This window comes from Vipera ursinii (assembly GCF_947247035.1).
Source record: "Vipera ursinii genome assembly, chromosome: 4".
Taxonomy (NCBI): Eukaryota; Metazoa; Chordata; class Lepidosauria; order Squamata; family Viperidae; genus Vipera; species Vipera ursinii.
In genome coordinates this window covers 84,048,366-84,166,793 of record NC_139514.1, presented here as the reverse complement: position 1 = coordinate 84,166,793, position 118,428 = coordinate 84,048,366, and the positions used below count along the sequence as shown (strand labels likewise).

The window sequence follows — 118,428 nt, the reverse complement described above, 5'->3', positions numbered from 1 at the left end:
TGGGCTATGAGGGACTGAGTTCAGGAGGTGATTAATGCCTCTTTGAGGGAGGAAATGGTACCTCCTCCCCCAACCTGATAGAGTATACCCTTCTTGAAAGGATCCACTCTCAATCCTACAATGTTAGACAACTTCTGCCCAATTTCTGATTTTCATTTTTTGGGAACATTCTGGTGAAGGTGGTGGTAGTGCTTCATTGCAAAGTTGAAGATGACTACTTTAATCCCTTATGGTCATGGTTCAGTTCTGGGCATGGACAGAATGATATTAATTTGCTCTTTATGGGGACACAAAAGGAACCCCCTTGGGAATCCCCTTGGCAGTAGTGATGTCACCGGCTAATCCTTTCAACCCAGAAGTGCCTTGGTAGGTACTTCTGACACAAATGCTCTCATGGATGACATTGGAATCTGGATGATGGAAGGCAGCTCTTCAATGGTTTCAGATGGTATGAACTGTTTTATCCTTCTAGACCAGGCATGTCAAACTTGCAGCATCATGTAACATCGCACGACATATTGCGACTTTTCCATTGCCGGCGATGGGGTGGGTGCGGTTTTGGTGTGACGCATCTAGCCTGTGGGCTGGCAGCCTGACATGCCTGTTCTAGACCATCTTGGAGAGTTAGGGAATCAGGATGCTATAGTGATTACACTCCTTCTGGGAGGTACCATTTAATACTGGTGGGAGATGAATGGTCTGATCTTTAGGCTCTCCATTTGGATGTCCCTGTGTGTGATATTCTCCAATTTTATAAATACATAAAACTGCTGGGAGAATAAAATAAAATAATAAAATAAAATAAACTGCATTTATTTAGATTGAGGCACCATTGGTATACTGCTGATATCCAGTTATTTGATGTCTGATGACTGTAAGTATAGAATGGAATAAAACAAAATGAAGTTGAATGCCATGACAATGGAATAATTGTGTGTCCTGGAGTCATATGATAGGTAGTTTTAGAGGGATAGTGCTCTCCCCAGAGTAGCAGATCTGCCACTTAGCGGTGTTCTTTAATTCACAACTACACCGTGGATAGGAGTGTTTTTGTCCAGTCATGGTCAGTATGGCAATTGTGTAATTTCTTAGATCTGGAACTCTCAAAAACAGGTTTCCATATCCTCATTATCTCTAGATTAAACTAGTACAATGCACTCATCCTAGAGCTGACCTTGAGGGAAATTTAGAAACCCATAACTGATACAGCATGCAGCAACCTGCATGTTGAGTACTGAGAGCATGTTAAGTAGAATAGCACCTAAATTGTGAATTCTGCACTAGCTTCTAGTAGGCTTTGGAGTGCAATTCAAAGTGTTGGCATTGCTCTTTAAAGCACCACAGAGCTCATGCCCAAATTTCTTATGGCTTGTGCATTCCTTTGGGTTAATGTTGACTCCTGACAACTAGCTGAACAATTCCCTGAAATTTTCTTGGCAAAGTTTTTCAGAAGTGGTTTTCCATTGCCTCTTTCCCTGGCCTGAGAGTGAGTTACTGGCCTAAGGTCATACAGCTGGATTTGTGCTTAAGGCAGGACTAGAGATCACAGTATCCTGGTTTATGCCTGGTGCCTTAACCACTACACCAAGATGGCTATTTTATGACTGCCTGCTCTCTAATATTCTAGCTAGCCTGTCCACTCTACCTGGGAAAGGTGTTATGGGTTGTTTCAACTTGGGAGGCAAAGGAGCCTAGAAACCATGGTTAATTACCCCTGCCCTGACCCTTTGGAACTTCTCTCCACCCAAGTTCTACATGAGACCCAGCCTTGCTATCTTCATGAGAGTGTTAAATTTGACTGTTTGGACAAATTTTTGGAGATGAGCATCAAGAATGTGTGTTCCTTATTTATTAATTTACCAATATTTATGGTCTATCTCCTAGTCATGCCGGCCACATGACCACGGAGATGTCCTCAGACAAGCACTGGCTCTTCGGCTTTGAAACGGAGATGAGCACCGGCTCCTAGAGTTGGAAATGACTAGCACGCATGTGCAGGGGAACCTTTACCTTTATGGTCTATCTCAATCCTTATAGAGACTGGGTAGGCTACTATTAAGTCATAATCAAAACATTAAAAACACTATAAAACAACAATATTCAGATTAGTATTATACATAGGTAAAAATCTAAGGGAAAAACTGGCTTCAGGGTTGGAGCTATCTGTATCTCTGTGGGGAGAGTATTCTGGGGAGAAAATTCTATTGACTGAAACTGCTACAGAAAAGGTGTGGTCTTATGTAACCTGTACCATAAAGGGCTTTCAGAGCGATGACCAGGCCATTGAACTGGATCTGAAAGCCTATTGGAGGCAGCACAGTAACTTCAGGATAAGGGTTATTCTTTCCTTTTAGGATTGTTCCAGGAGGAATTTGCATCACAGTTTGCACAGCTGTAGCTTCTAGATCATTTGGCTCAAACCTGAGCTTTTTCCAATGCTCAATGGTGCCCACCTTTGACCTTTCAGTATCTTTGTCCTAACCACATGGCATCAGTGAATGGACACAGGACTCACCAGAGTGATCTCATGCAGTGCTCTGGCTGCTCCCATCTTTCACAGTCAATGAGGCCAAAGATGGAGCTGCCACCAAGTTGTGGGGATATTTCCCCAGTGTCTTCTCCAATCTAGTAAGGAAATGATCTTGAAAGACAGATATTAAAATTCTTCATTTTCATACCAAGTCTCATGTGTGTTGAAATAAAGACCAGATCAAGCAAGGATCCACCAAAATGTACCAGACTGTGATTGCTTGAGAGAAGCCAATAGAGCAGTGGTGAGCAGCTGTGGAAGTGTTTTCGCTGATTTTTTGGGGGAATGTTTATTCTGCTCCCCTTCACCCAATATCAGGCTCAAAGGCAGCTGGAGCTGCTACACTGATTTTAATGTTTTGGGGAGGGGTCCTTCTGTGTGCTTTGCACAATCCTAAGATTACTGAGGACAGTTGGAACTGCTGGCTCTTTAGAACAGCATCTCTAATTTGTTCTGGCCTTCAATTCCCAAATTTCCAGCCAACAAGGCCATGGATTATGCTGGCTGGCATGTTTGAAAGTTACCAGTGGCTGGAGCTTTGGCTTTAATTGATATTGTTTGGTGATCCTGGTGTTCAAACAAAAATTAATACAATTCTTGCAGTTAAGCAATGCAAAATAAAATAGCAGTCAGAAGTTAAGATGACCTAAGATGGTTTAAAAAAGAGAGTGAGCAATCATAACTCACTATTTAGAAGAAATTAATCAATTTACCCTATCACAAGAATTCTGTTTCTGACCAAAGGTAGAAACTGCAACTCACCTCATTCAGGATTTTTTTTCCTTGTTTGAAAAATATTGGCAAAGGCTCTTTTGAAACTGGCTACATCTCAAGAAAACCGGTTTCTGTACTGACTAAAAAGATGGAGGTACAAAATCAGAATATGTTTGATTCTTCTGACCCAAACTCAGAAGCCTGGCTTACCTAAACCTCTGTTATTCTCAACCAGTCTCAATCCATCCCGTAGTTGCAATATAGGGAATGATTACTATTTTATTTATTTAATTTATATATACCCTCCCTTCTGGCAACTCCAGGCAGCTAATACTACTTTATTAACTTAGTGGATTTTTGTAAAATTGCAACTCAATAATTCAGGATATGAATCTAGCACTTTAAGTATGTATTAAAATCTATTGTCTAAACCACAGGTCTGCAACCCGCGGCTCCGGAACCGCATGCGGCTCTTTCAGCCATCTCCTGCGGCTCCCAGTCTTCTGCTATGTGTAGTCCCCCCAAAAAAAGTGGGACTAAAAAGTTTAACCAATCAATTCAAATATGCAGGGTAGGTGCATATCTCGCCTTGGCTCCACTCTTCAGTCAAACCTTGTTCTGCGCATGTGCGCATGTACATGCATGCACACACTTTTTTTGCGGCTCCCAGTTTTTCCTTTTGTGAGGGAACCGGTTCCGAGTGGCTCTTTCACTGTTTCAGGTTGCTGACCCCTGGTCTAAACCATGTGAAAATATGTATCCATAAACAGTATGCTTTTTGAAAACAACAAAGCATTATAACAGTCTGCTATAATCTTTGTGTTAAAAAGTATGTTGTTTTTATATGTATTTTCCCTCTATATGCATACTATCATTTAAACAAAAGTGACATAGGAAATCTATGGATGTTTACTATTGGCTGTTTACAACTGATGTTTTTACATTGGTAGAAAAATAAAACATAGGGTTTGATTATATTTTCCATATACTTACAGAAGGGTGAAAGACTGCATCTTTCTCATTGAAGCGAACTGGAATTGCTTTAATAAACAATAATGTCCTGCTGAATCAGTTCCCTGGTCCACCTACTCCAGGGGTCTGTTCTCAGAGTGAACAACCAACTACACAAGGAGGCCACTAGTATCCCAGCAGATGGTCTTCAGGAGCAGCTTCACTGTCACCCAGAACAATAGTTTAACACTGGCTAGATCGTGTTAGCTGCCAGTTTATTCAACATCTTGAAATTTTCCTTTCCCTTAAAACCTGCACAGGAAATAGTTTTCATGCAAGGAAAGATAAAAACTCTTTCAAATCAAGCCTGATCCATGACTGCATAAACATGATCAGATACTTTTTTTTAGTAACAGACACATCTGCAGGATATCTGTAGGGGGGGAGGGGAGGGGTAATGAAAAAATCAAGATGGTAGCTACAATAATGTGACCAAGATTGAATTATTATTGCCCTCTCCCCCTCCTCCCAAGACTCTGATGGAAGAGTTTGCTTTTGCCTTCTTTCAACATTAATAATAGTAGTAATAGTAGTAGTAGTAGTAGTAGAGTTGGAAGGGACCTTTGAGGTCTTCTAGTCCAACCCCCTGCTCAGGCAGGAAATCCTATACCATTTCAGACAAATGGTTGTCCAGCTCTTCTTATTGGAGCATTCACAACTTCTGGAGGCAGGTTGTTTCACTGATTAATTATTCTAACTGCCAGTGAATTTTTCCTTAGTTCTAGTTTGCTTCTCTCTTTGATTAATTTCCATCCATTACTTCTTGTCCTGCCTTTAGGTGCTTTGGAGAATAACTTGACTCTGTCTTCTTTGTGGCAACCTGAGATATTGGAACACTGCTATCATGTCACCCCTATTTCTCTCTCTTCATTAAACTAGACATACCAAATTCCAGCAACCTTTCTTTATATGTTTTAGCCTCCAGTCCCCTGATCATCTTTGTTGCTCTTCTCTGTACTCTTTCTAGAGTCTCAACAAATTTTTTACATCATGGTGACCAAAACTGGATGCAGTATTCCAAGTGCGGCCTTACCAAGGTATTATAAACTGGTATTAACACTTCACGTGATCTTGGTTCTTGTTGTTGTTAGTTGTGAAGTCATGTCTGACCCACCGTGACCCCATGGACAACGTTCCTCCAGGCCTTCCTGTCCTCTACCATCTTCTGGAGTCCATTTAAGCTCACGTCTATTGCTTCAGTGACTCCATCCAGCCACCTCATTCTCTGTCGTCCACTTCTTCTCTTGCCCTCAACCTTTCCCAGCATTAAGCTCTTCTCCAGTGAGTCCTTCCTTCTCATTAGGTGGCCAAAGTATTTGAGTTTCAACTTCAGGATTTGGCCTTCTAAAGAGCAGTTAGGGTTGATTTCCTCCTCTAAGACTGACCGGTTTGATCTCCTTGCAGTCCAAGGGACTTGCAGGAGTCTTCTCCAGCACCATAGTTCAAAGGCCTCAATTCTTTGGCACTCAGCCTTTCTTATGGTCCAACTTTCACAGCCATACATTGCAACGGGGAAGACCATAGCCTTAACCATATGCACTTTTGTTGGGAGGGTGATGTCTCTGCTTTTTAGTTTACTGTCTAAATTTGTCATGGCTTTCTTCCCCAGGAGCAAGCATCTTTTAATTTCTTGGCTGCAGTCCCCATCTGCGGTGATCTTGGAACCCAGGAAAATAAAAATTGTCACTTCTTCCCCATCTATTTGCCAGGAATTGAGAAGGCCGGATGCCATGATCTTGGTTTTCTTAATGTTAAGTTTCAAGCCAACTTTTGCACTCTCCTTCTTCACCTGCAACAAGAGGTTCTTTAGTTCCTCTTCACTTTCTGCCTTTAGAGTGGTATCATCTGCATACCTTAGGTTGTTGATATTTCTCCCAGCAATCTTAATTCCAACTTTTGATTCATCTAGCCCTGCCTTTCTCATGATGTGCTCTGCATATAAGTTAAATAGGCAGGATGACAGTATACAGCCTTGCCAGACTCCTTTCCCAATTTTGAACCAATCAGTGGTTCTGTGTCCAGTTCTCACTGTTGTTTCTTGACCCGCATATAGGTTTCTCAAGAGACAAATAAGATGGTTTGGTACTCCCATCTTTAAGAACTTGCCACAGTTTGTTGTGATCAACACAATCAAATGCTTTAGCATAGTCAATGAAGCAGAAGTAGATGTTTTTCTGGAACTCCCTAGCTTTCTCCATGATCCAGCGTACATTGGCAATTTGATGTCTAGTTCCTCTGCCTCTTCGAAATCCTGCCTGTACTTCTGGTAGTTCTCGATCCACATACTGCTGGAGTCTAGCCTGTAGGATTTTAAGCATAACTTTACTAGCATGTGAAATGAGTACAATGGTGCGATAGTTTGAACATTCTTTGGCACTGCCTTTTTTGGAATTGGAATGTAAACTGATCTTTTCCTATCCTGTGGCCACTGTTGAGTTTTCCAAATTTGCTGGCAAATTGAGTGTAGCACTTTTACTGCATCATCTTTTAAGATTTTGAATAGCTCAGCTGGAATACTGTCACCTCCACTAGCTTTGTTGTTGCTCAGCTTTCCTAAGGCCCACTTCACTTCACATTCTAGGATGTCTGGCTCGAGGTCAGTGACCACCTCATTGTGATTATCAGGGAAGTTAAGCTTGTTCTTGTATAGTTCTTCTGTGTAATTTTGCCACCTCTTCTTAATCTCTTCTGCTTCTGTTAGGTCCCTGCCATTTTGGTCCTTTGTCATGCCCATCTTTGCATGAAACGTTCCCTTCATCTCTCCAATTTTCTTGAAGAGATCTCTGGTCCTCCCTATTCTATTGTTTTCTTCTATTTCTTTGCACTGTTCATTTAAGAAGGCATTCTTATCTCTTCTAGCTATTCTCTGGAATTCTGCATTCAATTGGGCGTATCTTTCTTTTTCTCCCTTGCCTTTCGCTTTCCTCCTTTCCTCAGCTATTTGCAAAGCTTCCTCAGACAGCCATTTTGCATTCAATTGGGCGTATCTTTCTTTTTCTCCCTTGCCTTTCGCTTTCCTCCTTTCCTCAGCTATTTGCAAAGCTTCCTCAGACAGCCATTTTGCATTCAATTGGGCGTATCTTTCTTTTTCTCCCTTGCCTTTCGCTTCCCTCCTTTCCTCAGCTATTTGCAAAACTTCTCAGACAGCCAGTTTACTTTCTTGCATTTCTTTTTCTTTAGGATGGTTTTAGTTGCTACCTCTTTTACAATGTTGCGAATCTCTGTCCATAGTTCTTCAGGCACTCTGTCTATCAGATCTAATTCCTTAAATCTATTTGTCACCTCTACTGTATATTCATCAGGGATATGATTTAATTCATACCTGAGTGGCCTAGTGCTTTTCCCTATTTTCTTCAGTTTAAGCCTAAACTTTGCAAGGAGAAGCTCATGGTCTGAGCCACAGTCAGCTCTTGGTCTTGTTTTTACAGATTGTAAAAACATCTTTGGCTGCAGAGCACATAGTCAATCTGATTTCTGTGTTGACTGTCTGGTGATGTCCACATGTAGAGCCATCTCTTGGGTTGTTGGAAAAGAGTGTTTGCTATGGTCATTGTATTCTCTTGACAAAATTCTGTCAGCCTGTGCCCTGCTTCATTTTGTACTCGAAGGCCAAACTTGCCTGTTATTCCGGTTATCTTTTGGCTTCCTACTTTAGCATTCCAATCCCCCATGATGACAAGGACATCATTTTTTGGTGTTAGTTCTGTAAGGTGCTGTAGGGCTTCATAGAACCAGTCAATTTCATCCTCTTCAGCACCGGTGGTTGGGGCATAGACTTGGACTACTGTGATATTGAATGGTTTGCCTTGGATTATGTCATTTTGGGGATTGTATCCCAATATTGCTTTTCCTACTCTTTTATTGACTATGAAGGCTACTCCATTTCTTCTGAGGGATTCTTGCCCGCAGTAGTATACCTGATGGTCATCTGAATTAAATTCACCCATTCCTGTCCATTTTAGTTCGCTGATACCTAAGATGTCGATGCTCAGTCTTGTCATCTCTTGTTTGACCACGTCCAGCTTGCTTCATGGCTTACATTCCAGGTTCCTATGGAGAAAAAATCTTTACAGCATTGGACTTTCCTTTCACTACCAGATACATCCACATCTGAGTGTCCTTTTGGCTTTGGCCCAGTCGCTTCATTCTTTCTGGCGCTACTAGTACTAGCCCTCTGCTCTTCCCCAGTAGCATATTGGATGCCTTCCGACCTGAGGGGCTCATCTTCCAGTGTCATACCTTTTTTCCTTTTGGTACTGTCCATGGGGTTTTCATGGCAAAGATACTGGAGTGGGTTGCCATTTCCTTCTCCAGTGGATCACGTTTTGTCAGAACTCTCTGCTATGACCTGTCCGTCTTGGGTGGCCCAGCACAGGATAGCTCATAGCTTCATTGAATTACACAAGCCCCTTCACCACAAGGCAGTAATCCATGAAGGGGATCTTGATTCTATCCCTGTTAATGCAGTCTAGAATGATGTTGGCCTTTTTGGCAGCTGCAGCACACTGCTGGCTCATATTTAAGTGATTGTCCACTAGGATTCCAAGATCCCTCTCACAGTTACTATCCCTCTCACCTATACTACATTTGTGCTTTTGGTTTTTCTTGCCTAAATGTAGAACTTTACTTATTTCACCCCTGAATTTCATTTTGTTAAGATAACACCCAATGTTCAAGTCTGTCACGATCCTTCTGTATCTTAAGCCTAACTTCTGGAGTGTTGGCTATTCCTGCCAGCTTGGTATCATCTGCAAATTTCATGAGTTCCCCATCTATTCCCCTCATCCAAATCATTGATGAAGACGTTGAAGAGCACTGGACCCAGAACAGAACCCTGGGGCACCCCACTACACATTTCCCTCCATGTAGATGCACTTCCATTGAAGACCACACACTAAGTACAGCCGGTCAGCCAGCTACGAATCCATCTGGTGGTGGTGCTGTCTAACCCACATTCTTCTATCTTATCAAGTAGTAGGTTGTGGTCTACTTTATCAAATGCCTTACTGATGTCTTGAAACTTTTTTTCAAATGTACAATAATACGTACATTCAATTCTAAAAGATCAGCAATCGAAATGATTGTGGAGAATCTCTATTGAATTGAATAGTTACAAAACATTTTTATATGTGGTTCTAATTATGACATAGAAGGGACACGGTGGCTCAGTGGGTTAGGATGCTGAGCTTGTCGATCAGAAAGTCGGCAGTTTGGCGGGTCGAATCCCGAGTGCCGCGTAACACAGTGAGTGCCCGTTACTCGTCCCAGCTTCTGCCAACCTAGCAGTTCAAAAGCACATAAAAATGCAAGTAGAAAAATAGGGACCACTACGGTGGGAAGGTAACAGTGTTCCATGTGCCTCTGCCATCTAGTCATGCTGGCCACATGACCACGGAGACGTCCTCGGACAAGCGCTGGCTCTTCGGCTTTGAAACGGAGATGAGCACCGCCCCCTAGAGTCAGAAACGACTAGCACACATGTGCAGGGGAACCTTTACCTTTAATTATGACATCTTTCATCCATTTTTGTTTTAACAAAATCCATTTCTCCTGATATAATATCCATTTAGAACCAAGTGGTTCCATTGATTCTGAAGAGTCAATGGGTTGCATGAGATTATCTGATCCTTATGGACCTCTACACATAAATAAGTCTCATAGAACTCAACGAGTAGTCTCTGTTAAGTGGAAGTCTAAAACTTCTAAGGTTTGGTAAAATACTCTTTTTGTTCTGGGTTTAGGCCTGGAAATTTTACCAAACTCAGAATGATTGGTCTTATGGATGACCTGTGAGGTATTCAAGTTAATAATCACTTCATGATTTTGGTTATATTTGATCAAAGTATTCTAATGGAATGAGGGACGCGGTGGCTCAGTGGGTTAGGACGCTGAGCTTGTCGATCAGAAGGTCGGCAGTTTGGCGGGTCGAATCCCGAGAGCTGCATAACAGAGTGAGCGCCTGTTACTCGTCCCAGCTTCTGCCAACCTAGCAGTTCAAAAGCACGTAAAAATGCAAGTAGAAAAATAGGGACCACTACGGTGGGAAGGTAACAGCGTTCCGTGCACCTTTGGCGTCTAGTCATGCCAGCCACATGACCACGGAGACGTCCTCGGACAAGCGCTGGCTCTTCGGCTTTGAAACGGAGATGAGCACCGGCCCCTAGAGTCGGAAACGACTAGCACGCACGTGCGGGGGAACCTTTACCTTTACCTTTTATTCTAATGGACTATTCTTCTTTTTCCTAAAGGTTACAATCAATGGAGGCAGCAGTGGGAAAACATTGTATCCTCCAGCCCTCTCTTGGAGGCAGCATCAAGGGCCGATGCTCTATCATCCTTACCATTTAACATACAGTATATATGAAATAGTTGGGTGAGCTCATCTGTTGACAAGAGGGTTAGGTTTTAAAAGCATACTGATGATACCAGGATATTTAAGCAGAGGTTGTGATAGAGGCTGAATTCTCGTGTCTGAAGATTGTTGGGTCTGGATGAGGAAGAACAAGCTCAGACTGAATCCAGCAAGGTAGATTTGCTGTAGGTACGGAAGTCCTCTGACTCCAAAGACACATCTTTGGGCCTGAACTCAAAGCTCCTACTTGAAGAACAAGTGGCAGCAGTGGCCAAATTTAGCATTCATGGTATTACATTTGGCCATAACCTTTTGCCTCCATATTGTACATTAGAAGGAGAGAAGACAGAAAGTGATAATCAGCCATACAGAATGGATGATTGTTCCATTTAGAAGAAAATAAGACTTTCAAAAGTTTAAATTTATGTTTAAAGAAAATATGATAAATGGCCTATATCAGACAGAATTGGCTTTAGGTTTTGAGATGCCTACATCAAGATCTGCTTAATGAGTCCTCTTTTCATTATTATGATCATTGCTTGCCTATCTTGCCCATTACGCAAGGCAGACAGTGCAAGGCAAACAGCTTTTCCATCTTTTTGCCATTATTTGCATGCTAAAGGAAAGGAAGACAGATGAACCACTAGACTGGGAAACCATTCAGCAGAATGTGCCAGGGATTGACTGTCTTGGCAGGTAACAATATGTCCTGTATGGCATGTCTTTAACAGTAGACCTGCTAAAGTATTGTTGGAGCAGGTGCCTGCATGAAAGAAAATAAGCTAAGCGTTGTTTAGGAAACTTCATTAGCAACTTCAGCCCATCTACAGCTAATCTGCAATCTATTCTTCTCTGACAAAGAAAGAGCAAGTAATCTGAAAACCTGAACTGCAGAGGCAGATAAGAAAGAACTGAACTTAGAGACAAAGAAAATGATAAAAGCCCAGAATATACTAGTCTAAAGTTCAATTTTATCAAGTTTAAGATATGTGGATTTCAACTCCTAGAATTCTGTAGCTAGATATATGACTGTGAAAGCTAGAAATTAAGGCAGAATGAGAGAAAAAAAGATATAATGCTTGTTGTGTACATTGCTTTAAAAAGTCTCTAATCAATGTAAAAATCACAAAGGTGAAAGGCCTATTTTAATGCACATGAAGTTCTGGCAAGTAATATAATTCATAACCAGTACAAATTTAATGTACACTTAATTTTCCATTGAAATAATCCAGGAAGTACTCTAAAAAGAAAACAAAAGGAAATTTGCAGGAAGAGTATAGGTACCCCAAATAGGAAAAGATGGGGGCTTTTGCAGAAATAAATATTACTATTTATTTTTCTGAAATGAAATTAATCTACAAAAGAGCTGTGCAAAGTATGTCCTAGGCAGAGGAGATGAACTGTTTTAATTGTTTTTTACAATTCTGCCTAACAGTCTTCAAAGTGGCTCAGTAATGGTAATTTCCTATGATATTCTTCCAAACAGCTTCCATGAAAGTTAATTTGTGTTTCCCCAATACTTGCTGATAGTAGACAAAACAAAAAACAAAAAAACCCCACAGTTTACTGCTATTGTCAGTAATTGTATTCTGATACCAAAGCAATCTTACACTTCTCTGGAAAGCCCAAAGACGCTTTTTCATGAGGCAACTGGACTTTCTTTGTTTTGAAGACGTTTCACTTCTTATCCAAGAAGCTTCTTGGATGAGAAGTGAAGTGTCTTCAAAGAAAAATAAGAAAGTCCAGTTGCCTCGTGGAAAAGCATGTTTGGATAACTATGACCTGGATCTGAGAATCTCCATAGACATTTAGCTATTCTCTTGAAAGGTGAATTTAATATCTCCATGTACACAATTTAAATTATCGCTCGCCCCTTCCCAGATTCCTCTGATTTTTCAAAAACTAGAATGAGTTTCAAAAAAGTTTTGAAATTTCTAGTCTTTTCAAAAAGAAATTTTAAAGACTAAGTCCATCCTTTCATTTTTTCAGCGTGGTTTTAAAGATGTCCAAAAAGTTCCCAATTGTGCCATAATTTTACCTGGATCTAAAATAAAAATGGCCCTTTGGATGGGCAGAAAAAAGGGCAGTTTCATGTCTTCAATGACTTTCAATTTTCTGATTACAACTATCATTCAAATGTTTCTAGTTGTAATTAAAGTTGAAATACGCGCCAAATTTCAACTCTTCTTTACTTCTGTCTTAGCCACAGATTATTTTTCCCTCTCCAATAATGTACAGAAGTGCACACATGAGCTCTCAAAAAACCTGAGATGCTATCCTTACTTTCATAGATCCCAGATCCCAGTGTGGCATACTTATTGATTTGCTATCAGTCAATGGCCCAGGGGGACACTTTTTTATGCCTGATTAAAATTCTCACAGAGGGAGAGTGATGAACATGCCCCCCCCAATTCCATTTACTAGGTGGTTAGTGAGCTTGCCTTATGCACGAATGCAGGCAACCACAGATAACATGAAAAATACACAGAAACCTCAAAGATTTTTGCAGCTCATATCTGCTATGACTTACTCTCCTATAAATATGGAATTGATTGTAATTGCAAATATCCTTCTGATGTATAAGCAAAATGTGGTAAACAAAGCAGTACTTTAAGAAAGTTAAGAAACATGGTTTTCCAAGCCTGCTATTCTATTGGTTACTCTCCTGTCATAGTTTTTCCATCTCAAGAACTGTCTATCTGGTACATATTAAGGATTTCAGGATTTACTATTTTTTTTTCTCTGAAACTAATGAAACATCAGACAAAACAACCATGTCTTCACTAATATTTAAACACTCTCAAAGTCTGGCAATATCTTTTCTCTCAAATTTCATAGATTTCAAGAAAACAGAGGGAAAGGAAATCAGTTATCTTTAAGTTACAACCCCAGATTTATAGCCTGGGTTAAAAAACAGAATAGTGTTTTTAGAAAAAGGTCTTCTAATACTTCATACTTTTGTAGTAATTTTCTCAACAGTCCTAAATAACTTCTCTTATGCACATAGTAAGCCCAAGGCAATACATTCCCCAAACAAAAACATCACTTAATAGCTTGAAGTGTAGTTTTTTGTGCAAGTCATCACCACCATTATCACCACCCTCACCCCTTGTTCAGGACAATAAAATTAAAATGATGCAGAATAAAAGGAATTTATGCTAGGAAACACGCAAACTTAAATTTGAAAGCTACACATCCAAAGTACATCTCATTCATAAGGCACATATATACAAACATAGTGATTTATAGCAGTGTTTTTCAACCACACCAGATGTTGCCTGGTGTGCCATGGGAAGAATTGAAAAAACACTGACCTAGGAGACAGCGGTGAGAGGAGGAGGAGGAGGAGGAGGAGGAGGAGGAGGAGGAACAGCCACGGGCGGAGCGGCACTGCAAGACTCTCTGGCGGGGAGCCTTGGCTAAGCTGACGGCCCTACTTTGCTGGAAGCAAAAGCCCAGGAAAAGAAGTGGGCTCGACCTCTCTAGGCACCAGGGCTCCACGGCAGCGTAGCTCCGCCCCCTTCTCTGGCTTCGGAGGGTCTCTTGCTGAAGAGAGAGAAGCTGGGGAGAGGCGACCGGCTCGCTTATCGGAAGAGGACGGACGGGCGGCCAGCCTGGCTCGCCTGAGCTGTCGCGTGGTTGGTTGCCTGCAATGTTCGAAAAAGCTCTTCTTCCCCAGCACGCGCCGCTTACTCCTTACTCCTCGCGCGTGCTGAGGATGCGAGACTCCCGCCTGGTCGGCTGCCTGGCTCCGCTTTCTTTGCTCGCCGCGACCCCTCGCCCCAGCCCGAAATAGAAGAATCTGACCGCTTCACTCTTGGAGGCTTCGCTTGCGTCTGAAAAATTACATGGCTGATTTTTTTTTTTAACCTGTCCTTTTGATACGTTGCATAATAAAATGTCCTTTGGACCAAAGCAATTAAAAACCTTTGGGGTTTCCCCCCCCCTCTGGAGTGAAGTGCTTTTGATGGTAAAGGTGAGAAAGAAAGAAAAAAGGAAGGGAAAAAAGGAGAAAGGGGGAAGGGGAAAAGGGAGGGAGAAAGAAAAAAAAGGAGAAAAGAAAGAGAGAGAGAGAGGAAGGGAGGAAGGAAGGAAGGAAAAAAGCAGGAAGAAAAATTAAAAAGAAATGCAAGTAGCTTCCAGTTTCCAAAACAAGTAGAAAGCAAGAAATTGAGAGAGGGAGGGAAAGAAAGTGGGAGAGAGGCAGGAAAGAAAGGAAGATAGAAAGAAAGAAAGAGAAAAGAGAGAAAAAGAAAGAAAGAGAAAAGAAAGAAAAAGAAAGAAAGAAAGAAAGAAAGAAAAATAAATGAAGGAGAAAAATGCAGAAAGAAAAATTAAAAAGAAATGCAAGTAGCTTCCAATTTCCACAACAAGTAGAAAGCAAGAAATTGAGAGAGGGAGGGAAAGAAAGTGGGAGAGAGAAAGGAAGGAAGGAAGATAAAGAAAGAAAAGAGAGGGAGGGAAGAGAGGGAAGGAAGGAAGAAAGAAAAGAAGGGAAAAAAGAAAATACAGAAAGATAAATTAAAAAGAAATGCAAGCTTTCCTTTTCCTTCACAGCAAAAACAAACAAACAAAAGCCCCAAAATAAAATAAAATAAAATAAAGAGGCTAATAATAATAATAATAATAATAATAATAATAATAATAATAATAATAATAATAAGTTGGAAGGGACCTTGGAGGTCATCTAGTCCAACCCCTTGAGAACACAGGCCATCCTTGACTTACGACCATTCGTGTAGCGACCGTGGGGAGGTCCAACGGTGTGGAAAACGGTGGAGTGCCTCGTGATTTTTTTCATGAAACAAGTGTGCCTTTGCCCAAAAAAGGTTGAAAAACACTGATTTATAGGACCACACTTGTCTTGGCATGAAACAATCAGTACATCATAAAGAAATGGCTCTGAGCAAGTTGTTGAAGAACGTGGGAAATTTCTTTCCTTGCCTAAGTCTACACAGAAAGCAACTCATTTTCTATGTCCCACTTAATCTCCAGTCCCACTTTTCTTCCCTACACCTCTCTTGCCTTCATAGACACAGTCAATTTTATTCATGAGTGCTAAGCAATGTAGCGTGGTTTAACTGGCATCTATCACCCTTTCCAGCAATTCTATATTAAAAGGGTTGGTTTCCTATTGTGTGCAATTTGATTTGCAAGCAGGGTGCTAAGGTAGAAAGGGAATCAATGCATAAAAACCTATTTACTGAACAGTGGGGGAGAAAATCAGAGAAGGGGGATAAAATTATTGCATGTTTGTATGGCACCATTTGCTCAATTTCTTTAATAGGAGAGGAATAACAGAATGGGAAGACATCTATTATATTGACTTCAAACACATAATCCCACAGTGGAAGGACTATTAGGTTTGTGGGTGGAGGAGGTTTACTACTCCTTTTTTAACTACTCAGTTTTAAAATCCCAGGTTTTATATTACGGAAACTCAAGAGATCTCCAAGCAGTTTATTTGGAGTTGGGGTGGGGAAACATATTTAGTCATTACATTTGTTAGAGGTTATGGTTGTTAGTCCTTTGAGTCAGTCTTGGCTCCTGGTGATTACTTGGACAGGTCCACACGGTTTTATTGGCAATCTTTTGTTAATAATTTGCTGTTTTTTTCCTAGGGCTAAGAAAGAGGGACTGTCCCAAAGTTATATGCTGAGGACTATAATTCAAGCTTCCTTACTCCTAGTCCAGCACTTTAAAACACTATACCAAACTGGCTCTTCATTTTTTAAGAAGGTCCTTGCCTTCTTCTGAATGTTTATCTCCACTTCCCCATCTAGTCTATAGTCTTGATGTTCTTTCTCTGATCCTGTTTTACTTTTCAAGTGCTGCTGAGGTCAGCCAGCTGGTCTAGGAACTATTGTAACTTAAAAACAAGGCTAGTTCCCATTTATTTGATTCCTAGTGATGCCATATATTAGTTTTTTTAAAAAAATCTCCCTAGTCACCAGGAATCAAATAAATGGGAACTGATTTAGAACTAAATTAAAGCCAAAGGTATGGCTTAACATACATACATACATACGTACATATATCCATACATACATATGCTACCTCTCCCAGTTTGCAAGACTTCTTTGAAATTGGAGCAATTTTTTTTAAAAAAAGGAAATCTAATGTATAATATTTAATCTAATGTTATAGAAAATGGTAGCATACTCCTGCAAAATACAGTAGTTAGTTAGCTAAAGATGGCCTTTCACGACAGGAATCAAATAAATATTGCTATCCTAGGTATTAACTTTAAAGAGAAGGCTTTCATTTTTGCTTCCTTAACAACAAAGATAAGGAACTTGATCTGATCAACAAACTCTTGACTGTTGATAGAGCCGGTTAAGGTTTCTTGTGATTCACAATCAGTCTTGGGGGAAGTCTAAAGACATGTTGCTCACTCCCGTAACAGGTATTGTTGAAAGCTAAATATGATTTGCTGTGAAAAGAAGAATGAGCAGTCAAAAGATTATAAAAAGCATGGCTTGTGGCTTCAGATTTAAATTTCCAGGCTCCTGTTTCATGATGGATGAAAGAGCTAAATTCAAATATGGAGAGAATTCCCAGCTGGCTTCCTCTTACAATGAAAAAGAAGAAATCCTATTAAATAAGCAACTTAGAATTCTAAACTCCATGAAGAAACAGACTGAAAATTCCATAATTCTTGACCAAAGGATATTGTACAACAGATTCACCTTGAAGCTCAGGAGATCCGAAGTGGCTCATGCCAAGCTATTTGGCGATCGAGAGCTCGTCAAACAGCTCTCTCGGAGTATCTTTCCAAATCTGCATTCTGTTGTAGCTGGCGATAGTAAGAAAGCAATTGGAGTTCTATTGCAGAATACAGAAGCCTCCAGAGCTATTTCAGCTCCATGCAGAATTCAAAAGCAGCAAGCTGCCATCTCTGTCACTAACAATCACAGCAGCTACAAAATCTGGCAAGGTAAGAAAGCTGAGATTAAAGAGCGACAGAATTCTCTTCCAGCCACAGTGGAAATTAATGCTCAACTGCAATGTCAGAAGAGGGTCGCCTCAGGTGCTAAAGGAGTTTCTGAAGGTCAGCTTAGTTTTATTCAACCTTCTAGATGCAAAAGGTCCCACACTTCCTGTCATCAAGAAAATAGCAGATTGTCCAGTGTGAAGTATGGCTTTGCAAAAATCTTCCCCCAACCGTTCCATTCAGCACATCAGGCTACAGATCCTAATACGTCTTCATCACTGAGATGTCCAAAAGGGCATTTTTTGAAAGAAAAATGCCCAAATGCTAAGAGCAGAAGTGACAAATGGAGACCAAATTCAAGGAATCATTTCTTAAATTTGGAGTATGTACCTTTAGAAATATGCAACAGTAAAAGTAAAAATTTAAAAGTACACAATTATGACTTTTTAAATGATAAGATCAAGCTCTTTCTTAAGAACGTTGCCACTTTAAAACAAGAAGAAGTCTGCCATTTACAGGACTATTACTCTGACAGACTGCAGGAACAGATAGGCCAGAAAAGTCAGATAAATCAGGATTTTGTATGGGATAACACTGAGGAGCAGAGAAAATGGAATCCAATAGGTTCAGAGATCAACCATCGAAGCATTACAATAAAGAAACTGGACATGGATTTTACCAAAAAAGACAGCCCATTAGATATTTTAATATGGGAATATTACAATAAGTTACTTACTGAAGAGAATCTCATTGAAAGACACTGGCTGAATAATAATCCTAATCAACTGGTCACAAAACAAGACTTGGACAATTTTCTTTCCAAGATTAAGAGAAGCTGTAGGATTAATATTGACTAAAACATGTTATCCTTCTTTTAGGTTTCTTAAGTGGTGCTTCATCATTTATTAGAATGTAAATATATATTGGGAATATCTTCTGCAAATGTTTTCTATTCCTGCCCTGGTGAAAAACAGGCAGGGAAAGTTAGGCAGGTCCTTCTCTGTGGGTGCGCCGGATTTGTGGAACCGTTTGCCGGTTGAGCTCTGGATGGCGCCCGACCTTCGCTCCTTCCGACGTGATCTGAAGATTTACTTGTTCGAACAAGCCGGCCTGGCCTGATGGGTTTGGGTTTTATTATTGTTTTAATGTATTTTAACTTACTGCTGTAAGCTTTTGGGCACCATGTTTAATCTCTTTTAATTTTTGTATTCTTGTATTTTTGTATGTTTGCCCTGTTCACCGCCCTGAGTCCTTCGGGAGAAGGGCGGTATACAAATAAAATTATATTATTATTATTATTATTATTATTATTATTATTATTATTTTATTATGCACCATATCTTAGAATGATCCTTACCATCTTCTATACATTTGATTAATAAATACGAAAAATGTGAAAATTATGTACTTTTTAAAACCTGGACAAGCTTGTGGAAACACACATTGCCTATCTTTTCTGCATTGTATTTTTATTGGTTGCTTTAAATGTTTGTTGATCTTCAGTATAAGTACCGTCAACTTTTATTCTTCACTTTGTATTGATTTGGGTAATCTGAATGGTGACAAAGTGTAGAATAAAAGTTGATTACTTATACTGAAGATCAACATGCATTTAAACCCCATGATTGTAAAAAAATATAATTACTTCCTAAAATATGTGAGCTTAATTTGAAGCAAAAATTAAACTGGGACATTTCAGTCCTAGTATGTTATAGATTAAGAAAGTATTCTTTTAATATGAAAAAGTCTTGTATTTAAATCAGATCTGGTCATTTAGCAAAAATAACAATAATATTGGGATCTTCTTGGTGTCCTTTTCATCAAGCTGCTTTTTCTTAAGTTTTCAAGAATTTGATGCTGTTAAATTCTAAAGTCATTGAACATTATAGTTCAGTTTCTTGACTGTATATAAAATTAAACTTGTGAAGGAAAGGGTTGGATGCAGTTCAGTACTCAGCCTCTCCATTTCTTGGAACAGTTGTGATTTACTACAATAATTATTTTTCTGTCTCTCTTAATATGCAAGTATCTGATTTATGTAAATAAAAACAGGTTAAGAATTAATTCTCATAGTAATTTAAATGGTTTAGCCTGTGAACTTTTATTACATCAAATGTGTTAGAACAGGGGTCACTAAGAATGCAACAGCCGTTTTGAATCTCCATTATTCTGTACTTTCATCATTTTATTTTGGAACACTTATAGGCCTGTGATGAAATGAAAAATGAAAACTAAGGGCAGAAGACTGGGGTAGGCTGGCCCCAGAAGAAATGTATGTGGGCACATAATCCATGCATGCCATGTTGGTCCTCTATTAAAATGAAAATGGCTCTTCCTTAACTTGATTCCCAATAGTTATTCCTTCTTGAGTTTAGTCCAGGATGAAATTTCTGGTATTGGACTAAAACAGAAGACTTAATACTTAGACTGTGCATGAACCTAATAAGAAAAATTAATAGTTCAAGCGCATCCCAAAATAATTTCTTGGTTACTACTGTTTAAATCAGAATTATATGCAATCCATTTAATTTTAACCAATTATAATTCTTTGCCATAAAATTGCTGTACATGGATTCTAACATAGGTCTTATAGCTCAAGTGAGGGTCTTGGAATTTGGAAAAATTCCCAGCAATTTAAGGCAATTGCTGGTGTCAGCTTTACAAGGTAGGCTAGCTCAGAAACCATCCCCACAGGAAGACTATAGCGTAAGCCAATAAAGTATAATCCTAGCCTTCTTTTGGAATCAGTTTCTTGAGCTGGTCTATCTCCTGTAGCTGACATCAATTTTGAAAGCCTGCTAATGTCTTACTTTTCCACTCTTCACACACCACCATTGTGTCAGGGAAGAGCTAGTCTGAACATCTTCCTAATACTATGTTCATTCTCAGGCCTTAAGGAATCCTTCTGCTTGTGTTTCCGCAGGTTTATTTCCACGGCTTTTTAAGCTAGGGAGAGTGACATTCAGCAATAACTAGAGAGCAGCTTCCTGTAGTCAGTTTTTATTCTGACTGCAGCTTGCCAGAATTCTCAGATGAGGATCTTTTCTAATCCCACTATAATTGATTCTAGGAAGTTGTTCGTTGACAATTAACTCTCTCAAATAATCATGTTATTTAAACCATATTGGACAAATTAGTACAGTCCTTGGCTTAAGTGGTCACTTAACAACTGTTCAGAGTTACAATGGACCATCCCAGAGCTACTTACAACTCTTTTTCAGTTATAAAGTTCATACACCCCTCCCATAGTCATGTGACTACATTTTGGGCACTTGGCAACTGGCTCACTTTATGGCAGTTTGCAGTGTCCTGCAGTCATGTAACTTTGATTTGTGACTTTTTAAATTGTTTTTGGAGTTTATTTTTGGGTTCTGGCAAAAAAACCCAAACCTATTGGGGAAAAACGCATTTGCTTAATGACCATTGTAAAAACTGGCTGTGAATTCAAATTACGTTTAAGGGCTATTAATGTAGTCTTGTATTTTTTTGAAAACAGCAAACAGATACTAGCTATGCAAGTCTTATTGTACAAGTGAGAATTACAAGAAAGCTTTGATATTTCTATTAAGAATGTTCCAGTTCTGTAAGAACTAGAAGAGGATTTCAGCTGCTTAGTTTCTGCTTTCTACTTCTGTGATTTAAAATATTATGTATCTCATAATTATTGGCAAATGATCAGTAAACAAAATATTTTGCTTCTTTCCTACTAGCATGTTTAATGTTAGTAAACATTCCACTTATTTCCACCTTGTCATTCCATTTATGTCAAGAAATATTTGAGTGGCGAAAACCATCAGCAAATTTCAAATGTACTGATTATGAGGCAAAGCTTTATTCTAGCACTAAAGAGTTTTTCTATTCTATAATTTTATCCTTCTTCACCAAGAAATTCCAATGTTATTCAGACCTAGTTTCACACTAATAATATGACTTTTTTTCTTTGTCTCTGGACCAGCATTATTTTATTTGATATTATAGTTACAGAGGAATTGTCTATTTCTATTACTATTTTTTAAAAGAATAAAGCAAACCTAAAAGACATTTTCCCCTTCCAAGGATTTCAGATTTTAGTCTTTTTCATTAATACCAATTCTGCACCAATTGTAGGAATAGCTATCACCAAGGCACATGCCCACTTCGGCACATCAACTGACATTTACAGTGAGAGGAACACTACCTGTATTGTCTTGATAAAGCATATATGATCATTTTATTCATATTGTAATAGCAGCAATGAGCAGTGTGTAGGGATGCTCTGTAGAAGAGTAAAAGCTTTACATTATGATATGCCATGTAAAAGAAAGAAGTGAATTTAGGATTTACTTTCTACACATTGAATGAATAAATTGGGAGTATTGCAATGCAAAAGTGTCCTTTAAAAATCATTTTCCCCTATTGCTGGATGAGGAGGAAAAAAAAGGCATCTCCTTGCTGCAGCAGTGATCATATGCCTTGATAAAGAAATAGCAGTTGATTTTTTTTAAAAAAAAGCATGTAGGGAAGACTGAATTGTCTATTTAAAATGTCAAAATAAGAGAAATCAATAGTTTCTTTTTTAAGTGCACTTCACATACTTTTGTTTATAGACCCAACATTCTGATTTCTCCCACATTTTCCTCTATTTTAAAGTTGTTTGGCTGAAATGCACTTTTCCCAGTAAATATTTTCCTTAAAAAGAAAAAGGTGAAACTATGTTCATGTTTCTATATGACTAGAAATCTTGCTAATTAAAAACCCAGTATGCCACAAGACATGTGAAAGACAGCATATATCATGAAATGACTTTTTGTTTTAATTGTTGTGCTGTGACTAAAAGTAAAGGTCTGAAGGCTTTAATTTAACATTCCAAGTTCTCCCTTCCATCTTTATTGATTCTAATGTTTTTCCACAAATGTCTTTGGGGGCTAGAACAGCAGTCATTGCATCACACCATTTTGTTTTCCAAGATTTCAAGTTTCCAAAGCAAAACTGTTCAAAAAGTACAGTTCCCGATTTTGATTTGATAACTGGGACAAAAATGTAGCACATACTTAAAGGTTACACAATCTACAAATGATGGCAATATTTTCCTTGGGAGAGTACAGTTTTGTTTTCTTGTAAATACTCAAAAAGGCTCAACTTCAAGCAGTAATAAAAACACAAGCAAAAGTGATTTAACCCTTTAAAATAAATATTCAGGAAAACCTCTCTGTACATACAAGTGAAAGAATATGTAACACTTTCACGCTAAAAGAAAATAATTTGTTCATAGAAGCAGCTGAAATCTGCTGTTCCAGCCCAGAGTCCCCAAGTGAAGAAGGGAGGCCCAAATACAGGTGACTACGGTAGCTTGCTTGCTATAGCTTATGGCCTTTTGTGGGTTTTCTCTTATTGATTTTTGGACAGGGACACCATTGCCACCAATCGTTTTATCCCTTTTATTTAATTCATTACAGCATGCCAAATCCTTTGGCATATGTGATGGCCTTCAATAATCTCTCCTTAAGTTTCTCTTTGCTGAAGTACTCCGGAAGCAAGAGGACATTAAAGCATGTATGAGATGTAGGTAACCTGGAGAAAGAAAAGAACCGAGTTTCAGAATTGTCTTGAAATATAAACAGTTCTATTAGCTTAGCATAAAAAATACCGATATTTTATCCATGTTTTCACTTTTTAAAGAATTAGATTATTCAAATACTATTTTGGGTGAGTTTATGTAACCTTCATTTGGGATGAAGTTGAAAACCTATTGCTTAACTACATTTTCTACCTATTTCTCAATTTTAAAGACTTTACCTTTCGGTGTCAGGGCCATTTTTGGCTATAATCATCTTTAGTTTTCCAAGTCCTCCTACTGGTGCTCTGTCTGTCCCTGTTGTAAACTGGAGGAAGAGTCTTTTTTGCTCATCTGTAAATGAATGGACTATTTCCCAAAATTCCCTATAGAAGTGAAAATTAAACAGAAAAAGAAAAACTGTATGCAGTGCAAATAACGCATATGACTGCTTAGAGATAATCTGGATAAAACCCTGCTTTTTGATGTTTGCTTCAGCAGTAGCCAATACAAGATTATAATACAAAATATAACTCTGTCTTGTTAAAGACATAATCTCTAAGATACCTTATATAGAAGGACAACTAGTTACATCAGTCTAGCTAAAATATGTGGACTTCAGAACGCTCAGCTTAGCTTTATTTTCTTTAGGAATAACTGATTGGGGTATTTCAAAATTATATGCAAGTGACTGTCAAAACTGAAATTCCCCTATGTATGGAACTATAACAGGTCAATTAGGATGCCTGCATAGGCAGAGTATCTCATGCACTGACATGGATCTTATGATGACCAGATTCCATCTTTAATATTGATGACTTTCTTATTACTCTCTTTTGAGGGAAGCAAATAGTTTGCTTTCACCAATGCAATAAAGCACCTCTCAAGTTACACAGTTGAGAGTAAGAAAGCTTTACTCACTGGTTAGAGATGTCTAATGTCTCCCCTATACAATCCAAGAGTGTTGACGTGCTAGTAAGCATACACTGCTAGCTGGTAGAAGATACAGGAACGGTCAGACAACGTGGTCTTGTCCTTTTTTGGGGGGAAAAGTCCAAGTGGACTCTATGCCGACACATGTAACTTTAGCAACCACTCAAGGCAGTTATGAAATAGAGGTTATTTATACACAATACATATAATAATAATCTTTGAGGTGCAAGAGACTGAAAGTGACTCCAATATATGCATACAGAGTTAACTGATGCTTTATAGGATCTGGTAGTTTGAAAAACAGGAAATGAAGATCACTCCAATTTTTACTACTTTTATTTTAGCAACCATGCCCATCACGAGTCTAGCTAAAGATTGAAGGCTTTCAAGTTTTCCCCTTTCTTTCATAATTGTGAGACCTGAATCATATTTGGATATTCTTGTTTGAAGACATAAGTTCCATTTTCTATAGCTATATACAGAAAAGCTTAGTCCCCATACCTAATTATAAGAGAATCTCTGGTATAGCCACCATCATATTCTGTGGTTTCTTCTAGGGCTTGGAAGTCTAGATTCTGTAAACAGAATATACTGTATCACCATTATACAATTTAGCACCAACAGCAAAACCAATAATTTTTTCCATTCATTTAAAATGGCTTACCCTACTTCCGCAAATAAGCAATTCAATCTCCTCAGGTCTAAATAAATATTTTAGGGGAGATTCATTGGTTACCATGTGGAATCCTCTTCGAAATGCCTTAAATTGTTTTTCCACTGATTTGTTCAGGATGTAGTCAGAATACAGATTAACAAATTCCTGTTTAATAAAAAGCAGACAACACCAAGCTTCTTTACTAAGTCAGGTTTGAGTCTTTGTCTCAAATAAAGAGAACTATGCTCTTTCCACCATCCTCTCAAAAACAAGATATGAACTTTCTCTTGTTTATCAGTCATAACACTTACAAATCTGTAAGGTTTTACTGTTTCTATAAACTTCAAATTATTTCATAAACAAGTATTTCATGTTTTCTTTCTTTACCATTCACTTCTACAAGGCTGAAAATATTTCCAGGTCTATTGAAGTTATCAGAATTTTTGTTAAGTCCAGGTACTAATGAACAGTGGCTTTTGATTCCTTTAACAAAGGAGTCCCTATCTAACACAAGATATATATTTTATTCAAAATAGCCTCTTTAACTCACATGTTATGACTGTCAATTAACTGAACTTAATGGTAACTAAATCTGTAAATGAAAATCCAAGCTTAGAGAATCCATATAACTATTACTATCTTCCCTCAACTTAGTGCATTCTAGGTAAAGGTTAGGAATTCTGAGAATTGTAATCTCAATGCCTGTAAACCAAACCGATACATTCCATGAATGCCAAGATGCATCAGAAAAGCAGTTAGAAACATCAGAGAAATTCAGCTTCTAGTCAGGCACAGACTTCATTTATCTGAAGTAAAATTCTAGCTCGAATTGAAAGCTTATGGCAATACTTAAGAGAGGTTAAAAAAAGGATGGGAGTTGACTTCAGTGCCCTATAAACCTTTTTTCCCTACTGTGGCATGAGTTTATTAGAGTATTCAAAACAATGCAAATAATATAAGCAGAGAACTTGAAAAATAAATTGGCATAATACAAATGGGTTGCAGAATGTATTTGTTCAATATGCTATCTCTGCAGTTTTAGAATACCACTTACTTAATCACTGTATAATTGGAGGCAGCCATATTATATTACCTTTCTGTTTTCATTTGTAATAGGGATTTTATCTCCATTTTCCTTTAAATCATGCATCATTGGATTACCAAAGAGATCTGTGTGAGATATTTGGAAGGTAATCATCATATCGTCTTCCACACTTCCCTCATACTGCAACAAGTCTCTTAAGCTCTGGTAGAGAACCTAAAACAGTAAATATATTTTCATGTAGCCTTAAAAAGCACTACAAGAAGGCTGATGCATAGAATGTATACAAATATTAAGAACCTAGCTAAATGGAAGCATCTACTTGTAACAGTCATTTGAATATTAAAAGTAACTGTTGGAAGTTGAGAATGTGATGATAGAAGAAGGAAATGTTTCTTTCCCCAAAGGATGCCTTGTTTTAATGAGCTATTTTTTCATATCCTGGGAAAATATTGCTTCCAGTAGCTGGAAAAAAGATGGCAAATTTAGTTGAAAGTCACAAAATTACTCATTACCCATTCCTCTAATCAGATACACAGTTTTTCCTCATTTCCTCATGAGAGCATACTGATAACTTAATTACAGTTAATTATGCTTCTGAAGCTAATGAACTTGGGAGCTCTTCCCTCCTCAAAATGTGGCTTCGTTATCTCATACTCCGCTAGCCTCTATCACCTGGAACAAGCTAATGTACAATGTTAAGATTACACAGCTATTTAAAAAGAAATAACAAAGAACGTTTGTTAGCTATGGCACCCTGAGGAGAAGCCACATTATACACTTCATAGCTACATCATTGCTGGTCATTGCAGTGTTTTTCTAAATTAAGCCTGTAAATATTGAATTCTGTGTTGGACAAATAACAGTGCATGGTCATCTTAGCAGACAGTTCTAGAGTATATTTATTAGATGTGTACAAATCTTGTTTGATACTAATATTCCTAAAATCCACATTAACATATGATTGACATCTTGTATAAATGCAGTGCCAAATATAATCTCAGCAAATTATTATTACTTCTCTATGGCATTCTGAGACAATATTGTTCCTCATTTTAAAGGTTTTTAAATTAAAAATAAGAGATCTACACACCCATACAAAGGTAAACATTCAGAATATACTACAGTATTACCAGGTTTAAAATATAACAACACTGAAGCACAGACTTCCAAACAGTAGGAAGACTTTAAAAGACTTACAGGATGAGAGTCTGCCAGATCACGGAAAGTTCCTTTTTTGCCCATTAATTTCCTGTAGACAACCATTGGAAAATGGACATCCAGAATACAATTATTGTAAATAGCTAGGCCCAATACAATCCCAATCAGTGTAAACTGTCCCTCAGTTTCAAAAGAGGATGGGTTAAACCAAAACAATTTTGTAGACTCATCATAAGTGAACATTCCTATATAAAAAAAAGTTACAAGATTACAGATTTATTGAGAAGAGTCCAATAACAAGATATTTTCTGATTATGAATTTTTTACTTTTGAATTCCATGTGTTAGTCACTTTAATCCACAATATACTGCTCAGCACATTGAATAGCACATTGAGAGCAAATGAGTTCAGGCTTTTATCAAGAGTGAAATGACTTGTGTATATCTTTAAAACATTCTATAGATTCAGAAAAATGATATAGTACAAATGTTCCAAACTTTTGAACCCATTTACAAAGCACAATGGAAGGGAACATGAAATAAATCTTATTAAATACCATATGTCAAAAACAATTTTCACACTTTACCTAACATTTCAGGTAAACATTAAGCTGTAACTATCTTTGAATGTGCAAGGTATTTCTGCTGAAGAGACATTTTGTGTCTCTTTTACAGGCAAAAATGGCATGTATCTTTTTTAGAAGAATATTATGTAATTTTACTACTACTCTACTGAAAATCTGAACAAAACCTAGTCATCACTGAGTGAATAGAAAGCAAACTTTTCTGAGATAAGAAAATGAGTAATTGCCATCTTCTGCATTAAATAGATTCAAAGCAAAAGCATTTAATCAAAGCAGGAATCAACAATTCAGGTAGTAATCAGGACTGTATGATTTCACACAGTGTGTGACCATGTATGTGCTTGTATTAATATAAATATTTAAATATCTAAACAAATTAATAATGGCCCCAAATCATACAGTTGCAAGAAAAAGTATGTGAACCCTTTGTGATTACGTGGAGTTTTGCATGAATTGGCCATAAAATGCACTGTAAACATCATGTAAGTCACAACATTAGAAAAACACAGTCTGCTTAAAATAATACTACACAAACATTAGCTGTTGTCATGTTTTTTTTATTAAAAAGTTTTACAATACATTTTATCTTTAACAAACAAAAAAAACCCCTCCCAACCCCCTCCCCTCCCACCCTCTTCCCCCTCCCCAACCCTCCCCAACCCCTCCCTCCCTTTCCCTTCCCCCCCCCACTTCCCAGAGCAAAATACAGGGTATAAAAATACAAACAATCATAATCTAACTTACGCAAACAATCCTAAACTATTTAAACTATCGAACTTTAACTCATATAGGTAAACTCCAAACCTATATATATATATATATATATATATATATATATATATATATATATATATATATATATATATATATATATATATATATATATATATATATATATATATCATATCAATAATTATACAAATACAAAATAATACTTTCCAACCTAATACCAAAACACAGGGTATAAAAAGTACAAACAATCATAATCTAACTTACGCAAACAATCCTAAACTATTTAAACTATCAAACTTTAACTTATACAAGTAAATTCCAAACATACATATATATATCATATCAATGATTATTCAAATACAAAATAATACTTCAATCTAATACCCAATAAAAACAATCCCAAATAAACCAATTTATGTCAATTGTCTAAAGTTATTCCTCATTCCAACTAAGCTTTAAATTCATATTATCCTAATGTATTATACAACTTAAAATACCATAGGTTACTTTCCAAACTTAAGAAATTTTTATATAATCACATCATTCTTATATTCTTATATTCTATTACCTATTCCAATATTACCCATAAAAATATTACAAGTTAGCTTCAATCACAAAGAAAACAATTTATATCAATTTTATAAAACTATTCTTCTACCCAACTAAGCTTCAACATACTAAAACCAGGTTTATACAACCTTCCCTTCTCCTAATGTATTATACAACTTAAAATACCACACATTACCTTCCAAGCTTAAAATTTCCCATCCAAATAACAAATCATAACCTACAGAATATCAATAAACACTACTACAAATCTTCCCAATTAACTTTTCATAATCATCTTAAAACTAAAACAACACAAAGTATTACATAATTATTTTATAAGGGTAAAAAATATATCCCCAAATATTTAGTCCTTCTAGCAATTCCAATTCCCATAATCCTTATTACATTGTCGTCTCTTACAATTACGTGACTAAGTCTTCAGGCTTGATTCATTCGGCCAGAAGCACCACGCCTCTTCCCATTTCTGGCCTTCTCCAGTGGTAATGAAATTTGATCCACTCCTGTACCTTTCACATCTGTCTGTGTTAACCCTCCAGCAACTTGCAGGTTCTCTCTGGAACATTGAGACTCTCTCTCACCTTTTTTCTTTGTAGATTCCAAAGATGGTATGGGGACTGCTTTTAAAACATTACTGTAGAAATCACGTGCCTGAATCACCGTGGTAAAGCAATACCTCGTACTGTCACAATCCATTTATATCACATTTCATAATTGTATAGGTAGAACAACGTGCTATTACTGGGGATTCTGCCATCTCTCCGAGGGGGGGGGAGAGGATGGTTACTAAAGCGATTTTCAAACAACAGGGGATGTTTTAACGGGGGAAGGGAGGGGGACAGACAGGTCTGGTTTGTATCTTCATTTACAACTGAAAAGGAAAGCAATAACCATAAAACCAAGGAGAGTTCCCTTTCCCATGGAAGGACCTGACACCTAGCAACTGACGACAGCCTGACCAAATGGATGAGGGGAGGGACTGAAATGGGAATGGTTTATATAGGATTGAAATGTAACCTTTGTCAGATTCCGTCTTGTATTCCCACAATCGATTCCTTCCTAGTAAACATTTTCCTTTTGGACTAAACTTGCATCCAAGAGTTCTTTTTTCCTAAGATGTGGATTGAGGTGGGTCCTGACACGTACCTTCATATGTCACCACCATACCCACTGGTATTTGCCATCTAAACTTGATATCATGTCGTCTCAATTCTTGTGTCAAAAAAGCAAATTCCTTCCTTTTTCTTAAAACTTTTGCAGGGATCTCTTTTAAAGTCAGAACTTTTTGCTCAGCAATTACAAAATCAATATTATAGGAGGCCTGGATAACATCATTTCTAATCATTCTCTTTGTAAAGTAAACCACCACATCTCTGGGTAGTTTTCTTTGTCTTGCGATCCACGAATTAACACGGAAGATTTTATCTATATCTCACATTATTTCATCTGCTGGTCGCTCCAACACCCCTTCCAAAGCCTCAGAAACCATTTTCTTCAAATTTTCCTTAGGATTTTCTTTCAGACCTCTAATTCTTAAAGCAAATTCCATCTGATAATACTGTGTCGAAATCAAATCATAATCCATTTTCTCTATCACATTTTCAGTTTCTGTCATTTTGGCTTCCAGTCTAATATCATTTTGAGCAAGATCTTCCACTCTGTTATCCAAAATCTCAATGCTTTTAACCATGCTTTGTATTGCAGATGTAATATCTGCTCTCAATTGTGTTAATTTCTCTGTAAACTTCTCCAACGTTTTCTCCATTATCTCAACAAATTGCTGCATTTGCATTCCCATAGTCTCTTGCAACAGATTCTGCAAATCTTTTGCTGTAAAGGCTGATACAGATTCAGATGCAGAGGACAATGAAGTTTTCACCGAAGACTGCTGCATCAAAGCAGGAACTTTAGAAGATATAGCCGCCATTTTCACCCACTATTGTTAGCTACGCACTTTCACTTACGGATTCAGCAAAGTCCATTGAGTTAAAGATCAACACCTCATCTTCACCAAAATCTCCTGCATCGCTCTGCCTGCGTCCTCGTTCTCAAAGGCTCTTCCTTGCTAGCAGGGATGGTTGCGAACGCCCTGTTCTGCTCCAAAAAACCTGGAGCAGACACGCCTCGCAGTCCGGAGCATGCCCAGGCTTCAGGGGGGGGCCTCAATCCTTCCGCCGCCAAAACTTTAAGTTCTGGCGGCCCCGGAGAGCTCTACCCCTACCTGGACGCTCACCCCTTCCTCTTCTCCCGAGGTGGGGGCTTCCGAGCTGCCAAACAGCTGATCGGCGCTGTTTTTGGCGGCTCTACGGAGCCGCGAGGCTGACAGCCAAGAAATGGCTGCCTCCGGCGATGCCTTGCCATCTGGAAGTCCAGCTGTTGTCATGTTTTAATTGAACATAAGATGGAAACATTCACAGTGCAGGGTGGAAAAAGTATGTGAACCCCTAGCCTAATGACTTCTCCAAGAGCTAATTGGAGCCAGGAGTGAGCCAACCGTGACTCCAACTAGTGTGATGATATTGGATGTGTTGCTGACAGCTGTCCTGCCCTTTAAAAACACACACCTGTTTTGGGTTTACTGGTCTCAAGAAGCACTGTCTGATGTGAACCATGCCTCGCAGAAAAGAGCTCTCAGAAGACCTACAATCAAGAATTGTTGACTTGCATGAAGCTGGAAAGGGTTACAAAAGTATCTCCAAAAGACAGACTGTCTACAAATGGGGAAAGTTTAGCACTGTTGCTACTCTCCCTAGGCGTGGTCGTCCTGTAAAAATGACTGCAATGCTGCATAATGCTTAATGAGGTAAAGAAGAATCCTAGAGTGTCAGCTAAAGACCTACAGAAATCTCTGGCACATGGTAACATTTTTGTTGACACATCTACAATAAGGAAAACATTAAACAAGAATGGAGTACATGGGACGACACCGCGGAGGAAGCCATTGCTGTCCAAAAAAAATATTGCAGCACGTTTGAAGTTTGCAAAAGAGCACCTGGATGTTCCACAGCACTACTGGCAAAATATACTGTGGACAGATGAAACCAAAATTGAGTTGTTTGGGAAAAACACACAACACTATGTGTGGAGAAAAAAAGGCACAGCACACCAACATCGAAACCTCATCCCCACTGTAAAACGTGGCGGAGGGAGCATCATAGTTTGGGGCTGCTTTGCTGCCTCAGGGCCTGGACGGATTGTTGTCATTGATGGGAAAATGAATTCCAGAGTTTATCAGGACATTTTGCAGGAAAACGTACGACCATTTGTCGGCCACCCATCTTTGCCCATTCTCTCCCCCACAGGACATAACGGGCCTGGGTGCTAGCCACAGTGGCAGAGTGGCTGGGCCTTACACCTGCTACCCCATAGAGGTGAGAGCTCTATGGGGTATGCCTCACCCAGAGTACGTTCTGGACCACCTCCGGAAGCAGAGTCACAACCCATCGTGAGAGGATGAGGAGTGGCCTGCTTCTGGGGGTTCGCCCGGCCAAGTGGCAGTGGCAGGGCGACGATCCAGATACGCACCTACCCGACTCGACCCTCCTGCAAATTCACCATCCGGGGGACAGCCTTCCCGGATCCACCTGTGACTATGCTCGTTCAATACTCTAGCATAGCACTGCACGCCCTCAGGGGTTCCCCACTCTCCTGGGTGCGACCCGCCTGCATCACATCCAATCTTGATGACGGACCCAACCACTGGGCCTCTGAGAGATGGCCAGGCAGGGTCAGGGGCCTCCAGCATAAGCCCAACAAGAGGCCCCTGATTAAGTTCTTAGTTAAGTTTTTTGTGGGGTTAGGGAGGGGGGAGGGAGGAGACTATGGTTGTGCGGGAAAGGCACGCCTTCCAGCCACCATAACGCATGCCAGGCCCACGGCCGTTCGCGACGGCGTACAACGAGGACCAGTCGCCGATAACACCCAGTGGCGTACTGACAAACGTCCCATCCCTAGGATGGTGGGGAATGGCAGAAGGTGCACAGACAGAGGGCCGTATCGTCACCGGGAGTGTCATCTCCGCTCTGTACAGGCGGTGAGACGCTCCGACCCTCTGTTCTCCCCCGGAGGACCCGGGAGCAAAGGTGCGCACCCTCCCATGCTAAGGCTGGTCTACCTGAATGCAAGGTCCGCAGCTAACAAAGCTCACCTCATTCGTGACCTAGTGGAGAGTGAGCATGCGGACCTGGCCTGCATCACGGAAACCTGGCTGGGCCCAGAGGGGGGTGTTCCTCTGGTAGACCTCTGCCCGCCAGGTTTCCAGGTACTGCACCAGCCCCGGGCTCATGGGAGGGGCGGGGGAGTGGCAGTTATCATCAGGGAATCCCTTAGCCCGCGAGAGACCACCGTCCCTCAGATGGTCGGGTGTGAGTCTCTCCTACTGAGATTCGGCCCAGGGGCGCAGTTGGGTCTGCTGCTGGCGTACCTACCACCTAATCGTGCAGCGGCGGCCCTACCCGAGCTACTCGATGTCCTCTCAGGGTTGGTGGTTGAATTCCCAAGACTCATGGTCTTGGGCGACTTTAATCTACCGTCCCTGGGAGGATCGTCCGAACTGGCTCGGGAGTTCATGGCTTCCATGACGGCCATGGACCTGCTGCAAATAATTTCTGGGCCGACTCATGAGAGAGGCCACAACCCAGACTTGGTGTTCTTGTCTGGACGGTGGCGTGATGATGTCGGTGGGGGTGCCACAACTATTACGCCCCTGTCATGGACCGATCACCACCTCCTGCGGCTAGACTTCCCCCTTGCCACCCCCCACCGTGGGTGCACGGTGCCAGTCAGATGGTACCGCCCTAGGCGCCTAATGGACCCTGATAAGTTCCAGGCAGCGCTTAGGGACTCGCATGCACCCCCTGCTCACAGCTCGGCAGAAGCCTTAGTGGATGCCTGGGAAAAGGCAGCCACGGAGGCTCTGGACCGAGTTGTACCCTTGCGGCCTCTGACCCGGCGCAGATCCCAGCGAGCCCCATGGTTCACCGAGGAGCTCCGGGAGATGAAGCGTCGGAGACGGGGCCTAGAGAGCCGTTGGAGGTCCAGTCGATCCGAATCCGACCGATTGCGACTAAGAATCCTCACCAGGTCTTATCTCGCTGCGATAAGGGTGGCAAAATCCAACTACTTTTCCACCCTCATCGCGTCCGCAGATAATCGCCCGGCTGCCTTGTTCAGGGTGACTCGCTCCCTATTAAACCAAGAGGTGAGGGAGGAACCCTTGCAGGGTCGAGCCGAGGAATTTGGTCAATATCTGCTGGATAAAATCGCTCGGATTCGAACTGGTCTGGACTCCAACTGGGCTGAGATGGAAGAACAAGACATGGACAGTCTTGTCGACGTCATCTGGGAAGAATTTGATCCTGTAACTCCTAAGGAAGTGGACAGGATTATGAGAAGGTTGAGCTCCTCCACATGCTTACTGGACCCGTGCCCTTCCTGGCTGGCCTATACAGCTCGAGAGGCGACACGAGGCTGGTTCCTAGCGGTCATCTCTGCTTCTCTGAGTGAGGGTCACTTCCCCACCGCCTTGAAGGAGGCGGTGGTGAGACCTCTCCTCAAGAAGCCCACCTTGGACCCATCCTCTTTGAATAACTTTCGTCCAGTCTCCAATCTTCGCTTCCTTGCGAAGGTTGTTGAGAGCGTGGTGGCGCACCAACTTCCTCAGATCCTGGATGAAGCGGTTTATCTAGACCCGTACCAATCGGGTTTCAGGCCGGGCTACAGCACGGAGACGGCATTGGTCGCTCTGATGAATGATCTCTGGAGATCCCGGGACAGGGGCCATTCCTCTGTCCTAGTCTTATTAGACCTCTCGGCGGCTTTCGATACCATCGACCATGGTATCTTGCTGCGACGCCTCAGGGGACTGGGAGTGGGAGGCACGGTTCTACGTTGGTTCTCCTCCTTTCTCCAGGGTCGCTCGCAGTCGGTGCTGACAGGGGGACAGAGGTCGACCCCGAGGCCTCTCGCTTGCGGAGTCCCTCAGGGGTCGGTCCTCTCGCCTCTCCTGTTCAACATCTACATGAAACCGCTGGGTGAGATCATTCGCAGTTTTGGAGTAGGGTACCATCAGTATGCTGATGACACCCAGCTTTTTATCTCAACTCCTAACAATATCAGTGATGCCCTAGACGTGATGTCCCGCTGCCTGAAAGCGGTCCGGGAATGGATGGGGAGAAACAGGCTTCAACTGAACCCGGACAAGACTGAATGGCTGTACGTACCGGCAAGCCAGGAGAGTCAGAACGTCCCACTGCTTAACATTGGGGACAAGTTACTTCCCCCGGCTGATAGGGCCCGCAACCTGGGTGTCCTCCTAGACTCGCAGCTCTCCCTGGAAGACCACATTGGAGCTGTGACCAAGGGGGCCTTCTCCCGGGTTCGACTAGTTCGCCAACTACGGCCTTATCTAGACCTGGATTCCTTACGTACAGTCACCCATGCCCTTGTGACATCTCGCCTAGACTATTGTAACGCTCTCTACATGGGGCTGCCCTTGAGATCCACTCGGAAGCTTCAACTGGTGCAAAGTGCGGCGGCACGGACACTCTTGGGAGCCTCCCGATACTCCCATATCACACCTCTCCTCCGTGCGCTGCACTGGCTTCCGGTTGCCTTCCGTGTGAAGTTCAAGGTGCTAACAATGACATTCAAAGCCCTACATGGCATGGGTCCGGACTACCTACGGGAGCACCTTCTGCCGATGTCAGCACCCCACCGTCCTGTGCGCTCCCACAGAGAGGGCCTCCTCAGGGTGCCACCGCTCAAGGAATGTCGGCTGGTGGCCCCCAGGGGGAGGGCATTCTCAGTGGGTGCGCCAGCCCTCTGGAACACCTTACCTACCGAAATCCGGATGGCCCCTGACCTCCGTACCTTCCGTCGCGACTTAAAAACTTTTTTGTTCCAGCAGGCTGGCCTGGCATGATAGCGTTAATTGGGGTCCCAGTTTGTGTGCATTAGTGTTTCTTATTATTTTATTGTTCGGTCTGTATACCTTCCCTTCCTCTGTACACCGCCCCGAGTCCCTCGGGAGAAGGGCGGTTTATAAAAACTAATAAATAAATAAATAAATAAATAAATAAACTGAAGCTCTGCAGAGGATGGGTGATGCAACAGGACAATGACCCAAAGCATACAAGTAATTCAACAAAACAATGGCTTCAACAGAACAGAATACACCTTCTGGAGTGGCCCAGAGTCCTGACCTCAACCTGATTGAAATGCTGTGGCATGACCTTAAGAGAGCGATTCACACCAGACATCCCAAGAATATTGCTACACTGAAACAGTTTTCTGCAGAGGAGTGGTCCAAAATTACTCCAGATCATTGTGCAGGTCTGACCTGCAACTACAGGAAACGTTTGGTTGAGGTTATTGCTGCCAAAGGAGGGTCAACCAGTTATTAAGTCCAAAGGTTCACATACTTTTTCCACCCTGCACTGTGAATGTTTCCATCTTATGTTCAATTAAAACATGACAACAGCTAATGTTTGTGTAGTATTATTTTAAGCAGACTGTGTTTTTCTATTGTTGTGACTTACATGACGTTTAGAGTGCATTTTATGGCCAATTCATGCAAAACTCCACATAATCCCAAAGGGTTCACATACTTTTTCTTGCAACTGTACAATCTTATAAAAACTTAAAGGTATCTCAATAATTTGGGTATTGCATGAAACTATGCCAATTTCATTTTTATTTCAGGTCCACAGATTTCACCCAATGATGTCATGAGTGAATGCTTTATTTATTTCACGGGTTTCAAACTCGCTGAGTCAGATGACATGTTACAACGTATCACAACTTTTTTGCATTGCTGGAGCTGGGGTGGGCACAGCCTCCATGTGATGCAAGTGGCCTGTGGGCCAGCAGTTTGACACCCAATTTATTTGATAGATTTTATCTCATTTCCCTGCCCCAAGTCAGCTCAATGTAGCCTACAAGGAGATATTCATTCACTTTTTCCTCCAGAACAGCAAACCTATGAGGCTGGGTTGTGAGTGTGGCCCTCATCCAGCAAATTTCCATGATAGGAGATGGACTTGAGGCTGGGTATCCCCAGTCTTGGCACAATACTTTAATCCTTAAGTACAGAACATGCAGTGAAAAAATGGTGAGGAATGCAATTGATCATACACGAACCATAAAAATTATTTACTTACCAATATCGGGGTTGAAGATTTCTTCTACAACTAGTTGAAAAAATTCTTTGGAAACTCCTCCTTCATCAACCCCTTGTTCTCCTTCAAATTCTACATACAACTGCTTTTTCAAATCTGCTGGATTTTCCATTGCAATCATTTCTAACTATAGGGTGAGAAATAAAATAATCTCTGAATAAGTGCATATCACTGGATATGAATTTAATTTTAAAATCATTGAATGACACAATGCCAAAGCTTCAAAAATGCGACTTCATTTTGGGGAATAGCTGCAATGGGTATTTATAATATAAATAATTTTACTCTCCTGGAAAGAAGAGGTTCATAATGAATTTACAAGAGAAAGAATACACAAAAAACTACTTTTGGCTTACCTTGTCAAGAAGCATGGAATTAAATTAACTGGGTTGAAACTGAAGGGTTAGAGGCATGGTAGAAATCCACCACACAGGTGACATTTCAGTGCGATTGGTGTGGTACAAGGACATATAAAAGAGTAGCCTGCTTTATAAACTGTTTATCAGGTAAAAGCCAAAGAGTGAGAATCAAATTGTGGTGTCACTATTTGCAACTTTTCCTATTTTCACTTTGGGGTTAGCTTTCAAGAGTCGGCAACTTTTGTCAGCTGTGACTAACTTTCTTTAGCATTACAGTCTTCAGTACTCTTCCACTGCCCCACCTTAAATTCTGGACACGTAGCACTTTTAAAACAAGTTCCACCAGTGACGGTGGTGGTAACTGGCTTTAACAAGAAACTTAAGGAAAGATACAACATCACCATCGCTCATCAGAAGCCATGGCAGTTATTTAGGTATCTAGTAACTATTTAAAATGCAGTAGAACCAAAGATTAGCTGGTTTGGTAGCCTTTAAACTGAACTGTTTGTACCTGGTTATTGAAATCATTAAGGCAGAGGTCCCCAATCATTTGGGCACCAGAGACCCATTCTGTAGAGAAAGATTTTTCCACAGACCGTAGAGTGCATGGTTTTCTGTGCTGCCTGCATCCCACGGATGGGGCTTTGCTTGTTTGTGTGGACTGGTTGCTGGCATACTGTGGCCTGGTACCGGTCCACGGACCGGGGGTTGGGGACTTCTGCATTAAGGTTTTGCTAACATATAGGATAGATAGATAAGATAGATATAGATAGGTAGATAGATAGACAGACAGACAGACATTCTGCCATATAGAGCAGGGGTTCCCAATCCCCAGTCCATGGACCAGTACTGGTCCGCAGCATGCCAGCAACCAGTCCGCACAAACAAGCAAAGCCCCATCCACAAGAAGCAGGCAGCACACAAAATCACGCACCCTCTGGTCCGCAGAAAAACCTCTCTCCACGGAACCGGTCTCTGTTGCCCAAAAGGTTGGGGACTGTCAGTGTGTGAGAATTTATGAACTGGAATAGCCATAGCAATGAACCAACCATTGTTTTGATTAAGACACAGTATTGGCTGTGTGAGGCATGTGATCTAGCCTAGGTCTGGGTGTGTCTTAGTCTCTTCCCTGTGTCCTGATCCAAGAACTGAATGAAACTCTGTAAACTCTAACAGGGACCTCTGCTCCAATATACAGAATAACATTCTTCCCCTCATTCCCTCATTCAGTGATTCCCACTGGGCTGAGGAACATTTCAAGAAAGTACGCTGCAAGAAACTCAATGAATTTCAGGATATGTCCAATTAGTCTGAAGTATCTGGGCCCAATCATATATTAAAATATCAATAAGCAAATACTTCTTTTGTTTTGCATATTCTATTATTGGTGTCTTTCTCCTTTTCCACTAATGCATCATTTAAAAGGAATGTAATTTTTTTCCTGGGAAAAGGGATTCTCTTAAGAATCTTGATTTCATCATATTCTAATGACTAATGCAGCCTGGCTCAGGAATTCTAGGAGTTGAAGTCCACGAGTCATAAAAGAGCCAAGGTTGCCTACCCCTGGACTAATGGCTAGATATGACTTGGATGTGGATCAACATAATACATGACAATAAACAATTTAGTCTAAATTAAGGTTAAGGTTCAACAAAAAAATTGCTTAACACAGTGTCAGCACTTTATGTATTAAACTATTCAATCTACATTTTCAGAGAAGTAACAATATTACTAGATTGGAAAACAGAAAAATGTTTTTAAATAAATAAATAAAAATTAATTAACAAATGAAAATCAGCTAAATAGCATGTACTTAAACAATGAAAATTTAAGGACTCCATCAGAATAACTAGCAAGATTCATGATTTAACAAAACTGCAGCACTTGCTCAATATAAAAAAGGCAATAACTGAAACCCCCCTGAAAAAAAGGCAATAACTTCCTGAACTGAAAAGTACATTTTCCAAAAAAAATCTCTATATTAAAACAAAGTGTTTTCTTTTTTCACTCTTTGTATCATTGTCTGTGGATACATTAATATGATGGGGTTATCATGTTATAGCTACTACTGTATATAATCCAAACATATCTTTAAAAAATATATGCAGTTCAATTATTTCATCCATGTAAAGTGAACTTCAAAATGCTTAAATTTTGTTTGTATAATTATATTTGAAATGAAAACTGAAACAAAATACTCTAGAAATTTCCATAGGTAATTGCTTTGGCCTTGGTAAAAAAAAAGCTATCATCATTTTTCGGTTAAATTTGAATACTGTTTTATACTTAAAGAAACCAAGCAGCATATGGAATTGTTTTCATTCTACTAGACCAAAACCTTTGTTCTTTAATCAAAAACTCTCATTTAGTATGTAAATATTTTTTATGGTGTATATCATTTTGAATATGTCCAGAAGACCCCAGAGAATATTAACAAAACATTACGGCTCCTAATTATTTTTTTTAACAGCAATAGATGATCAATTGCTTTTTACATATTAAGCCACTTACCCGAACAAGTGCATCATCTATGATGTGATCACGTCTCACTTTGAGTCGCAAATATGGGTTTAACTGCTGGCCTTGAACTAAACTGTAAAGGACAGTTATACGACGTTCACTGTACATACGGATTCTGTTGTCATAATACAATCCCAGGTTCTTGGTAACGGCATTCAGTATAAAGGGGCATGTCATAAAGGAGAATTTATTTTCTGTTTCTACCTTGAAAAATGTATAATCTTTGTCCATTTCTAGAACATCATTCAGTGGTTCATTGATAAACTCTTCAAAGGGGATAAGTGGCTTTCGGCAATCTATAGTTTTTACACCAATTTCAGTTTCCAGAGGGTCTACCCGAGGTCCTTTTTTATTTCTTCTTTCTTCACCCAACAGTTCCTGTAGAGTTAATTCACTAGATTCTGGGATAGGCTCTTCATCTTCCTCTTCATTGTGATCTGTATCTATATCTCCTCCTACTACATTTGCATAGTAAACCATTTTTAAGCACTTTGAAGCAGCAACAATAGCATCATCATCATTCACTAAATTACGGCTATTGAATTCATTGCTTATGACTTTGTAAGTTATAAGCTGCTGAAAAGTTTCCATCATTCGTCGAATCTGGTCTGCGCTGTACTTTGACCACAGTCTGACCAATTTTGCTTGAGCTGCAAGGGGTAGCTTACTCATTGCTTTGCAAAACAACGGTAGCGCCATTTCCAGATACTCAGGACTATGAAGATTACCATTTTCCATAACAATAATAAACAAGTTGAGATAGTTAGGATCTCGAGAGTACACATTATGATAAGTCAAGTCACATTCAACGTTGGGTGACAAATACACAAGTGCATTTAAAAAGGCAGTTTCTATCTTTTCATTAGAAAGTAATCTATTGTAGACCCGTCTGACTGCATCGATATCTACAGATACTTCATCTGGGCCTAATTTTTGTAGGTTGTTATCCCCCTGTGCACTGTCACCCATTCTTGATGATGATGATGGTGCAACTAAATCTTCTTCCATGGCAGAAGAACATGCAGCCTTTTCTTTTTCATCTTCATCTTTATCTTCATCTTTTCCTTGTAAAGACTTCAATTCTTCCTTGGTATGCTGCTTGGCTTTTCGAAAACTCTGCACCAAGGCCTCAGCACTAGAAAATACTCTCCCAATGACACGTATTAAAGGAGAATAGTCTTCTTTTTCTCTACATAGTTCAAGAATTTCATATACTTTTTCTTCTGTTAAAAAAGTCACATCTAGATAAAAACAAAAACATATTCTTGAAGTAAAGTTAAATACATTTACATAGAAGGCATTAAAAGGATTACTATTTACAACCTTCGGCAGTAATTAACAGTTTCTGCAATCAGAACACACAACTTACTTTTCCTGCTTACAGAAACTGTGTACCTTACTACCTGCTGCCACCAATACAGGTTCTGCCTCTTAATCTTAATCTTATAAAGAAGAATGGAAAGTGGGCAAAAAGTAGGGACAGACCACAAAGGATGCAGTTAGAATAAGCTATCAAAAAACTAAATATATTCTGAATTCCCAGGGAAGAATGGCAGACTGAAGATTTCTCCATAAAAGTCAGAGCTGATGTTTGTAGCTAAGAACAAGGAATTGATATCCTTCAACCTTCTCTGAAAGAAGAGAGTGGAGATTGCCCAAGCTACATTCCCTATAGTTGCTTCTCACAAAGAAAGTACAAAGCAGCAGGCTTTGTTAAGAGTTAACAGATGAGATGTAAAATACTGTCAATGTTATTATTTATGGCTCTGTTTGGAGTTCTTGCTAACTAGATTGGAGAAGATATTATTATGGAATGAAAAACTTTACATCTGTTAATTAGGAAGAGATGAAGAGATAATGAAATGATTTATATTGAGAATATAAATTATTTTTCCTTTCTGTTTATTTTCTTACATCTTTTTCTTTTTTTAGTTTGCATAATATTTACTTAATTTTTTTAATAAATTAAAAATGAATATATTCTCACATATGGTCTAACAGACACCTAGTAACTTGTGAATTTCTTTATTTCTATGATTATGTAATCATAATATGTAATCATATCATCTCAGACTAACCAATCTTTTCCATCGTTAACTATGGGGGGTGAGGTGTTACCCCCCCCCCCCGTTGATAGGGCCCGCAACTTGGCTGTCCTCCTGGATTCACAGCTCAGTTTGGAAGATCATATAGGAGCCATGGCCAGGGGGGCTTTTGCCCAGGTTCGCCTGGTGCGCCAGTTACAGCCCTATCTGGACCGAGATGCTCTACGCACAGTCACCCATGCGCTCGTGACCTCCCGGCTAGACAACTGCAACGCTCTCTAGATGGGGCTGCCCCTGAGGACCACTTGGAGGCTTCAGCTGGTGCAGAATGCAGCTGCGCAAGTTGTGATGGGAGTCTCCCAATACTCCCATGTAACACCTCTTCTCCGCGAGCTGCATTGGCTTCCAGTTGCCCTCCAGGTGAGATTCAAGGTGCTGGTGATGACCTATAAAGCCCTAAATGGCATGGGCCCGGATTATCTAAGGGAGCACCTGCTGCCAGCGTCAATTTCCCATCGTCCTGTGTGCTCCCACAGGGAGGGCCTCCTCAGGGTACCGCCGGTCAAGGATTGCCGACGGGCGATCCACAGGGGGAGGGCGTTCTCTGTGGGCGCGCTTGCCCTATGGAATCAACTGCCAACGGAACTCCGGACTGCCCCTGACCTTCGTTCATTTCGCCGGGACCTAAAAACCTGGCTCTTTGAGCTATCTGGTCTGGACTGAGGGGTTTAATGTTTTTAAATTGTGATTTAATTTTTGTGGCTAGACTTAATTTAATTTATTTTAATATTATATTGGATTGTTTTTAAATTTTGCCTTGTAAACCGCCCTGAGTCCTTTGGGAATAGGGCGGTATATAAACCGAATAAATAAATAAATAAATATTGCAAATCAACAGAGATGAGTGTTATTCAACAAATATTACAGGAAAAACAATATATCACTTAAGAAGTTAATTATGGAGCTTAAGTTCACCCTTTCCAAACTTTTAACAGTATTCTGGTTCTAAATTCTGAATGAAGAAATAAATTATCTCAACCTTATATACACATATTTTTTAAAATTATGCCAGAATGGAAGGTGGCTTTTTTGTTAACATAAAAACATAATTAACATCTCTAATGGCTAGTTTCCAGTTACAGGTAATCCTTGATTTATAATTATAATTGAGCCTGGAATTATGGTAATTAATTGTGGTGATTGTTGAGTGGGTCAGCATGTGACCTGACTCAACTTTAGAACTGCATCCTGGCTTTCGTGATCCTGGCTTCTTCACCCCAGTGCTGCAGTTCCCCTCCTACCCACTGGAGACTCCACCCCATACAAGGTGAAATCAATCCGTCAGGCAGAACTTTTGCTCTCAAAGAAGCTGGGTAACAAACTCCATTTTTATTCAGCCTCCTTAACAGCAAAAATGCTACTTGCCAGGGAGATTCCACCCCATTTGGGGTGAAGTTTCTCCATTAGGCAGCATTTTTGCTCTCAAAAAGGCTGGCTGAAAGTGGACTTTCAAATGCTGCCTGATGGAAGGACCTGAGTCTGTGAAGAATGCTTTTGTTCTCAAAGAGGCAGTAAAACCAATATTTGCTGGAGACTGGAGTTTGCTAGGCAGCCTTTTTGCACTTAAGGAGGCTGGCTGAAAAAGGTTTGTCCCAAAATCCAAGCAGAAATCCAATCTTGGATTATCAGACAGATCTTCTTCAGCAAGGGTCTAGGTGGCAGTGTTGTGACCTTCCCTATTGTCTTTCTGGGGAAGCCACAGGAAAGATTACAAATGGTGATTACATGATTGCAGGGCACTTGGCGACCTGTCATAAGTGCAAAACACATTGCCAAACATGCATATGATAATCATGTGACTGCAGCACTGCTGCAGAACCCACAGATTCAAATGGAGGTTGTGAGTCCCTTTGTTCAGTGCCATTGTAATGTCGAACACCTGCTGAATGAATGATCACTGAGTGAGGACTATCTGTATTATGATATCTAGTCAGGATAATATGTTGCTCTGTTGTATGATACACACAGACTATATACAAAGTTGTATCCAATGTTGCATCCTTGGTGAACATCCTGTACTGCTTACCTTTAAAGTCATCTCTTGGACCTTGCATTTCCTTCTTGTTCATTTTTCTGTCAGTGCAGGCGTTGTTGTGCGCACCTTTGGAATTATTTTCTAGGTAAGCCGAGCTTGTTCCTTTCTTGGAGGGATGAGGATCACAGAGTTTTGCATTAATCTTATAAAGGTCGAGGGCTTTAATGGCTGCTGCATTGTTATCCATACGCAGAAAAGTTGGACAGGAAGCACAAAATTCATTCGTGCAGGCTTCATTTCCACAACCCTCAGTTAACTGATGGTAATAGCGTTCTATTAGATGCTTTGCAGCTGCTCGCTTCCTATACCAAACATTCAAACAGTAAGCACAAGGATTAGTATGGCTTGCATATTATACAACCTCATTCAATTGGTCAGCAAAGCACAGATTAGTGTAGCTCTCGAGTAATCTTTTTCAATTTAAGAGATCTAGAATTATAAGATGCATCTATTAAATAAAATAAAAAGTAGTTTTATGTGTGAATTCTGTAAAACTTGGTCTAATTTTTTGAAAAAACGTTTAAGAAAGCAATATTTCTTAGACAAAAGTTTTGTTAAACATAAAAGTTCAATTCATTTCAGTAACAAAAATCTAAGAAAGAAATCCTTAAACTAAGGCTTAAGCACCATGATAGGAAAGTTAATTGTCTTCATTGTATGCAAAACCATGTAGAAATGAAATGAAATTCCTTCTTTTTTGAATTAGTTCATAGTTTATTTCTGCAAGCTGCCTCGACTATTGAAAAGCAAATAGGTACAAAAATTCCGTCCATTAATCAGTGCAAGTTAAGTGCAATCTCTAGCCAGAAAACAATATATATCCCTGGTACAGGTAGTCCTTAACTTACGACCACAATTTACCCCAAAACTTATGTTGCTACGTGAGCCAGTTGCTAAGTGAATTTTGTCCCATTTTATGACCTTTCTTGCCACAGTTAAGTGAATCACTGCTGTTGTTAAGTTAGTAACATGGTTAAGTGAATCTGGCTTCCCCATTGACTTTGCTCGTCAGAAGGTCACGAAGGGGGATCATGTGACCCTGCAACCATTATAAATATGAGTCCATTGCCAAGTGTCTGAGTTTTGATTACCTGACCACGAGGCTGCTGTAAGTGTGAAAAATAGTCATAAGTCACTTTTTTCAGTGGCATTGTAACTTTGAACAGTCACTAAATGAACGGTTGTAAGTTGAGGACTACCTATATGAGTAACAGAAATTAATTAAAAAAGGTCATAAGCATAACCATATTTTGTTCCAAGTTGTTTCTCCAATGTTCCATTGCCCCATAATTGCTTTAGAAGAAATCGTCTAAGTCAGACCTGGACAATTTACCAGTTCCAGGGCACATCCAGTCCTTTGACTGTCCTATTCTGGCCGACGTTAGATCAATTGGAAATTAAAAATCAAATACAAATAAGTGTTTGCCATGCACACAATACAACTGCATTGCTTTTACTTTGAAGGCAATGGCTATTTTTAAAAAAATTATGTATGTGTGTAAGTACATGCATGCCTATACAGCCTTCATAGCCTTATTGATTCAACCCTCCACAACAGTCCCAGTTCCAGTTTCTCATTTGACCCTTTCCAACTGATGTTAGTCATGTCACTAATATTAATTCCCCACCCATTCTAAGCCATGGAAATCTGAAGAATGCATTTACCAATAAAACAACAATCAGAGGTTTAATTTCTGCTGTCTTTGGCTGGAGCCACTTGAAAAAAGAGGTAAATGACAGTGTTTTAAGCACAGATTCCGTTAGTATGAACCATCATTCTGGACTGCTGTTTTGGAGACTCAGGCATAAACTGGAGATCACAGATTGATCTGAAAATTTAGATTCATTGTTAACTATTACCTAGCAAGGCAATAGTTCTTCCACTTTATTATTTGTAATTATTACTCTCGGGTACTCATTAAAGTAATATAGAATCCAGTCTGTGGTCAGTTGGGGTAAAAAGAATCTGGAGTAATCTAAAATTGCATGAAAGATAACTATTAGTGATCATTTAATATGTGCATTATAGATAACCTTGCTAGGATGCTGAGTTGTCATGTTAAATACAAGTATGCACCACACATTTACATTATAAAGAAGCCTCAAGCCAGTATGCATATTTTACTATTGTAGTGGGCTATGCTGAAATAACTTAATTGTTGCTGCTTCATTACTGTAATGGAATGTAGTAAAGAGGTGGATTCCAGAGAAGTAAGAGGACACTCAGTACAAATATTGCGTATGAGAAAAAGAGGGTAGACTCCCTAATAGTTCATGGAGTATATATGGTATTGTATATGTGGACAGTAGAATCTTGAGTCTGGCAGTTATTTCTCTATTGGTGTAAAAACAATAAAGACCTCAGCTTAGAAAAATCACACACATCATTTTTGGTTCGGGGCCTGACAAATTAGTGGACTCAAATTTGTGACTATTTGTGCTGATCTGGATGCCAAAAAAATAAAAACAAAACCCAACCTACCCATCCCACTTAGCATTTGCTGTCACTACTTGCTATGGGGATATTAATTTTGCATAAACAAACATAGTCTTGCCCAAAATGTCTGTAGGTTGGGTGGAAGTTAGCAGTCAGCGACTTACCATTCCATTTACTTTAGTGACCTAGGATGAACAATAAAGAATTTTGTTTTACATCCCCATTATTCTCCACCGGGCTTTTTTTCTCATAGAACACTCAGAACGGCATTCTGGCACCTTTTTTTTTTTTTTGCAAAACCCCCACAAAAAACAGCTCGCTTATTGGCTTTCCTAAGCCTATTGCAGGGCTAGGCAATCTTGGCGCTTTTTTTATGACTCGTGGACTTCAACTCCCAGAAATCCTGAGCCAGCCATGCTGAGGGGAAAGGGAGAGGTTTCCAAGCTGAGCCATGCTGGCTTAGGAATTCTGGGAGTTGAAGTCCTTGAGTCATAAAAGAGCCTGCACTAGAGGAGGACATTAAAATTATTTACAGGATTACTTCTCTAGGAACTAAACTTTTAGAATCTAAAACAGGTAATTCAAAGAAGCCAACAGAAAAGAACCTCACATTTTTCATCTGTTTCTGTCTTTTGGAAGGTAAAATTAGATAACAAAATAATCTATTTCTTATGTTAACATCTCTGCAATGAAATCAAAGGTAACAGGAAAGAAATGAGAAACATTTTTCTCAATGTAATATGTCTAATTTAGCTGATTCTAGAAAAAAATAGTAACTTTTGTACATTCTTGAAATCTATTTTGAATCTAAACAATTCTTAAGAATGAAATATTCTTAATTTTGACTTTATTTTTCCTGTTTGGATTGTTGTGTGTTTTGAAAAATAGATTATTTAGAATCTAGTTATGTTGCACTTCAGTCTTTAAATAATTAACCTAGTATATACATAACAATATATGATGTTTTCCCTGGTGAGCTTAACATAAATAATAACATTTATTAAAAAGGCTAAAATAATTTCTGGTGGCATTATCTGTATATTAAAATTATGGACAAACAGTAATCATGTTACATATGTGCATAAGCGTAGTCATTTATAAAATATGTGCATAAGCATAGTCATTTATAAAAATATCAAACATGCAAAGAAACAAAAATAAGTCCAAAATATCTGTATTACATCCAGAAATGCCAACTTTGCAACCAATATTTCTCATCCATAACTATGGCACCCTAAGGATACCTGCATACATGCAAATGCTTCTCTGGGATCAGTAACGCAGCAGGGATTGCTTTTTCCTTCCAGTAACATATACCTAAAACCAGTTTATTGCATTTGGCAATTGTACTAAAAAAATATCTCATTGTCAACCAATACAATTCATTTAATTTGAAATCAAGTGAAAAATTGATTTAAATTATTTTATTAAAACAAATTAATGGCAATTCTTTTATAAGAAGTTGCCTCAAACAAAATGAGTTTGACATGCCTGCTCTAGATTGTTGAATGCTCCAAAATAAATTCTAGACCAGGCCTGTACATGCAGCCTACCAAGCACCCTCGGACAGAGCACAGACTTAAAAAAAAAAGTAATAAAATTACCACCACTGCCCTGAAAGTTATGTTGCCTAATGCCTCTATGGCTTACCATGACCACGAGCTCCAACACTGTAGATGCTCCTCTAGTCACCAAATCATTGATTAGCCCACCAGCATTCCTTTGCAGACACAAAGATTTTTAATTTATCTGTGTGAGCCTTTCCCGTCTACAAGTTGCACAGATCTCTTCTAGATTTTCCTCTTGCCTTTCCAAGTTAACTCCTTGGTCTGTCATTGAGCAAGATTTGACTTTGTAGGGAGGCATATTATTATTTGATGTATATTTAACATATGTTCTATCTTTATTTACCAATTACCGTATATACTTGAGTATAAGCCGACTCGAGTATAAGCCGAGACCCCCAATTTCACCCCCCAAAACTGGAAAAAGTTATTGACTCGAGTATAAGCCGAGGCTGGGAAATGCAGCAGCTGGAGGCTGGATCCCCCGAAAGACGTCTCTGCTGAGATGAGAGAACGGGGTGGCAAGCCGCCGAGAGAATGGGGCGGTGGAGTGCTCCGCTGAGAGAATGGGGCGGCTTGCTGTTCTCTCGGTGCAGCACGGCAGAGGCTGGATCTCGCGAAAGAAGTCTCCGCTGAGCGAGAGAATGAGGCGTCTCAGCGCCCATTTTCTCGGCGAAGACTTCTTTCGGGGGATGCAGCTTCTGCCGCCCCTTTCTCTCAGCTGCCCAGTGGAACAGCTTGCCACCAGAAATCAAGAGTGCTCCATCACTGGAGGTTTTTAAGAAGAGACTGGACATTCACCTGTCTGAGATGGTATCGGTCAGTGGTGGCAAAACTTTTAGAGACCGAGTGCCCAAACCGCAAGCCAAAACCCACTTGTTTATCACAAACTGCCAAGGCAGCATCGGCATTCTGGTGCCCTCGGGGGAGGGGACAGGGAGGCGCCTCTGAGTGCCGCCTCTGGCACGAAAAATAAAGGGGGAGCAAAAAATGGGCCACCGTACCACAAGGCACAAAAACGCCAACCGCCGCGCCGCAGGGTGCAGATACAAGGCACCGCACCACGTGAGAACGGGGCTGGGCTAGTGAGTATCACGCAGGCACTAGCCCCGCCCCCTTTGCAGCATGTGCCTGCTCGTGGCCCCGTGCACGCATGCACGCATGTAAAATGCTTCCCCCTACCTTTTCTTCCAGTCCACCAACCGACAAGGACCTGCTGCTGGCAGCGGTGGTGGCGCACGTGCCAACAGAGAGGGCTCTGAGTGCCACCTCTGGCAGGCGTGCCATAGGTTCACCACCACTGGTATAGGTCCTCCTGCTTGAGCAAGGGGCTGGACTAGAAGACCTCCAAGGTCCCTTCCAGCTCTATTCTATTCTATTCTATTCTATTCTATTCTATTCACTTTCTATATTTCTATTCTATTCTATTCTATTCCATTCACTTTCTATATTTCTATTCTATTCTATTCTATTCTAATTACCATTCTCTATTCTATTCTATTCTATTCTATTCTATTCTATTCTATTCACTTTCTATATTTCTATTCTATTCTATTCTATTCCATTCACTTTCTATATTTCTATTCTATTCTATTCTATTCTATTCTATTCACTTTCTATATTTCTATTCTATTCTATTCTATTCTATTCTATTCTATTCTATTCTATTCTATTCTATTCTATTCTTATTACCATTCTCTATTCTATTCTATTCTATTCTATTCTATTCTATTCTATTCTATTCTATTCTATTCACTTTCTATATTTCTATTCTATTCTATTCTATTCTATTCTATTCTATTCTATTCTATTCTATTCTATTCTATTCTATTCTATTCTATTCTATTCCATTCACTTTCTATATTTCTATTCTATTCTATTCTATTCTATTCTATTCTATTCTATTCTATTCACTTTCTATATTTCTTTTCTATTCTATTCTATTCTATTCTATTCTATTCTATTCTATTCTATTCTATTCACTTTCTATATTTCTATTCTATTCTATTCTATTCTATTCTATTCTATTCTATTCTATTCTATTCTATTCTATTCTTATTACCATTCTCTATTCTATTCTATTCTATTCTATTCTATTCTATTCTATTCTATTCTATTCTATTCTATTCTATTCTATTCCATTCCATTCTATTCACTTTCTATATTTCTATTCTATTCTATTCTATTCTATTCTATTCTATTCTATTCTATTCTATTCTATTCTATTCCATTCACTTTCTATATTTCTATTCTATTCTATTCTGTTCTGTTCTGTTCTACGTTCTGTTCCAATCCATTCCATATTTTCTATTCCATTCTGTTCCACTGTCCGAGCCCATCGGAGGCAACCCAGTCAGCCCACACAGGAGTTACACTAAGGCTACGCAGCCTCTCCTCTCAACCTGAACCCCTCCTTACCTTTCCTTTTATCTGCATCCTATTTTTAACTGGCGGCTCTGCCCAGCCTTATTTTGTCCTTGAGCACTCGTGAGCTCATCAAGAACAGAAGGTAACCGTGGGGGGAAAGGCAGGGCAAGATCTGCAAGATCCCCATTTGCATTTGACTTTGCCATCCCATCTGGTTCGAGATAACACGAGAGAGAGAGAGAGAGAGAGAGAGAGAGAGAGAGAGAGAGAGAGAGAGAGAGAGAGAGAGAGAGAGAGAGAGAGAGAGAGAGAGAGAGAGAGAGAGAGAGAGAGAGATTTTCTCGGCGAACACTTCTTTCGGGGGATGCAGCTTCTGCCGCCCCTTTCTGTCAGCTGCCCAGTGACAGAGGCTGGATCCCTCGAAAAAAGTCTCCGCTGAGATGAGAGAACAAGGCTTTTCTCTCTCCCCCCCCCCGCTTTTGCCGCTTGTGTGTGTGTGTGTGTGTGTGTGTGTGTGTGACAGAGGCTGGATCCCCCGAAACAAGTCTCCGCTGAGACGAGAGAACAAGGCGTTTCTCTCTCCCCCCCCGCTTTTGCCGCTTGTGTGTGTGTGTGTGTGTGTGTGTGTGTGTGTGACAGAGGCTGGATCCCCCGAAACAAGTCTCCGCTGAGACGAGAGAACAAGGCGTTTCTCTCTCCCCCCCCCCGCTTTTGCCGCTTGTGTGTGTGTGTGTGTGTGTGTGTGTGACAGAGGCTGGATCCCCCGAAACAAGTCTCCGCTGAGACGAGAGAACAAGGCTTTTCTCTCTCCCCCCCCGCTTTTGCCGCTTGTGTGTGTGTGTGTGTGTGTGTGTGTGTGTGTGTGTGTGACAGAGGCTGGATCCCCCGAAACAAGTCTCCGCTGAGACGAGAGAACAAGGCGTTTCTCTCTCTCCCCCCCCCCCGCTTTTGCCGCTTGTGTGTGTGTGTGTGTGTGTGTGTGACAGAGGCTGGATCCCCCGAAACAAGTCTCCGCTGAGACGAGAGAACAAGGCGTTTCTCTCTCCCCCCCCCGCTTTTGCCGCTTGTGTGTGTGTGTGTGTGTGACAGAGGCTGGATCCCCCGAAACAAGTCTCCGCTGAGACGAGAGAACAAGGCGTTTCTCTCTCCCCCCCCCCCGCTTTTGCCGCTTGTGTGTGTGTGTGTGTGTGACAGAGGCTGGATCCCCCGAAACAAGTCTCCGCTGAGACGAGAGAACAAGGCGTTTCTCTCTTCCCCCCCCCCGCTTTTGCCGCTTGTGTGTGTGTGTGTGTGTGTGTGACAGAGGCTGGATCCCCCGAAACAAGTCTCCGCTGAGACGAGAGAACAAGGCGTTTCTCTCTCCCCCCCCCCGCTTTTGCCGCTTGTGTGTGTGTGTGTGTGTGACAGAGGCTGGATCCCCCGAAACAAGTCTCCGCTGAGACGAGAGAACAAGGCGTTTCTCTCTTCCCCCCCCCCGCTTTTGCCGCTTGTGTGTGTGTGTGTGTGTGTGTGTGACAGAGGCTGGATCCCCCGAAACAAGTCTCCGCTGAGACGAGAGAACAAGGCGTTTCTCTCTCCCCCCCCGCTTTTGCCGCTTGTGTGTGTGTGTGTGTGTGTGTGTGTGACAGAGGCTGGATCCCCCGAAACAAGTCTCCGCTGAGACGAGAGAACAAGGCGTTTCTCTCTCCCCCCCCCCGCTTTTGCCGCTTGTGTGTGTGTGTGTGTGTGGGGCAGTCAAGCGTTGTTTCCCTCCTCGTGCCCGTTTCTCAAGAGAAGCCCCCTGATTCAGCAAAATTGGGGGGGGGGGAGGGAAAGGAGGGAAGCGCAGAGAGCCAGGCAAATGGGAAGAAGGCTCAGGAGCTTCAGCCTTGCCTCAAGGACAGCGGAGTCCTCTCCGCAGCAGCCGCGTCCCCGCCCCCTTCCAAGCCGATGCCCCCCACTCCGATCCCAAATTCTCCCTTGCCATCAACAAAGCAACTAGGGAGGCCTGGGGGGCGCAAAGAGATGCACCCCTTCCGCCCCCAAATTCACTCCCCAGTGCGCCTGGAGCTGCCTAAAGCCGGGAGTAAACGCGGAATTCTGCCCCGCCGCCCAAGCTCGTCCGCTCGTTCCTCCGTCAGCCCCCACCCCCGCGCCCCGCTCTTCTTCTTCTTCTCCCCTTGAACTTGGCAGCGACGCCGGGAAAGCCGATGGGGAGTTTGGGGCCAACGTGCCGGGAGACGAGGCTGGGGAGAGAAATGAGGGTTTTTTTTACCTCACATTGCCCGAACTGGGCGCTGACAGCAGCGTTCATCCACCCCGTCAGCAGCCATGACTCGGGCACTAAGCGGGGAGCGAAGGGAAGGGACCGGCTTCCTTTCAGCCCCGCTGCGCCAGTGTGCGCGTCGCCAGGCGGCGGAGAGCGGGGGAGGGAAGGCACCGGGCAGAGCGCTGCCCAAAGGGGAGGGAGGCGGAAAGGCCTGCGAGCGGCGGCTGGCTGTGGCGTTGGGGTGGCACGGGCGAGGCAGCGGGCGAGCGGGGGGGAAGCGGCGGCTGGCGGTGAGTTGGGGCGAATTCGGGGCTGCGCGGGCGAGCGAGCGATGGGGGGAAGCGGCGGCTGGCGGTGAGTTGGGGCGAGTTCGGGGCTGCGCGGGGCGAGCGAGCGATGGGGGGGAAGCGGCGGCTGGCGGTGAGTTGGGGCGAGTTCGGGGCTGCGCGGGCGAGCGAGCGATGGGGGGAAGCGGCGGCTGGCGGTGAGTTGGGGCGAGTTCGGGGCTGCGCGGGCGAGCGAGCGATGGGGGGAAGCGGCGGCTGGCGGTGAGTTGGGGCGAGTTCGGGGCTGCGCGGGCGAGCGAGCGATGGGGGGAAGCGGCGGCTGGCGGTGAGTTGGGGCGAGTTCGGGGATGCGCGGGCGAGCGAGCGATGGGGGGAAGCGGCGGCTGGCGGTGAGTTGGGGCGAGTTCGGGGCTGCGCGGGCGAGCGATGGGGGGGAAGCGGCGGCTGGCGTTGAGTTGGGGCGAGTTCGGGGCTGCGCGGGCGAGCGAGCGATGGGGGAAGCGGCGGCTGGCTGTGGCTTCGGGGCGGCGCTGAGCTGCGCGGCCGCCCTCCCGCCCTGCCTGCCCCCTGGCCTTCGCCCCGCAAGCCCCCCCGACTTGCCCGGAGGAAGCGGCGGCGGCGCGGCACTGCGGGCCGGGAGGGGGCGCGGCGGGGGCTGCCCCTCCTTCCAAGGAGCCGAGCCCGGCGGCATGTGTGTGTGTGTGTGTGTGTGTGTGTGTGTGTGTGTGTGTGTCAGACCCGCAGGAATGGCTAGTAAAGGTGGCGGCAGTCCGGCATTTGCGTTTCTCTGTGTGTCAAGCCCCGTGGGCTCGACACACAGGAAGGGGGGGAATGCCGGAATGCCGCTTCCCTACCAGCCATTCCCGTGGGTCTGACACACACACGCACGCACGAGGGGGAGAAACAACGCTGGACTGCCGCCAGCTCTGCAAGGCTCTGCCGCTCCCTTCTCTCAGCAGCCTGTTCCGAACGAAGGGACAGTTCTTTTTTTTTGTTGACTGGAGTATAAGCCGAAGTGGAGTTTTTCAGCCCAAAAAGTGGGCTGAAAAATTCGGCTTATACTCAAGTATATACGGTATATAATATTTGTATGCAATCTACATGGCGAGGTTTGGGGCAACTTACAATAGAAAAACATGTATTTTTTAAATCATAAGATTAAAACATAAAAGCAGGGCTTTTTTTCTCATAGAATGCTCAGAATGGTGTTCCGGCACCTTTTTTTGCACACACACAAAAAAGCTTTTGCACAAGCTATGCTACTCCCTCTATTGGCTTTCAAAAGCCTATTGGTTTTCGAAAGCCAATAGGAATTGCTGCTGAGCGTGCCAAAAGACCTGGCTAGCAAATGTTGCACCGGCTAGTTGTCTGCAGCGAAAGTGAGTAGGCAGGAACTTTGCATCCCTCCCTGCTACCCAACTACACCATCTCAACTAGGTAAGTAAGAGAGGACAAGGAGTGGGAGGTAGGTTCTGCGGAGTCCATGTGCACTCCTTCCTTGTGCTCACCTGTGTCAGCCAGCCTGGTGGCCTACCTGGTGCTGGACCTGCACCACCGTCGCCTCGCCCTGCGTGCCTAAGTGGCCGCCCTGCATCACCTGGCCCGCACCGCCTCCGCTGCCCGTCCGGTGCAGCCCCGCCATATAGAGTGGGCTCTGCTGCTCCCACAGCAATAGCCGTGCTGGCTCCGGCCCCAGGGGGGGAGCCCGCCGCTAACACCCCTTGCACCTGTGACTGCAGCAGCGCCGCCCCCCCCTCCTGTGCCCACCTCGATGAGAGTTCCGGCACCTTTTATTTTTTTAAGAAAAAAAGCCCTGATTCTCCATGTCAGAACACTGGAAAGATTTTTAACAATTAAGATGTTAGAACACTTAAAATGTTTCAATAGAAAGTTCTAAGTATATCTCTTCTGTTCTAAGTTCAGAATAAAACTGAAAAAAAGAAACCCTGTACAAATCTTGTCTAAAATAGAAGAAATTAGATTCACAATTACATAAGGAAAAAAACCCTGCAAACTGCTGCAGGCAGAAAAAAAAGATCCCTTCTTTCCACAGCAACTCTTTTAGGCTTTCAAAAATCTGCTGGAACAAAATGCAGGTAACTGGGGCTACAAGCAAAAAGAGGAACAAATTAAAATTGCTGTCTTTTTAGCAAAAGCAGCAACTAATCTGAATAACAGATTCTACTGAAATAAATTCATTTCCATGAGGAGATGGAACCTTCCATTTGTGCAATACCTGGGTTTAATCCATTATAAAGAGATGCATAGTAAGTACGAAAAAACCTAATATATTAGTACATGCAGTGCTTTTTTTCTAAAAAAAAAAAAGGTGCTGGAACGCTAATCTTGGCGGGTGCAGGAGGCGGAGGGTGGGGTGGAGGGCGGTGCTGCTGCAGTCACAGGTGCGAAGGGTGTTGGCGGCGGGCTCCCCAACCTGGGGCCGGAGCCAGCGTGGCTGTTGCTGTGGGAGCAGCAGAGCCCACTCTATATGGCGTGGCTGCGCAATGTGGACAGCGGAGGCGGTGTGGGCCAGGCGATGTTTTAATCTTATGATTTTAAAAATATATTTTTTCTATTGTAAGTTTCCCCAAACCTCGCCATGTGGATTGCATACAAATATTATATAATTGGTAAATAAAGATAGAACATATGTTAAATATACATCAAATGATAATATGCTTCCCTACAAAGTCAATTCTTGCTCAATGACAGACCAAGGAGTTAACTCGGAAAGGCAAGAGGAAAATCTAGAAGAGGTCTGTGCAGCTCTTCAATATCTTCATCAACGATTTGGATGAGGGGATAGATGGGGAACTCATCAAATTTGTAGACAACACCAAGCTGGCAGGAATAGCTAATACTCCAGAAGATAGGCTTAAGATACAGGAGGATCTGGACAGACTCGAACACTGGGCACTATATAACAAAATGAAATTCAATTGTGAAAAAGTAAGGTTCTACATTTAGGCAGGAAAAATCAAATGCACAGGTATAGTATAGGTGGTACCTTGCTCAATAATAGTAGTAACTGTGAGAGAGATCTCTGAGTCCTAGTGGACAATCACTTAAATATGAGCCAGCAGTGTGCTGCAGCTGCCAAAAAAGCCAACACAGTGCTAGGCTGCATTAACAGAGGGATAGCATCAAGATCACGTGAAGTACTAATACCACTTTACAATGCCTTGTTAAGGCCACACCTGGAATATTGCATCCAGTTTTGGTCACCACAATGTAAAAAAGATGTCGAGACTCTAGAAAGAGTACAGAGAAGAGCAACAAAGATGATTGGGGGACTGGAGGCTAAAACATATAGGGAACGGTTGCTGGAATTGGGTATGTGTAGTTTAATGAAGAGAAGGGTGAGGGGTGACATGATAGCAGTGTTCCAATATCTCAGGGGCTTGCACAAAGAAGAGGGAGGTGGGTTGGGCTGAGGAACCCTGGTGGTGCAGTGGTTAGAACACAGTATTGCAGGCTAACTCTGCCCCAGTCTGGATTTTGTTGCTGACAGGCTCAAGTCAGGGTTCCATCCTTCCAAGGTTGGTAAAATGAGGACCCAGATTTTGGGGGGCAACATGCTGACTCTGTAAACCACTCAGAGTGCCGTAAAGCATTATGGAGTGGTAAATAAATCTAAGTCCTATTGCTATCTGCTGAGAGAATGAGTGACTGACCTAGTCACGGAACAGGCTTTCAGGGCTCGAATTCATGATCTCCCCATTTCTAGCCTAGTGCCTTAGCCACTAGACCAAATTAGCTGTCAGTTAACAAATCTAATCCCAGTGAATTGACATTATACCTTGTAAATGACCATCAAAATATGGTTTTGATACTGTTTTGCAATTGTGGCTTCTTAAAATCTCTAAACTACTCACTTTGAATTTAATTTAAAATCAAAGTAGACAAGAAGCAGACTTATCCCCTTAAAAGCAATTATGCCCTAATCATATACAATATTAACTAAGGATTTTAAGTGTATAAAGAACGGTTGGGTACAAGGACTAATCCTCTCATGATATGCCTGATCTCTTGGTATTCCCCTAAATACAATGATGCTGCCACTTATTCCAGGATAAGGATAAGAACTGAAGCAGTAAGCTAGGAACAGTAGGAGTATGCAATCTGATGCTTCTTACATGTTTCAGACTATGACTTCCTCCTTCAAGATCAGAATGAATAATAGTCAGAAATCATGCGAGTTTAGTCTGAAAACATCTGGTATGGGACTTAGCATCACTCATCTGCTAATTTTTCTTTAAACTGGATTGCCCATGTTATTCCCAACTGAGACAGATTTGAATGTGAAGACAACTGTGATATATCCAGATTTTTAGTACTGTATTTTAATTAAAATGAGAGCTTAGTATGTAACAAGATTAGTACTGAGAGACTGAGATACAAGAATAATTAAAATGCTTTGTTTTGAATAGCTTTTTTACCTTAATTAAATAACTATGGAAGATTCTGGTGGGTTTCTCTTAGCTAGTACCTATATGTTACTACCACAGCTTAATAGGATAATTATGCAGGAGAGAAAGTTTCAAATTTGTCTATAATTAGACCTTTCAAGAGGAAAAGAATTGGAAATCCCTTAAAAGGAGAGCTTCAAATATTTATAAAAATAATTTCTCAAAATGCAAAAAATATTAATACTTTAAAAAGTTCCTTTAAATAAAGAAATATTTCAGAACAATCATGCAGAGCTTTATGTCAGTTTTATATGAGATTTTACATGTGAGGAGATATTAAAGAATATAAAAAGGAGAATCATAAATCTTTAAGACTAGCAAGACCTTTCACAATTTTTGGTGACATAGAGGCTACCAATTTTTTCCCCAAAACAAAGAATTAAATTGGATTTAGATCAGTTACAGCTCTTGGACAGATTTATTTATTTACACTATTATGCTATCTAGCTCAATCATGACTCATGACAGTTTACATAAAATATAAAAATATTGAAACAGCAGAATAATATAGAATCAAAACAAAAAATGAAAACAAAACAACATAAGCAAGGAAATAATTTAAGTCACATAGAATTTGGTTAGCTTTGTTATTTTATACTCATTTTTTTCTTATTATGGCTGCAACTCTAAGGGCAAACAGGTATCACTTTACAATAGTAATACTACAGTTAAGTTTGTTTCCAGACTGAATTCAAAGGTGAAGCTGGAATTAGGAATTTATTCAGATAAAGAATTTAGACTATTTCTGCAAAAATCAAATCTGAGGTCTTCTCTTGTAGTTTTGCTAGGGGTGGTTTCTCTTATATATGAGATTGAACTACATGTTTTTCTTTTGTCTATGGCCTAGTCGCATTTATGAAGTGTGTGTGTGTGTGTGTGTGTGTGTGTGTGTGTGCGCGTGCACACACGCACACACACACACACACACACACACCTTCAAGTCACTGACTCCTGGCAATTTCCTGGACCCTGCAGTGTTCTTGGAAAGATTTCAGAGTGGTCTGCCATCATGTCCTTCCTAGACCTTTGAGTAACTGGCAGAAGGTCACGCAGCTGGCTTTGTGTCTGGGTGGGGGGCTGTTAGGAACTAGAACTCAGTCTCCCATTTTGTAGCCCAGGATCTTAGCCACTACATAAACTGACATTTGTATAGCAAGATTGTATTTGTAGGCCACCTTCTTTGTTCAAGCAATATTTATTTCTTGGTTTCTGTTCTTGGCTTCTAAACCTGGATTCGTTTTAATGATTTACTGAAATATGTTATTTTATGTTAGGATATAAGGAGTACGGTGGGTCACATGGGTAGGATGCTGGATTGACAAGCAGCAAGCCCACGTTTGACACCTGAGTGCTGCCATGGAGCTGGTGAGCTCCTGTCCTTTGCTCCAGCTCCTGCCAGGGACATGAAATAAGCCCCCAACTGGGTATCCCCCTGGGCAATGGTGATGTTCTTTCAATCTAATTCCTTCAACCCAGAAGCACTTTGGTGCATCTCACATGAGTGCAAAGCAACGTTAGGATGTACAAAACATTCTGTGTATGAGCCTTTCCATGCACAGAATAGCTGGTTTTAGGTGATTCATGCCCATAATGACATATGTTCCTGTGATGCCTGGTTTGTCTTAGAGAATGAAGCAGATACATTTTGTTCTGGATGAGGATTGGAATGATATTGTTTCAGAAAGAAATGCTATTGCTGGTGGTACATGGCCGCAAATGGGGGAAAAGTCAAAGCCAAGGAATATCCTGCGCAGATATCAGCAATGGCAATGACAACAGGGAAATAAGGTCTGGAGAGCTCTAGGAAGAATCAGGAGGTAAGGGAGCTGGTGCACAGAACATGCAGAAGAGGAAGGGACAGCTGTGATTTGGGAAGCATATGCCCTGCTTGTACTGCAAAATCACTATCATCACTTCATATTTTGTTTTGCTGAAACCTGGAACAAGCAGTATATTTGGGGTTTCAGTTCTGTCAAATCACAACCAATCCAAAAAGTACAGCATGCAATGGTTTGCATCTGGTTTGAACCAAAGCTCATTCTTCATTTCATACAGGGGTTACTACATTTCAGTCACTTTGGAAATGCTTTACTGCATTTTAAATTCCTCTCAAAGTGGCATTCTTTAGCATCAATGCTAAGTCCAAGAATGCCTCTGGGTCCTGAGAAAACAAAACTCAAGGAGGATGTAGCTCTATTTGCAAGTGGGCTATTTAGGTAGGCCAGAAACAGAAACAAAAGGAACTTGGGATGGTAGACGGCAATCTAAAGACAGAAGATGAAAACAACTTTATCAGCATGTGATCTGAAAGATTTTTAGCAACTAGTAGTCATTAATATTCCAAATGGTTAAAATAGGACAAAAACATTGCCCACTTCTTTGTACTAGAACAATTAAAATATTTGTTTCAAGAGAAATTGAGGCAATGCAAGCTAAGATTATGAGACTGAAAATCAATTAAACTTTTTGAAGTCATTCTTTCCAATCTGAATATGAGAAAGAAACAAGCAATAAAGTAACTGACAATCTAGTGTGAAAACAAACATTTTTATAGTGAGGATTAATTTGGGTTTATGTTTTGCTTCTCATTCAAGAAGCTTCTTCAGTTCTGACTGAAGTCAGAAATGAACTGAAGAAGCTTCTTGGATGAGAAACAAAACTTTTCAAGGAAAAAAGCCAAGAACATCCACTTGCCTTTTGGAAAAGCCCCTTCGGGATATGAAGTGTCTTGTTAAGTCTGTATTAATAATTACTTCAGGTTTTTCCTACTATAGTTTTTAACAATATTAAATTCTATTATTATGGCTGGTCACACAATCAGCCAGATGTTTAGACTGGATTTGGCAAGTTCTGTCCACCTACTGAGTCTTTCCCAAGAAGCTGGGATAGGTAGATATTGTTGTCTAATAATATTAAAGATACCATCAATTGACTGATGATTTTGTCAATGCCAATGGTATTCAAGTCATGTGCCAGATGTTTTGGAATTGGATCTAAGTTGCCTATTGGTACTATCTTTTTCTTTCTTTTGCCACAGTTGTAATTGCAAGTCTTATTTTGTGATTTCTTTTGGTTCTTTCGCTTCTGTTCTGCTGTCTCCGAGAATTGCAATTTTTCCAGAATTTTTGTCAATTTTATTTAAAACAAAAATATATTTTCAAAAGGATATTATCTATAAATAAACAGATAACTACTAAGGTTATAGTTATTAATCATGATAACATTAGCAAAAAGGCTTTTTATGATATAGAAAGGGTATATATTTTAACATTTAATGATGAAATCTCCACTACACTACTGTTTACAAATGCTAAAATGAAAAGAAAAAAGAAAAATATACACTCCTAAAAAATAGGTAAATTTCTAATTTGTGACTTCTCCCCTTCTTTATATCCCAACCAATTTGCAGTCCTATGGACATAAACTTTAGAAACCCCACTTTAAATGTATTTACATTGCTGCATATGTAATGCAGTGAGGCAGTTTGGTGTAATGATTAAGATTTCAGGCTAGTAACCAGGAGACCATGAGTTCTAGTCCAGCCTTAGGTACATAGCCAGCTAGGTGAGCCAGTCACATTCTCTCAGCCTTAGGAAGAAAGCAATGGCAAACCACTTCTGAAAAACCTAAGAAAATTGTCCAAGCAGTATCTGAGAATTGGACATGATCAGACAGAAAAAAGTAATATGTATGTAAACTTAAATTTAGTAAACTTGTTTCATAACTATACAATTTTTGTCATCACTGCATATTCTCCAAGTATGATGCTAATCTAATGTTGGTGCTATGACTTTTTTTCCAGCATTATGCCAAGTTTACCCTTGCAGCAGTGTGTATCTTAATAAATTGTGGCATTTTATTGATGTGTTCTGTAAACATATTTAATTAAATACATGTAATTTCATTTTGAATTTGATCCATAAAATTTTCTACATAATGATGTGTATATCTTTCCAAGCTTCTAGAGTTTTCTACATGTATCATCACTCAGTGTAGAATATTCTTTCTGTTTTGTGGCATTTTGTAACTATATTAACTTTTGTCTCAGTATTAAAGCTACTAAGCACGGAAATCAACCTTTTGCAAACTGATGCCCTTCAGAAGCTTTGGAGGCGTTAACTTCCATGCTATTGTGGGCATGGGTTGGGATGGAATGAGCCACTCCTGAAGAAGGCATGCTGAACTGACTTGCCTTCCACTCACTACTTTGATAATTTAGCTATTCAGAGCTGTGTCTGCAGTCCTGTTAAATGATAAGACTAATTAAGAAGAATACACAACAAAGAAACCAAAGACAACAGAAGCAACAGCCTCTCCTTGCTTCAGTAATGAGGAAAAAATAGGGAGGATGAATATATTCAGACAGGGTGCTTGAAATTATGCATCATCCTGGCTGAAGTGTGAATTTTGGATTTCAGTGGTTATGTTCAAACAAATTATTAAACTTAAAGAAATGCCTTATTATCCAAACTGCTAGTAAACAAGCAGAATTTCATAATCTGCTCATCAACAAATTCAGGTTCATCTTAATCACTTTCTAATAGTACAGATAAACAATGGTTTGACTGAGATGTTAACAGTTTAAAAGTGAAAGCATATGATACTATGAAAAATGAGCATGATATTAGAAAAGTTCAAAAATATGTAATTGGTATCACTACAGTGGTCCCTCAGTACTCCACTGCTTCAAACTTGTCGAATTTGGTACTTGATATATTTTGACGGAAAAATGTTATTCCAGTACTTGTCATTTGTTTGGTACTCAACATGTTGCAAAAGGAAGTAGAGGATGGCCAGAGAGGGCAGACAGGAAGTTGGCCATGCTGGGAAAGTCACTGACATAGGAAAAGAGGTAAGTTACAAGTGATTTGTTTCATACTCATTGTTTTTACTACTCATTGCCCTTCCAGAACCAATTAACAATGAGAACCGAGGTAGCTTTCTTCTATTCGACTCTTGGGCATCTACAAAATACATTATATTGTGTAGATGCCCAAAACTGGAATAGAAGAAACAATTTGAGTAAAGGAATTAGGGGGAAATGCAGAAAAGTAATTTAATTGTATATCTTTAAGATTAATGAGCTCTTGCCAGATTTACAGCTTTCAGACAAAGGTTTTTTTCCAGTGGTGGGATTCAGCCAGTTAACAGCACTTCAGCAAAACCGGTAGCTAATTTTTTGTTGCCCAGGCCCAGGATGGACTTTCGGAAGTGGCATCCACACAGAACCTGTTGTTCACATATTTGAATCCCACTACTGTTTTTTTTCTGCTGGGCTCACCTACATGCAGAAGCTAAGAGATAGAATACAGGTAGTCTTCGACTTTCGTGACTGTCCAAAGTTACAACACCACTGAAAAAAGTGACCTATGACTGTTTTTCACCCTTACTACCATAGCAAAATCCTTGTGGTCCGGTAATTAAAATCTGGATGCTTGGCAAGTGGCATGTATTTATCACAGTTGCAGTCTCTCAGGGTCATGCGATCACCTTCTGTAACCTTCTGACAAGCGAAGTCAAGGGGAAGCCAGATTCACTTAACAACCATGTTACTAATTTAACAACTGTAGTGATTCACTTAACAACTGTAGAAAGAAGGGTCATAAAGTGAGGCAAAACTCACAACTGTCTTGCTTAGCAACAGATTTTTGGGCTCAATTATAGGTTGAGGATTACCTGTAATAAAATGTGTTACAAATTGGACTTCCAGGTGGCAAGGCTCCGTCGACGGCAGCCATTTCGGCTGCCAGCCCCACTGTCTCCATAGAGCCGCCAAAAACAGTGACGATCAGCTGTTTGGTGGCTCAGAAGCCCGCTCCTTGGGAGAAGAGGAGGGGGTGAGCGCCCAGGCAGGGGTAGAGCTCCCTCAGACCGCCAGAGTTGAAACCCTGGTGGTTGAAGGGTTGAGCCCCCCCGAAGCCTGAGTTTGCTCCGGACTCCGGGATGCCTCTGCTCCACGTCTTTGGAGCAGAGCAGGACGCTGCAACCATCCCTGCCAGCGAGAGTGAACTTTGGATTAATTAGATGCAGGCAGAGTGGTGCAGGAGAATTCTGTCAGAGCAAGTATTTTAACTTTAACTCAGTAAACTCTGAGACTTTTAAAAGTGAAAGTGCGCAACAGATTTAAGTGGGTGAAAATGGCTGCCAAATCAACTAAAGTTCCTAGAAGCATGGGGGCTTCGCCAATTCAGCAATCTTCATTACAGGCTTTAATGCCCCCACCTTTGGCGCCCGCACCCGCACCAGCTTTAACAATAAAAGAACTGCAGGATGTTTTGCAGGAGGCTTTGGAAAAGCAGTCCCAGCAATTAACCCAGCAATTAGCTGAGCTCATTGAGGAGAAGAATACAGAAGTGAGGGCAGACATCTTATTAGCATTTCAAGGAATGGCTGTTTGTATTGAACGTCTGGATGAGAGAGTGGAAGAAATTAGTCAAAATAATATGAAATTGGATGCTAAAATGACGGATGCTGAAATGGTGATGGAAAAGATGGACGACAAATTATTATTGGTTCAGCATAGAGAGATAGAGTTTGCTGTGAGAATTAGAGGGTTGAAGGAAAAAATAATTATGAACTCTTATGGGGGAAAATACAAAAAGAATTAGACAGCTGAAAAAAATTACAATTGTCTTTACTGGGAAGAATTGCAGCAGTGAAGATGAATGTTTTGCCAAAATTTTTGTTTCTGTTTCAAATGATACCTATACTTAAAAAGGACTTAAATTTGGAGGAATGGCAAAAAGGGATTAACAAATTTGTCTGGGCAGGGAAAAAGCCACGAGTTAAATTTAAAATAATGCAAGATACGTGTGAAAGAGGTGGTCTTACAATATTATGAGGCTGCTGCTTTGTCATCGATAAGTGATTGGTTTAATTTAACTCAAGGGAGATTATTAAATCTTGAGGGTCATGATTTGTTATTTGGATAGCATGCATATTTATTGTATGATAAGAAGGTGGATAATGTGTTTAAGATACATATTTTAAGGTATGCTCTGTTGCGAGTTTGGAAAAAGTATAGACATAAGTTAAATTATAAGATACCACTTTGGGCAATACCTAAACATGCAATAGAAAATATAAATGTGGGATTTAAACATGATGAGATTACATATAAGGAAATTTTAAGTTTAGAAAGGAATGTATGGCAAATAAAGCCATATAATATCTTAAAAGAAGAAAAGATTGTACAAACCTGGTTTCAGTATGGGCAATTACAGGCAAGATGGAAAGAGGATCAGAAAGTTGGTTTTTCGATGACTGATGAAAATTTGGTAAAACAAATTAGAGATCAAGGTCAAGCACATATTAAAAGGATATATAATGCATTGATAGAAATTGACTCAGAAACGGAACTTGTTAAAGATTGCATGATAAAGTGGGCCCAGAATTTTCAAGAAGTTATAACAATGGATACTTGGGAAAAGATCTGGGTTAGAAATATGAAATTTACACAGGCCCAAAACTTAAGAGAGAATTTTTATAAAATGTTTTATAGGTGGCATCTAGACCCTAAAAAATTAGCAAGTATGTATCCAAACTGCCAGCCTAAATGTTGGAGGTGTGGTTGTGAGGATGCAACGTATTTTCATATATGGTGGACTTGTAAAAAGGTTAAAGCTTTTTGGATTAAAATTTGGTGGAATATGCAAAAGATATTTAAGAAAAGGATAAAGTTTTCTCCGCAATTGTTTTTATTTGGTATTATTACAGATACTACTGTTATAGATACAAAGTTGATGTTGCATTTAATTACGGCAGCAAGACTTTTAGTAGCACAATATTGGAAGAAGGAAGAACTGCCGACTATAGAAGAGTGGACTTTGAAAGTTTCTAACTTGGCGGAAATGGCAAAGATTTCAGCATATTTGAAAGATCAATCGCAACAGAGATACATTGTGGAATGGAGAAGATGGAATGAATATATTCAGAATAAATATGGGACTAAAAAGTATCATTTAGCATTTAAATAAGTAGCGGATTTTTATGATGTATAATTAGTTAGTAGTTATTTTATTAATATTTTGACTGTGAAGAGTTAAAGCGTGATAGAATTTAATGTTTTATTATTGTTGTTAGCATATTTTAGATTATGCTTGTTTGTAATATTATACCCTGTATTCAGCTCTGGGAAGTCGGGGAGGGTGGGGGGGGGTTGGGGAGAGGGGAGGAGGGGACGTTTTGTATTCAAAAATGTATTGTAAAACTTTTCAATTAAAAAAAATGTGTTACAAATTACAAACACATTTGTTATTATAGACATGTGTAGTCAAATAGTAAGGTAAACTGGGGTAGAGGTAAAATACGTAAAATATGTTTTTCCCCAAGATACTAGCCTTATTATGTAGAAGCCTTAAAATTACTAAACAGTGGACTGAATCACATATACAACCAAGCAAAATAATTGACATGGTCCCAACTAAAAACTTTTTTGAACAAGGATGTAAAAGATGCAGCAGTTCCCTCCTTAACACATTTTGAGAAGTTAATTAATCTCCCAAATCCAAATGAGTACTCTCAGAGATATGTAATTATTGAAAAAGCAGTTACATCATCTCCCTGTAGCTATAAAAGAAATTGAATATGCACTTAAGGAAATAAATGGAAGATATGACATGACAAATGTGTGGAAATCAGGCTTTTTAAAATCACTTCCTATAAAATATAGTATGTTGCCATTCACTCCAATGTGGTGGGCATGGGGAAAAATGCACCCTTTTAAGAAAATATTTAAATACGAATCATAATTAGAATGTACTTTAGAATTAGGATTATAGAGTATTTTCAAAGTAATGTTAAATATATATTTAGTTCTAACAGAAAAAATAATATTTGCTTAACAGTGAAGGTTCCTAACTAACAATTGATAAATGGCATTATAAATTATGGTCAGTTGCTCTTCTTTGCCATCTACCTGTTTTTAGCTTGAGAGTACCCAAATGATGTTTAGTTCCTAATTAGGCATTCGCTTGTTTTCAAAATTTATGTATAAAATTACAGAAAGGATTACCAATTAAATAAATGTATTATGTCCTCTTACTGTTCTTTTCATTTTGTCTTCTCATCTGGCTCCCTGCTAAATATGTATTCATTTTTACACACATAAGCAGCAGAAGTACTTAATTTTTCTTTATTGTTATCCTCATTTTATCGTAAGGGGTGGAGGGACATGGGATGCATTTGAATAATAAAATTATAAATCTGGAAGTATAAAATTTATTTTTAATATCTGTAACTTTTTAAAAAACGTGGTACTCATTTTACCTTTTTATTGGTCTGGAATATTTGTACTGATATTTTTTATACAGTATTCAAAACATACATAATATATGCCTTCCCCAAATTAAACATTATCCTTCTTTATAGAGTTTTAGGATGGAACAACAAAGGGATGCAGTTCCTTTCTAAAGACTGGCCAATGTTTCTCTAAGTTTAACAAAGCTTGTGGAAAGCTTGGTTTGGGAAAATGTATGTAAGTGAAATAATAGACATGCAACAGGTTTTAGAATACATGGTGCTACCACAAGTGAAAAACCTAATAAAGAAAATACCCTAACATTTTGAAAGAACTTGTGGGAAAGCAACAAGAAGCACAATAGAAATGCAAAGTGGATCAAGCAGGTTGAAAGTACTATAAAAGTGACTAGAATGGAAGATGTTCACATAACAAAAGAAATGGTGCAAAAACAAGCAAAGAAAGTCAAGAACTGGAGTGCTCCTGGTTTAGATGAGCTGCATGGATTCTGGTTGAAATCACTAACAACTTTGCATTCAAGATTAGCAAACCAGCAAACCATGAACCAGGTTCTGGAAACATCAGAAAGCAAAAAATGACTAACAACTGGAAGAATTTTTCTGATTCAGAAAGATGCAGAAAAGGGAAATAAACCTGAAAATTACAGGCCAATAACTTGCCTGCCGACAACATACAAATTACCTACAGGCATTATTGCAAACCAAATTTATGGATATTTGGAAAACAAGGATTTGCTGCCGGTAGAACAGAAAGTGTGCTGCAAAAATTCAAGAGGAACCCTAGACCAACTGATGATTGATAAACTGATTTTGAAGAATTCAAAGAAAAGACTAACAAGTTTGTTCACGGCCTGGATTGAAGGCATTTGATTCTGTTCCACACAGCTGGATTGAGAAATGCTTAGACATTTTTGGAATTAGAGCAACATCCAGAAATTTCTGAAGACTTCCATGAAGCTATGGCAAACTAAGCTGATAGCCTGTGGAGAAGAACTTGGTGAAGTTGAAATCAAATGAGGAATCTTCCAAGGCAACTCACCATCACTTCTTTTAATTGTACTTTCAATGGCGCCACTAACAAGCATTTTGAACAAGACAAACTGTGTCTATGAATTGGGTTAAAAAAAAGGGTTAAAAATTTTCCATTTGCTCTATATCAGGCATGTCAAACTGCCGGCCCACAGGCCGGATTCATCATACTAATACCGCGCCATTGCTGGCAATGGGGAAAAAGTTGTGCCTGCTCTACATGGATGATTTAAAATTCTATGAAAAAATAAAAAATAAAAGATGAATTGAGCTCACTGCTGAAAAGCACTGAGCAGTTTGAGATTGAAATACAACTTGGCATTGACAAATGTGCAACAATTGATGTTAAGGCAGGAAAAATTGCTGAAGATGATGGATTTGAATTTGATAATGAAGAGTTGATAAAATCAGTGACATCAGAAGAAGGGTACAAGTATTTAAGAGTTTTGGAAGCTTCTGACCTGTTGCACAACCAAGTCAAGGTAGCTACTTCAACAAAATACATAAGGTGAATCCGGAAAACCTTGAGATCAAAGCTGAGTGGAGGAAATATCATAAGGCACTTAACACCTGGGCAGTGCCTGTAATATGATACTCAGCTGGAATAATTGATTGGACTCAGTTAGAATTTGGTAACTTGGATTGAAAGACAAGAAAACTAATGACAATGCATCATGCTGTGCCCAGCAAAATTGATTTTGATTGATTGTACTTGCCAAGATCTCAGGGTGGCAGAGGACTCTTACAGGTGAAACAAGGGAAACCTCTTGAAAACAACAAGATTGAAAGCAGAATATTGAAATGAAACAATTGAGCATCGCGTTTCTAACTGGAAAAAGAAGCCTATGTACAGTCAATGCTTAAAGGACATTGAAGGAAAGGCAGATACAAAGCTAACATGGAGCTGGTTGAGATCAGGGGTGCTGAGGAAAGAACCTGAAGGCTTCATTTTGGCTGCCCCAGAATAAGTCCTGCAGACCAATTCCATGAAAACAAAAATTCAGCATGTTATTAACAACAGCTAATGTCGCTTATGCAACAAGAAAGATGAAACAGTGGATCACCTTATAAGTGGCTGCAGCAAAATCTCACAAACCAATTATCTACAATGTCATGATCGACTTGCCAAAATCATACGCTGGAAGCTTTGCCAGAAGTTTGGGTTTGAATGCAGCAAAAATTACTGTGAATACCAAATTGACAAAGTTCTTGAAAATGAACGGGTCAAGATCTAGTGGGACTTTTGAATCCAATCAGATAGATATCTGGCCCACAAAACATCTGATATCACTATTGTGGAAAAGAAAAAATCTGGTTCATTAATATTGCAATACCAGGTGATGCACAAATTAAAGAGAAACAATTAGAAAAAGTAACAAAATACCTCACTCTGCAAATTGAAGTTGAGCGATTGTAGAGGAAGAAATCAATGGTTGTACCAATCACAATAGAAGCCCTTGGAACTATACCCAAAGGGCTTCCTAGATACATGGAAATTTTAAATTTATCATATTCTGACTTTGCAAAAAACCACCTTATTCGGAACTGCCTATATACTCAGATGTTACCTTAACAGCTCTTAGGTCGTTGGTTAGGACTTGAACTGTTAAGTTTTTATCAGTCCCAGACTGTGAATTGAACTGAAGATTAAATCTTAAATAATAATAGGTAACATACCAAAAAATCTTGGATGGCAGAAAATATGCACATTAACAAAATTTTCTTCTGACAATTACAAAATACCAATTGCTTGGGTCTAGAGACAGTAAATTACGGTGATACATTACAAGAACATCCCAAGTTCTTGAGAAGAACTCAATGTACAGGAAGGCAAACACCAGCTAAAGCTCTGGCAGCTGTAATTTCACATTCTTGCGAATATGATAACAATAAAGACAAAATCACTATTAGTCAATTGGAAGAGCTTATATCTTGTGATAATACCTTTAATACCATCAGATAACATCTGCCTAGTCCAGGTGCTTGGGAAAAAGCCAAATGCAGGCTAAATGTCTACATTGCCCAACAATAATCGAAGAAATCACAATAAAATAAAAGTTAAAAATAAAAGATGGCAAATGCAATAAAACATGGGATTAGATTTTCTAAGTTGGTTGCTGAAGAAGAAATATCAGATGAAGATAATTATTATTTTAATTTACAATACAGGCTTATCTACATTTGTTCAGTGACTGTTCAGTTATGGTAGCATTGAAAAAAAAATGGAAGTATGACAAGTTCTCCAAGTTCTGGCCATCATAGCATCCCTGTGTCATATGATCACCATTTGTGAATTCCCCTGCTGGCTTTGCACAAGGAAAGTCAATTGGGAAGCCAGCAGAAAACATCTGCAAATTGCTCTGGTTAAGTTGTTCCCATTTTTTCTCATGCCCATGAAACCCCACACCTGCAGTCTCCACTGACTCTCCTTGGACATGATAATCCAAGGACTAGATTGAAAACTACCTAGCATTACTGCATCCATTCTCCAGAATAAATCATACAGGTAGTCTCTGTTAATGATGATAACTGGAATAAGAATTTATATCACTAAGTGATGTGGTGATGTCATATTACCACACTGCTTGGCGATTGTTGTCATTAATCTAAATAAGGTAAGAGATTGTTCCCTCTTCAACATCCCCTACCCATCTATCTTCCCCCTTCTCTGGCCTTGTGGTCGCTCTGCACTCTGCTACCTCTACTGCCCTGGGCTCTTCTTGCCTTGCTACTCCAACTGACTTTCACCATCTTCTTCCTCCCACTGCTGATAAGGCATGCCACCTAGTCTGGCCCTGCCACCCTTGTCCAAACAGCATGCAGCCTTCCTGCAAGACTTTGAAAGGTTTCAAAGCCTTGCTGGAAGGCCATACGTGACTTAGAAAAGGCTGCACACAGCTCTGGGAAAAAGGTTTGGCACAGCCAGTGGGTCTTGTGAAGGGCCAGGCCTGGTGTGCCTGATTAGTAGCAGGAAGAAGAAAGTAAAGTTCAGTGGAGAAGCAGGGTGAGAGGGGCCCAAGGCAGCAAGGCCAGAGGGAATACAGGGAGAGAGGCAGTGAAGTGTGGGACAGCCAAAAGAGCAGAGATGGAGGGAGATAGATGGGTGAGAAGAATTGAAGCACCTCTATGTCATAAGTACAGTTGAGTTGCCAAGTGCCCAAATTTTGATTATGTGATTGTGGAGGAAGTGCAACAGCCAGAAATGGGTATAACTACCATTTGTTCAGCTGCACTGTAACTCTGAATGGCTGAACAAATGATCATTAAGCAAGGGTACCTATAATTGGTTTGAACATCTATATGCCCAAGTCAGTGATTTATTAGAACTACGGCTGAAGAGTTCTGAATCAAATTCCTCCAAACCTGACTCAAATTATATTCTATGGTTTGAAATATTGTGTGAATTTAATTAAATAGATGTTTGGTGTTCTAACAGTCATACCCACTATGAATATGCTTTATTTTATTCTATGGAGAAAATACATTTTTCCTGGCGTTTCATTTTTTAGTATCTAAAATGTGACACACATTAAAATTAAAGCATGCTATTGTTCCTAACTGTGTATCAATGAAACTGATTTTATTTGAGTTATTTAGAATACAAACAGGTTATAACTGGATCTCTGTTAAACAATTTATTAAGCTAATGAAATAGAAGATAGTCCATTCTTTTGTATTAACAGGAAACTGTCTTCGGCATGAGACAGCAAAAGCATTTGTTCATTGGCATATTATTATTTATGCTTCTTAAAGAAAGAACATTTAAAGTTAAATCTCTGGAAAAGAAAATGCTTTAAGCATGCTTTTTAATCTCCTGAGGGATACGGATCTTTAATTTCTGCTAATTATAACTCAGGAAGCTCAATGCCTCTGAAATAGAATTTTTATTGCATTTTATCATGCAACAATATTTAGAAGGAAGAGAATTTCAGTAATTTTTAGACAATTAAGCCATGTAGTTCTCTTCTGGATGCACTTTAGCAAATATAAACAAGGTATTAAATCAACTGTTTTAAAGAAATATATTCTAAATTATGTATTCCAAATTCTTGACAGTAGATGATGACATAGACACTTTTCTACAGCAACTGAGATGTTCTGTCTCAGGAACTGTGTTTTAATTAATTTTATAAAATTTGCATAGGGTTTATTGATGATACATCAAGCAAGTATAGTTTACCTTTTTCAAATACAGTCCCGTGTTTTACCTTCAAGGGTGCTATTACAGCTTACCTTAAGCTTGACAAAGAATCTAACCATATAGTGTAATTATATATATACATTCTAATTTATGTGAATGTTAACAATTTTAAAAGTGACCTTCCTTGTTGGTTACAGCTTGTTTTTCTGATAAACCTGTATAAACTGAATTTATTAATCTATTAAGCTTCTGATAAGATCAGATTCATAATTAAGCTACTCTAACTCCAAATAGTAAAAATCTAGCAGTCATTATTTTATTGGATAGAGAAGTTTTTGATGGAAGGCAAAAATATCAATAATATCATTATTAAAATTATGCCATTTACATACACTTGAATTAAAGAGGCACTGGCATTTAATGGCCCCCAAACCAATCAGTTAAAGCAAGTTGAATTGCACAACACCTTAAATTTAACTTTATACTTTAAGACTAAATCTATATTGTTGCTAAATCTGCAGCAATGGATGTCTGAAATGTGTTCTACTTAAATTACTCTTTTTTGGATAAAAAATAATCCAGTCATTTTTAAAAACTGTTTTCTTTATATTGCAGTTTACCATGATCTTTTCTCCTTTAAATTTTAAGGGCATGTTGTTAATAGTTTTATGTATGAAGTTACTAAAATGCCCCTCAAGCTTCCAATGTTTGGAAACATCCAAGTTATGGTTAAAAAACCAGGACATAGCTCAATTGTAATTGCACATAAAAAATAGTAGGGAACTACGGCTATTTAGAAACAGCTTACCTTAATGGTTTGAAGGTAGAAAATTAATAGTACCAAAACTGTAGACATTTGAAGCTACCCATGTTGTATTCCAAAGACTGCAGCTGCTACAGAATGCAGTGGTTAGGTTTCCAAGTGGGTGCCTGATTATCAATATCTTATTCCACTTGCGAAGTAACTGTAACAGCTGCCTATTAACTACATGTACATCATTTTGAAATAATCTGATGTAGGAAACTGTACACAAATATTTCACATATGTATGAATTGTAGGCTTGTGCAGAACCTTCAAAAGGAGATCTGCACCTCTTTAGAAGGACTTGTATAGTCCTAATAAATTGAATACTTTAATTTTAGTTAATATTGTTCAATGGGACATTGAATATTACTTAAACACTACAGTATGGTGTTATATTTGAAAATATAACTTTCTCAAAGCTGGATTTTATAGCACATTAGAATCCTTAATGGAAGCAAATTATTATGTCATTATTTGTGTCATCCTGGTGGGAGAAAAAAGCTTTCCAATTAGAAGAGGCTGAATTTATACCCACTCCCCCATCTCTCAAATCTTGTCCAGCCTCATGGGGACTCTCTGGAATAAATTTCAGAGAACAGAGAAAATAGTGGGAGAAAATTCAAGGAAAATCCAGTTGCATAGGCAGCACCCCATTAGAATACAGTCCTATAGTGTTTGAATGCTTGAGTAATTTCTTTGAAATACAATTTAAAGGTAGCTGTTAGAAAAGCGCCATAATACAACCCTGATGTTGCATCTGGCTTTAAAACAAAATATACCAAATGCATTCTTTACTAATGCTATTTATACTTACATTCGGCTAGTTTCAATGTTTTCAGAGTGAGGTTCTCCTGGTGATCTGAAATGTTTAAATAAAAACTTAAGCAAGTTTCCATGTAGGTAAAAAGAACGTGATATGACTCTATATTATGTGATGTTAATGTTTCACTAATACCTAGTTTTCATAGGAACGATGTTTACAAAGAAGGATGCCTACAGCCAGGAGAAGCATAAATACAAACTCTAGTCATATTGCTTACAATTAACCACTTTAAATATCATTTTATAAGACAAATAAAACTTGTAAAAAAAGAACTAATGAAAACCTCTAAGTATGGAGATTAGATTTCAGAATATATCAATTTTCCTCTTCTCAACTGCAAAGCTTAAGATCCATGAATGTTAGTTGATTATACAAATATTATGTCATTATTTGAGGCAAAGTTCAGCCAAACTGTTTATTTGAATAATATTACAACTGAAGCAATGAAAGTTGTTACCTAGGGATATACAAAATGTTTCAAATGTGGGACAGCTGCTTCAAATGCAAAGCAAGATGAAAACAGCCCATTTCACATGCAAGGTGTTTCTCATTTAAACCATTTTGCTTATTGCTATTGTTGTCTATTTTGGTTCCTGTTTTTGCTTTGCCCTTAAGGTTTTTAGGGAATAGAACTAGAAATAACATATTCTTTAGCAAGGAGAATCATGTTAAATAACTTTTTAAGAAACAATAGAAAGCTCATTATGAATACACTTTTGCCTAGTTTTATTCAATGGCAGATAGCTCCAGCTTGTCAAAATTATTATGTATCACATGATGAAAATTGTTAATATATATATAATGGAAACTAGGATGTATTTGGGCAACTGTAGTAAAACTTTGAAAAGTTTGTTAAATCTAACACTAAAAATGAGAAAGAAAAGTCATCCAGAAACATTCTGAACAGAATAAAAAATGCTGAGATTTCTGAAATAATATGATGATGTATGTGACTATATATTTTTGGATAAAATGAGCCCCAAAATTCCAACAATTTGATTTGATGCTTAAAATTAATTTTAATAGTTATAAAAACTAACCTTTCATTCTCATTGATCTGGTTAGTGTCTCCTAAATAACAATTTCGGTCCAGCTGTAAACAACAAACAATGGTTTGCAATAAACCAGGGCTCAATTTCACTGCTGAAGGGAAGATGAAACGTAAAACCTTTAAGGTCCTTCCTAGATAATTCACTAGGCATTAAATGTGACTTTGGGTCATGTTTGATTCAATGAATGAGCATACCAATATGATTTTATTTTATTGGACATTTCAAATTCAAAGCTGGGTGGATTTGGATGACCTATAAAATTAATAAATAAATTATTTTCAGCTTTTTAAACAGAACCAGCAGATTCTTATTTAATTATAGTGTTCCAAACTCAAGCTTGGAATACATGTATACTTTTTAATTTATTGGCCAGATTGTTCCCTTTCTCCTGCTTTAACACTTAGTCTGATAAAGAGTTCTGGAGAACACAAAAGCTTAGCAATTATTTTGTTATTTATGTTGGTCTAATAAGGGTAGGGTTCTATGATGCATTTTTTTTAAAAAAAAATTACATATTTTATTTTTATATCCTAAATGCTTCTTCAAAACCTCTTTTCATGGAGCATCAAATATTCCCTTGATTCAAAGACGTATTTATTTTCTTGTTAGTCTGTAAGTATCAACTGAGATGAAAAATAATTTCCATGTTACCAAACAAGTGTTTTGTTTTGTTTGTCTTTTTAAATTTTCAGAAATACAGCTGACCTGGTTTTTATTATCAAAAAATATAAAATTATTGATTTTATAAAAACTGTTTAAATTAATGCTGATCAGCTTCAATTCAGGATACATTAGTGCATTTGTATGAAAGCTCTGAAATCCTAAAAATTTTATTACATTAAGTAATCCAGAAAGAACTACAGAACTACGGAGTAATCAAATGTTCAGCATAAAACACTTGCAAACCTTTTTAGTTGTTATGTATTAAATATAATTTTATCACAAATGCTTTAAATTTTCAGCCCTGAATTATACTGCAGAAAATGTGATCACAACACCCACCCACTAATCTGAACACTGCAGCATGAACTAGCAATTTCAAATGGTGGCTCACTTCCAAAAACCCTCGGAGCAACTTCTCCATTCTGCAAGCCACTCCTTTTACCTCCACTGTAACTCCCTAGGAAAGAAAAAGCAAAGGTATGCAAGTTTGCTGCATTTAGCAAGATTACCAAGTTTCCTAACAAAACAAAATTTTAAAGCAAAAGATAAAAATTGTATGCTATTATTATATGAAGGATTTTTCTTTTTAAAAAAAGTTCAAACAAATTTAGACAATGGTGTGTTCCACCAAACTATATGGTGGACCAAGGAAAGTATCTTCCAATGATAATTCTGAAATGATAATATTTTAAAGATTATCACAAACATTCAAAATTATACATAAAGTGATTGTCATCTCTAATTTACTTGCCTTGATAGTGTCCTCCTAAAATTTAGTAATTAAACAGTTATGAATGCAACTGATTTGTATTTAAAATATTTCTTTTATAAGTTTCTGCTTTATCTTGACATTTACCTTTTACAAGTTGTGGCCATTCGGTGACATTGGGGTGATCACAATTTTGTGTTGTTGATTAAAAATTTGTTCTCGCCAGTCCTCTTGTGCTGAGCCAAGCATAGGCTTAATAGTGCTAAATAAATAAACAAACATATGGTAATTAGTTTATATACTCTGTATCCATTTTTTTTTGCCAAGTACTATTTTGACTTCTATAATGAACTCTGAAATTGTTCAAGATTCTTTGTCAGTTCAGTGCAAGCCATTCTTGACAGAAGTCATTTTTAAAACATGATTAATTCAACATTTCATTATTTGCAAAATTATATAAAGATCTGAAGCCTACTCCTTTTGGTATACAAATATATAAAAGAGACCTAGTATTTGGTATGATCCAGTAATGCCATCTAAAGCATTTCAAGTTGACACCATATGAAATGACACCAAATACATGACAATCTTTGCTTCCCCCGAAAGCTTTTCCTCCATTTGTACAATAGAACTGCTGTAATCAGTTTGCTTCCAGTCTGTACTAAAGAATAAGAAGGTGAGTTTAATCAACAATTGATTTGTGATTTTATGGTTACAGATAACATTTTCCTTGACTATATAATAAAGCCTAAATAGGCTAGTCTTTAATTATCTTTCATGCTGTATAAGACAGAATAGTACTCAGAAGAGAAGATGAAGGATTAAAAGACTGCCTATCAACATCTGAATAGTAGACTCAAATAACTTCTTTCAATGCAAGCTCCTTGCATTGGAAGTAATCAGTATGAATTCTATTGTTTTTTCTTTATTTCTTTTCACAAGAAATTCCTCCTTATATCTAGAGAATTAGCTTCATTGGTTTAATAAGACCTTTTCTAATTAAAATTAAAACCATCCTTATGAAAAAGAATAATAGTTAAATAGATGTCTTTTGAGTTTCAGGATAGACACTTCGTTAAGTTTTATATGATTTGGCTTTGGGCAGGAGGGTCAAAAAACATTTTTTCATTTTGTTGGAATTGAATTGAACCCTATCTTTTATTGGATAGGGTAGTCCTTGCAGTCATATGTTCACAATTCGGGCACTGGCAACTGGCTTGCAATTATGATGATTGCAGCTTCTTGTGGTCACATGATTGCCATTTGCAACCTTTATTTCTGCTTTCCACAAGCAAAGTCAGTCAGGAAGCTGGCAGGAGGTTGTAAATAATGATCATATGACATCACACTTAATGACAAAATAGGATTAGCTTAATGACAGCGACCAGAACTATTGCAACTACTATTCTATGTCAATACGATCACATGACATTATGTGTTAATGACCACATCACTGAGCAACAAACTTACCGGTCCTAATGATTTGTTAAGCCAGGAATACCTATACAGGCCAACTTACAAGTGCAACGGAGCACAAGATTGTTCTTGATGCCTACAATGGCATATTTTTTGGTCTTAAAAATCACTATAAGTGAGTGAAAGATGGATTCTGATGGGTAAAATCAGTGGCAGAAAATGTTTATTTGCAAAGGCTCTGTCATCTGCCTCTGAACTAGAACCACAGTGTTTCTAATAACATGAGACAGAGCTTCAGGCCCAATTATGGGAATGGCATGAATTTTCTATCCTTTTTCTGATTTGTCTTTTAAGATTGTGAGCTGTCTAACAAGGATTAAATATCATGAATGCACTAGCAGATAAAATGCTAACCCACTAATCATATATACATTGTCAATGGACTGCATCCCACTAATATAAAATGTTACATTCAAGGAGTATACAAACAATTAGGTACATGATAAAAATAATGAATTCAGTGACCGCATACTTGGCAATATGTAGTTCAATGCAACTTGCTGAGTCTTTATTCACAAGCTATGCAGCATTCTGTTTACCCAAAGTAAGGTTTGAGAACCATTGTCTCATATTGTTCTATTTCTTACAAAAAATATTAAATGAGAATAATAAAGTTTGAGATGCTTTGAGACTCTGTTTCAAGCTTACCTGTCAATTGTTTCCTGCAGTTTGGCTTCACTGATATCAAATGTAAGGCTGATCTTCTACTCTGTCATGTCGCTATCAGCCAGTGATTATTCAGCAGTACCCGTACCCACAATACCCTGAGGCCTCCCATTGGCTTTCTTCTCTCCAACTGAAGACATCCATTGCTGAAACAGAACCAGATAATGTCTTATACATTTCTACTACCTTACCTTATTGCTTTTAATATACAATTCTTAATTGTTGGTTTAAATTGTTTTAATAATTGAAAATGATTTAAAACATTTTGTAAGTTAGAATACTATAAGCTATAAGCTAATTATGATTATCAAAAAAGCAGATAAAAATTGCAAAGTGTTGCTTGTTCAGGCTATCAAACTCTACATAATTACATAGTAAAACAGCTCAATAGTGACAACATTCTAAAATGAAATAAAGTAACATGATCGGCCTTTGATAATACTATTTAATTTTTCTTAACTTAAAAATTAGGTTGGTTCAAATCCCAATAATTTTCTTAAAGTATTCACAAATTATGGCTGTGTAATAAAACAGATGCTTCACAATACACTGAAGTGCAAGCAAAGCAATGGTCTTCACATATTTGCATGGAGAAGAAAAGTGACTATGCATTGGAAGTCATGAGGAGACAGTTGGGAGCAATTTCTGAACAGCTTGTAAAAGACATTGGAGAAGCTTTGTTTGTACACCATACTTTATGGAGAATGTTGTAAGCCTATTTATTAACACATACTAAGTAATTAAAATGATAGCAAACATTAGAGGGTAATGTATTTAATTTAAGCTAAATTCAACTTTTATTATCAACTTAATTCTAACTTTAAGCCCTCAAAATGTCTGCTAGAATCCAAATATTCAGTGACAGTGGCTTCTAGCCTTATTCTCCAAGAAACTACTAGTTTCTCTAGATAATACTAGTCCTTGGGTTAAAATGAAAAGAAAGGGCTTTGCATTCATATTCTGTTTATGGTTTTTTCATATACTTCTGGTTGGGTCCCTATATAAATAGAATGCCTGGTTCTTGTATTTTGCTATCGCTCTCTGTCTCTCTCATATATATATCCCTTCCATCATTCATCATCATCATCATCATCATCATCATCATCATCATCATCTAATCCAATTGGAGAAATTATAACTTTGTTTGTTTGCACTGGGTTGGAAATAGCAGTTCCATGCAGACTTTTCCAATATACAGGCTGCATTTAGAATCCAAAATTTTGGTCAGAGAAAAAAGGTACAATTGAAGTTGTCTTATCTTTTGCCTCAGATGACTGTAAGGAAGTAAGTGGGAAGCATTTAACAACTCATACAATAAATCTTATGTAAATATGCTCTGATGCAGAAACATCAGACTAAATGATTCTTTAAAACTGTATGTTCGAAACTTCCCTACAGCAAACATCAAGTTTGAGTTTCAACATGCACTTTTTCAGATATACAGTGAGGGAAAAAGTTATTTGATTTCCTGCTGATTTTATACGTTTGCCCGCTGACAAAAAAATGATTAGTCTATAATTTTAATGGTAGGTTTATTTTAACAGTGAGACAGAATAACAAAAAAAAATAATCCAGAAAAATGTATTTCAAAAAAGTTATCGATTTGCATTTTAATGAGTGAAATAAATATTTGATACCCTATCAATCAGCAAGATTTCTGGCTCCCAGGTGTCTTTTATACAGGTAATGAGCTGAGATTAGGAGCACTCTCTTAAAGGGAGTGCTCCTAATCTCAGCTTGTTACCTATATAAAAGACACCTGTCCACAAAAGCAATTAGATTCCAAACTTTCCACCATGGCCAAGACCAAAGAGTTGTCCAAGGATGTCAGGGGCAAGACTGCAGGCCTACACAAGGCTGAATTGGGCTACAAGATTATCACCGAGCAGCTCGGTGAGAAGGTGACAACAGTTGGTGCGATTATTTGCAAATGTAAGAAACACAAAATAACTGTCCCTTGGTCTGAGGCTCCGTGAAAGATCTCACCTCGTGGAATTTCAATGATCATGAGAATGGTGAGGAATCAGCCCAGAACTACACAGGAGGATCTTGTCAATGATCACAAGGCAGCTGGGACCATAGTCACCAAGGAAACAATTGGTAACATACTACGCCCTGAAGGACTGAAATCCTGCAGTGCTCTCAAGGTTCCCCTGCTCAAGAAAGCACATGTACATGCCCATCTGAAGTTTGCCAATGAACATCTGAATGATTCAAAGGAGAACTGGATGAAAGTGTTGTGGTCAGATGAGACCAAAATCGAACTCTTTGGTATCAACTCAACTCGCTGTGTTAGGAGGAATGCTGCCTGTGACCCCAAGAACACCATTCCCACCATCAAATGTGGAGGTGGAAACATTATGCTTCGGGGGTGTTTTTCTGATAAGAGGACAGGACAACTTCACCACATCAAAAGGATGATGGATGGGGCCATGTACCATCAAATCCTGGGTGAAAACCTCCTTCCCTCATCCAGGGAAGGGTTAACCCTAACCCATTGAAAAAGGATCATGGATGGGTATTCCAGCATGGCAATGACCCAAAACACATGGCCAAAGTAACAAAGGAGTGGCTCAAGAAGAAGCACATTAAGGTCCTGGAGTGACCTAGCCAGTCTCCAGACCTTATATACCATAGAAAATCTGTGGAGAGGCTTCCGGTTCTGGTTTTCGGCACGACCAGACGCGTGAGGGAATGCTCCCCACGTCGTCTGGATTTCTCCATCGGGGGCCCCCTGTAAAGGGGTTGAAAGTCGCCCTGGCGGGGTGACAAGCGGGGGAGAGGTCTCTCCAGTCAGTGGTAGAAGGGCAGCGGCCCTCCCGTCGGTTTGGAGCTACTCTCCGAACTGACGAAGAAAGGATTGGCTACTCCCATGGCCCATCATTTAGCTGTTTCCAGCCAAAGCCAAAAGCATAACAAAGCACTTGAAAACTGGCTGAGAATTGCCTTCTTCCTTTCCTAATTGCCTACTTTTTCCTGTCAAAAGCTCATTGAATTTGCTTCCCCTAGCGAGGAGAGAGGGAAGGGAGCCTTTTTTCCCCTCACCCTCCTTAAGGGCAGCTTTTGATCACGTTGGGAGAAAAAAGAAAACCTTGAACAGAATAATACTATTTAATTCCTTACTTACTTAGGTTCTATTTTTGGTGACCCAAAACTCCTATCCTTACAGAAACTGGCCATTCTGTCCATTTGATTAAAAAAAGAGAGAAAAGAATTACTTAAAAGTACTCAAAACTGATAAATTTACTCTGTCTGAAAATGTTTTCAAGTATGCTGGGGACATCTTGTGGCCTTTTTGGCAAATAAACCTGTTTATTTTGGAACTGCCCTTGACATTACAGCTAAAGATAAAAAGCTGAAACAGCTGGAGGTGAATTTAAGGCTTGTGGAGGTAAACATTTACTGACTTTTGTTTAAAAATAGCCTCCACTAAGGACTATTTACCATTACTTCAAAATGGAGACTGATCAGCCACAATCCTTGCTTGACTATAAGCTCATATTAGAAACAATTCATAAAGTTTCTGAGATGTTTATCTCCAGGCTGGAAAATTTAGGTGCCAACTCCAATTTACAAGCTGTAACCCCAAATTCAACTAAAGAATTTACAACTCAGAATATAACAAAACTGGAACAAATTACTACTGAGACAGAGGAACACAAGGTACAAGATATTGAAAAAGTTAATACAAAAACTTTGACTCTATCCCACAGGTCGGCAACCTGCGGCTCCGGAGCCGCATGCGGCTCTTTGAGCCGTCTCTTGCGGCTCCCAGCCGCCCGGTGCGCGCGCACCTCTTCCAACGGGCAGTGGTGCGCGCGCACCTCTCCAAATGGAGAGTGGCACCGCCCGTTTGGAGAGGTGCACGCGCACCTCTCCGAACGACCGGAGGTGCGCGCGCACCTCCTCAAACCTTTGGGGAGGTGCGCGCGTACCTCCGCGCGAACGGGCAGCGGTGCCGCTCTTTCAGGAAGCTGCCGCTTTCGGCAGCTTCCTGAAAGAGCGGCGCCGCTGCCCCTTCGCTTTCGGCAGCTTCCTGAAAGAGCGGCGCCGCTGCCCCTTCGCACGGAGGTACGCGCGCACCTCCCCAAAGGTTTGGGGAGGTGCGCGCGCAACTCCGGTCGTTCGGAGAGGTGCGCGCGCACCTCTCGGAATGGGCAGGGGCGCCGCTCTTTGCGGAAGCTGCCGCAGCCCGTTTGCTAAGCTGCCGCTTTCGGCAGCTTCACAGACGGGCCGCGGCGGGCTTCCTGAAAGAGCGGCACCGCTGCACATTCGCGCGGAGGTACGCGCGCACCTCCGGTCGTTCGGAGAGGTGCGCGCGCACCTCTCGGAATGGGCAGGGGCGCCGCTCTTTGCGGAAGCTGCCACGGCCCGTCTGCAAAGCTGCCGAAAGCGGCAGCTTTGCAGACGGGCCGTCGCCATCGGGCAACCGGGAACCGGTTCCATCTCATTTTTTAAAAAATGGCAGCCGCGTGCGTCCGCGCATGCGCAAAAAACCTTTTTGCGCATGCGCGTGCATGGACACACGCACGCGGCTCCCTCTTTTTTTAATTTGTGATGGAACCGGTTCCCAGTGGCTCTTTTTCTTTTTTAGGTTGCCGACCCCTGCTCTATCCAAAGAACCGACAACTCTAAAAGTACAAGGATTGGCAAAAAAAAGAAAGCCTGAGTTAGATTTAAAAAGTGAGTTCTTAGAGAACCATTAAAGGTTATCCTTTTAGTAATCAGTGATCTATCAGTATCTAAAATAGAAAATGTTTATGAGATAGAACTAGAAAGTATTTATGTATCTATTAGGCTTATTTTAGACATAATTTGTGCACTGTCATAATGGACATTTGGTTTATAGATCCCACGTTTGATGTTAAAAGACGTTTGATTATCATTTAAGAATTAAAAATTAGCTAAAATTTAAAACAGAATCGGGTTGTGTATAAATAGTTGTAGATTGATAAACACAGGTTGTGGTCCTATCAATAACATGTGATGTATTAGGATGTGAAACAGACAATGTTTATAGCCAATCAGCCACTGTGTACGATGTTAGATGCTATAGTTTTTGCTGTAATGGAATAAGGGAAATTTGGGTTGTGAATATTATTTGGGATGTTAAAGGCTAAATTTGAATAATATAATTAAAATCAAAATTAGGTAAAATTTAATAACAGGACATAGATATATCTCAATGAAATTGAATTGACAAATTTTTTAACTGACCATGCTACTTCTAGAAAACTATTAGTTTAAACTGGTTGTATGTAATTTTAACGGAAATTGAGGACGTTTTGATAATGTAACCTGAATTATGTACTGAAAACTCTTATTGAATTTCTGATTACCCAGTTACCATGATGCTTTCTAAATATGTAGATTTTAATTGAAAAACCAATAAAACATGTTTTTTTAAAAAAGAAAATCTGTGGAGGGAGCTGAAGGTTCAAGCTGCCAAATGTCAGCTTCAAAACCTTAATGACTTGGAGAGTATCTGCAAAGAGGAGTGGGGCAAAATCCTTCCTGAGATGTGTACAAACCTGGTGGCCAACTACAAGAAATTTCTGGCCTCTGTGATTGCTAACAAGGGGTTTGCCACCAAGTACTAAATCACGTTTTGCGAAGGGATCAAATACTTATTTCACTTGTTAAAATACAAATCAATTGATAACTTTTTTGAAATGTGTTTTTCTGGATTTTTTTTGTTATTCTGTCTCTCACTGTTAAAATAAACTTATCATTAATATTATAGACTGATCATTTATTTGTCAGTGGCAAATGTATAATATCAGCAGAGGATCAAATATTTTTCCTTCACTGTAACAAAATTGTACTACAAAGAAGCTTGATGACTTTTTAGTCTTGTGAAAGTAGATCGAAAGTCATTTAGTTGGATCTAATAATTATAAAATTAGTTTTAGCATTATTCCAAGGAGACAAGCAGGAATATTTTTAGTATACAAATAAATTACTGGGGAAAATGCATAACTGATGGATGACCATACATTTTAGACATACAAAAGTGGCTCAATTTGTATTCTATCCACAAACAATTGGCATAGAATATTCAAGTTGTTTCAGGCATATACAGCTGCTTTCAAACAATATCGTTCCCTTCTTATAATTATTACAGGCAAATACTTACATTCCAAAGACACTTGTATATTACATGCTGATACTTAGCAACTGAAGATCATAAATATTGTACCTGTGTAAATATCTCTATAATTTACCATGTTTTCCCCAAAATAAGACCTATCCTGAAAATAAGCCATAGCTTCATATTTGTGTCTGTGCCTAATATAAGCCCTACACCCCAAATAAGCCCTAGTTAAGACCCCGCCCACTCTGTCCCACTGTCTGGTTATACAAGGTGGGGCAAGGTGCATGAGTAAAAATCAAGATAGAGCAGGGGGGGGTGGAGCTGTCCCATGCACCCACCTACTTACTTCAGGACCGCCGTAGTCAGACCTCCCATGCCCTGACATCTGTAACGCCACTGCCCAACTTCTTCAGCCACTTGTGGCAGGAGGCCCCATAGTGCTGGTGCCACTGCTCACATGCGACACAGCACAACATACCACATAGCCTCCTGCCACGAGTGGCGGCACGGGCGCAACATGCCATGTGGCATCCTGGTGTGATGCGTGGTGTCCTGCCACAAGCGGCTACAGACGTCGGGCAGCAACACAACAGGTATCGGGGCGTGGGAGGCCTGGCTGTGGTGGTCCTGAAATAAGCGGGTAAGACATCCCAAAAATAAGACCTAGTGCCTCTTTTGGAGGCAATAAAAATATAAGACTGGGTCTTATTTTCAAGGAAACATGGTAGTAAATGCAGTTATTTTTGCTACTAAAAGGTAAAGGTTCCACATGCGTGCTAGTCATTTCCGACTCTAGGGGCCAGTGTTCATTTCCGTTTCAAAGCCGAAGAGCCAGCGTTTGTCCGAGGACGTCTTCCATGGTCATGTGGCCGGCATGACTAGATGCCAAAGGCGCACGGAACGCCTACTAGGAATATATTAATCAAGATATAACTATTCTACTTACCATATTTTTCTAGCACTTCAGCAGAATGTTCTTGCACAGTTGCCAAATAGCCTTTGGTTGGTTGCAGACCTAGAATATATTACCTTATTTAATTTTTGAAATAGCGTATATAATTTAAAATACATAAACTTAATGCTATCCTCTTAATAAACTCACTTGGGAAATATTGATCCCACACTCAGGATAATTTTTTTTTAAAGCTGTGAATTACAAGAGTTATATTTTAACCTTTTTTTAAAAAAAATCTAACAATAGTACATTAAAGAAATAGATTTCATTTTACAAAAATAAAAACTTACAATTTATAATAAAATATACATCCAATATTCCACAAGAACATTGTTAACTAAAAGCTAAGTAATCTTTGTATAAACACAGACAAAACCTTGAGTTTCTGGACTGAAATTGCAGCAGCAATGGGGTGGGGAGAGGTAATAACTTGAAAAAAATGTAACTTTTATAGTAAGATTTTTAATGTACAACTAACATTTGTATGCATTTAAGCATTAAGTTAGCATTCAGCATGACTTAGGAAATACTTAAATCATCAATGAGAAACGCAAACAGTATGTACTGTAACCATAAACTTAATTGGGTAAATTTCTTTTGAATGAACTGATTCGCAGTTTGTGTAAATTAATCCTTAATCTGCCTGCCTAAATTTTGGTAGTGGCCAAAAGTCTATTTCCACAGCTAAGTCTAATGCCTAAATATACGTCTCTTTTTTCTTAAATATATGTTCCTTTGTTCTTTGTCAAACTATATCTATCCACGTTTCACTTAAAATATTTGAAAGGAAGCACATTGACATTTAAAAGGTTTAAAAACTTTTAGTTAATTGAGAATATGATAATCAAATTTAGTGACTTCCATTCCCCACCATCCAGTCAAAGCTGAAGCAGCTTCTTGGATGAGGAGCAAAATGTCTTCAAAGAGAAAAAAGAAAGTCCAGTTACCTTGTGAAAAAGCACCTTTGGGACAATTTAGTGACTGGTTTCAATTTCCTTGCTACAACAAATTCATCAGTTTCTGGTCACTTCTAAGAATGACTATAAACACTGATTATATTCAATAAAATCAAGAACAGCAATGGGCAACCCATGCCATTCTTACCAATTGCAGTCAGCATGACCAACGGCGATTGTTGTTGATAGCTTTAATTTAGAACTCTGCAGATTGCCCATCCTTGCCTTTACTGTTAATTATGCTTCTGATAGTTAAGCTCAAAGAATCCAATGCCTAAATACACATGAAAGTATTTAGGCATTGGATTCTTTGAGCTTAACTATCAGAAGCATAATTAACAGTAATATGAAAGGATAATTTATCCTTAAGATTGTTAAGGAATGTTAAGGAACAACCTATTTATTTATTTATTTGTTTTTATATACCGCCCTTCTCCCGAAGGACTCGGGGCGGTGTACAGAGCAAGGTAAGTATACAGTAAAGCAATAGTAAAACAAATGAAACCCCAAAATCTATCAGGCCAGGCCGGCTTGCTGGAATAGGTAGGTTTTTAAGTCACGCCGGAAGGTGCGAAGGTCGGGGGCCATCCGGATTTCGGCTGGCAAGCAGTTCCAAAGGGTTGGCGCACTAACCGAGAATGCTCTCCCCCTGGGGGCCACCAGCCGGCATTCTCAGACCGGTGGCACCCTGAGGAGGCCCTCTCTGTGGGAGCGCACAGGACGGAGGGGTGTTGACGCTGGCAGTAGGTGCTCCTGTAGGTAATCCGGACCCATGCCATGTAGGGCTTTGTATGTCATCACTAGCACCTTGAATTTCACTCGGAAGGCAACTGGAAGCCAGTGCAGCTCACGGAGGAGAGGTGTAATATGGGAGTATCGGGAAGCCCCCAAAAGTGTTCGTGAAGCTGGACTCTGTACCAGCTGAAGCTTCCGAGTGGTTCTCAAGGGCAGCCCCATGTAAAGAGCGTTGCAGTAGTCAAGACGAGAGGTCACAAGTGCATGGGTGACTGTACGCAAGGCATCCAGGTCCAGATAGGGTCATAGCTGGCGCACCAGGCGAACCCGAGTGAAGGCCCCCTTGGTCACAGCTCCTATGTGATCTTCTAAGGAGAGCTGGGAATCTAGGAGGACACCCAGGTTGCGGGCCCTATCAACAGGGGGCAATAACTCACCCCCAATATTAAGGGATGGAATACTCTGAATATCCTGGCATGCCGGTATGTACAGCCATTCAGTCTTGTCCGGGTTGAGTTGAAGCCTGTTCCTCCCCATTCATTCCCGGACCGCTTCCAGGCAACGGGACATCACGTCGAGGGCATCACTGATGTGGTTTGGAGTCGAGATGAAAAGCTGGGTGTCATCAGCATACTGATGGTAACCAACTCCAAAACCACGAATGATCTCACCCAGCGGTTTCATGTAATGTTGAACAGGAGAGGCGAGAGGACCGACCGCTGAGGAACTCCACAAACGAGAGACCTTGGGGTCGACCTCTGTCCCCCTGCCAACACCGACTGCGGGCGTCCCAGGAGAAAGGAGGAGAACCACCGAAGAACTGTGCCTCCCACTCCTAGTCCCCTGAGGCGCCGCAGCAGGATACCATGGTCGATGGTATCGAAAGCCGCCGAGAGGTCTAATAAGACTAGGACAGAGGAGTATCCCTTGTCCCGGGCCCTCCAGAGATCATTCATCAGAGCGACCAGTGCCGTCTCCGTGCTGTAGCCGGGCCTGAAACCCGATTGGCACGGGTCTAGATAATCCGCTTCATCCAGGACCTGAGGAAGCTGATGAGCCACCACACTCTCAACAACCTTTGCAAGAAAGCGAAGGTTGGAGACCGGACAAAAGTTATTCAATGTAGCTGGGTCCAAGGTGGGCTTCTTGAGGAGAGGTCTCACCACCGCCTCCTTCAAGGAGGCAGGGAAGTGACCCTCACTCAGAGAAGCAGATATGACCGCTTGGAACCAGCCTCGTGTCCCCTCCCGAGCTGCATAAACCAGCCAGGAAGGGCACGGGTCCAATAAGCATGTGGAGGAGCTCAACCTCCTCATAATCCTGTCCACTTCCTTTGGAGTCACAGGATCAAACTCCTCCCAGATGACGTCGACAAGACTGCCCGTGTCCTGTTCGTCAGACTGCCCAGTTGGAGTCCAGGCCGGTTCGAATCCGAGCGATTTTATCCAACAGATATTGACCAAATTCCTCAGCTCGACCCTGTAAGGGCTCCTCCCTCACCTCCTGATTCAGAAGGGAGCGGGTCACTCTAAACAGGGCAGCCGGGCGATTATCTGCGGACGCGATGAGGGCGGAGAAGTAATTGGCTCTCGCTGCCCTTATCGCTGCGAGATAAGACCTAGTGTGGGTTCTTAGTCGCAACTGGTTGGATTCGGATTGACTGGACCTCCAACGGCTCTCTAGGCCCCGTCTCCGACGCTTCATCTCCCGGAGCTCCGCAGAGAACCATGGGGCTCGCTGGGATCTGCGCCGGGTCAAGGGCCGCAAGGGTACAACTCGGTCAAGTGCCTCCGTGGCTGCCCTTTCCCAGGCTTCCACTAAGGTATCCGCCGAGTTGTGAGCAGGGAGTGCAGGTGGGTTCCCAAGCGCTGCCTGGAACCTGTCAGGGTCCATTAGGCGCCTGGGGCGGTACCATCTGGTTGGCTCCGCACACCCACGGCGGGGGGTGGCAAAACGGAAGTCCAGCCGCAGGAGGTGATGATCGGTCCATGACAGGGGCATAACGGTTGGAGAGCCCCCACCAAGATCATCACGCCACTGTCCAGATAAGAAAACCAAGTCAGGGGTGTGGCCTCCCTCATGAGTCGGTCCAAGAATTATTTGCGTCAGGTCCATGGCCGTCATGGAAGCCATGAACTCCCGAGCTAGCTCAGACGATCCTCCTAGGGACGGTAGATTGAAGTCGCCCAAAACTATAAGTTTGGGGAATTCAACCACCAACCCCGAGAGGACATCGAGCAGCTTAGGCAGGGCTGCCACTGCGCGATTAGGAGGAAGGTACGCCAGCAGCAGGCCCAACTGCGCCCCAGGACCATATCTCAAAAAGAGAGACTCGCACCCGACTATCTGAGGAACGGTGGTCTCCCACGGGCTTAGGGTCTCCCTGATAATTACTGCCACTCCTCCACCCCTACCATGAGGCCGGGGCTGGTGTAGCACCCGGAAACCAGGTGGGCAAAGGTCAACCAGAGGAACACCGCCCTCTGGGCCCAGCCAAGTCTCCGTGATGCAAGCCAGGTCCGTGTGCTCACCCTCAACTAGATCTCGAACAAGGGGAGCCTTATTAGCAACGGACCTGGCATTCAGGTAGACCAGCCTGAGCTCAGGAGGCTGCACATCCTCGCTCCCGGGTCCTCGGGGAAGAGACAGAGGGTCGGAGCGTCTCACCGCTTGTAGATAGCGAAGATGACCCTCCCGGTGTCGATACGGCCCTCTGCTTGCACACCTTCTGCCGTTCCCCACCGTCCTGGGAATTGGTAGTCCCTCGGCTCGCTTCCGGGCTTCGGCGGCGACCGAACCCCGCTCCTCCCCTTCGCGATCGATCCCAGGCCTGGCCTGCGCAACGGTTGTTGGACGGCCCCCCTTCGTTGAACAACCACAGCCCACTCCCACCCCCCTCTCTAACCCCACAAAAAATTTTACTAAGAAGTTAACCAGGGGCCTCTTGTTGGATTTATGCTGGAGGCCCCTGACCCTGCCCGGCTATACATCATGCTTTATTCAAACTTGTTTGCCATCCAAGCACAAACCAAGTTTTAATTCAGGATATGCTTTTTCTCTCTTAGAGATGTGATTTTATTAGATGGGCTTATCTAAATTTGAAAACAACATATTAGAAGCTCTCCAATATGTTGGCTGCGCTAAACCCAACATTTAAGGGAAAGGCAAAATATAAAACTGAAAAAGCACACATTCTGAGAAGCAATAAAATACAGGGTTTGGAAGCCTGGCCTTTTAAAAATAATAATTCCTCTAGTGCTAATCATATGGTCTGATAAACTATATTTAAAAATATGGCTATCATGCCCCTTCAGTATTTTATAATTTTTGCTCACTGTTCATTTTGACCCCACGGGGTGAGATCTTGCGTGGAGCCCCAGAACGAGGGAGATTATCAGTAGTCTTGTATGTCTTCCATTTTCTAGTAATTGCTCCCACAGTTGATTTCTTCACACCAAGCTGCTTGCCTATTGCAAATTCAGTCTTCCCAGCATGGTGCAGGTCTACAATTTTGTTTCTGGTGTCCTTCGACAGCTCTTTGGTCTTGGCCATAGTGGAGTTTGGAGTGTGACTGTTTGAGGTTGTGGACTGGTGTCTTTTATACTGATAACAAGTTCAACCAGGTGCCACTCATACATGTAATGAGTGGACAGAGGAGCCTCTTAAAGAAGAAGTTACAGGTCTGTGAGAGCCAGAAATCTTGTTTGTTTGTAGGTGACCAAATACTTATTTTACCGAGGAATGTACGAATTAATTCATTAGAAATCCTACAATGTGATTTCCTGGATTCTTTCCCATTTTGTCTCTCATAGCTGAGGTATACCTATGATGAAAATTACAGGCCTCTCTCATCTTTTTAAATGGGAGAGCTTGCACAATTGGTGGCTGACTAAATACTTTTTTGTCCTACTGTATCTGCTGAGGACTTTCTGTACATTGAAAAAAACAGCAGCATTTATAGAACTAAAGATTTCCATGGTACAAAAATAGTTTTAAGGGAATATAGGAATGAAAGAATTATCTAAAGTGTGCACCAATTTTTTCCGCATATAAAAGAAAATTTTACTTTTCTCTCCAGGTTACATGTTTATCATACTGCAGTTTTCTACAGAAGTCAGAATAAAATAGGGATGGATGTAGGCAAATATTTCTCATTCCCCACTGATATATCCTCTTCTTTGATATGTTCCTCACTTCAGTGACTAGATTGTATACTTCGGCCAACTTGGTTTCTTGAGAACACTTTTCCATTGCCTAAGAATAATTCAGTTCTATATATATGCTATCTTAAACCTATGGATGTTGGCTGTTCAAAGACATAGATATAATAATAAAAATATAATAAACTGAAACATGTCTAATTATATTAATATAATCCTAATCTGCTTTATTTATTAACCAAATCTATATCATTGCCCATCTCAAAAGAAGTGACTCTAGGCAGCACACAATTAAATAAAGCAACAAATATATAAGAACAATTATTACAAAATATCTAAAAATCATTATTAAAAATTAATATTATAAAAATTAAAAATATACAAATATACAAACTACAAGGCATGGACAGAGTAAATAATACTACAATGTCTCTGATTCCCTAAGACCTCTGGGTGTGGTGTCATAACCAGTCATGGGGGACTTTGGAACATTTACAGGGATGTAGCCTAACCTGATTTCAGGGTGGAGAGGTGAAAGTTTCATAAGATGGGTACCACAGCCAAGAAAGCTAGCTTCTTGGGTCCCACCAAATTTAAGTCCAAATGTGATGGACTACAGTAAACAGCAGGTTCCAAGGAAAGAGGGAGCATATTCCAAGAATGGGGGTGAGCTGCACAATCTGGAGCTGACTCGTGCGAAGAGGTAGAGATTTAAGATAGGCACTCTTTAGAACTTGCAGAGAATATTTATTGGATTATGGTAGTATAGTTTAGTTTGGCAGGATTCAGTCTATATGGTGTAAGAACTGAACTTTGGCAGGATTGTGCCAGGCCTGAAAGTATCTGCAACATGCCTTCTCTGCCAGATCTAATGAGACAGGGTGATATAATTGGAAGAGGCAATCTCCTACATAACCCAAATTTTCAAAATAAATTTAAGCTTTACAAAACACAAGAGATCTATTCTAAAAATTAAAAGATGTGGAGGGACTCTGTTGCAAATAATACACATAATAACATCATCCAAGTGCCTCAATTTATATACTTGTATTGGACCTTGGAACACAAATATGTAATGGTAGGATTTATATCCTGTATCATTCTGGTTTGCTGTTTATACTGCCACAAACTGAAATATCTGTGAGATGGTGGGAAGATTCTGTTTTTAGTTTAATCTAGAGTTATGCAATATGGGCTACAAAAATCCAGACAACCAACAGAAGATATGAGCAGAGAGATATAGTCAACTTTAAATCTCTGCTCATAGCTAGTGGATTTTTGTAGTTCAGATCCAGTAACCATAAATAATATCTGCTAAATAACCACCTTAATACCCTTCAGTAGTCAACACACTGGATTGTAGGGACTGTTGTCCAAACCATCTGGAGAATAAGATATCCAAAACTTTTTAACCATGGAGCTATAAAGGCTCGTTGCAAGAATTCCTAGCATTGAATAAATTCCCCACCCAAATTTTAAGAGACATTGTTTCAACTCTTTGAAGTGTGCTTTCTGACTCCTGAGATTTTTTAAATGTTTCCAACGTAGCCAGTTATATACAGAAACTACAATAGTTCCATTCCCATTACTAGCTCAGATGAAGGTGGGGAGAAAAGGGGATGAGCATATGCTCAAAGGAATATATTGTTGATAGGCTCCAGTCACTGACTCACCTGGATCAAACAGGATGTTGTATCTGCATTCATTGGAGATTTAAGTTAACTATCCCCAAAGTAGGAACTGATGAAAATTATTCTTCGCTGCACGTCTGCCAGCTAACTAATTTAACTACTGTTTTCAAGTTTTTGCTATGGAAAGGGTGGCTAGAGTCATGTCCAGGAAAGATGGGCAGCATACAAGTTGAATGATTGAATGCCTGGATGCATGTTATGGTTCCTGGTTTTGATATATCACATTTTGAAGTTAGCCATTACACAAAAAGGTACATGCATGTGTGTGTATATATTATATAAACTTTGTTAATACTACTGAGGTTTTTAGTTATGAACACAAGATTTAAATGAGATACTTTTCTATTTTATGCAGATCTCACTGGAGAATAATGTGTCACTACCACCCAAAACAAAATCTGTATGCTTTTTTGTTTAAGTTTACTTCCACCTATGCTTAGTGAAGCAATGGTTAGGCTGACACATAATGTAGTTTGGGTTTAGTATAAGTATGAACAATATGTCCCAAAGGTGCTTTTCAGAGGCAACTGGACTTACTTGTTTTTCTTTAAAGATGTTTTGCTTCTCATCCAAGAGCTGAAGAAGCTTTGTGGATGAGAAGCGAAATGTCTTCAAAGAAAAACAAGAAAGTCCAGTTGCCTTGTGAAAAAGCACCTTTGGGACAACCATGACCTGGATGACTGAGAATCTCCATATACATTTATGAATAATATGACACAGGCTTTGGTGAATCAACAACAGAAGGTAATATTCTGAACTGTTTTTTACTGCAAATAAAGGGAGGGAAGCATGAGAGAATAAGGCTTAGTTAGGCTTACTGTGTAATATTTTAACATTACATTTAAATCAGCACAAACTATTTGATGGTGATATGTAGCAGATTCTGACTGAATTAAAAAAGCTAAGCAAGGATGGACCTGGCTAACACTTGGAGTAGGAAACCACATATCTGGAAATATCAGCTAAGCTGATAAGTAAAAAATAGGCTTTATAGGAAAACACTTTTGCATTGTTACTTACAAAACTATATGGGTCTGAACATGAAGTCATCAACAATCAAGCTCAGCTCAAAGGAGACTATTTTTTACCATTTGACATCAGAGCTTATGTCAGCTTTAGTATACTCATTACATGTTAATAACTATCAAAATGGGCAGTCCATTAACAGAACAAAACAAAATATGCATCTCATTCATAATTTCACTAAACTTGGGACAATTACCTTAAGTTCACAGATCACCTTTTCTGGATCAAGCTACTCATCCTCTAGAAAACATTGTACATATTATTTTTAGAACTCTGTGATCACAATGGTATTGTACTATTAAAGCACATCTCAACATTTGTCAGTACTTTAATCAGAAGCTACCTAGGAACTCCAAAGAAGTAATTTTGAACTTCCAAGGCAGAGGTCCCCAACCTTTTGGGCATCAGGGACCGGTTCTGTGGAGTTTTTCCGTGGACCAGAGGGGGCAGGGTTTTGTGTGCTGCCTACATCCCACAGATGGGGTTTTGGCTTGTTTGTGTGGACTGGTTGCTGGCATGCTGCAGCCCGGTACTAGTCCATGGACCGGGGGTTGGGGACTCCTGTTCCAAAGGACAGAGATGTCAATAGGATAAAATTTAAATATTCTTGCAATAAACTCCATTATTCCAATTTTGCAAGTTAAAATATGAAGAAATTGGATGAGATCCATGTTTATTCTGCAAATTCTTGAAATTGGTAATATTTTAAATCAGAACTTGAATCACCATATGAACTATTGAACAATCTATTATTTAAAATTTTCTGCTCTTTAATACCCTTTCCAGGTATCTCCTGATGATGAAAGGAAATATTCATCCCAAAAAGAATACAGCATTAGTTGTTCAGTTGCTAAGGTGTGTCCAACTCTTTGCAATCCTGTGGACCACAGAATGTCAGACTCCCGTCTCCCAGAGGTTGCCCAAATTTATTCATTGTTTTGATGACAGTATTCAATCTCATACTCTGCCATCTTCTCCTTTTGCCTTCAAACTTCCCAAGATTAAGGTCTTTTCCAGTGGGTACTCTCTTCTCATTAAGTATTTGATCTTCATACAACATTGATATTTTCTATCCTTAACAAATTTTACTGGGAAGAAATAAAATAATTCTTTCCCTTGTAAACCACCTGATTTTACTAGTAAAAGTATGCATGCGTTCTTTTTAATTTGGTCATGGAAAATAACATGCGGCATAAACTATACTTGCAGGGGAACTGGCTTTTCTACTTTCAGTTTTCTTTCTCTGAACTAAAGGATCTAGATTCTACTTGGTGGTTGCTGTAATTTATTTAAACAAAATAAATATATATTACGGCATTCATCAAGCAACTTCACACATGCATCCAAACTATAAAAACTAAACAGGAACATTTTCCTCCTTGGAATCCTAACTTATATAGGTTTTTTTTAAAACTTCACAAAAATCACTCAAGTGCAGTTTTATTTTTTTTGTTCAGACAAATGTTTGGAGTGTTTATTTATTTATTTATTTTATTATATTTATATACCGCCCTTTCCCAAAGGACTCAGGGCGGTTTACAGGGTGATTAAAACAAAAAATACAATAGTTAAAAACAGTTAAAAAATTATATCCGTCCCTGAACAAATAAAACCCGTTAAAATTAAAATTCTGTTGATCTGAGGTAAGGAAAAAAAGTAATACATTTGATAGATTCCTCATGTTTATGGCTCAACCTTGCTCCCCGCCCCCCAATATTGTTTTTGTGCGGAACCAGCACAATATACAGACTTATATGTAATTCAGGAATCTCTACATAAAGGTTTCTAATTCACAAAAGACACTTATATGCATATATAGAAGAGGTTCCATTTCTTCAACAATTCAACCCTAAGTTGTAGTGATTGGCAAAACCTAACCACTGGGACCATAATGGGGCAACAGAGGATACAAGCATATTCCTTCTTCCCCACACTTAAATAGCCACTTAGGTCTAGTGATCAATACACCATTCTACAACGCTGGGTGGCTGTAGGTCAATTGCTGTCTTAGCCCAAACCACCTCAGTGTTGTTATAGAGAAAAAAGGAAGGAGTACAGGTAGTCCTCAACTTATGACCATAATAGACCCCCAAATTTCTGTTGCTAAGTGAGACAGGTAAGCTTGCCCCATTATATGACTTTTTTGCCACAGATGTTAAGTGAATCACTGAAGTTGTTAAATTAGCAACACGGCTGTTAAATGAATCTGGCTTTCCCATTGACTTTGCGTGTCAGAAGGTTGTAAAAAGGGGATCACATGTGCTTGGATACTGCAGTTAGCAAGCATTTGAATTTTGATCACATGACCATGGGGATGCTGCAATATAAGCAACTTTTTTCAGTGCTGTTGTAACTTTGAATGGTCGCTAAATGAACTGTAGTAAGTTGAGGACTACCAGTATTAGGTACTGATTGTTGCTGCTTTGAGCTTTCTTACAAAAATAATAAAGGCAGGATAAAAAAATACAGTTGGAATTCATTAGAACCTGAGAATTGACATCAAACTTTAGAACACACAAGATTAACTAGGACTAATGAACTATTGAGAAAGTAAATGTCCTCTGAGGCAAAGATCTAAATGCAGCTTACATGTCAGTTACCTGAATATTGGTGATTTCTGTTTAGCAAAAACAAACAAGTAAGGAAGGGAGGCAAAACAAAACTTATTGCATTCAGAAAAAGGTAAAAAACATATCAACAATGTACATCTAAATAGTTCAGAATAGGGACTACCTGATTACCTTACTTGTTCTATGGGAAAAATTCAAGAATAATAAAAACTGCATGAGTATTTCTCATAAGCAGTTGTCACATATTTACAAGACATAAGAATCTTGTAAAATGAATCCCAACAGTCTTCGTTTTACGTTTTAAGCTATGCTTGTTTGACATTACTTATCACACACTTGCCAGCTGCACTGATTTATGTTATATTGGATATCAAAATAATGCCTAGGATAACTTTTTAAAAACAATAAAGAAGCACAACTATACAGGATCTACACAACACGGTGAAAATTTAAAGTTGATTTTGCTGCTTATACTACAATGAACTGTCTTACTATCATACGATGCAGCCATTTATATTTCAATACAATTTCAAAACTGCACTGGAGCTGAGTCCATGGGCAAATTGTTTCTAATTCTCAGATACAGTAACTCCCAGTAGAGTTCTCACTATTGTGTGCGGATGGTGGTGGGTAGTGAGTGGGTGGAGGCAGTGGAGGAAAGGAGGCCTGAACTGACAAGCAAAATACCCAATTTTCAACGTAGACTCTAATCGTCATCTGGAGTCTTCGAGAGGGAATCTACGAGAGCCGATGGGTTGAATAATTCTTTAATCTGATTCAAGAAGGAATTTCCTCGCTTTCACACCACTATCCTACGCTCTACCCGTCCGAAGTAAGTTGCATTGTGTTCAGTTGTGCTAATCTCCAAGAACGTGTGTCCAGGACAGCGGCCTAGCGTTGCCCAAACGTACCATCTCGCCCTCTCGACGTTTCTTTCTCAGCAGTTGGCGGGCACTGCGCTAGACCGCTCTGCTGATAAAGGACTGGCCCCAAGGAACTTTCAGCGGCTGTCCGTCGCTCGGCCCCGGATGGCAGCACCTTCACAGGGAAAAAAGCCACTTCCCCTTCCTCGCACCGGGCACAGGCGCTGCCGTCTCTCCTTAAAGGCGCGAGCAGGTCCGAGGGGTTCTGACGGACAGAGAGGCCTGACGACTGCTGACGCCGGCACGATCCCTTTCGAGCGGAAAGGGCAGCGTGCACCTAGCCCAAAACAGGACTTCCCCAGGCGCCGACTTACCTGTCGTTTTCCGATGTAGCCGGCAGGCACTGGTGAGACCGGCCAGCTCCAGACGCTGGGCAGGCGGATGGTGTTCCTTCAGCTGACGCCTAGCCTAGGCCGTGCGGCCAATGCAAAGGACGTGAAGCGCGTGGGGAGCCGCCGAAGGCTAAGGCGGGGACTGCGCTAGGCCGGGCCAGGCGAGGCCTGGGAATGGGAAGACCGTCGGCGCTCTAGGCGTGCGCGTGGCTGACGAGATGGTGGCGGCCGAGTAGGGCCGCGCTGCGCCTCCGTCTTTTCCTCTTGGATCACCCAGAACGCAGCGCCACCATCTTGGAGGAGTATAGGGAAGTGGGGGGGGGGGGCTGAAGAAGGGAGAAAAAAAGGCAGCAAAGACGGATGGCAGCGCGGCGCAGCCCCGGAGGACTTGCGAGAAGGAAGCTGTAACCCGGCATGCATTGCGCGTGGGCAGACGCATGAGGGACAGAGCGGCGCGTGCTTTGGTAAGGCCCTGCCGCTCTAGGGAGATGGAGCCATAGAGTAGAATTGAAAGGGGACAGGCTTAGAGCTGGCATGTTCTCCTTTCACGCCCCTGGGGCGCTCTGTCAATTGAGGTGTCATCATTCTCCAGCAGTGTCAGAACAGTTGGATGGCGGAAACAATTAACCGGTGTATGTGTGTGTCAGTTCCCTAGACAGCCAAATGTCCGAGACGTTTTTATGAGGATTCCTGCACTGAGCAGGAGATGGGATAGACTGCCGTCCCAACCTTCCGATGCCAGGGTCTTGCCCGCTCCCCCCTGGGCTTTGAACTTGGAAGCACGAAGCTGGCGGGGCCAGGAGAGGAAGCGGCGCGAAGGATGAGGGTGGTGTTGCAAGAGGAGAATCCAGGGATCGATGGGAGCGGGGGAAGCCAAGGGTTGCAATTAAGTGCAATTCATGGAACGGACAGGAGTAAGTTCTGAAACATACTGCTAAGCTTGTAAGCCGCCCTGAGTCTTCGGAGAAGGGCGGGATATAAATGGAATTAAAATAAAATAAAATAAATAAATAAAATGAGTATCGAAAATAGAGCTGGAAGGGACCTTCTATCTAGTGATTCTAGTCCAGTCCTCTGCTCAAGCAGGAGACCCTATACCATTTCAAACAAATGGTTGTCCAGTCTCTTCTTAAAAGCCTCCAGTGATGGAGCACTCACAACTTCTGAAGGCAAATCATTCCACTTGTTAATTATCCTCAGTGTTAGGAAGTTTCTCCTTAATTCCAGGTTGCTTCTCTCCTTGATTAGTTTCCATCCATAATGTCATTACATTACATCCATAATTTAGCATGAAATTATGCTATTCTAGATTACAATGGTGTAGAAACAAAAACAGTCAAGTGCCTCGTGATTAGTTGGAAGCCCTACTGAACTAGGATGAGAATTTTCATGAGCTACAGGCCATTGCTTCAGGGTGAATTATGCTTAGGAGAAAGAAGCATGAATTGAACACTTGTGTAGATATGTGTCATCCTTCTTTCTGACAAGCCCCTGCATCCTACCTGAGGCTTCTCCAGTTCGCACAAGGCATTTATTTTTAAAGTGGCTTCAGAGAATGCTCTGCAACCTTTGCAGCCTCTGGAAACCTTGCAAAAGCTTGCTCTGTTCTCAAACTATTTTTAGAGGCTCCAGAGGTTGCATGAGGGCACCCCCACTTCTTGTACAGCCTCTGCATCTTCTGAAAATAACATAAAATAGGGCATGCTTTGGAGAAAAGGTATTGCTGGCTGTTGGTAAACACTGGTGTGTCATCTTTGACACACATGTCATAGGTTTGCTGACACTTATTTAGGTAGTACATGATGCCTGGGAAATTTCCTTCAGGATTTTTTTTATATTGTTGATAAAAGAAAATTCTGTCAAATACAATAAAATCTTATGGTAATATATGACACTTGTGAAAAAGATCTGCCATTGTAGTTAATTGTAAACTGAGCATGAGCTGGTGGTTGATATGTTAAAATCACAGAAGTAATTGTTCTACTTTATATTCCTTGGGCATAGCCCACCTCACTTACTGAGTCCCTTATTAGGTATTACACTTGAAGGATTTAGGGAAACTGGATTAGCTCCAGAAAAAAGATCAGATTAGAAGTGAAATCCTACAAAAAGGGATTGAAGGAGATGGATATGTTTAACCTTGAAAAAAGACTGAGAATCTTGAGTTATCTTCTGAAAGAAAGACCTGCTGATTAAATTGCAGGGTGTGGAAGAATAAATTTAAATTATAGGAAGATAAATTTTGATTGTATTTTGAAAAATGTCGTAAAATAAGAGAGAATATAGACAGAAGAGCTAATTAAAGATGTAGTGAGCTCCCTTCAGTGATTGTGTTTAAGCAGAACCTAGGCAGTTTTTTATATGGGATGGTTTGACTTCCTGTGCTTAGTAGGGGATTTGATGGCCCAAATGGCCAATAGTATTTCCAAGATTTTATATCCTTAGATTCTCAAGTATTGAAAGTGTAATTATGGAAATCTTTACATTTGTTTCGTATTGCATTCCTGCTTTAAAAATTAATAAAATTGCAAGGGAATAATAATAATCAGAATGGAATGGACCTTGGAGGTGTTATAGTCCAGCCCTTGCTCAAGCAGGAGAACCTATGCCCCTGTTTATACAGCCCAAGATTGTGTTAGCTTTTTTGGCTGCTGCTGAACACTGTTGGCTCATGGTTAAGTGATCAAGAGAATGTAGATAGCATTTCTTCCTTAGTCACACTAAGATATCACTCCATTATTGTTGCACAGTCAATTGTCCTGTTATTCCTTTCAAATAATACAAAATAAGATTATACCCAAGAAATGTTTGCATTTTGGTCTTTGACTTACAACAGTTCATTTAGTGACCATTCAAAGTTACAACAGCACCAAAAAATGTCTTATGACTATTTTTCACACTTATGACTGTTGAAGGGAGCGGGAGTCAAGTGGAGGCCGACCTGACATGTTCGCGCGGAGCTGAGCTTCACCCGACCCTGGGAGTTCGACTTCAGAGCCTGGTGCCGTGGCCAGACCTACAGCAACACCCGCCCGGGAAGGCGCAGCTCGGGAATTGCGACAGGCAGACCGCAGCAGAAAGCTGGCGCTTGGGCTTCAGCAACCCGGGGTTGCCCCTCCGCCCTGAAGTAGAAGGCGGCCTTTTGAAAAATAAATATTATAATATGTGTGGGGTTTTTCCCCTTTATTTCTTTTTCCCCTTTCTGTATACTCCAGTGATAACTTATGCAAGTGAAAGGAGGAAAAACCCCGAGTTTGCATTTTCTTGGAAAACTTTAGAAAAGCACAGCAAAATGCAGGGGAGGGTAAACGGGCTTCTCGATCTCAGTGCCATGCAGGGCTCCTTCTGGTTTCTAGTTACTTGGAAACTCGGGGCTTTCTTTGAGGGAATCTCAAACTTGCGGCGCAGGGCTGAGCCCGTTTCTTTCACCACCACCACCCGCCCTCTGCCGCCCTTTTCATTAACTAACCTACGGAAAGAACCGCCTTCTTTCAGACCTGGTGCCTTCCCGAAGTGTTGGGCCACAATGCTCGTCGCTCCTGGCCGAAACAGCAAGCACGTGTGGCTGAAGTAGAAGGGGGCGCCAACGCGAGAGGAGACGAGGTTTAGGCAAGGCAGAGCAAAGCTGATCTCGAGGCCAAAAGCTCTTGATAAACCTTCACCTAATTGAGAAGCAGCACTGACTTCCTACTTACCCGTATTTTCCGGCGTATAAGACTTTAACCCATGAAAATCATCTCAAAAGTTGGGGGTCGTCTTATACGCCCAGTCGTCTTGTACACCAGAAAATACGGTAGTTACTACCATTGAGCAAGGTACCCCCTATACTATACCTGTACATTTGTTTTTTCTTGCCTAAACCTTACTTTTTTCACCATTGAATTTCATTTTGTTAGATAGTGCTCAGTGTTCAAGTCTGTCCAGATCCTCTTGTATCTTAAGCCTGTTTTCTGGAGTGTTGGCTATTCCTGCCAGCTTGGTGTCATCTGCAAATTTGATGAGTTCCCCATCTATCCCCTCCCTCGTCCAAATCGTTGATGAAGATGTTTCTGTAGCGAGAAAGGTTGTAAAATGTGGCAAAGTTCACTTAACAAATGTCTCGCTTAACAACAAAACCTTTGGGCTCAATTGTTATATTTCAAGGACTACCTGTACTCTGTAGAGAGAGAAGAGAGTTACAGGAACAAGAGAAATGGGGGAAAATAAGGATAAAACACAAGAACAAATTAAGTTATGTGTCTTTGGACCTTATTTAATTGGGAATGAAAACCAATGATTTCCCAACTTGGTGCCCTTAAAAAATACATTGAAATTCAACTATCCAGAGGTGCAGATAGCATTATGTAATCTCAGTATTTTAGATTAGCAAATACAATACAAAACATGGCAAAGTGGTGGTATTTATTTCATAGACTTATAGGGCCAGCTGACTCAAACTATGTGACTCTTAGTGTGCAACTAACAAAAATACAATATTTAAAAAAAACATTAAACCCAGTGTATAAAATATAATATGGCAGCCAAATGGGATAATTAGACAACCAAAAGGGTACTCACTCAACTGAATTCATTCCCCCCTTCCTAGTGTTTTCTCACAAGTGCAGGGTCAGATTATTTTTCAGATCAACGGAATATCGATCCATTGTTTGCAACAGGAACTGACTGCCTAGCTTGTTGCTCAGGCTTGACATCATGGGCTCAGAGAAAATATTGGCTCAAGGTCACTCAGCTGGCATTCATGCTTAAGGTGGGACCAGAACTCACAGTCTCCTGATTTTTAGCCTTGTGCTTTAACTCTTAAACCAATGTGATCCTGCACTTAACTGGATCCAAATATCTGGGGAAAATGCCAGGAATTAATAACTTTTCTATAGGTAAATAGAACTGGGCTCCAGTTTCATATTGGGGGGAGATTGCAGAAAACAGACATAAACAAAACAGTGTTTAAAAGAGAAAAAAGGGAAGATGCTACTGGAATGTGTGGGATGAAACAGATGTTCTTGGGAGAAAGGGTTCCTTTTCTATGCCAAGTACAACTTAAAGGGTAACAACAAATACCTTGAACTGTACCCAAAAGGAGTACAGGAGGTAGTGCTGCTTACAGAATAGTGGTCTCATATGGGCATAATGAACTGAACACATAAATACCCATGCAGTAGCTACTTACTGCATTCTGCATTGACTGAAACTTCTGAATGGTCTTTAAGGGCAAACACATGTAGAGTGTGTTGCAATTCAATAATCCAACTGTGAAGTGACTTAAAATGTGAATGACCATGAGGAACACCTTTCATTTCAGGAATGAATGCAACTGGTGCATGTTATACGAAGGCCCCCATGATCACTGCCATTGCTCTCACATCACACACTGAATCTAAAAGGGCAGTGCCACTCCATTCAGAATTAAAGATGGAAATGCTTCAGTTCCTGGATACGTGGAACCCAGTATTCATGGCCATTCAATCTTGCTGTGTTTGCCCATCCAGACCTTCAAAACCTTCAAACATCAGGATAGAATTTTGATGGCTTCCTTTATATGGCTGGGGGCAGAGATGTATCACTGGGTATTATTTACATATGTGCAATACTCCACCTTGTGCAATATATCCCGGGCTTGGTGTATGTGCTGAAAGGTAGGGAAGAGAGGGTACTGTCCATTGACACAAAGCAAGCTTCTCCAACAAACACTAACTTGAAGGAGCCCCAGAGGTGTTCCTCTTTCCTATCCCCTGAAGTAGGTGCAGAAGGATACTACGGTTGATGGTATCTGGGGCCATCAAGAGATCAAAGAGAGCCAGGATGGATGTACATCCCCATTCCAAGCAAACCACAGGTAACTGATAAGCAGGACCAAAACCACCACCTTCCCTAAAAAGGAAATACTGGAGACTAGATAAAAATTGTCCAGATCAGCGGGATCCAGAAATGGCCTTGGGGTGTGTGTGTGTGTGTGTGTGTGTGTGTGTATCATCACCCCTTTCAAAGCTATAGAATCACTTCATCTCAAAGAATTTACCTCTTCATTGATCCATCCATCCATCTGGAAACCCTAACCAACCAAGAGGCACATGGATCTAAGAGCTTTTTCATGATCCTTATTGCTACAAGGTAGGTTCTGATAAAGGATGTTTACTGTTTCTGCTCAGATTCACTCCTAGTTTTCCACCAGTGGTGCTGCTGGAGTCTTTGCTGAGGCCTTCTGAAAATAAAGGTGCACAATGAGGCTGGTGCACAGGGAATCTGTATAGGCACAATCCAGTCTAAAGTTTCTATGGCCCCTTTGTTCCAGATCTCAGTCAAATAGTGTGTTAAAAATGCAAGAAAACCCACGAGCTCCTTTTGAAACATAATCACATCCTATAGGTACTTCAAAAAGACCCCACTTGCCTGCAGAGTGAAGATGTTATGGTAAACTTCAGGGTCATCATGTAGAATCAAAGTCTGGAAAAGGGTTCAATTTTGACTTGTGAGAGAATACTTTAATCCTCTCATGCCCATTATATTACTAGAAATATTAAGTCTCACCTAACCTTATATCATGCTGATATAAACAGCATGATGAAAGAGTTAGGTGGCAGGTGGGGACACAAACAATGAACTCCTAGGAGTAAATATTTGAGCCATAGGTGTTAAATATACAGTTGCAAGAAAAAGTATGTGAACCCTTTGGGATTACGTGGAGTTTTGCATGAATTGGCCATAAAATGCGCTCTAAACGTCATGTAAGTCACAACAATAGAAAAACACAGTCTGCTTAAAATAATACTACACAAACATTAGCTGTTGTCATGTTTTAATTGAACATAAGATGGAAACATTCACAGTGCAGGGTGGAAAAGGTATGTGAACCTTTGGACTTAAGAACTGGTTGACCCTCCTTTGGCAGCAATAACCTCAACCAAACGTTTCCTGTAGTTGCAGATCAGACCTGCACAACGATCTGGAGTAATTTTGGACCACTCCTCTTCACAAAACTGTTTCAGTGTAGCAATATTCTTGGGATGTCTGGTGTGAATCGCTCTCTTAAGGTCATGCCACAGCATTTCAATCGGGTTGAGGTCAGGACTCTGACTGGGCCACTCCAGAAGGCATATTCTGTTCTGTTGAAGCCATTGTTTTGTTGAATTACTTGTATGCTTTGGGTCATTGTCCTGTTGCGTCACCCATCCTCTGAGGAGCTTCAGTTGGCGAACAGATGGTCGTACATTTTCCTGCAAAATGTCCTGATAAACTCTGGAATTCATTTTCCCATCAATGACAACAATCCGTCCAGGCTCTGAGGCAGCAAAGCAGCCCCAAACCGTGATGCTCCCTCCGCCGTGTTTTACAGTGGGGATGAGGTTTTGATGTTGGTGTGCTGTGCCTTTTTTTCTCCACACATAGTGTTGTGTGTTTTTCCCAAACAACTCAATTTTGGTTTCATCTGTCCACAGTATATTTTGCCAGTAGTGCTGTGGAACATCCAGGTGCTCTTTTGCAAACTTCAAACGTGCTGCAATATTTTTTTTGGACAGCAATGGCTTCCTCCGTGGTGTCCTCCCATGTGCTCCATTCTTGTTTAATGTTTTCCTTATTGTTGATGTGTCAACAACAATATGTCTTTAGCTGACACTCTAGGATTCTTCTTTACCTCATTAAGCATTATGCGCTGTGCTCTTGCAGTCATTTTTACAGGACAACCACACCTCGGGAGAGTAGCAACAGTGCTAAACTTTCTCCATTTGTAGACTGTCTTACCGTGGACACATGAACATCAAGGCTTTTGGAGATACTTTTGTAACCCTTTCCAGCTTCATGCAAGTCAACAATTCTTGATCGTAGGTCTTCTGAGAGCTCTTTTTTGCGAGGCATGGTTCACATCAGACAGTGCTTCTTGAGACCAGTAAACCCAAAACAGGTGTGTGTTTTTAAAGGACAGGACAGCTGTCAGCAACACATCCAATATCATCACACTGTTTGGAGTCAAGGTTGGCTCACTCCTGGCTCCAATTAGCTCTTGGAGACGTCATTAGGCTAGGCGTTCACATACTTTTTCCACCCTGCACTGTGAATGTTTCCATCTTATGTTCAATTAAAACATGACAACAGCTAATGTTTGTGTAGTATTATTTTAAGCAGACTGTGTTTTTCTATTGTTGTGACTTACATGACGTTTAGAGTGCATTTTATGGCCAATTCATGCAAAACTCCACGTAATCCCAAAGGGTTCACATACTTTTTCTTGCAACTGTATGGTTGATACACTTGGTCTGCTGCCAAGCATATACAATCAGTTGGGCCATTCACCCTATGGGGCTTTCAGTACGATTAATGTTGGACCTTTGGCTAAACTTTATGTCTTCATATCTCAAGTCCCCAAATGACTACTTAGGAAGTCTCTCCGCTCCATCTAATAATATGGGTATCTTGTGACTCACCAGATCTCACACAGCTCTCCCAAGTGGTAAAGACATTTTGGTGGGATTATTTATTTACTCCATAAATTTGTATAGTGCCATCCCACATATGTGATTATGGATAGTATGCAAAGTTAAAAGCAAAATCAATGTAACAAAATAAATAAAAATGTAACAGCAAAAATAAGTAAAAACATTAAAAGCAATTAAAAAACATGAAAAAATTATGCAAGAGCACACTCAGCTTCCCTAGCAAGACTGCTTCTTTTCCGGCTCCATGCCTACGTTACCAGATCCTCAGGTCAGAAGACCACATCTTCAGATCCTTCTGGGGAGTCCAATAAGCCAATTTGATTAACAAATATACTTTGGTAAAAGAGTACTTCTCAGTTAAACAGTTCATATTCAGAACACTTTGAGATTGAAATGACTGGGTATATTCTGATGCTGTTCCAACCACTTCGGGATAATTTTAGAAGCCTTTGGTAGATTAGAGCCGTTAGAGCTGTTGAGGTTGAATTGTTTTCATTTTGAATTCTTTTTGCTCATCCTTAGTTTAATTTATTCTCATACTCCATCATTCATTCATTCATTCAATCAATCATTCATTCATTCTTTATTCATGTTAGTTTTTTGAGACTGATCTTGAGCTGTTTTGTTCATCCCAGATTTACTTTCTAGTCTGTTCTCACACTCCACCTCTACATTACTGCTTCATCTCATTCACTGTTTCATTGAGGTGTTGTGGTTGTTTTTTGGAGACTGATTTTCATACTGTTTCCCCGAAAATAAGCCCCACCACAAAGAAAGACCTACCTTGATTTCTGAGGGTGGGCCTAATATAAGCCCTACTCCAAAAATAAGCCCTAATTAGGACCCCAACCACTTCATCCCACCTGGCTGTCGCAATGGTGCAGGAGGCTGCACGGTAATCTTGCCACTGCCGCCACAACAAGGTAAGGCAAGTGGGGGAGGGGATGGAGCTGCCCCATGCACCCTGCACCTGCTTCCTTCAGCCCCCCCCCCCCAGCCAGGCCATTCCTTATTCTCTTTCACTCCCCTCCTGAGCCAGACGGCCATACTACTGTATGGAGGATGGGCAGGGTAAGCCTGGTCCCACTCCACTGTTTCAGAGCCAGCGGGGAGTGACGGAAAAAGGCTCCACTGTGAGATCACTGGCTGCTGGGTCCCCCACTGTGGCTGTTGCACCCCCAGTTGCTGCTGGCTGCATCATGGCTGTCGCTGCATGCCCAGGGTTTGCACATTTGGGGGCTGTTGTCTTCCCTGCTGCCGGTCAGCGGAGCGTTGTGGTGCCCTTTGGTGCTGTAGGCCTCTCAGTGGTTGCTGTACGTTCAGGGGTGGTGACCAGCCTCCTTACTGCAATTGTCCTTCTACCAGCTGCTGATCTCCTGGCTTCTGCAGCACCCCAAGCTGTTGCAAGGCCTTTATTAGCTGCTGCAAGCTCAAAGGTCACTGACCATCCACCTGGAGGGGCTGCCAAACTTCCCACTGCTTCAGGGACCTCAGAATGGGGTTCTCTCTCTGTGTGGGGCTGGAGACCCTGGCAGGGGATTTCAGGGGCTGGAAGGCTGTCTGATCTGCAAAGGAGGGGCTGGAGCTTCTCTCGGCAGGAGTTGATTTCTGCTTCTCTGCTCTAGCCCTTCAAAACTTTCCACTGACTGGCTATGAGCTGCAGACAGGCTTTCCACTGACCCGAGTCCTCAGTGGCAGACATCCTGGTGGTTCTCCCCAGCTGGGAGGCTTGAAAAAGCTCCTTCTCCCCTGGCTTGCTCACTGTCACACACACACACACACACACACACACACACGCCCCGGGGTAGCAGCTGCTGAGGTGCTGGCTTCAAGCAATTTGTCTCTCTCCATGATGAAATCTTCCCTGAATCTTAGTCAGCTTATTCCTCAAGTTTAGGGACAGCGACTGGGGTTCAAGACTCCTAGCTAGTTTGGAAAGGTTGTAGATTTCGGCTCAATGTCATGGTTCTGACAAATGAAACGCTTCAAAGTACTTCAAGACATTGTTTACCTTAAAGAATCTCGCGTAGCATAGCTTCGGCACATAAATGGTTGAAGCCGAAATCTGAATTCGCCTCCTCTAAACACATAGTATCAAAGCACAATTCCATCCTCTTATTAACAGTCATAAATCACATTCTCCAATTATTGAAATGCAAGCTTTCCCTCCCATTCTCCAACCCATTTCTTTATCAGCTCTTATTTCAAAAGCCCCTGAATTGTTATGTCTAACTAACTCCCATCACATTCCTCCTCCCCCAGTATCATCTAATTCTAAGAATAAAGCATAAGAAAGAAAAAGGCTGCATCTCCCTATGTTGTCAAAGCAAGAACATTGGATGTTAGCAGCATTGACATCGGCTCTAAATTGTGTGAGGAGTGTCTGCGGTAGAAAAGACTCCTTGCTGAGAAACAGTGCTGAACATAATGACAGCAGGAGTTGGAAAAATGCTTCCTTTTGCTTTTTGTGCAATTTGTTCATCTGTCTTTGAAATTTATTATGAATATTAAAATATTAATGTGGAATAAAGGAAACTGCGCCCATTCTTTTCTTTTCTTTTTCCTATTACCTAAATTTATTTGTTGGTGATGTGATATAGTTCTGGCTAATGGTTGTGTTCTAATTTCAATGTTTGGGAATCCCATTCTTTTGAGTTCAATGACTTTTCCTCCCAGGTAAAAGCAAATAGAATTGATGCTTAGATCATTTGGCTATCCTTGTTTGTTACATTCCAGCAAGCAAAATACAAGTTCTGATGCCAGCAAGAATGCATAGCGAAATGGCCTATTTGAAGTGGCTTTGAAAGTAATCCAGAGGAAAATCCATAGGCTTCTATCCTAAGACAACCAGTAAGATAACTTGCAGGACCTAAAGTTTACAAGGTGTTTGCTTTGACCTGTAGAGAGTGTTAGCAAGCAACATACCCATATTCATTGCTTGCTTCCTAATTTCTTACACCTGACATGTACGTATAACAGAAAGAGTAACTTAATAATTTGCTATACTTATAGTGAATGAGGTGGCAAGCTGCTGCTACCTCATATATACTGACAGCCTTTTGCTTCTTAGTTTCAATCCACATTCATTCATCTCATTCACAGATCCTACATCTGCAAGAGGAACAGCTGAATGCCTGGGTTTGATAATCTTTTTTTTTTTGCTAGAGATGAACAATTTTTTTTCATAAAAAAAAAACCTGCAGAAGTATTCTGTGGGGGGAAAAAAGAAAAAGAAGTGGTGCACCAGGGGGGAGAAAGAGTGAGCTATGGTTCTCCTCCAACCTCTGATGAAAATTGGAAGTTTTAGGGCAAGTTATTTCCTAGGTAACAAATTGGCACAGAGATAATTTCCATTTTAAGAGTTCTCTGGTCTCTAAAAAAAATAGGAAAAAGTTAAAGTTTAATTTCTTTACGTTTAGTTTTAATTATTTGTCTTCAGAAACTCTTGTCTCTATGTAAGCTAATCTTTCAGAATTTTACGTAAATTGTTTTCAGGCCCAGGAGGTAGGGAGGAGTGGCTGATTTACCTAATCATCTATCTGAAAGGTAGGAGATCAGGAAGTAGGTTTATCTTTTTTTGTTTGTTTCATTTACAGGTAACAAGCCTTTTCTTTATTGTACGCCAGGGATAGGGAGAGAGATCCTAAGTAAGGCATTCCTCTGAAATACAGGTGGTGGCAGCAATAACTACTAAGACTCCTAGCAAGGCAAGAATTGGAGCTATGGCATGGGGGGTTTCTAGAATTTTAAACTTCCAACCGTTCACTAAAGGCTGGATCCTTGCTACTACATTGTTAATTATAATATAGTCAGTAAAATTTAAATGGATCTTTATTTCTTGAAAAAGTTGTCAAGTATTTTTGCTAATGTACGGATAGTCCTCAACTTACTACCATTCATTTAGTGACTGTTTGAAGTTACAATGGCATTGAAAAATGTAACTTGTTTTTTTCATACTTACATCCATTGCAGCATCCCCATGTCACATTCACGTCAAAATTCAGATGCTTGGCAACTGGCATGTATTTATGATGGTTGCAGTGTCTTGGGATCACATCATTACCTTTTGCAACCTTTTGACAAGCACAGTCATTGGGGAAGCCAGATTCACCTAACAACCGTATTACTAACTTGACAACTGTGGCGATTCACTTAACAACTATGGCAAAAAAGGTAAGATGGGGCAACTCTCTTAACTACTGGCTTGCTTAACAACAGAAATTTGGGCCTTGATTGTGTTTGTAAGTGGAGGACTACATGTATAAGTGTAATACCAACAGAATTTGTGGAGTTTTTTTAAAATCCCACTTATTTATTTTCACTTCAGTTTGTTGAAGAACAGGTAGGGATAAGCTAGATGTCCCCTTACTTGTAATGTGTCCTTGATATTGAATGCCTTGTTCCCATTCAAAGCCTAGCAGCTTTCATAACGTCCCTTTATGCGGCTCCCCTTCTGCCATGCTGTGAGAGGGCAGGACTCTGAAAATGATCTTAATATTGGTTGTCCTGATAGCATGAATTACACCATTTGAACACAAATTAGCAAGGTAATTAAAATGGGAGTTTAGAAGCATGTTTTCCAGTGAATCTACATGAGTCAGTATTCTTACTTTTTCTTAGTCTATAAATATATCAAAATACAACAAAGAGTGTCTTTTTAAATGCAAGCAATGCTTGTAACTCCATATTCAAATGCAACAGCTTGACCGAATCACTTCAGGCAATGCAAAATGTTACAATCTAGGACAGAAGCCCAAATTCGTGATAGATTAAACATTTGCTGATTTTCTAGTGCAGAATTTTAAAAATCAGGGTGTAAACAAGGGAACAAAAATTTATTGGTTTATATAGTTTTGTCTGCCATATGCAGTATTGAGGCTTTTACTTGTAAAGAATGCAATCTTTTGTATTGGTTGGCTTCATTACTTGAGGGCATGATTTAAAATGAATATTATTCCTCTATTATTTTGCTTTTCAAAGTGCATAAAATATTTTATGCTGAGATAATCTTTAAAAAAGAAATTAGATAACAAAAATCATTGAATTTTTCAACCAATGCAAATTACAATAAAAGTATATAATAATTGATCAGAAAATTAATAATTTCATTTCATTTAAATTTCATTAAGAAATCTACCTACCTAAAGAATTAAAGTATACAATGAAAACTAAAACAGAAAATAAAAAAGTAACAGGGAAAACAGAAAAAATGGAAATAGCAAAGAAAGTATCTAAAAATTTTAAAATTACAAGAAAAATACTGTAGTGCTGTAAAATATTGTAGTTTTGAGTTTTGCTTAATATTTGACGAATTTTGTGATGTCAAAATAATATATGTCACCTAGAAATAATGAGTTACACATATACTATCAGAACTCATTGTTAAAAAATAAATCCTACATTATAAATACAGTATAGACCACCATGTGGCAGTAAAGGATTAATTTCTGTAGTTCTTTGTTCTTTGTCAACAATGTCTTATCAAACACAGTTTGTTCCTTATAAAATCCATACAGTTTAACATCTTTATCATATCTAGTATGCATTTGTAAACGTGTCTACCATGTTAGGTTGATACCCTGATTTTCCATTTCTTGTTTAGATTTTAAGTTTCCTTCAGAGTGTAGAATATCTTTATATGTCCAGATTTTTTCAAAGTCCACTAAATTTCTGTGTACAAATGCTTCCATTGTTGACAACCACCCTGGAATTTTCAAATATATTTTACTTTTTATTTTTTTCCATGTTGTTAACAGTGCATTTCTTATATAATGATTTTCAAAATATTTATGAACTCTATTTTTCCCATACCATAAGAAAGCATGCCATCCCAATTGTAAATTTTGCCCCTCCAGATATAACAATCTTTTGTTTTTAAGAATTATCCATTCTTTTACCCATGTTAATACAGATGCTTGATAATATAGAACTCACTCTGGTAGGCCAAATCCTCCATTTTCCTTGGCATCTTGTAACAATTTCCACTTAATTCTAGCTTTCCTTGCCAAATAAATTTCAAAATTAGTGAGTTCAAATTTTCAAAAAAAAATTTCTCCAATTTTATAGGTATTGTTTGAAATAGAAATAAGATTTTTGGTAGTAAATTCATTTTCACTGTGACAATTCTTCCTAATATTGACAGTTGCAAGTTTTTCCATTTTTCCAAATCCAGTTTTATTTGAGTCAATAATTTTGTGTAATTATCTTCTTTTATCATTGAGCATCTTGCTGTTAACTATATCCCCAGATATTTAACCTTCTTAACTATCTGCAATTCTGTCTCTTCCGATATTTGATATTTTTTTTGCTTATCTGTAAGGTTTTTAACTATTACTTTTGTTTTTTCCCTATTTATTTTCAGTCCTGCCATTTCTCCATACTGTTCTATCTTTCCCAATAGTTTAGGAATCATCTCCAAAGGTTCTTCTAAAATAAACACCAAATCATAAGTATATGCTTGTAATTTATATATTTCACCTTTTATTTTTAATCCTTTAATTTCTATATCTTGTCTAAAATTTCTGTTCAACACTTCCAAAGTGAAAATGAATAACAGCGGAGATAGTGGGCATCCTTGCCTTGTGCCTTTCCTTATCTAAAAGTTCTCTGTATAATCTCCATTCACAATCACTTTCGCTGTTTGTTTATTGTATATCGTTTTTATCATATTTATAAAATTCTGTTAGATACTGGATTTGTTGCTTGATTGACGAGACGAGGCGAGTGAATTCAGCAAAGATAATTGTTTATTGGTTGCAGGAACTGAACTGAGAAACAGGGCTGCGAGTGCAGCAATTTATACCCTGGCCTCTAGGCGGCGGCCAATAGGTTTAAAGCAAACTATTGCCGCCCTAGAGGCAGCCAATGGCGGCACTGGAGACAGGTTGTCTGATGAGCTAGGAGCCGTTAGCCAGATTCCCTGCTTGAGCAACCTTCCAGCAATTAACCCCACGTTATATTCTTTAGCAAGACAAAGCCCAATACATTACACCCCTCCCCCCTAGAATGTACACACATTATAACAACAAAAGGGAATGATTACAGCAATTACAAGTTTTACAGAGATACAAAAGTAATATGCAATGCACACATTTTTCTGTACTGGCTAATACAGATACTCTCCTGGCTGGCAGCACATCAATAACACATACAACATTATAGCTCAATTATTTCGGAACAAAATCTTGTAGATATGCAGGAGGCTTGTGAACCCTCATGGAACGCCTGAGAGAGTCAGGCACTTCCTGGCCTACCAGCTTGCCCACCGGGCTAGGTAGACCAGGGTGCATAAGTTCAAGTGAGTCAGGCTGACTCGGAATTCTCTGGCTGGCTTTCAGGTCGGCCCACCCCAGAGTCCATTCGCTCTGCAGAGTTAGCACAGCGGCTGTAGTGTTCTGGCTCGCTTTCTCTGTCAGGGGCCCCATGTTGCACTACTGGGCTTTGCCTCCCTATGGCCACCTCCCCATTGCTCTGGCTGCTAGGAACCTCAGAGCCTATGGATTGATAGGCCTGGCTGTCAGTTTGCAGTCTGTGGATGAGACCTGGGACGAAGTCCTCACTTTGTGGCCATTCTGGAAAACGCTTCCTAAGCTGATCAATATGGCGATTAATGACTCGCCTGTCCTCTAGGCCCACTTTGTATTAGAGAGGGCCCAATGTTTTGATGATTTTCCCTGGCACCTACAAGTTCCCATGCCCATAGTTCAAGGCCCACACCCCATCACTCACTTGCAGCCCCCTTGGGGGTCTTGGGCAAGAGGCCTCTGCTTCCACCCGATCTGGGTGCAACCTGTCCAGCTTCATGATTAGTTGTCTCCCCAGCACAGCTCTGCTGGGCTTTTACCCATTGCCGTGCATGGCATGGAATGTTGGCAGAGAAAAAAGTCAGCCAGTCTGTGGTGCCAGTCTCTAGTCACTATGCGTTTCAATGATTCTTTCGTGCATGCCATTCGTTCGGCCTGACCATTACTAGATGGGTGAAATGGAGCCAATGTTGCATGCCTAATAAAGTTTGTCCTTAGAAAAGCTTGAAATTCTGCCGCAGTAAATTGGGCCCCATTATTGGATACTATGACGTCCGGTAGCCTGTGCGTTGCATAGAGTTTCTTAGGCACCTGGATGGTCCTAGCAGTAGTCATATTTGTGATTGGTATAACTTCTAGCCATTTAGAGTGGTTGTCGACCAGCATAAGAAAGAGCTGTCCTTGAAAGGGCCCAGTGAAGTCTATATGAATCCTTGACCACAGCGTGTGAGTCTCCTCCCACCTGTGGACTGGCGCATGTGGCACTTCAGGCCTAGACTGCTGGCATATGTAACACCCATGAACTTGGGCCTCAATGGCTTTATCTAATCCTGGCCACCATAAATAGCTTCATGCCAAAGCTTTCATGTGAACAATACCCGGATGACCTTCATGAAGCGATTGCAATACCCTGTCCCTTAATGAGGTGGGAACAACGACCCTGTTCCCCCAAAGAATACAACCCTTATGAGCTGAGAGCTCATGTCTCCTTGTGAAGTAGCTCTGAAACTCAGGACCTGGACTTTTATCTAGCCACCCTGTGTGGACCCAAGATAGCACTCTGCTTAGAGTCTTGTCTGCCGCCGTTTCTGTGGCTATGTCCCCCGTGTGGAGGGGAAACTCTGGCAAGTCCTGAATGGACAAAACGTGGACCGCTAGAGCGGTTGATTTGAGGCAGTGGAAGCCTGCTTAGGCCATCTGCATGGCCCATATCCTTGCTGGGTTTGTGAATTAGCTTAAAGCTGTAAGCTAATAAAAAAAATGGACCATCTTAGCATTTTAGGGGATAAGATGTGGGTTGTCTGTCTGTCTGTAGTGAATAACCCCAATACCAGTTTATGGTCTGTGAAGACCGTGAAGTCCCTGCCATATAAGTAGTCATGGAATTTTTTTACTCCAGCTACTATAGCTAATGCCTCCTTGTCAATTTGTGCGTAATTACGCTCTGCAGAGGACAGTGTCCTGGAACAAAAAGCAATCAGAACTTGAGTTCCATTGTTCTCCAAGTGACTCAGGACAGCCCCCACCCCATATGGGGACACGTCACATGCTAAGCATACCGGCACTGATTCCTTGAAATGAGTGATTGTGGAACTAATGGACAGTATCGCCTTCAATTCCTAAAAAACTTCTTTCGGAACACTAGTCCATTTCCATGCAGTATTTTCGTCCAAGAGCCGGTGTAACAGCTCTGCCACTGCAGCCTTGTTAGGAAGGAATGCATGATAAAAATTTAGGAGGCCTAGGAATGCCTGAAGCTCTCCCTTCGTTTTGGAGCTGGGTGCCATCTGAATGGCTTTAACTTTTGACTCAACAGGGTGGATGCCATTGGCATCTATACGGAACCCCAAGAACTCAGTTGAAGGGACTCTAATACTACACTTATTCTTTTTAAGCTTGAGGCCTGCTTTGCGCAACCTTTGAAGGACGGCTCTGAGCCTCCTTGCTAATACCTCAGTGGACTCACTGGCAATGAACACGTCATCAAAATAGAGGCAAACCGTATAGCGTAGGGTTTTGCTCCAGCTGCAGAAGCATTTGCCATATGAGAGGTCGCTGCCCTATAAAGCCAAAGTTTAGACTTCAGGTGGAGCTTGAATCCGTTCTATAATGCCTTGAAAAATGCCGGGGGCTACGCTGACCCCAAATTGCAGGTGTTTCACTTTAAATGCCCCCCTGTGGGTTACAATTTTCTGTGCCACAGCTGTGGCCTCGTCAACAGGAAGCTGTTGATAGGCCTGAGCCAAATCTAATTTTGCAAAAATTGTACCACCTTGCAAGGACGCCAGGATGTGGCTTACTACTGGTATCGGGTATGAGTGCTGTTTGAGTGCACAATTGATTGTGCATTTTTAATTGGCACAGATTCTGACCTCCCCGTCTCCCATTCACCCCCATCTACTGGCTGCAGTATTCCCTGTTCTACAAGTTTATCTAACTCAGCGTCTATCTTGTGTTTAAGAGCAAATGGCACTCTATGAGGTTTAATCCTGACCAGATCTAGTTTAAATGTTATTGGCGGGCCCGGGTATATTCCCAGGGCTTAGTCAAACACATGTGCGAATTCCTCACATACTGTCGTTAGACTCGCGACTTGTGTCCAGTTGATTCCGGTTACTTGGATGCCTAGTGCATCAAACCAGTAGAGCCTGATCAGGCTCGTTCGCTGACTTCCTACTACGACAATGTCCAGGTGTCCAGAAAACCTCTTACATTTAATGGCTAGTGTGGCCTCACCTTTGACTGCGACTCTAGCATTCTGGAAATCAGTTAGTATAATGTTAGATGGCCTCAGCTTGGCCCATCTCTTGCTGCAGTTGCAGATGAAATTAAATGTCTCAAGTGAGATAATGGATACGGCGGAGCCCATGTCCAGCTCCATCTTGCAGGAGACTCCTTGAAGCTCCACCTGAAGTCTAAACTTTGGCTTTATAGGGCAGCGACCTCTCATATGGCAAATGCTTCTGCAGCTGGAGCAAAACCCTACGCTATACTGTTCCGGGGCCCCGATACCTTTCCTAGCCGGAGCGTCTGACTGGCAATTCGACAGCCGGTCTCTCTGGTGACCTCTGCAGACGGACGCGATATGGCCAGTCTTTCTGCAGGCGTGGCATGTGGTTGTCCAGAACCTACAGTCCATGCGTTGGTGGTGGCTGCCACACCCTGGGCACCTAAGGAAGGGATCTGCCCTGTAAGTCCCCTCATTGCTTGTCGCTGTGACGCTGTTGGTTGTTGTGTCTTTGTAGCTTGTCAACTTCTGTGTTGTTTTCAGGGTCTTCTGCGTGTTCGGCATCCTCATGGTGGATGGCTTCCTCATGCTGTGCTGTTTTGGCTGGCCGCATGGCTCGGGTGGCCCTGCCGGTGGTTTCGTCCGCCATGATCTCTTTCAGCGTGTCTGGGAATGACAGAGTCCCTTTGGCAAAGAGTTTTTGCTGTAACTCTCGATTCCAGAGACTGCAGACAAGCTGGTCTCATAGCCTCTCCTTGACGTCGGAGAACTGGCACAGGCGTGTGGCCTGCCTCAACACCATGATGAATTCTGACGCTGTTTCACCTGGTTGCTGAACTCTGTTCGAATGCATGGCGCCAAGTGATTACCGACAGCTTGGGCTGGAAGTGGTCTCCAAGCCTTTTCTTCAAGTCTGTGAATGTTACGGACTCCAATGGCGTTGGCACGAACAAGCCGTCCTCGGCAACTTGATTCGCGTGTAGATAGTTCTCGATCCTGGATAGATATGAAGACCATCTTTCTGGGTGAGCTATGTCAAATTCTTCCAGCTTTCCAACCTTTGCCTTTTCTGCTGGTGTTCAAGGCTGGGGCTTGTTGTCTTCTAGTCCTGCTCCTCCGTTGCCCAGGGACTGGTCCTCTGGGCACGTGGTTGCTAGTGTGGCTGTGCTAGACCGACCGTGGGGGAGGATTGCTTTTCCCACCAGGTGTGTTCGGCCTCTCTCCTAGTGACTCTTCAGCTCAGTTGTAGGAGCAGGATCCCACCCTCATCGCCAGTGTTAGATACTGGGTTCATTGCTTGATTGACGAGAGGAGGCGAGTGAGTTCAGTAAAGATCATTGTTTTTTGTGTTGCAGGAACTGAACTGAGAAACAGGGCTGCAAGTGTAGCAATTTATACCCTGGCCTCTAGGCAGCGGCCAATAGGTTTAAAGCAACCTATTGCCACCCTAGAGGCAGCCAATGGCGCTGCTGGAGACGGGTTGTCTGAGGAGCTGGGAGCCATTAGCCAACTTCCCTGCTTGAGCAACCTTCCAGCAATTAATCCCACGTGATATTCTTTAGCAAGACAAAGCCCAATATATTACAGTGTCCAAAGTCCATTATTTGTAATTGTTGAATCATAAATTGCCAGGAAACATTATCAAATGCCTTTTGGGCATCCAGAAATACTAATGCCATTTGTCCATCCATTATCACTCTTAGATAGTTTTTAATTTGTCCCTTTGGTAAACAAACATTCAGATCTGAATGTATAAATTCAGTTAAGTATCATTTCAGTCTCTCTGCCATTATTGAACTAAAATTTTTATAATCCACATTCAGTAACAATATCGGTCTGTAATTCTTTATCTGTGTCAAATCTGCATCTTCTTTTGGTATTAAAATGATATTTGCTTCTAGCCACCTGTTTGGAAGTTTAGCCTCCAACAAGAGTTCATTGCAAATGTTTTTTAACGGTTCACTTAGTGTATTTTGTAGGGTTTTGTATAACTCCACTGGTAGTCCATCTGGCCTTGGTGTTTTTTGATTTTTTTGTCTTCTTATGGCCTCTGTTATTTCCATCACTGTTATTTTTTCCTCTAACATAGTCTTATAAGTTTCTGGAATTTTTGGAAGGTTATTTCCTTCCAAATATTGAATCATTCTCTCTCTTGGAATTTCTTCTATATCATAAAGTTTCTTGTAGTATTCTTTAATTATATTTTTTATTTCTTCATTTTTAAATTGTAGACCACCTTTTTCATCTACTAATTTGTTTATTATTTCTTCTTCTGTTTTTTAAGTTTATAAGCTAACCATCTTCCTGGTTTATTTGCATTTTCAAAAAAGTTTTTTTGCTCTTTTTATATGCTGTGCCAATTTTTCT

At 40.5% G+C, this 118,428-nt stretch overlaps 1 protein-coding gene and 1 long non-coding RNA gene across 4 annotated transcripts; one reads left to right on the top strand and one right to left on the bottom strand.

The window, feature by feature from the left end:
• The first annotated feature begins 14,337 nt into the window (after nt 1-14,337).
• On the top strand, nt 14,338-15,258 carry LOC310640525. Its single transcript, XR_014492549.1, has 2 exons — nt 14,338-14,583; nt 14,692-15,258. It is a non-coding gene; the product is annotated as an uncharacterized lncRNA (long non-coding RNA).
• Nucleotides 15,259-22,384: 7,126 nt separating this feature from the next.
• UBE3A (ubiquitin protein ligase E3A) lies at nt 22,385-97,651 on the bottom strand. Of its 3 annotated transcripts, none has more exons than XM_083361503.1 (15): nt 97,364-97,651; nt 84,980-85,048; nt 77,922-78,085; nt 75,945-76,059; nt 75,428-75,545; nt 73,365-73,409; nt 43,935-44,245; nt 39,795-41,044; nt 36,907-37,051; nt 26,905-27,110; nt 25,756-25,920; nt 24,672-24,827; nt 24,509-24,582; nt 23,317-23,460; nt 22,385-23,091 (listed from the first exon to the last, which is right to left on the bottom strand). In XM_083361503.1, coding segments are annotated over exons 6-15 (2,574 nt in total). In that variant the 5' UTR covers nt 73,367-73,409; nt 75,428-75,545; nt 75,945-76,059; nt 77,922-78,085; nt 84,980-85,048; nt 97,364-97,651; the 3' UTR covers nt 22,385-22,970. The 3 variants fall into 3 exon arrangements, with proteins under 3 accessions (XP_083217629.1, XP_083217630.1, XP_083217628.1); XM_083361504.1 differs by lacking the exon at nt 75,428-75,545 and adding an exon at nt 74,414-74,466; XM_083361502.1 differs by lacking the exon at nt 75,428-75,545.
• Between the last annotated feature and the right edge of the window lie 20,777 nt (nt 97,652-118,428).

What these genes read in the sequence shown, in the direction of transcription:
- UBE3A (XM_083361502.1), bottom strand. Translation starts at nt 75,964, where the DNA reads ATGGCCACAACTTGTAAAAG. An exon ending in AACATTGAAACTAGCCGAAT is followed by an intron (nt 44,246 to 73,364) that starts GTAAGTATAAAT and finishes TGTTTGGTATAG; the next exon opens with GAAGCGAGCAGCTGCAAAGC. An exon ending in AATCTTCAACCCCGATATTG is followed by an intron (nt 27,111 to 36,906) that starts GTAAGTAAATAA and finishes TTTTTTATATAG; the next exon opens with GAATGTTCACTTATGATGAG.